The sequence below is a fragment of the Pseudorasbora parva genome, chromosome 8, assembly GCF_024679245.1.
Source record: "Pseudorasbora parva isolate DD20220531a chromosome 8, ASM2467924v1, whole genome shotgun sequence".
Taxonomy (NCBI): domain Eukaryota; kingdom Metazoa; phylum Chordata; class Actinopteri; order Cypriniformes; family Gobionidae; genus Pseudorasbora; species Pseudorasbora parva.
The window spans coordinates 30,407,267-30,508,319 of NC_090179.1; the positions used below are offsets into that span (position 1 = coordinate 30,407,267).

The 101,053-nt window shown below is 38.1% G+C and overlaps 6 protein-coding genes and 4 long non-coding RNA genes across 15 annotated transcripts; 7 read left to right on the plus strand and 3 right to left on the minus strand.

The window, feature by feature from the left end:
- Positions 1-1,418: 1,418 nt before the first annotated feature.
- spa17 (sperm autoantigenic protein 17) lies at positions 1,419-4,992 on the minus strand. Its single transcript, XM_067450804.1, has 6 exons — positions 4,965-4,992; positions 4,454-4,626; positions 4,175-4,245; positions 4,037-4,083; positions 2,142-3,618; positions 1,419-1,424 (listed from the first exon to the last, which is right to left on the minus strand). The coding sequence occupies exons 2-6, from the start codon at positions 4,605-4,607 to the stop codon at positions 1,419-1,421; spliced, it is 1,755 nt and encodes a 584-aa protein (XP_067306905.1). The 5' UTR covers positions 4,608-4,626; positions 4,965-4,992.
- Positions 4,993-7,689: 2,697 nt separating this feature from the next.
- LOC137085200 (uncharacterized) lies at positions 7,690-11,453 on the minus strand. Of its 2 annotated transcripts, XM_067451766.1 has the most exons (8): positions 11,348-11,453; positions 10,859-11,179; positions 10,730-10,771; positions 10,330-10,629; positions 10,113-10,245; positions 9,979-10,022; positions 8,015-8,127; positions 7,690-7,923 (listed from the first exon to the last, which is right to left on the minus strand). In XM_067451766.1, exons 1-8 carry the CDS (start codon positions 11,406-11,408, stop codon positions 7,783-7,785), a joined length of 1,155 nt encoding a protein of 384 aa, XP_067307867.1. In that variant the 5' UTR covers positions 11,409-11,453; the 3' UTR covers positions 7,690-7,782. The 2 variants fall into 2 exon arrangements, with proteins under 2 accessions (XP_067307867.1, XP_067307868.1); XM_067451767.1 differs by lacking the exon at positions 10,730-10,771 and having other exon boundaries at positions 10,330-10,554.
- Positions 11,454-14,235: 2,782 nt separating this feature from the next.
- Positions 14,236-14,921, plus strand: LOC137085201 (uncharacterized). The gene is made up of 3 exons (XR_010906926.1): positions 14,236-14,338; positions 14,503-14,745; positions 14,823-14,921. It is a non-coding gene; the product is annotated as an uncharacterized lncRNA (long non-coding RNA).
- Positions 14,922-15,574: 653 nt separating this feature from the next.
- Positions 15,575-17,039, plus strand: LOC137085376 (uncharacterized). Its single transcript, XR_010906972.1, has 3 exons — positions 15,575-15,690; positions 16,721-16,831; positions 16,924-17,039. It is a non-coding gene; the product is annotated as an uncharacterized lncRNA (long non-coding RNA).
- A 2,238-nt stretch (positions 17,040-19,277) lies between these two features.
- Positions 19,278-29,247, plus strand: LOC137084529 (multiple epidermal growth factor-like domains protein 11). Its single transcript, XM_067450805.1, has 23 exons — positions 19,278-19,317; positions 20,041-20,182; positions 20,251-20,374; positions 20,490-20,681; positions 20,798-20,935; positions 22,207-22,389; positions 22,656-22,850; positions 22,938-23,086; positions 23,213-23,381; positions 23,455-23,589; positions 24,031-24,183; positions 24,267-24,468; positions 24,564-24,689; positions 26,471-26,656; positions 26,750-26,821; positions 26,935-27,061; positions 27,148-27,281; positions 27,378-27,581; positions 28,102-28,251; positions 28,340-28,519; positions 28,603-28,719; positions 28,842-28,991; positions 29,084-29,247. Exons 1-23 carry the CDS (start codon positions 19,278-19,280, stop codon positions 29,245-29,247), a joined length of 3,432 nt encoding a protein of 1,143 aa, XP_067306906.1.
- A 1,443-nt stretch (positions 29,248-30,690) lies between these two features.
- On the plus strand, positions 30,691-36,740 carry LOC137084530 (platelet endothelial aggregation receptor 1). Its single transcript, XM_067450806.1, has 14 exons — positions 30,691-30,700; positions 30,814-30,958; positions 31,039-31,250; positions 31,855-32,073; positions 32,609-32,715; positions 32,804-32,957; positions 33,050-33,149; positions 34,013-34,179; positions 34,358-34,591; positions 34,664-34,851; positions 35,849-35,957; positions 36,036-36,186; positions 36,293-36,432; positions 36,517-36,740. Exons 1-14 carry the CDS (start codon positions 30,691-30,693, stop codon positions 36,738-36,740), a joined length of 2,160 nt encoding a protein of 719 aa, XP_067306907.1.
- Positions 36,741-36,781: 41 nt separating this feature from the next.
- Positions 36,782-38,574, plus strand: LOC137084511 (uncharacterized). Its single transcript, XR_010906763.1, has 3 exons — positions 36,782-36,877; positions 38,070-38,225; positions 38,498-38,574. It is a non-coding gene; the product is annotated as an uncharacterized lncRNA (long non-coding RNA).
- An 849-nt stretch (positions 38,575-39,423) lies between these two features.
- Positions 39,424-65,941, plus strand: si:ch211-286b4.4 (zonadhesin). Its single transcript, XM_067450807.1, has 52 exons — positions 39,424-39,526; positions 39,609-39,827; positions 39,923-40,090; positions 40,157-40,291; positions 40,875-41,090; positions 41,579-41,757; positions 42,189-42,291; positions 42,375-42,533; positions 42,628-42,790; positions 42,900-43,003; positions 43,095-43,274; positions 43,447-43,653; positions 43,740-43,919; positions 45,939-46,130; positions 46,209-46,358; positions 46,627-46,730; positions 46,810-47,012; positions 47,441-47,661; positions 48,273-48,419; positions 48,493-48,657; positions 49,064-49,215; positions 49,297-49,465; positions 49,547-49,655; positions 50,766-50,905; positions 51,030-51,155; positions 51,321-51,500; positions 52,004-52,228; positions 52,310-52,436; positions 52,639-52,838; positions 52,931-53,143; positions 53,934-54,079; positions 54,159-54,286; positions 55,328-55,475; positions 55,578-55,710; positions 55,888-56,037; positions 57,738-57,864; positions 57,940-58,151; positions 58,241-58,403; positions 59,120-59,202; positions 59,300-59,460; positions 59,576-59,666; positions 59,752-59,906; positions 60,993-61,059; positions 61,142-61,279; positions 61,463-61,783; positions 62,507-62,610; positions 62,685-62,791; positions 63,494-63,573; positions 63,661-63,695; positions 63,784-63,915; positions 64,035-64,320; positions 65,317-65,941. Exons 1-51 carry the CDS (start codon positions 39,424-39,426, stop codon positions 64,299-64,301), a joined length of 7,887 nt encoding a protein of 2,628 aa, XP_067306908.1. The 3' UTR covers positions 64,302-64,320; positions 65,317-65,941.
- Positions 65,942-69,193: 3,252 nt separating this feature from the next.
- On the plus strand, positions 69,194-86,783 carry scn3b (sodium channel, voltage-gated, type III, beta). Of its 4 annotated transcripts, XM_067450790.1 has the most exons (8): positions 74,668-74,947; positions 75,058-75,101; positions 75,331-75,429; positions 78,751-78,914; positions 79,000-79,234; positions 80,782-80,920; positions 82,656-82,736; positions 85,661-86,783. In XM_067450790.1, exons 3-7 carry the CDS (start codon positions 75,375-75,377, stop codon positions 82,717-82,719), a joined length of 657 nt encoding a protein of 218 aa, XP_067306891.1. In that variant the 5' UTR covers positions 74,668-74,947; positions 75,058-75,101; positions 75,331-75,374; the 3' UTR covers positions 82,720-82,736; positions 85,661-86,783. The 4 variants fall into 4 exon arrangements, with proteins under 4 accessions (XP_067306890.1, XP_067306893.1, XP_067306891.1 ...); XM_067450789.1 differs by lacking the exons at positions 74,668-74,947; positions 75,058-75,101 and adding an exon at positions 69,194-69,338; XM_067450788.1 differs by lacking the exon at positions 75,058-75,101 and having other exon boundaries at positions 74,670-74,947.
- LOC137084515 (uncharacterized) lies at positions 69,346-74,374 on the minus strand. Of its 2 annotated transcripts, XR_010906764.1 has the most exons (4): positions 73,696-74,311; positions 73,577-73,663; positions 73,391-73,457; positions 69,346-70,117 (listed from the first exon to the last, which is right to left on the minus strand). It is a non-coding gene; the product is annotated as an uncharacterized lncRNA (long non-coding RNA). The 2 variants fall into 2 exon arrangements; XR_010906765.1 differs by having other exon boundaries at positions 73,629-74,374.
- Positions 86,784-101,053: the final 14,270 nt, after the last annotated feature.

Genomic DNA, 101,053 nt, shown 5'->3' on the forward strand with positions numbered 1-101,053 from the left:
GAATTCTGACTTGTGCGATTCTTTTTTGAATCTTTTTTGAATATCAGCTAAACACTTGGTTGTATTATGAGGATTCAGGAGTAGACTTTTACAACACCGCTTCAGGCAAAATGATCACATGTCCCAGATGGTCGCATGGATCTGACTATCTTACAAGAACTTACTAATATCTGTAGCACTAAGCGATTACCTGAGTTATGTGGTGCACACATTTTGCCACTGTGTGGTAGGCTTGGCTGTTCCTATGATCCACGCAAGATTTACCTTCCGTCCATGCGCCGGCAAATCGATGTTGCACGGTTTATGGAAGCAAGTAGGTTTCTGAGGTGAGAGACCCAGGCGCTCAGCGGTCATCAACCTCAGCGAGAGCAGCTTTAACTCGGCTCGTCCTTCTGACGACTGCCGCTGCCTGGCAGAAGCCCCTCCCGTGATGCAAATTTGCGTCTGTTGTGTAGTGAATGAAGTGAATGGAGTCAAAATGTTCACGCGTCCATGTTTACGCGAACAGCGCTATTTATTCTCGTCACTCGCATCTGGTGTGAACGCAGCATAACTGTAATGTGTGCTAAACCGGAACTGAGATACCGTCAACCGGAAGTATCGAGTCTCATGGCGACGCCCACTAAGACTCGCAGGAAAGTTGTGGATAGCATATCCAGTGTCTCTTATTCATTTAGCTAGTTGATCATTAATTTAGGGCTACTTGTTTTACTTTCAGACTTTATTTATTTACTTTTATTTAATATGAATTTATATTTAGCCTACTTAATCTTATTATGACGGGCAGTGGGAACCGTTGTTTATCATTTGACACAATGTCCTGTTGCCGTTTTTTTTTTTTAATTCATGAATGTCAGTGGATATCACGCAATGTGCAAACTTAAATGTGCAAATGCAGTATCAAACTGAGCATATGCAGTCTATGCACACTTTACTGTCCATGTCCAGAAAGGGAATAAAAACATCATCAAAGTAGTCCATATGTGACATCAGTTATTTAATTAGAATCTCTTGAAGCATCGCAAATACACTTTGGTCCAAAAATAACAAAAACTATGACTTTATTCAGCATTGTCTTCTCTTCCGTGTTCCTCAAATAAAGATTCAAATGGTCATAAATCAGTGAATCGATCAATGATTCGGGTCGCCAATGTCACGTGATTTCAGCAGTTTGGATCGCGTGTCAAACTGCCAAACTGCTGAAATCACGTGACACTGGCGATCCGAATTTTCGGACCAAAATGTATTTTCAATGCTTCAAGAGATTCTTATTAACCAACTGATGTCACATATAGACTACTTTGATGATGTTTTTATTCCCTTTCTGGACATGGACAGTAAAGTGTGCATAGACTGCATATACTCTGGGACTAAAATATAAAATATCTTAAACTGTGCTCCGAAGATGAACAGAGGTCTTACGGCTGTGGAACAACATTAGGGTCATTGACATAAATTTCATTTTTGGGTGAACTAACCCTTCAAAGCAGGGGCGAGCTGGGGGTTGCCATCTTGCGAACACATCATCGTGTGTCACTCCCGGATAACAGAAAATGGGCAAAAGGGCAGGATGTGGGCGGAGCTTAGATGACACAATGACTATAGACGGCGGATAAAAGGCTATCCACCTGTCACTAAAGTAACCATGCCCTTTATTATGCAGAACTTTAAGGCCCTATATAACGTAAACAAATGAGTTATAAAAAAATTCACCCCCTCACAGTTGTCATGAAGGTCAACATTAGCCATATAGGCCAAAACCACAATTTGTACCAGGCTGTAAACATGTTTTTTTCTGCTGTAAAGTTGGAAATTTTAACAAAGGGCTCAATGAGATTCTGCTCTCTTCTAGAGCCTGTCTCTAGTGGCCAGTTTAGGAATTGCAGTTTAAGTCACTTCTGTATTGGCTTTAAGAGAGATCGCAGGAGGTTGCCGCTTGGGCACAATACTTGTTGTATGGCAATGATATTTAATAATAGTTGGGAGCCAAAAACGTAATTCAAAATAAAATTGGATTAATCACCCAGCCTTAGAATGAGGCTTCTATCACAGTATGAAATATAAATTACGCAGCCTATATTTTTATATAAATACCATATTTTTTGATTATCAAATAGGAAGGGATTAAAAGAAACCCTTACCTTTTGTTCGTTGCCATCAGGATTCTCCTGGTTCTCACTGTCAAGTATCGATTCCTGGCTTTTATCTTCTTGCTCCTCCAAATACTCCTCCTGATCTGCATCATTCTCAGTGTTTTCAGTCTGTTCTTGTGACCCTGTAGGATGTTCTTTACCGATATCCTCCGTTTCTATCTCTAAAGGTATGGGATCAGCCTCTTCAGCTTCCTTTGGTTCAATATCACGGGTTTCATCATCCTCCTCATCCTCAATTTTTACCATGTTTTGCTGAGGCATGTTATAAACGTCTGGATCCATCTCTTCAGCATCGCAGCCATCACTGTCAAGATCACTTCCTTCATTTACATTCTCTGTGTTTAGATCATTCTCAAGAGCATCCATTACATCAGTATTTAAAATGTCATTGCTTATCATATTCTCTGTTATGTCAGTTTCACTGTTGTTTGGTTGGGAAACTGGCTTTGGGGTTTCTAAAAGGTCTTCCTCAATTGCATCAGTATATTTAGATGTACTCTTTTCATCAGTGCTGTTCTCAGCATCATGCTCACCTAAAGGAGTTGGACACTGATGGTCAACTTCATCTAGAACATCTATGATTTCACTTTTACTGTCATATGTTTCATCACCATAATCAATATATGCATCTTTCATTTCCATCAGTGATTTGCTAGTGATATCCGATGTGGAATCAGCTACATCTTCTACAAAGTCATTCATGCTGCTGTACTCATGATTGGTTTCTTCGTGATCACCATTGTCTGGTAAGTTATCCTTTTCTTCCATATGCTCCTCCGATTCATGCACTGCTTCAGCTGCACTTTCAATAACATCTTTTTCAATTGTACTTTTAGCTGAATCCTCTACATAAATCTGCCCAGTGCTCTTTTCCTCTGAGTCAGTGTCTTCATATATAGTGCCAACCATTTCTGAGGCTCCCTCTTCAGCATGGCCATCATCATCATCATCATCATCATCATCAGACATTTCATTTGGTGGTTTGCCTACAAATGCCTCAATATGTGAAGGGGTTTCAACAAAAGATTCATCTTGTGATTCTGGCTTTTCTCCATTCAGGGCCAACGGATTTGGGCTTCCCATATCTCTGTTGTCCTCAGTAGATTCAGAGGGGTGTCTCATCTCTTCAGCACATACATCCACATTTGCTAGACCACCAAAGGAAGGCAGAGGTGTAGGCTCTTCTTTTGAGACCTCTTCATTTTTCAGTACCTCTGATGTTTGTTCTGGAATCCCACTGGGGTCCTTCAGCTCTTGAGCACATATATCAACATCTGCTGTTCCCACATAGGGAATATCTTCAGCAGGTCTGCGTTCCCTCTCAATGGATTCCTCATCGAGCTTCTTTTCTAACTCATATTTGTGCTTTACTTCAGTGTTCTCTGATTTATTAGTGTTGAGGTAATTTAATGCAGAACGTTGGGTTTCATTGTTTCCAAAAGATTCAGAACGGCCAGCGTTGTTTCTGAAAATTGACACGTAAGAAGGCAAGGATAACTGTATATGCACCAGTGATTAATAATACAAATAAATAAAAGCCCAAACAAGTACAACAGGAGTAATAAATGAATCCCAATGTACAACCCAGATGCATATCTGTGCTCTGACACTACAATCAATCGTCCGAAAGCCGCCCTCAGCTTGATCAAATGATCGAAGCCCTGCCTCAGAGACAGAGCAACCTGCCGAGCTTAATCCTGTAATAATGTTTTAAACCTGCTGCACTGCAAGAATGTACAACCAATAAAGGAATTTAAACCAAAGCTACAAGTTTTATTGTCTATATTTTCATTTAAATGCTCACTGTGTCTTCACGTCACTTAAATTCTTCTCTCATCTGGAATATTGTTAGGAGTGAAAATCAAATGTTCTCATCCACACACCTTGTATTGATTTTAGGTGAAATAGAGGTTCCTTGTATTGCTGTGCCCTGTTTTAAAAAACAACAACAACATGCATGTTAGAAGAAATAACTAGTATAATCTAAAGGTTCTGAGAGTTTTGTCTTATTTTTAAGATACCTTAAACGAGTGATCATTGTAGAACCTATCTTCCAACTTTGCACCCCACTCTGCTGGGTCTAGGCCACTTTCTAGAACAAAATATTATATTCAATGTATTGATTATAGTAGATTTAATAATAGTAGTCATTGCAAACAAAATTATTTCTATCTTGGACAAAAGAATAATACACTGTGTCCAGTAATGACTAACTCATACTGTATAATATATGATTAATTCAAATGTCATCAAAAACTAGTAACGTTAAACACCAGTATCAAAGGAAACATCTCAGTCACCTTCTCTGGCTTTAAGAAGCTCTGTGAAGTAAAGAGCCGCAAAAGTAGGGATGTCCTCAGGCTGGTCTCTCAACACTTCTCTGGCAAGACCCTCCAATAAATTCCCAAAGCCTTTAGGAATCCGCAGGTTTGTGTTGGAGAAGGGAACAGACATCTTATACAGCACCTTAAATCTGAGGAATAAGAAGAAAAACAGGGAGAGGACACATTCATTAAAAATTAATGGCGTTGACTGGTTAGTTTACATCAAATTTTCCACATAATTCCAAAAATTATTTAATAAAATGATTTAGTTTCCTCTCATCAAGACTCTACAATAACTCTACACATATTCATTTTGACATATGTCGTGCTAAACGTCATCTAGAAACTGGTGCTATTTTATCAGTGAAATGGCCAACATATCTTAACACTTGTTTCTGTCAAACCCACATTTTCTTGTTTGGTTAAATTGGAAATCACAACATATATTCAATAAGTTTGCATGGTGGACTGGCGTGATGTTCCTTACCGTTTTAAAACGAGCTGAATGTTGTCAACCGTTGCTATGCAACCAGCACGTGGTTCTAACTACAGAAAGCAGAGAGGGTCACATGCCAACGGCTCTGGTCACATCGATTCAGGATTCAAGCTTTATTGCATTATGTTATAATCTTAAAATGTTAAATACTAATATAGAACAATAAATACGCAATATAACATTTTAGAAATAAAAAACAACAACACAACAATAATACAAAACAAAGGAAACTGTTATTTATTTATAAATAATAATTATTTACATTAAACAAAACATTAAAAAGCGTTCAGTAGCATTTTAGAAGCGAATTGCTTCAATTCCTTAATGACGATATAGCGATAACTTTACGAAACATATGGTCAATGTCACTTTGGATAAATCCTTGACGATGAAGACCTGAGAAAAATTTCCCCCTCAGAATATTTCAGCAATCGTGTCTGTCTGATGAAGTTCACAGACTTTAAACCCCTGCGTGCAACAACTGCAGGTAAGACATTTCCAACAGTATCAAAACAGTACAAATACAGTGAAACATGTTTTTGACCATATAAATAAATACCATAAAGTCGGGTGCACCGTGTAGGTATGGGTAGCAATATTAAATAATGCAATATGCAAAATGACTATGCAATATATAAACTGGCAATGCATTTCAGTATTTAAATTTAAATCTTTCATAACGTGCAACATTTGGAGCAAAATGATAATTCAAATTGAATAATATAACTTACATTTGCTATTTCATAAACTACTTTAACATATCATTTAAACATATTTTTTAAAGGGTTAGTTCACCCAAAAATGTTTTTAATTAATGACTCAACCTAATGACGTTCCACACCTGTTTGACCTCCGTTCATCTTCGGAACACAGTTTAAAGGGATATTCACCGCTTTTTCATATTAAATGTTATTCCCTTAGCTAAGACGAGTTGATATATACCTCTCTCGTCTCAGTGTCGATACTTCACCGCTTTTTCATATTAAACTATGTTATTCCCTTAACTAAAACAAGTTGATACATACCTCTCATCTCAGTGCATGTAGCCTACTTAATCTCTCTGACGCGCTGTGACGTTCTGATAGCATTTAGCTTTAGATTTAGCTTAGGGAGATGTGAGGGAGGATATTTCATTTTGACTTTTTACTGCCGAGTCGAAGTACTCTCAGAAGTGCTATTCCACCATACATTATAGTTCTCTTTTTTAATTTGCTTAGAAAAGCGCCACTTTTTATTTTATGTCACCATACTTGATCGTTCAACTATTTGTGTAACTGTATTTAAATAGGGAAAATGTGGAGGTGTTTGGTCGCTTCTAACTTGATCTCTGTTTGGTACCCTGAATGAACTGGGCTTATTGGGCTAAGCTAAATGCTATCAAAATGGTACCAATGGTCCATGTCCATGAAAAGGAATAAAAACATCTTCAACAAAGTAGTCCATATGTGACATTAGTTAGTTAATTGGGATCTCTTGAAGCATTGCAAATTTATTTTCGTCCAAAAATAACAAACCTCGACTTTTTTCAGCATTGTCTTCTCTTCCCTGTTTGTTTTCAATCCTCAAATAAAGATTCAAATGGTTATAATTCAGTGGATTGCGGGTCAAACTGCCAAAATGCTGAAATCATTTGACATTGGCGATCCGTATGTACGTTTATAAGTCGGGGTGAAGGGGATTATTTTCATTGCATGATTTATAAACACCCATCAGTTTGAAAACTTACACAAATTTAGAAACGGCCACTCTTGTTCCGCAGAGACCTCATACACACCATACTCGTGATATATCTTTTCTGATGACGTGTTTACTGGCGCAAGGGTGGGACACCTGTCACTCACATCGACAAACCACAACCATCCACTCAATTAAATTCAACAAAATCAAGTCCTGCCCTAAATATTTTTTTGTTCGATAAGCTATTTTACTGTGATGCTTTGGAATGGGGAAAAATAAGACTATATTGTAACTTCCAATTCATGCCGCTTTTAAAGGCACAAAATGTAAGATTTTTAGATTAAAATATCCTAAAACCCTTTGAACAATGTTATATATTTTGTTGACTTGTGTAATTACATTATCCCAAATGTTTCCAAGAATGTTTATTTTTTTTATTTTAAAAACGTACATACCCACGTTACCCTCGAGTTCCGATTTTGTAGAAACCATGGAAACACCAAAGACGCTTTAATAAATTATTTGTTTTATTAAACATCAGGTGAGCAACTGATTGGAGACATTCATCGACAGAAAACAAATCATTTTTATATAGCTCAACACAATTAGTCTTATTGTTTACCTCAAGTACTATGTTTTACCATGCCTAATATTGATCTAGTTCCCTGCATTGTGCAACGAGTGTCTCATAGTAGCTGGCGTGCAAAAGCACATAATTTTACATGAGCATTATAACATGACTTTCAATACACTCATATGTATCTAATATGATATGTGCTGTGTACACATGACTGGAAAAAGGGAAGTAGACTCGATAAAAAACTGATAAAGAAATCCAGCCATCTTCAAGCTACGCCTTTGTTTTAAATAAGCGACATCTAGTGGCGAAAAATCCTGGTCAAAAAAGGCAACGATGCCAACAAAGTAAAAAAAAATTTTTTATTTGATTTGCAAATAGTTTTTTTTTAAATGAATGCAGTGAATATTTCCTTTAAGAATATAAAAGCATGACACAAACATTTAAAGTTTAAAGGTTTTTAATTGCAGTTTACAAAAAGTGTGAAGACAACTGATCAAGATTTTCACATTTTGCCACATTTTTTAATTAGAGATGCAGTTTTTTTTGAAGTAACTAACTAAGTGCCTCACAGGAGTAGGTAATTACAGCATATTCAGACGTTGTGCTTAATTTTCTAGTGACCTCTTTAGAGTGGATGTGCAGTCTGTCAGCTGAAGCATGCAGTAGCCCTGCTCTGGCCTCATCCCTCCATCTCTGCAAAAACACATTCACACCGTCACTCATCAGGTCACATGCAATTAAACTACTTAAATAATTGTATTTATTTATAATATATTTTTGTCACCGGTCTTTGGTTTTTTGAAGTCTGGTTAAAGGTGTCGGATAGATCCGGATTGCTGGACCCCCTCACGGAGATCACAATGTCAGCATAAGGGACTTCGTGATCACTCTGGCTGTCTGGGATTACATAAAAAGAGTTTGCTCTTGAATCATGCTGCCAACCTTTTTCCAGAATGTAATTTTGGGGTTGGTAAGATTTTGTAATGTTTATAAAACTCGCAAAAAAGGTTGCTACTGTCTCTTCTTCTCACCAAGGCTGCATTTATTTGATCAAAAATAAAGTGAAAAAGTATTATTGTGAAATATCAGTACAATTTAAAACAATGTTTTCTATTTCATTATATTTAAATGTAATGTATTCCTGTGTTAGAAAGGCTACATTTTCAGCAACATTACTCCAGTATTTAGTGTCACATATCCTTCAGGGATCATTCTAAAATTCTGATTTCTCTGCTCAAGAAACATTTCCTGTTATTATTATGTTGAAAACAGTTGTGATACTTAAGATTTTGTGGAACCTGTGATACACATTTTTTCAGGATTCTATGATGAATAGAAAACCAGAAAAGCATTTATTTGAAAATGAATTTTAGTCTTTAACTGTCACTTTTGCTCATTGCAATGCATCCTTGCTGAATAAAAGTATTATAAAACTTATATAAAAGTTTTGAATGGTAGTGTTGTGAGTATGTGTGTGTATAGGCTTATATACACTGATATGGCATAACATAGTGACCTAATATTGTGTTGGTCCCCCTTTTGCAGCCAAAACAGCCCTGACTTGCCTTCTTCCCATATCTTCCCCTTAGGTGGTAGATAGTGGTCCAAATGGGCACCCTGAATGGTCTGCAGCTATGCAGCCCCATATACGCAACAAACTGTGATGCACTGTGTATTCTGACACCCTCACATGGCAATTTGAGCTGCAGTAGCTTGTCTGTTTGATCGGACCACACGGGCCAGCCTTCGCTCCCCACATCACGTGCATCAATGAGCCTTGGTCCCCATGACCCTATCGCCGGTTCACCACTGTTCCTTATTTGGACCACTTTTAAAATACTGCAGACCTGGAACACCCAACAAGAGCTGCAGTTTTGGAGATGCTAATATATCCCAAATATTATCAGTGTATATACACCAATCAGGGCACATTGCTGTGAAAGAGGCCAAAGCCACCAGGGAATACCGTTTCAATGAAGTGTGTACATGGTCGGCAACAATGCTTTGGCAAGTGGTCGTCAGAAGAACATTGCCCAAAGCATCACACTACCACCGCCGGCTTGCCGATGCCTTGGAGATGCTTTGACCCAGTCGTCATAATGCATCCTGGTGCCGTGTGTTACCCAGGTAAGCGTCACTCACACACCCGACCATCCATGTGATGTAAAAAAGAAAACGTGATTCATCAGACCAGGCCACCTTCTTCCATTACTCCATGGACTTCTTATGTTCATGTGCCCGCTGTTGGCAATTTTAGCAGGGGACAGGGGTCAGCATGGGCACCCTGACTGGTCTGTGGCTATGCAGCTCCATACGCAACAAACTGTGTTGCACTGTGTATTCTGACACCTTTCTATCAGAACCAGCATTAACTTTTTGAGCAATTTGAGCTACAGTAGCTCGTCTGTTTGATCAGACCACACGGGCCAGCCTTTGCTCCCCACGTGCATCAATGAGCCTTAGGCATGCATAACCCTGTTTACCACAGTTCCTTCCACCACTTCTAATAGATACTGACCAACTACAAGAGCTGCAGTTTTAGAGATGCTCTGACTGTCATCTAGCCATCACAATTGCTTCAAACTCATCAACTTTAAGGACTAAATGTTCACTTGCTGCCTAATATATCCCACCCACTAACAGGTGCCGTGATGAAGAGATAGTCATAATTTTATGCCTGATCGGTGTATATACTGTAAATAAGTTAATATTATATTTTTTTATAGTAATATAAAATTTGTGTGGGACCTTGAGCAATTGGCCTCATCACCACAGCATTTCTGGATGGAACCCTGCAAGAGACCAGATACTACTGATGAAAGAGATTTCATATGTTTTACTACTTCATAATGATTCATTTTACATATAAAATTGTGCATTACCTTTCATGGACTATGTTAGTGGAATCCATTATCTTACACCCTCTTCTGTAGCACAGATACACCAGATGGGCTGTAAGGACAACCACTGCAGACACCGCAAAAGCTGCGAAGACCTTGGCCCAGGTAAATCCATCTGTATGGCAAAATGCTGACTTGATGGACTGTTATGAGAATCTGAAAACGAGTTGATATATTTTTGGAAGTGTAAAATACTCACCTATTGTGTTAACCTCTATATCCACAGTGAAATCCTGGTGCATACAAGTCCCTTTGGTTTGGCACCTGTATCGTCCACTGTCCTCTGCTTTGATTTCACTCCACTGTACTACACTGTCATTTTGTTGGGTCAAAGGGAAGGTACTGTTTTCTCTGACCCACTGGACCTTGCAGTGTTTGATGTCAATGGCATCGCAGTGAAGTATGAGTGAGGTTCCTGCCATCACTACAATAGTGGAAAATGATGTAAGCTCCTCTGACTCCATCTGACCCCTATGCGACTTTACTCTTAAAGATGTACCTAGACCAGTAAGACAACATTCGAAAAATAACGGTAACCAATAATAGTCTTACTAATAGCACAGTAACTATCCTTACAGAATCACATCTTATAGACTCACCAGCTAGACCTTTAGGAGGTGTTACTTGTTCTTTGGATTCATCTATATGAAGTAATATTGCACATGCAGTGAGAAAAGGCCTGGGAAGAATTCATTTGTAGGTTAACAGTCAACTCAAACGCCTCTTACCGTGAACTTGCAGCCTTATAAGAAGCTCTGTTTTACGAGGAATGCCCGGCTTGTCACTCTCTTCAGAAAAGCAAGAATAGGTATAATTCGTTTGCTCCATAATTAGATAAGCTGTGTATATGCTCACAGTGCACATGTCTCCTAATTTTAATGTTTTCTGATCCCAGTGGCACTTGCTACATACTGGAGTTTCTTCCCATTTCCAGTTACCACGAGTGAATCCACTGGAACAGTTGTAGGTACAATTTAAAGTCAACGGCTCTTGGAGTCTTGCCTTCTTAATTTCATGCTGGAATTCAGAACCCATACTTCTTACAGCGTCTGTGAAGAGCCATCAAGTTAGCAGCAACTAGAAATTACAAATTATATTAGTATTTAAGTTAGTGAATATGTAAGACGTTACGGAAATATCTAATATAACACATTAGATATAGAAAATTTATTGATTATAAATAAAAAATGATAGAATAGCATCGCAAGTGACATTACCTTGGAATCCTAATTGTAAAAGCAGCATCACAGGAATCAGAAACATTTTTTTGGCATTCATTTAAGGTACTTGCTCATACATGTGCATGCATAAATGATAATCTGTATATAGTGAATGTGAAAAACAAAGGAAAGTTCCTCCCCTTTGGGTGGGCTTCATTTACAAATAGCACCTGCCTCCAGGAAATGTGGTTAACTGAGCTGTTGGTACATCAAGATGTGTGGCAAAAGTGTCGTCTGCAGCTTGATTTGCATGGCACTGTGGTTTTCTTTTTTTCATTTAGCTAAAAAATATGTACATTATCAATGTAATAGATATTATACATAAATGAGTATGGTAGGTCTTAAGGAAGTTACGATTAAATGTCAATCAAATGACGCGTTTCAGTGGTTTTGATTCATGATGAACTTATTCTAAGATGTTGTTTTTACCTAATTTACATTCACCATAGATCTAAACAATTTAAATGGAAATCACATGAGTGATATTTAAAGAAGTTCACAGCCCGACTCTTGATAACATCCATGTTAATGAATCAAAGTGACTTTCTCAGCAGTTTGATTAATTTATCACCCGATTGCTGCAGTAAACTGGATCACATTCATGCTTTGCAGTGGAAACTTGAGGTTAATACAGTTTGCACAGGTGCAGAGGTTTGAAGCTTCACTTGAACGTAAAGGAACACAGGAAATATCCTGCCTTCGCATTACCACAAAAACAATCTATTTTAACATTTACTGCGCTGGAGGCTATTTTACATGTATTGAATGCTTGTTTCGTTTTTAAATGTGCACACATTTCACATTTATGAAGAAACGTTTAGGGTAAATCCAAATGAAAAATTCAATTCAAATTACAAGAAGTAAGACATTTTATATATAATGTCATGCCCTATTTTTAGGACCATTTACTGTTTTTTTTTTATTGTTATATTTACTTTCAATTGTCAGTACCGTAGTGCAAAAGTGTTTTTTTATTTATGTATTTATATGGGGAGAATGTCAATTCAAATGTAGTGCATGTAGGCATAAAATATTTATTCTCATAACATTAAGAAATCGGAAGGTAAATAAGATCCTGTACAGTCCCTGGTTTAAAAAACAGACTGATATTCTAGACAGTGAAGTTCACAGTTCTGCCCAGTGAGTGCATCACTGGCTTCTGACTGGAATTGAGTTACATGGTTTGAATTTCACTTTCAATTATTGAGGTGTCCCTATTCACTGATAGACTTAAAGGGGCTATAGAGCGACTGAGGACAGAAGTCCGCTGCGATGTAACGGGGAGCTTGAAAATGATCGGCATGAACAGAAATTTAAATCTATTTTTCTTCTGTGTAATATGGAGCGGCTACAGACAGAGATGGAATGTCTTTGTATCAGGTAGGCATCATCAGCATGAGATAGAATTCTGAAATTGATGCAGTTAGTAATTCTTTTTTAATATCTTGATGATGCAGGAGCTGACATGAGGCCTGAGGGTTCAGATTGTTTGATCTGTAATCGGACACAAATATCATGCCCAGAGGGAACCTATTTTTCATTAGAGATATGCCTTGAGTGTCCCGCAGGGCAGTTGTAAGTGTGATTTTCGTTTTTATAAAACAATCAAAAGAAGGAAAAAAAAAAAAAAAATATATATATATATATATATATATATATATATATATATATATATATATAAGATGTTTCCCTTTTTCCTTCCATTTTAGCTGTCCTGGCAATGTGTCTGCACCCAGAAAATGTCCCACTGGCATGTTTAACCCTTATACTGGGAAAAGCAGTATCCAGGCTTGCCAGGTATCCTAACGTAATTTTTTTATGTACTATATGTGTGTATGTGTAATTTTTTTTTTTTATTGGTTTAACTTAAAAAAGTAAGTAACCTGGTTGCCTTAAAATTTTGAGTTTATTAAAATAAAAAAATTGTTGATACAATTTGATACAATGAAGGAAATCTGTTTAATAAATAGAATCTCTTATATTTTTGTATCTGAACCACATAAATTATTTGATAAATCATGAAAATAGCACAATTTGGCATGTCTCACTGCGTCATCAGAAATTAAACACACACAATTACCCAATATGCTTACAAAATCTTTTAATAATATTTTAATAAAGGTTGTCGAATCTCAATTTTTTTTTTACATTGCCTTAACTCAAAATTTTAATTTCAATGAACTCAACATTTTAAGGCAACCAGGTAACTTTTTTCTAAAGAATTTTTTACAGTATATATATATATATATATATATATATATATATATATATATATATATATATATATATATATATATATATATATATATATATATATATATATATAAATAGCACGCACTTTGTGTGTATCTATATTTATTTTATTATTTATTTAAACTATTTTATTGTTTGAATATTGCAATTTTTGTGGGTACATTTACCTGAAACACACATTTTTTTGTTTTTAAAAATCTAAAAATGCAGATATTTTTCTGTGATTCATGTTTAGGGGTAGAGGATAAGATATACAGTTTTGTACAGTAAAAAAATCCTTATGTCATATGGAATGTCCACATAAAATAATTTTTGGTGTCTTTTAAAGCCCTGTGTCCCTGGTTTGGTTAGCACGGAAGACCGTGTGGAATGCAAACTTTGTCCTGCTGGTTTCTCCTGTGACAGCGTGTCAGGCAACCTTACAGCATGCCTCTCAGGACAGTATTCTCCAGAGGGGCTCACCTACTGCCTGCCGTGTCCCTTTGGCTTTGTTTGCGTAGAGGGCTTTCAAATGAAGGTGAGTACAAACTGATGTGCTGCTTAAGAGAAAATTTTTCACCATATTGGTAATGTTACACTTTATCTTTTTAGCGTAAACTATTTTTATTTGCTTGCTTTACCATTTTAAGTGTGGCCCTGGAGAAGAACCAGACTTCAACCAGACGGAGTGCGTTGACTGTGCTGAAGGCTACTACTCCACTCTGTGCAGTGCTCAATGTCACCCGTGTCCCGCTGGTAAACATGGACTCCCATGTTTAATTCACATGCAATTGATGTCTTGCTTGCACCTGCTAAAGCCAAAATAAACACACACATCAAATGTCACAACAGGCACGCGCACTTACATGCACATAATTCCTTGTACAGCCCTATAAAGTATAATAAATTCTCTCTTTAAGGAAGCCACTGTCCCTATAAAAAGATGTCCGCACCTCTTCCTTGTCCCGTGGGCCATTATTCATACATGCCGGGCCAGACTGAGTGTAAAAAATGCAATGGTTCCTCAGCCTGCAGGAGTACACTGACTCCGGTCTGGTCAAGGGGACAGTCTCATCTTGGTCAGAGGTCAAGACAGCTTATCTCCTGTCCCCCTGGGACACACAGAGACGGAGAAAGATCAGACTGTGTTGTGTGTCCTGCAGGTGAGTCAGTATTTCAGGTTGGACTGCAGGCTTTTCACATTCAGTAATACAATTTGAGGGTTAATGTTTTTTTGCAGGACATTACTGTGTTGCAAATATTGCAATACAATGTCCAGAAGGAACTTATGGACCAAAGGAGGGGCTACAGAGAGAGAGGGACTGTGCAATCTGTCCTGCAGGTACTAATATTCATAATCAGTTTTCATTTTACCTGTGGGCCTAATTGCTAATGTCGCAAATAAGTAATATAGCATGGCATGACTGACTTTTACCATTCAACGACAAAAACCTTGCACTGTAAAAAAAAAAAAAAGTCTTCAATTTAACATTTTCTAGTGAGTGTTGGCCGATTTGAAATGAATTGATACATTCACAGAAATTCATTTCAGCCAACTAAAAAATTTAGATGTGATCAGTCACTGAAATATTTGATTTAGAGACCTGATTTTTTTTTTATACAGTGTGTGAGTAAAAAAGAATTGTTCCATTGCAACAGGTTTTTCACGCAAATTCGCTGCGTTGACCAACAGACTGTTGCTTAGTTTGAATGTGACTTATGTGTGAGCAATGCTTTGTTACATCACTACATGTTCAGACTGACATTCTGTCTGAAACACGCAAACGGACAAGTGACACAGAGAGACAAACGTCCCAGCCAATCAAATTCGAGGACTAGAACTAGATGTTGTATAGGCTATATAATGAATAATCTGAATGTGCATGATATAGCTGGAAAGATTTTGTACTTCCCAGGATTTTACTGTTTGGAAGGCAGCTCTCGGAGGCCGAGCTCTCAGTTTCTGTGCCCACAAGGGTATTACTGTGAGGAGGGCACGGGTGTGCCGCACGGGTCACCTTGTCCTGCTGGAACCGCTGGAGGACAACTGGGTCAGACAAGTAGAGCAGCTTGCAAGAGGTGTGCAGAGGGTCGCTACTGTCCTGCAGGTTAGGGCATGAACCACGTTTTTACACACACGCACGCACGCACGCACGCACGCACGCACACACACACACACGCACACACACACACACACACACACACACACACACACACACACACAAACACACACACACACACACACACACACACACACACACACACACACACACACACACACACACACACACACACACACACACACACACACACGAATGAATACTATACATTATCTTTTGTTTTTGGTTGTCATTAAATTATTTGTGATGAATTACTGGGTTTCCATAGAAATACTATTTTTGTAGAAACAGTCTAAATAGTGAAATGTTAAAAGAAAATGACAATACAATGTAACTTTTATTTCCTAAACCCCCATGAGCAAGTGCTGTTGAACCGTTTCCTGCCCTCAGCTGTTTCCTGACTGTAAAGCGCTGAGTGTGAGATGTGGGTCAGGAGTGCAGAGAAGATGGAAAAGTTGTTTGCATTGTTTTTCATCATACACTATAAAACAACACCATTTCTGTTTACATGAGTTATTATTGTACTACATTTAGATACAACTAAAAGGCAGTGAATTTAAGTGGTTTTTGCATCAGTACCTGATCTCTAGTCATAAAATTTGGTTACTTATTTAACCAATCGTGGCAATACACACATGTATTTAAACTGACTCATCAGGTTGAAAAGGTATCTATATTCCACCATGTAAATAGCGAATCCGCCATGGTGCAAACATTTTGAAACATTTGGCTTGTGAAGGGACTGGGAGATGAAACTGATTGGTTTATTGCAAGTTACAACAAAAACACACCGATTACTCATTAAGAGACTATGTAGGGACAACCATTTTACACCATGCTCCAGACATGCTGATCATTTCTCCCGTCGTTAAACTAGCAAAAGTGGATTTGTACATGCCCTGAGTGCACTTGTGCTGTGAGCTTTAGACCATGTGCATAGATTGTCAATGTCAACTTTTAAAAATATGCTATCCAAAAGCTAATAGACATTAACTAAAGCCACAACACTTGATTTTAGGCTCTGCGGGTCCTGGTTTGCTTTGTGCCCGTGGGAGGTACTGCCCAGCAGGGACGCTCAGTGAGATCTTATGCCCACAAGGGACCTTCACCCCACATCAGGGGGCGCTGAGTAAGATTTCTTTCTTAAAATCTTCAATCTCATTAAAGCAGATACATATAAATCTGCTGTTGGTTTTATATTTGTCTCTATTTTCATCATAGGTGTTAAGGACTGTTTAAAGTGTCCACCGGGCTTCTATTGTCCAGAAGGAACAAGTGACCCTATGCCTTGTCAGCCAGGCACCTTTAACCCTCTGGAAGGACAGGATGCTCTGGCAGACTGCAGGCCTTGCTACCCAGGCAAAGCATGCACACAAGTTGCACTGAAGTTTCCTGATGTGGATTGTATGCCAGGGTTAGTGTCACTTTTATTTGTTGTCAAACGTAAAATAGGCCAAGTCTGGTAAGTTTGGTAAGTCTAGGCCAGTCTGGTATGTTGGTTTTAGATGTTTTGGGCAGGTACTTGATTTAAAGGTCTGGTCAGTCTGGGAGATTAGGCTAATAAAAACTGGTTGAAAGCTGTTACTCAGGATTTGAATTTCAGCCATTTTTATATCTGCTTTCTGGCTAAAATATGTGTGTGTGTGTGTGCTTTTTTTTCAGGTTTGTGTGTCCACCAGGTTCTGCCCGACCAAATGACCCATCCAACGCTTGCCCTCCCGGGACCATTAGTAACCGCATAGACCTCACTGACCTCTCACAGTGCCAACAGTGTCCTGCACGTTATGCCTGTCTTAGAGGTGCCAGGCTAACTTCAGAGCTGAATGTCATGTACTTTATACATGTATAGGTTTTATTTACCTTTACCTTTAAACAATTGAACTATTTCCGCCTTTACAGGCACGGGTGGTGTCCAGAGGCCTCCACTTTTTTGCTTTCCTGGGCATTACTGTCCTGCAGGCAGCATGTTTCCCACTCAGCACAAGTGTCCCGCTGGTACCTGGAATGATCAAAGTGGACTGGAATCGGAGCACGAGTGCCGGCCATGCCCAAGAGGCTGGTACTGTTTAGCAGGAGTGGGCTCTCCCTCTGGAAGATGCAACTCTGGACACTACTGCCCTGAAGGTATAAAAAGTTTTGTAAAATATCTAAATGTCCCTCCACTCTGAAGAAAAACGTAAAATTAATTTTAAGTTTGGCCCGCAGTAACATCTGAATAGTGCCATATAAATGACAAAAACGTGTGTAATCAACAAAACAACTTGAATAATTCCAACTCCCACCATTTCTAGATTTAAAATCAATCGTGCACGAGGACCCTAGGTCACATGAGGGATACATTTCTGTCATTAATCACTTACCCTCATATTGTTCCAAACCCAACCTTCGTTCGTGATCTTCAGAACACAAATTAAGAAATTTGTGAGCTCACTGACCCCTCCATAGACCGATATTTAACTACCATTGTTCAAGGCCCAGCAAGGTAGTAAAGGCATTGTTAAAAAAGTTCATGTGACTGCAATCTTAATTTTATGAAGTGATGAGAATACTTTTTGTAGCCTGGCCCCGCCCTCCTACGTACTTCCGCTCAATTTTCATTTTCCTTCAGTACTACGTCTGGGACTGCGGTGTATTCTTAGGTTTTCTCCGAACAAATTTTTACCGGTCCAATCAGCGAACAGAGGGAATGGCTGAGAACGATGACGTTGATGTTGAGCGCTAGCTTGAGTTGTAGTTCACTAATGGCGGCAAAGAAAGATGAGAACGAAACCATTCATTCCGTTGTGACAACGCTGCTGAATATCCAGACGTTAAAGCCGGAGCAATAACAATCTTTGTTGAGGTTTGTTGAGGCCCTCCTCCCCAACAGGGAGAATTCGGGAAAAGTTTTTCATGATTTTCCAGCTCGCTCCGTTAGTGATGATGGAGTTGGCTGAAGCCCTATTCGGATGGTAATTGTTTCTCGTGGGGTCGGAAGGTATTGCCATCATTTAAGTTAAAGGGGCCGGGCTAGTCAGTTATTTTATAGCCGTCCGTCTCCCACCCACATAAAAAATCTCCGGCTGAGTTACCAACTGCTTTTGACAAACGCAAGGTCGTCTGGTGTTGTAATAGCTGTTGTAATAGCTGTCCGAGGAGTTTTCAAGAATATATCACTTCAAAATTCACTGTTTATAATAATTTTTGACCACTGCAGAGCACCGTACGGTTGCACTTTGCTGTTATTTTTCGATGCATTTCTAGACTTATATTTCTTTAAAATGCTGGCAAGTATTTTCAAGAGCAAAATATATCATCACCGCTCAAACAAATTAAAAATAAAAGCACATAAACATTTGAATTGGTCTGTTATTTATAGCAGCATTTTTTTATCATACCAAGCATGTGACATTTTATTTACAGCATGCAATCATGTTACGGACCACGTGAGCGGCGCGTTCCCGATCACAAAACTCTCCCCTCCTCTGTGAATAAATCACAATCCGAATGAGTTTTAGGTTTCATCATTGAGGTGGCCTGCACATTTATTTTGACGGATTTCCATGTATGAAACGTCACAACCAAACGTTAGCGGAATGGCAGATCCAATAGTTTTAAAACTTCAACTTCCTGGAAGTAAACACTTGTCAATTGAGAGTGGCCAGACTCTATGTACAAATGAAATATACGAGAGTCAGGCTATACTTTTTGTGCTCAAAAAAAGTCTGGACCAGTCTCCAGCGCAGTTTACATTGGCCAGCTCTGCATACGTCGTAGTTCTCACGTGAACACCACCGGCTGCCGTAGAACCACCAGCTGCACTATTTACTTAACTTAAACTGTGAGGAGACTGACACAAGCTAGAACAAAATTGTTGAATAAAGTCGTTGGTTTTGTTTGTTTTTCAGCACAAAAAGTATTCTCGTCGCCTCATAACATTGAGGTTGAACCATAGTGAACTGTAGTCACATGGACTATTTTAACAATGTTTTTATTATTTTTCTGGGCCTCGAAAGTGTTAATTAAATAGCTGCCTATGGCGAGGTCTTGGATTTCATCAGAAATATCTTCATTTGTGTTCCGAAGTTGAACGAATGTCTTACAGGTTTAGAACGACATGAAGTTAAGTAATTAATGACAGAATTTTCATTTTTGGTTAAACTCACGCTTTAACAATTGAAATGACTTCCTTGAAGCTAATGGACTTTTGGAGGGCCCTTTGAAACGGGATCCAGTTGTTTCATGATGGGATTCAGTTTGGAACCCCCCTACAAATGGTGTCTCTTTCCTAATGTGGCCTTCAAGGGCACAAAAAATCTGTTTGTACTTCGCCCATACTGTATGTGTGTATCTCTACAGGTACATTATATGGCTCACAGCATCCATGCCCTCCAGGCACCTACAGCACAAAGATGGGTAATGTTGGAAAAGAGGACTGCCTGGTCTGTCCAGAAGGCTATTACTGTAAGGAGGGTACATCCAAACCCACTTCCTGTCCACCGTGAGTAACAGTCCCATTGGCTGAAATAAAGCTGGGTTGACATGATTTGACTTTTCCTGTGTGTCCAGGGCAACATTTCGTCTGATAAAAGGGGGTCGGAAAGCAGAAGATTGTTCTGTGTGTCCTGCCGGCTACTTCTGTCCTCATCCGGCCACAATCAGTCCAAAAGTTTGTGGAACAGGAAGTTATTCTGTAAGCTGGACAGCTCATTGTAATCTAATGCATGTTGTCTACTATAACAAATAAATACACCATTTCATTTATCCATCTCCTTCTTTTCCGGCCTTCTCTTGCTCTTTTTCCTCAGGACGAGGGATCAAAGGAGTGTCTGCCATGTTTGCCGGGTCACTACTGCAGCGATGAGACCACCAGTGAGGAGGCCATGCTCCGAGTAATGGTCTGCCCGCCAGGTTTCCTCTGCTCACAGGGCATGGATCGAGAACCCCAGCGCTCAGCGGTATTCTGCCCAATGGGCTTTTACTGTCCTGGTGGAAGTGTTGTAAGTATCATTTCAAGGGTCAGAAACATTAGAACCATCGTCGATCATCATGTCAGATGATAAATGGCACGAAACATAGCAATTATTTTCTGTTCTATTATTTACGCCCTAATCAGGATCCTAATCCTGTTCCGTGCCCCAAAGGGACCTACAGTCGTCAGCCAGGTCTACGTGACCCTTCAGACTGCACAAAGTGTCCAGAGGGAAAATACTGCTACACAGAGAATCCCCAGGAAGAGCCCATTATTGAACCAGTATGGTTTAAACCTGTTTGTTGATTGTTTAGTCAATTAAAGGGATAATTTAATTTGACTAAATCCAGAGGCAGACAGTAGTGGACTATTTTTACTCACGTACATTTTTAAGTATATACTTTATCAGTGTTTTTCTTTCGAAAACTATTACTTCACTGCATTCCAAAGCATAATTTATAAGGTCATACTTTTTACTGCATTACATTTTATAAATAAAAGTTGTTGTTTCCTTACATTTAATACCTAATTACACTAAAAATGTAGTACTTTCTTACTTTTCTAAAACTTTGAATACTTTTACTTGAGTAAAAGTATACAGTACTACATTTTAATGTAAGTAATTATTGAATGATATTTAATATAAACTGTATTGCTGTAAAAAAAAAGTACAATATTATGTTTTGGAATGTTGTGTATTAAAAGTTTTCCAAAGAAGAACACTGATAATGTACATATACTTGAAAAACAAAATTACTTGGAAAGTAAAAATACTTCAATACTGTCTGCCTAAATCTCACTTCCACAAAAACAGATTCAGTATTGATATATAAAACAATGAAATGCAAACTCACAATATTACTCAAACCTGTAATAATTAAATATGTTAAATAATGCAAATATACTTTGACCTGGATTTGTAGACCGGGCTTAGATTAAAAAAAAGTTGCATTCAAACATGCAAACTGCTCAAACATGCAGTTTAGTCTGGGACTATGCTTAAGCCTTGACTTGAAACGGGTGTTTTTGTATTTAATATCACTTTATTAACCAATGTTTTTGCCGCAGATGTTTGAAGATTCAATTCAGCCATACTAATTTCTAAGGCTTGAGGCTTGAGGCTTAATCATTTCTCAGTGAAAGGTTCTTTACATTTTCCAAAAATATTACTTTTTTGTTTTGTTATTATAAATTATGTGTCCAGCCCAGGTGAGAAAAAGTAACACAAAAGTAACGTAACACATTACATTCCATGAAAAGTAACTCTCTTTTTTTTAGTTACTTTTTAAGTTACTTTTTTTAGGGAGCATTGCAATATAGTAATGGATTACTTTTAAAAGTAACTTTCCCTAACACTTTTCCAAAACCATTGACTTTCTTTTTATGTGGAATACAAAACAATTTATCTAGAAGAATGTCGAAGCTGCTCTTTTTGCATACAAAGTAACTGAATGGTAACCATGGCTGTGTAACGTTCCCACCCTCTTTCATTGTATGGATAAGAGTAGGATTTGTGTAAACTATCCCTTTAATATGGATATTATTCTTATCAGACAGGAAACTGTCCTGATGGATACTTTTGTCCTCTTGGTACCGGACATCCAAACTCGTTTCCATGCGAGTCGGGCTTCTTCAGGAATGACTCGTATGGACATGGAGGAGAAGCTTGTGTGGAATGTCCTCCTGGTCACTACTGTCCTACTATGGCCACACACACTCCTAGAGTCTGTCCACGGGTAAATGTAACTAAGAATGTTGACATGCCATACAATTTTTACTTCACAATGTCTAATACACTACCGTTAAAGAGTTTGGATGAGTAAGAGTTGTTTCTTCTGAAATAAATTAATATTTTTATTCAGCAAGGATGCATTAAAGTGATCAAAAGTGACAGTAAATGCATTTGTCATTTACTAAAAATGTGTAAATGCCGTTCTTGAACGGCTGCTCTAAATTCAGCTTGTATGTATCTAAAGAGCATTTCCTATGCATTAATTGTCAGGGTTTCTACTGTACTGAAAGAAGCTCAGTCCCAGAGCCATGTGAAGAAGGCACGTATGGATCCCGGCCAGCCCTGAGTAAAGCTTCACAGTGCACCCCATGTAGTGGGGGGAAATACTGCACAGGACTGGGAAAATCTGAGCCCACTGGGGACTGTGAAGGAGGATTCTATTGTAGACAGGGATCTAGAAGTCCAGTAAGATTATTACAAAGCAAAAACATTCATATTTTAATTTGCTTTTGATTATTTTAATATTTAAACTTTATTTTCTTACCTTGACAGATTCCTCCTGATGGCCGTAAAGGGGGAGTGTGTCCTGCCGGAAGTTTCTGCCCACCAGGTTCAGTTCACCCACAGCCGTGCCCTTCTGGAACATACAGTGACAGCACAGGTCTCCAACATGCAGAGCAGTGTATACGCTGTCCTCCAGGGTATGAATGCTAAACTGTCCATGTTATAAATAAATATTTAATTCTCTTTCTTTAAGGGAGAGTTTACCCAAAAATGTTGACAGAATTTAAAATTTCTAACCTTCTTAAATTTTGTTGCTCTCTCAGTTATTTTTGTTTAGGAACAAACTCGACATCCCCTTCTGGTCCGTGCTCTGCCGGGTATTACTGCAGTGGAGGTTCAGCCACACCAGTCCAACATGAAGCTGAGGAGGGACACTACTCTTTGGAAGGGGCTGTGAGGGCTGAACCGTGCCCGCTGGGAACTTTCCAACCAGTAAGCCACGTCGTTGGAGAATTTACACTAAGTAATATTTTAATTTCATTGAGCTCTACTATTTTTCCATCAGGGAAGAGGCTACAGCTCCTGCATTGAGTGTCAATCAGGGAGACTTTGCAACAGGACAGGCCTATCCCAGCAGCCCCTGTGCCCACCTGGACACTTTTGCCCTGCTGGCTCATTAATTGCTCACAAGTGCCCCCCTGTGAGTATGAAGTATGAAGACTAATTTTCCACCTAATATACAATAATGTATATTAAAAGTTTGGGGTCTGTAAGATTTTATAATGCTTTTGAAAGTAATTTTTGCTCACCAAGGCTATTTGATTACAAATACAGTAAAATGTAATATTGTGAACTATTATTACAATTTTAAATAACTGTTTTCTATTTTAATATACTGTAAGAAAATAAAAAAAATGGTCTCCAATTGAAAAATTTCTAGTGACTGATCACATCAAAAAAAAAAAAAAAAAAAAAAATTGGCCTAATTGATTTTCTGTAAATTTCATTGCATCAATTCACAGAAATTCAATTTGGCCAAGTGAAAAATTAAGATGTGATAAGTCACTAGAACATTTTCAATTGGAGACATTTTTTTTACAGTGTACATTTTAATTGTAATTTTCCTTTTCATTATATGAAGGGTACATACACAGCAGGTACAGGAGCAGAGGATCTACAGCACTGCGGCCCATGCGATGCTGGTCAGTACTGTCACTCTCCTGGACTAACTGCTCCTCAGGGACCTTGTGAGCCGGGTTTTTACTGCACTAGTGGATCCCACGTTGCCACTCCGGTAACAACATTCTGTCTGTCTGTCACACGTTAATCAGAGGGATTCATTTCAAGCTCAATGATCCACTCTTTTCTTTTTTACAGATTAGCTCTCGCTATGGTGACATATGCCCCATGGGTTATTACTGTCCAGCAGGCACCAGACACCCTCATGAGTACCCCTGTCCTCCTGGAACCTGGAGTAATGCACTGGGGTCCCAAACTGTGTCGTCCTGTTGGCTCTGCCCTGCTGGATTCTTCTGCAACAGCTCTGGCCTCATTCAGCCCACTGGGATATGCGCTCCAGGTACAAATTCATAATCTCAAATAAATAAATGAGTATTGTTTATGAAACTGACTGGAGATTTCCACTGTTCTGTCATATAGGGTTTTACTGTGCAGGTGGTGCTAAAACGGCCATGCCTGATGATGGGGTAACAGGAAACAGGTGTCCGGCACGGTATTACTGTCCACAGGGTTGTACATCCCCTCTACAATGCCCAGATGGAACACATTCAAATACCACGGGTATATTGTACATTTACATTACATACAGTACTTTACAGGTATAATTTTATACATTTTCCTGGACCTGAATACCTAGAGTTTATAACTAGATATATGTTGCTTAAAACATCCAACATTCCTTTTAATGGTGGTTTTAATGTATTTTGCAAAAATTTAAACTCCAATTAGCATGTTATGCATTCTATATGTAGTATAACAGAAAATTGGGATTAATGTGTTTAAAAATTATAGAACATCAAAAGTAGCATGTCAAAAGAGCTGTGATTTTTGAGGTTTGCATCCATCCACCAAGAACCACCTGAGTTATGCAATTGGTTCATCTTGTCTCTGGTGGAGTATAATACATTTTATGAAATTATAGTTCATCCAAAATCATAAGCTGTGTCCCAATTCACTGACTTATACTATGCCCTAAAAGTATACCGTTTTTGTGAGGAAAATGTGTAGTTTAGTAGGCAAGCTTTGTGACCGCTGTGTCAGGTTACGTGCATCCTGTCACTGTTTAAAATGCCCTGTCAATCATCTTGTCACACTTAAAACCCTCCACATTCAATATCGTATCAGAGAGAAATGTTGTAGCATGTTGATCTGCCAGTCATAGGTCTTTCATGTGTTTGCATAATGATGCATTTTAAAGATAAAGACAAACACATATCTTTTATTAAAAGAGTTCACAGTGTTGTTGCAGATGAAATATAATAAAGATAACAATGAATAATTATCTTTAAGTCAGGTTAGATACTGATTATTAATCACCCAATCCTGTTTATCTAAACCTCTACTTGACCATTGGTCTAGCACATTTGCCGTTTTTGTAGTTTTTTAACAATGTGTTTGCGGTTCTAATTCAATCCTTGTCTAACGTGCAATGGGTTGTGGGCAATAATAGCCGTTCTGCATGGACCTGCCCTTTAGATTCTAACCGGAAAATGTAGACCTTCCGGGTATCTTTGGAATACTCATTTCAACATACTACGATCTGGATGCACTAATTCTATTTTCAAACAATATTTAGAATGGATAGTATGTAAATTTGGCCATATCTAGATTATGTAATTTACTAGTGCAGTACATACTTCTTCACAGTGTTATTTGTAAGATGCCGCACAGTAATCCTGATTTCGCATTATTGATACACCATCAGATTACAAATAACATTGACTCTGTGCCTCAAACCCTAGTACTTTAAGTATACATCCAAGCATGCTTTTTGGGTTAACACAACCCGTTGTATTATCCAAGGGGATTCATTTTGTGCTCTTAGAAACAATTTTATGATGTATCCAAAAAACTCTGAAGTATGTACTTTACCAATGGCTGCGCAGTACATACTTTTCATACTTACTATGCAAATTGTGATACGTCACAGTGTCATTTGTTCTCTGATTGTCTACAAGAATGCAAGATTAGGATAGTTTGTGTCAGACTAGTACATTAAAAACATGTTATTATTAACTAAAACTAAAACTAACCCACAATCCCATAATTTATAATAGAGGATTAGTTTATGATCTTCTTTTTTATGATTATGATGTTATAGTGTAACCAAAAAAGTTGTACTTTACCATCGCCAGTGCAATACATACTTTTCATACTTTCATACATACCAGGCAAATTGGGATTCATATTATTATTTATAATAAAATTTATCATAAACATCTCTTTGCATCTTGTCTGTTCTTAGCGTTCAGCTTATACACATGTCAACTCATTCACAATGTCAACTCAAAGCATAATAAAGTAAGTTGTGATCATTATATTGTTAATGTGTGTGAACGCAGGTGCTGCAGAATGCAGTGACTGTCCCACTGGATGGCTGTGTCTGGAGGGGGAGGAGCTCCAGTTGTGTCCAGAAGGACATTACTGTCTGGGGGGCACAGTGGAGGACATCCTCCCTTGCCCTCCAGGCACATACAGCCCTAAAGCAGGACAAAGCCAAGTAGAGCAGTGTTTACTGTGCTCAGCTGGTGAGAGCAGTGCCCCTGCTTTACTTACACCTTTGGCAGTTTTAATAGCATTGGTGTAGTATTATGTTCATCATACACACCTATCATTTTAAGGAATGTACTGTGAAGACTGGGGACTAGTTGAACCTACTGGTCCCTGTCAGGCTGGGTATTTTTGCCTTGCAGGTATGTCCAATTATATACATTTTGCTTTTTAATAATTAGTGTCCTCATTCTGTTGATTTGGATCATGACATCTAAGCAGTTGTGGTTTATGTGCTTTCTCTTGACTTTCGCAGGCATAAACTTCAAGAATCCTGATGCAAATATTAGCACAGGGGTGGGTGGGCCGTGTCCTGTGGGTCATTATTGTCCTGAGGGCACCAGCATTCCTTTACCCTGCCCGCTTGGCACCTTTTCAAACAGGTACCTAACCTTTTAGAGACAAATGGTCATACCATACCATTATGAGTTAATGAACAGATGAACAGATTGATTTTTTGCCTTTATAGTCTTTATATCACTAAGAAATCGAGGTGCATTGTGTGTCCTGCTGGGCAATTTTGCGGTTCGGTGGGCTTGAGTAGACCATCTGGACCCTGCCAGGAGGAATTTTACTGCCCTGCTGGGGCATCGTCATCCACTGGTGCGACCATGCAAGCATTTTTGTTCATTTGATGTCGTCATTAGCTTAATGTCTGATTGTATTCTTCTATTGACTGTGGTGTTACTGTTGGTACAGGTTCTGATTCTGAAGGTGGTCTCTGTCCTCAAGCGCACTTCTGTCCCACTGGCAGTGCCGTGCCTGTTCCCTGCCCTGCGGGCACTTACACAAACCTGACAGGACAGATTAAGTGCAGTCCCTGCCATGCTGGATACTACTGCCCAGAGAGTACCAGCAAATACACTCTGTACCCCTGCCCTCCTGGATTCTACTGCCCTGATGGTAAGAGACAGAATGAAATATAAACTATTGCTTTCAAAAATTATTCTAACGAGTATTAGTAAAATTTTATTAGCCGTTAAAACAAATTCATCAGATAAGGCCAATATTAAATATGGGTGCAACATTTATCGATACCATAAGACAATATATATTATTGTGTGTGTGTGTGTGTGTATGTGTAGTAATCCCTACATTATGGGGACAAAATGTCCCCACAAAGATGGCAATATCTGAAATCCTTGTCCATGTGGGGACATTTTTTGTCCCCATGAGGAAAACATATTAGAAATCATACAGAAGGGAGTTTTTTTGAGAAAGTAAAAAATGCAGAATGTTTCCTGTGATGGGTAGGTTTAAGGGTTTAAGATTGAATCTTGTGGAACTGGCAGATTTTTTCTTATGTTTAAAACAATTGACAAAAAGATTAATAAATAAAATCTGACTGCCTCACTAGACAAAATCCCCTTTTCATCAAAGAAACCACACTTCAATATTATGCAGTGCTGGTCTTTGTTTACAGGAACAAAGCATGCCACCCAGTTCCCCTGCCCACGAGGCTATTACAACCCCGAGCCGATGACCCACAGCCTGGACAGCTGCTTGCCTTGTCCTCCAGGCCACTACTGTGAGAAAGAGCGCCTGTCCGCTGTGTCTGGGAAATGTAAAGCTGGTTAGTACATCACCTGAATGAGACTGAATATTTGTTTCACTAAATATTGAACTCATTCGGAATTTTAACTAATGAATTCCTCACACAGGATGGTTCTGTGTATCTGCTGCTTGGAACGCTCAGCCCTTTGACCTGGACAACTACACTAACGCTAACTGCCTATGCCCTGCTTCCTCCACCGGGGGCCGATGCCAGGAGGGGTTTTACTGTCCATCAGGGACCTCTGAGCCTCTGTCTTGCCCTCCAGGAGCTTTCTGCAATGCAACCGGTGCGTAATCACCAGATACAAAGCAATGACTTTCCTGTGTGCTTTTGTAAAACTGTTTGTTTTTTCCTGACCTTCTGAAACAGGTCTAGCCCTGCCGAGTGGACCGTGCTCTCCGGGGTATTACTGCACGAGAGAAGCCACATCCTCCAGGCCTATAGATGGCTTTACAGGCAACATCTGTCCTCCAGGGACTTACTGTGGTAAGTATTGGGTTATTCAGATGTAGCTGATTTATGTCACTTAAACCAGCCTTAATTGAGATGTTCCAAAATATATTTTAGTAAAGAATATCGTAAGTAAGAGTCACGTATTTTTATCCTAGACGAGGGCTCCAGTGTACCACAGCCATGTCCAGCAGGGACTTTCTCCCCAGCAGCGGGCCTTGTGAGAAAGGACGAGTGTCATCCCTGTAGAGCGGGATACTACTGTGCTAGCATGGGCCTTCAGGCTCCTACTGCCCCCTGCAGGCAGGGTGAGAACAGAGACCGGCACTGCTCTAAACCCAGACTAGTAAGGTGCCGTTTAAACAATTTCTAAATCTTGTCCTTGTCCTTTTTTCGGTAGGCTACTGGTGCCCGCCTGGTCAGACAGATGACCTAGCTCTGCCGTGTCTGGTCGGTCATTACTGTCCCCTAGGAAGCCCTGTCCCAATTTTTTGTCCCACTGGGACATATCAGGACAAGCAGAAGCAGGCGAACTGTACAATCTGTAAATCAGGCAAGCTGTAGTTATCTAAAGCAAACTGACACACTCCCACATTTCTATTTCTGAAATTCATACTGAATCTTGGATCCTGTTTTTTTTCTTCTTCTCCTACACCAGGTTTTTATTGCGATGCAACATTTGGGACTGCAAATATGTCTGTTCTGCAGCCTTGTCCAAAGGGACATTACTGTCCTGAAGGAACTGGTATTGCCAAACAATTTCCATGCCCTGTCGGCACCTATAACCCCCGTGAGGTCATGAACAGTCAAAGTGACTGTTTGTTGTGTCCGTCAGGACATTACTGTCCAGATGTTGGACTTGAAGAACCTACAGGTGATTGATGACATTTCAGTAAAACATAGTATTATCACAATATATTGCCCCATATTTTCGCTTTATAAGCCATGTGTCCATTATAAATAATGCTTATTTGTAGGACTGTGTTTGGCTGGTTTCTGGTGCAGAGAGGGCTCCCATTCACCAAGTCCTGTGGATGGCTCAACGGGGGCCCCATGCCCAGCTGGTCACTACTGTCCTAAAGGTGTTTTAGATTTTTCAGCTACTAAAATTTGTCTTTATCTGTCTCAACGGGATAGTTCACCCAAAAATGAAAATTCTTTCATCATTTACTCACACTCATATTGTTCCAAACCTGTATGAGTTTCTTTCTTCGGCTGAACACAAAAGAATATATTTTGAAGATTGTTTGTAACAAAACAGATAGAACAACCATTCACTACCAAAGTTTTTTTTCTTCCTACTATGCTAGTGAATGGTTGCTCTATCTGCTTGGTTACAAAAATGTTGTGTTCAGCAGAAGAAAGAAACTCATACAGGTTTGGAACAACTTGAGGGTGATTAAATTATGACAGAATTTTCATTTTGGGGTGAACTAATATATATTTCTTAATTTGCTAAATTTATCACTAAATAACATATTTTGTCTACATAAATTTAAAAAAACCCACTTGAAACAAATTATTTAATAGTTGTAAATTCTACAAGTAAATTTAGATATCACAACATAATGTACAGTATTAAAAAATGGAAATTTATTTTGAGATAAAGACATTGTCTAATGAATGATACATACATGATATATTGTATTTGCTGTTTATCTAATTCTTTTTTAATTATTATCTTTATTAGATAGCTGTACTATATATTAGATACACTATAGCCATTTTTGAAAATGTGTTTTTTGTGTGTCTGATTATTGTCACAGGTACAATGTACCTTAAGTTATTTTACAGTGTCATTTATATTGTAGTCAATTTGCCGTAGACAAATGTATATTTTTGTTTGTATTTTAATGCTTTTTTTTACATCTTGGCCAGGGGACTACAGATGAAAAATAGCCTTTTGGCTAATTCTGGCTTTTTTAACCATGTTTGTCCATGTGTTTTATGAAATTGCACTGTCCCCTTTTACATAAACCATTAAATCAAAATCAAATCAAATCAGATATGACAGCATGTAAAGAACTATAAAACATGTTATACTGATATAACTGAACTTATGTTATATACTACTGACTTGAATTAATTCATACAATTGTTTGAAAGGTCTCCCTGTTTGTGTTACTATAGGCACTGGCAGTCCTATGCCCTGTCCAGTGGGAACATGGTCAAATAGTACAGGACTAAGGAGTGCTGAGGAGTGCCAATCATGTCCTGGAGGGTTTTACTGTGCCTCTTCTGGTCTAAATGAACCAAGTGGACTCTGTTCTGATGGGTATGCACCAAAAAATATTTAAATTACAAACGCAACACAGATGCCCAGTTTAACCTATGCCATCATGTCTCCCCCAAAAGGTTTTATTGTGATGAGAAAGCTGAGACTCCCACTCCCACTGATGGGGTCTCCGGCCACATCTGTCCAGAGGGACATTACTGTCCTCCAGGAACCACTCACCCTGTTCCTTGTGATCCTGGGACTTTTGTAACCGTCACTCAAGCCTCTCGGTGCTGGCCTTGCACAGCTGGCTGGTACTGTGTGGATGGAGCCCGGCTGCTGTGCCCAGCTGGTTGGTGCTTTGGTCTCTCGTTGGCTATGTTCGGAATGGAGTACTAGTTTACTGCTTACTCGATGCTGCACAGTATATACTGCCTACAGTTTTACAAAAGTACGTGCAACAGTATGCATTATGCAACTGTTCATGTTTAAAACAGTAGTGTGCTACATTGCTGTCCTCATCACATTGCTTATTTAGTTCTTTGCTAGGCATCCAGTTATCATTCTGTAAATAATAATTGTTATTGCGCATTAATTATGTTTTGTCTAAAAGTAACTTAAAATAAGTTATTATTTTTTAATAATACATTTCTCTTTCTTTCAACATAGCTTATATGACTTTCAGGTTCAGTTCTGTTTTATACATTAAAATATTTACTATACTATAATCTACACTATACTATAGTATGCTATTCCGAACATATCCATTATATGATACTGCTAGAATAGTTGTAAAAGTCGTGTCAATGGATTACTTCCTAAGTCTTAAGTCCAAGAAACTCAATTAAATTGCAAACAGCACCACACAGTGGAGAAAGACAATACACAAACATGCTGACTAATTTGACCCAAATCTAGCAATCATTTTTAAGCTGTTATCTGTTGTCTACCTATAGGTTTCTATTGTCCTGAAGGCACAGGGTATGGCTGGAGGCCTTGTCCAGCAGGGACATACAGTCCTGACTCTGGTTTGAGTGTCCTCTCCGAGTGCAGGGAATGTGATGGAGGACACTACTGCTCTCTTCAGAACTCCACCTCTGTCACGGGAGAATGCTCTGAGGGATATTACTGTGTGCATGGGAATATCTCACCTCAACCTCACAAACAGTCTGCAGGTAGCTGGGTTTACATCCACAGATTTTGAGAATTATTCCATAAACAGTTCTAAATAAAAGATGTGAATACAGTATTTAATTTTTTATAATTAAATATATAAAACTACATTTATATTTATTTTAAATAAATAAAAAATGTCTGGAAACACGTTTTAAGAAAGCAACATAAAAAATTGTTTGCTTAATATAAATATATTATAACATTATATATTGGATTAAATAATAGGCCTGTATTTATATCATTTAAAAAATATCATAATTTTTTTTACACAAACACATGTTTTTTTTGCATTTTTACATAATTTAATATGTTTATAAATCCATTTACATTGTGATGAGAGCTGACTGGTCCCCACAATGTAGGTGATCTCAGGTTTATATTACATTGTAGGGACATTTGTAATATAAACAATGTAATATAAAGTACACACACACACACACACACACACACACACACACATACAGATATATATATATATATATATATATATATATATATATATATATATATATATATATACTTTTGTCCCCCAAGGAGCTGGAGGACCTTGTCCTGCGGGTTACTTTTGCCCACAAGGCACCACTCAACCTCAGCCTTGTCCAGAAGGCACTTTCAATAATAAAACCAAACTGGTCAAAGTGGTAAGAAGAATTTTTTAATTGATATTAAAACTGCAACAGCATGAGACCACCAAGTCCTGTAAGGACCATGGATACCCTTCTCTTATAGGACGAGTGTTTGTCATGTTCTGCTGGTCATTATTGTGACATATCTGGGCTGACTTCACCCAGCGGAGAATGCTGGGAAGGTTTTTACTGCAAACAGGGAGCCGTACTCCCCAACAGCCCAATCAGTGATCACAGAGGAGGACCGTGTCCGACAGGTAAATGACAGATCCCCAATTCAGGGCAGATTAAAAACGCCCACCTTCCCCTGAAACCGGCCCACCTCATCCTGTTTTCTGCTCCCGCGCAGGTTATTTTTGCTCTAGAGGCTCCAGCGCTCCTCAAGCCTGTCCAGAAGGATCTATCAGCATTAGAGAGAGACAGGACAGCTGCAGCCTGTGTCCCCAGGGGTAGATACACTTATACATATACAAAAAATGTTTAACATTTAAAGGTGAAGTGTATCATATTTTTCATATAATTTTTTCAGTTTGAAATTAGTTTATACTATCTGCTGGAAGTATGACATTTGAAGATGAATTCTCCCGAAACTGGTATTTTCAAAACGTCACAAGCCTAACACAGTTACTTTGACGCAACTAATAGAATGCATCCGTCGGTTTTCAGAAGTAAAAATCCCATGAATGTTCTCAATAGGCGATAAGATTTTGAATGATAACTAGAAAGAATAGCTACAAGGTTATTAACAGAGGGTATATGTTCTATTTTTCAATCCATCATCCCACATGATTTAAATGTAAATAATTACGCTTCACTTCCTGGTAAAAACTACATTACCCATAATTCTGCAAATACAATTATAGTTTTATATTTCTAGATTTTGGTCAGCTGTGTTGTTTGCAATGCTTCATGGGATTGTAGTTCTTTTCCTCATTTAACCCATTAAGTGCACAGCCTTCTTTGTCTTTTTGTCTAGTCTTTAAATGCTTTTTTTTTTTGCTTCAAATCAAAGTTTGTAATGTTATGATTAACCTCGTAGCTGGTTGATCTAGTTCATGGCTTATAACTCTTTAATTAAGAAATTTTTAAAATCCCTATGGAAAAATTAATCAAGAACACTGGAAAAGCAAAGTTGCACTATTGTGAGTTTTGGGGAGGGGCTATTTATTTGATTGTCCAATAGCAGACAATGGAGTGTTCAGGAAGCCTGTCGTTTATTTTGCATTCTGTTTGGTGGAGCTAGTATTGCAAAAATGACATACTTTATCTTAAAGTCATTCATTGTAAAGTAAATATCTCTTTTAATTTACAGTTACTACTGTCCTGCTAATGGTTCCTCTTCTGAGGGAATTGAATGCCCTGTAGGCCATTATTGCCCTACAGGCACCCATCTACAAAATCAGCACCCCTGTCCTGCAGGGACTATTAATCCACATACAAGGATGACCAGCCTGGAAGACTGTTTACCCTGCCCTCCAGGTACCATTTCTACTATTGAGTCATTTCTCAGAGTTACGCATCTCTTATTCTCAGAGGGTCACGATGCCCTATTTCTTCTCAGCGTTTGAGTAATACCATTTTCAGTTGCAGCCCCTTGTGCTTTCAGCATCTGTCAAAACTCAGCTGTGAAATTGCATACAAACTTTTCACCCGGCAGGTTTCTTCTGCGAGTCTCCTGGACAGAGTGTTGTGTCTGGACCATGTGCAGCTGGACACTTTTGTCTTTTAGGAGCCACGTCCCCCACACCTGGGAATGGTGGGACAGGTGGTAAATGTCCTCAAGGACACTACTGTCCCGTAGGTTCCTCATCCCCTGAGCCTTGTCCACCAGGCCGCTATAGCAACAGCAGCCGGAACACTAAGCTGTCTGACTGTCTGCCCTGCCCTCCAGGTCAGTGCTCCTCTTTTGGAGACTTCAGATTTCCTTTTCGTTTCTACTGATTTATAAACATTTTCTTTGTAGGATCTGCTTGTTCCAGTAGGGGTCTCTCCTCCCCTTCTCATGTGTGCCAGATTGGCTACTACTGCCCACAGGGTCAAAATTCCAGTCAGCCTGCCAACTACATTTGCTCACCTGGACATATGTGTCCACCTGGCAGCCCTGCCAAGATCCCCTGCCCCCTTGGGACTTTCCAGAACCTCCATGGGCAGGTTAGTTCAGAGAGAGGCATGATTGTTTAATGCCCTATTAAAATTATGTAAAATAAAAAGGTGTTTCTTCAGCATTTCCACTAGTGTTGTTATTAAGTTAAACTGAAACCATTAAAAAAAATTAATTGGAATAGAGCTGAGATAAAATATAAATATTAGAAGAATCAAAATGAGAAGTGCTGCCTTGGCAACTAACTGAAATAAAGTTTAAGTTGAAAAAAAGTAAAATTACAATAACTACAAATAAAACTGAATTGAAAATTAATTAAAACTAAGCAGAAATTTCAAAAGCACATAACAAATTACTTATAATAATTACTTATACTTAAAAAATATAATTAAAATATTAATAAATACAATAATAGAATATACAAAAACAAAACTTTCAATGATAAATTGCGTTTAATTATGTTTCTGCAAAAATTAAAATGAACAATATTTAAATAAAAATTCCAGACATGGTATATTTCCATATGCACAGAATTATTATTTTTTGCCATAATTAAAAAAAATCAGCTTGATTTTTTTTTTTTGTTCACCATGTCCCATGTCTCATGTTTCTTGATTATAATTTTTTTGAGTTAAAAAAATAACTTAATAACTTTAAAAAAAAAAATCCAATGCTTTCATTATGTTTCAGTCATTTAAACATTTCAAACATTTTAAAATGGATAAATATTAAAATGATTTCACTTCATTTAACTTAATATAGTATTTCATATATAATGTATCATTTGTATTATGGGATTTCATATTTTAAGATTAAAAGCATAAGTTTGGAGCAAGTGAAACAATAAAATCTATATACTGTATAAAAATTTGTGATGAAGACATTGTAAAAATTTAGACCAAGACCTTTTTTAGTGTGATCTTCACATAACAAAAAGGGGGAAAAAACAACCCCTGGGAGTCTGGGACATAAATGATGATGAAGGAACACCCAAAAGCCTAAAATGAAAGCTTAAAGATAAATACTTTGTCTCCTTCACATCCATAGGAAGAATGTTCTCTGTGTCCAGCTGGGTATTTTTGTGCTGGTTCAGACACAGTAACAGAAGGAACCTCTATACCTGTGCCATGTCCTAGGGGATATTACTGTCCTCCAGGTACTGACAAAATTACTCTTGAGGACAAGATGATGACACTTGAACACTTTTTTACTCTATACTTTGTATTTTGAACAGGCTCAGAGTCCGGTGTGAGTTTCCCCTGCCCTGTGGGCACTTTCAATGGTCATTTAGGCCTGTACAGCAAGGATCAGTGTGTCCCCTGCTCCCCTGGTAAATACTGCAGCTCCTCTGGCCTAGAAACCCCTACGGGCAACTGTTCTCCTGGGTGAGTGAGTTTATTAGCCAGCTCAGCTCCCGAAATGTCCACTTTATTGAATGTCCTGTTCAATAATATAGGCCTGTTTTTTATGATAATATTTTGGATTTTGCAGTTATGTGTGTATCCAGGGTGCCTCGCTCCCGCAGCCAGTTGGAAATCCCACGGGAGGAAGGTGCACAGCTGGCTTCTTTTGCCCACCCGGTGCCAGCCATATGGAGCCCTGTCCTCTGGGCACATTTGGCTCATTAGAAGGTCTTATTCCAGCATATGTAGCATACTTACGTTGTTCAATATGGATAAGAATGAATGAAAATAACACTGTGGGTGTTTGAATAGGAGCTGCATCTGTAGAGATGTGTCATTCGTGCACACCAGGACAGTACTGTGCAGAAGCCGGGCTGAGTTCACCCTCTGGGCCCTGTAGTCCAGGATACTACTGTATTGAAGGATCACACACCCCTATGCCATCTCAGTACTACAACAACACAGGTCATTTTCTCCACTTACTGCAGTGTTTGATCACGGTAATGAGTCTAAGCATTGCAGTGGTAATTAGTTGAATTTGTTTCAGATGGTGAAATACTTGGGACTCGTACAGTGGAGAATGTCCATTCTCAGATTCAGTTCATTGGGGATATCTGTCCTGCAGGGCATTACTGCCCGATTGGCAGTGCACGACCAGAACCCTGCCCGCCAGGTAGAGTTTGAACTAAAAGTTCACCTAAAATGTTTAATTCTGTCACCATTAACTCACTCATGTCATTTCAAACCTATAAAAAATGTTTCCTTTGTTGGACAAAAAGGATTTAACATAATGTTGGCACTGCTCTTTTTCATACAATACTGGAAAAGCATAGAGTGACAAGGAGCTATCAAGCTCAAAATGGATGATTTTCAGGGAAAAACTTACCTTGATTTTGGTCTGTTCCTCACACAGTGCTATTGCATGGTATCAGAGGACTTAAAATATAACACACAAGTAGTATGCATGTAGTATGCATTCTGACTTATTTACGCTGTTGAAAAATTGGATTCTCATGCTAGACATGGCCAAAAAAAAAACAACAACAACAAAAAAACAGTTGACAGAGTATTATTATATCATTATAGGACGTATGACAGAGTATTATAGCAATTATTATATAATAGCAATCACAATAACTATACTCTGAATCTATCACTTAACCTAACCTTAACCCATAAAAACCATGTACTTTATTGGGTAAATATACTGTAAGTACACAAGAAGATTTATATCTGTGTTTCAAATAAATACTCTTCTTTGAGCTTTCTACTTCTGAAATCCTGGAAAAAGAAAAAAAAAGAAATTCCAAAAAAAAAAAAAAAAAAAAACTATAATAAGAAATATTTCTTAAGCCCAAATATGTATATTAAAAAAAATTCTGAAGGATCATGTGACACTAAAGAATAACAGAATGGCTGATGGAAATTCAGCAGTGATCTCACAGAAATAAATAGTATTTTAAAATATTTTACTGTAAATAGCAATTATTTCAAATTGTGATACTATTTTACTATATTACTGTTTTATTTGATTTTTTTGATCAAATAAATATAGCCTTGGTGAGCACAAGAGACTTCTTTTAAAATCATTAAAACTTTTCACATCTGTGTAGTGTAATTCAAAACATCTCCTTTTGTTTACACTGAAAATAGAGCAAGGCCATGTAAATAATGGCAATTTCCCTTTTTGGTTAAACTACTCCTTAGACTGTAGCAAATCTTGTAATGTTTTGAAAGACATTATTGTAACCTCCAGTGTAATTTACAAAAGTATAATTAACATTCAACTTCACCTGTAGAGATTAGCTTATGTCTCTTTCTAATTGCTGTTTAACCAAATGATCTCTGATTGTTTTATATTAAAGGTTCATTCCTTGGCCAGCGTGGTGGTGTGTCTGAAACAGAGTGTTATCCATGTACCCCTGGATTCTACTGTCCAGACTGGGGTCAGAGCTCTGCAGAGCTCCGCTGTCCTGAGGGCAGCTTCTGTCCTGCAGGTTCTGTAACAGGACATCAACCTGGTAGGATGCAATACTGACCAGGCAGAAATCCATATTGTCCTCTAGACATCAGTTAAACTGGGGTACTAGATGTACACAGTGCTGAGCAGATTTTATAAATAGAGAGAGACAGTTTCTGGTTCATCCTTCCATTTATCTTAGTGACTAGCCACAGCATCTCTACAGGGTTGCCCTAGTGCTGTCTGAATTATTTAGTATTGTTGCCATGAGATGTCTAGACATCGCCTATTTTTATACTGCCAGTCTCTTACCTTTATGATCTATCTGTTCAGACCGTCAGTGTCCGTCTGGTCACGCATGTCCGTATGGCAGCGTCAAGCCTGCCATCTGTTCGCCTGGTACTTATCAGCCTCTGCCATCCCAGCCTTCCTGTCAACCATGCCCACCAGGTAAATGGTATATGGGTTCTTTATATGATATATAGAGTCTTTCTAAGCCTGTTAAGGAAAAGCATGTGTCATAAATTTACCTCAATATCATAAAGAAAACTAATAAATAAATGTATTTTACTAAGAAAGAATTTAGCCTACATTTATATTTTGCATTGATTAATGTTTGTATTATTTTTAGGGCAATTACACATTTTACAATTCCACTTTAAATAATCTTGATATTTTACTTTTACTAGTCCCAATATTTTTCATAATGATTTACATTACTGCTGGTGAAACAATACTATTAGTATTAGTAAAATTAAAATATTTTATTGTTAAAAATACATTTTAAATCTTAATTGTCCTAAAAAAGGGCTTCAAGAAATGGAAGCACGTTTTACATTTACTATTCTAATTTTCAATTATGATTTTCATTACAATAATACAGCATTTTCTTCACATTACAGTGCAAGAATGCAAAATAAGCCTAATAATTTATTTTTAGGAGTGAAATATGACCTTGATTTTCAAATGGGTCATATTTCTCCCCAGATTCATAAGAAAAAAAACGTATTTCACAAAGAAAAAATAAGCATTGACATTATTTTCAGGACAATTTTACATCCCAGTTTTCTTACAGTGTTTTTCTTTACATTAAAATCAGCATATTTTTATTTTTAAAGAAACGTAATGGATTTTAATTATTCATCCAACCAAATTGTATTACTTATTTTTTAACATACTATATGCTTTTTCTTCTACAAGGTTTATACTGTTTGGAGGGCTGCACCACCCCACTTCCATGCCCTCCTGGCACTGCGAGTATGATTGAGGGGTTGCAATCTCAGCTGGATTGCTCTCCATGTCCTCCTGGATTCTACTGTAACACCAGCGCACTAATCAGCCCCTCCGGACCTTGCTCCGCAGGTAAGGGCCACAGAGATTGCCATTAGAGTCTGTTCTGGTGGTGTGTATCTTAATTTAACATCTGTTTCTCCCTCCATAAAAGGTCATTTCTGCTCATCAGGAGCCACAGAGCCTGCCCCAGTCTCTCAGATGTATGGAGATATGTGTCCGGCAGGATATTACTGCCCTGAGCAGAGCAGTGCTCCGTTACCCTGCCCTGTCGGTTTTATTCTCCAGGACAAAGGGGCCACCTCCTCCAATGACTGCTCCCCTTGCCCTCCGGGCAAATATTCCATTGCACCAGGCTCCTCACAGCCCTCAGGTTGACAATTAATAAATATTACACCGTAAACCACAAAATAATTTCACTGAATGATGACGAGAAGTGATGCATATGTTATTTTTGCCCTTCTGCAGGGTTTTGCGCTCCAGGTCACTATTGCATTGGAGGTGCAGATACTGCCACACCTCAAGCCACACTCTCTAAGCAGACTTGTTTTTGTGACCTCATATCTTCATCCCATCTCCAAAAGTATGATCTTTGCCTTCTGAAGCAGAACATAACCTGTTCAATTCACATTCCAGGTATGGTACTAAATCATTTATATAATAGCGGATGAGCCTGTTAAAACTGACTGACACTTTTTCAAGGAGATGGTGCCGGAGTCTGGACTGACCTGGATCCCAGACCTCTATTCAATTTATCCGAGACTGAGGGTTATCCAGAATCACATCTACAAATCACAGAATCATGTACTGGCTTCAAAGGGGACCAGTGTCCTACAGGTACACAATGCACACTGATATATTTGTTAATTTACATTGATTTAAAAGTGCAAAGGGATTGTTCACCCAAAAATGAAAAGTCATCTTTTACTGACTTTTTTTCTGTGGAACAAAAAAGGAAACATTTCAAAGAATTTGCTGGTCAATCATTTCTATGCAGTTACAATGAACTGGAACTGGAGCTGTCAAGCTGTACATAAATGTAGCATTAAAGTAGTTTAAATAACGTGGGATGTCGGAGGGAGCAACAGACCAAAAGGTATGCCATTATAAAAATAAAACACTTTCTGCTTGAAAGTTTATGAAAGAGTAATGTTGCCTGATTCATTAACAAATCATTTAGACCAGTTTTGGGACTGAAAGGTTATGACTCAAAAGCACAATATTTTCACAAATCAGTATATCAGAAGATATACTGATATAATATTCAGATATAATATTCACCTAATAAGAATATTAGAAACTAATAAAATGGTGATGGTTATGGTGAACTATCTCCTAATTGAAAATCGGCCCTCTATATCTGTATACTGTCATGATGATTATGTTCTAATGGCTAAAGCTCAATGAATCTTTTCTACAGGGTCTTATTGCCCAGTGGGTTCGTCTCTTCCCCAGCCCTGTGATTCAGGCTCTTATTGTAATCAGACCGGCCTGCACACTCCTGTAGGCCTCTGTTTTGCTGGATTCTTCTGTCCCACAGGCTCCTCAAGTCCTAGTGCTGTGCTTTGTCCTCCTGGAAACTACTGTCCCCAGGGCACACCACTACCCCTGCCCTGTCCACAAGGCACAATCAGCAGTAAGTGAACTTCTTAATACCTAGGACTGCAATGACAAATCAGTAATAATTGATAATTAAAATAATCAACAAGGAATTTTTGCAATTTTTTTGCACATTTTTGCACAGGGTTTGCACATTGTTATACTGTAACCCTTTTTAAATGTTGTTTTGGTATAGCCTTTAATTGCTTGACATGGGGCAGCATGTGAAATAAATGTATAGTAATTTGCCTACAGTATCTACCAACATTGCTTTATAGTTCGATTCAACAAGTATTTCTGTTTACCAATAATGCAGTTTATTAAAGAAGAATATATAGATGTTGTTTGACCTCTCATCTCTGTATTTATTGCCTATTAACATACATTACCTTCCATTAACAGATTAAAAAGCTTTTAAAGCGCTGCGGGTGGATTCTAATCAATCACTTTCTGATAAGACGAGTCCCTTTTCTGGTTTGAACTCTTCCCGGAAGCTTTATGGCTTCATTGTTTAATGCTCACCAGACTCTGCTGGAGCAGCCGATGCAGAAGATTGCCATGAATGTCCACCGGGATATTTCTGTGAGCGAAGAGGCCTATCTGAGCCCTCTGGTCTGTGCTCTGAAGGCTATTACTGCCCTGGAGGACAGAGCTCATCCAGACCACCAGAGTATGTGTGTGGCGCAGGACACTTCTGTGAAAGAGTAAGTGGAAAACTCACCATATGCACAATTTAATTGATTTATTTATTTGTTTATACAAAATACAGGAACAAGCTTTTTAATTTATATTATTAAAATATATTGTTTTGCTTTTTGTTCACTTCTTAGGTCTTGTTTAGCCTAAAAAATAAATAATAAAGAAAAGTATATACCTTTAAAAATCTAAGAATATATATACCAGATAATGTGGACAAATTGTTATTATTTTTATTTAATTAAATGTTTGGTGAGATAATTATGCCTTTTATATGGGGTTTCTGTAATATTGGAAGTCTTTTTCATGACTGAAGAGTAAAAAAAAAAAGTGCAAATTTTGTATTTTTAATGAATTAAAACTATTTAAAATGACAGTTAATATAAAAATTACAGTGTGACCTTTACAAAATATACTCATGTTATTCCCGCTCTAACAGGGCAGCATTATGGAGAGGCCATGTTTTCCAGGTAGCTTTCAGCCCAGTTTAGGCCAACGTAGATGTGAACTGTGCCCTGTCCGCTTTTTCTGTCCTGAGAACGGTACACATAAAATTGATGTAATTTATCAGATGTTAGATATCCTTTCTGTGTGCCTTTGCTTAATAATGTGTTTCTTGTACTAGGTATGACACACCCATTCCCATGTCAGCCTGGATTTTATTGTCCAATCGGGACATCCAGTCAACATCCATGTCCTCCAGGGCGTTATGGGAACCGGTCTGGATTGGCTGAGTCTTCTGAATGCTCTCAATGTGACCCTGGGACCTATTGTATAGGGTCAGGTATGACGCATGAACAATGATTATTTTATCCAGAGAGAACATGCTAATCCTGCTTGGTCTGATATGTGTAGCTGATATTTGTTTGTTTGTCCAGGAAATGTGTCACCAACTGGCCCTTGCAGTGCTGGATTCTTGTGTTTTGGAGGAGCCATTACTCCCTCCCCAAATGATAATGAAACTGGAATACCGTGTCCATCTGGATATTATTGTCCAGCTGGAAGTATTGCTGGAAAACCTTGTCCCAAGGGGACATTTAGGTACCAGTGTGACACAATATGATAGGTTTTTCTTTAAATAAAAAATGTATTTTATATTTTTATTGATTTATTTTATTTTATTTAATACAATAAATATATTGTTTTACAGCAATCTGCATCAGCTATCCAACATAAGTCAGTGCCAAAACTGTACACCAGGGTTTTATTGCTCAGAACCAAGCCTGACCGCAGTCAGTGGACCCTGTTTGTCAGGTGGATAACAAACATCTAGGGCAGAACTTTTTTAGACCTTCACAGGACTTCTTGAAGATTCTTATTAATATGATATATTGTATTCTCACAGGGTTTTATTGCAGTGAGGGATCTCCAACCGCAGCTCCTCTGTCAGCTGTTTATGGCGATATTTGTCCTCCAGGTCACTATTGTGAGATTGGTAGTGCTGTGCCAACTCCCTGTCCAGTAGGCAGCCAGCGGTCTGACAGAGGGGGAAAGGACACAGATGATTGCATGCCTTGCCCTGGAGGTACTGTAATACTCTATTTTGGAGATATACTGCCTACTCTGTGACCTCTAGGTAATGCTCCATTGACTTTGTAGGGCTCCATTTCAGTGTAGTTACTACCCTTTTTAGAAGAGGTCAAACACAAAAGTGATTGTTCTCATTGGTCTTTTTATATGATGTTGTTTGATTGCAGGTCAGTTTCAGGATCAGAGGGGGCAGAGCGAGTGTAAACCCTGTCCTCCTGGTTTCCACTGCATTAACCTCACAAGTGGCTCTACGGGGGTCAGCACTCCTTTGGTCTGTCCTGAAGGCTTTTATTGCCCAAATGAGACTCATCCTGGAAACCCAGTTCCATGTCCCAAAGGCACATATAGTGATTCTCTAGGCCTCATTTCAGCAGGTGATTTATTCTCTATTGTATTGCAATACGTGAAGAACATGTATTAAATAAATTTGATATTTGATATATATTTTTTATAATTGCAGAGCAGTGCCTGGTGTGCCCTATAGGCTATTTCTGCGGTTCAGATGGCCTCTCTGAGCCCTCGGGGCCCTGTGCCCCTGGATTCCTCTGTTTTGTGCAAGCAACAGTTCCCAACCCCACGGACAACAGCACTGGCACTATGTGTCCAGCTGGGGCATACTGCCTTCTTGGAATAAGAGCAGGTTTTTATTATTATTTAAAATGTTCTGTTTTCATTTTAGTTCATTTTTTTGTCATTTTGTTATGTGGTTTTGTCTTTTTTTTAAATTAGTTTTTGTTGTTTATAAATATCTCTGTTTAACTTTAATATATATTTATTTCCATTTTAGTAATTTTTATATATTTAAGTTTTTGATGTAATATATACACTCACCTAAAGGATTATTAGAAACACCATATTATTACTGTGTTTGACCCCCTTTCGCCTTCAGAACTGACTTAATTCTATGTGGTATTAATTTAACAAGGTGCTGAAAGCATTCTTTTGAAATGCTGGCCCATATTGATAGGATAGCATCTTGCAGTTGACGGAGATTTGTGGGATGCACATCCAGGGCACGAAGTTCCCGTTCCACCACATCCCAAAGATGCTCTATTGGGTTGAGATCTGGTGACTGTGGGGGACATTTTAGTACAGTGAACTCATTGTCATGGTCAAGAAACCAATTTAAAATTATTCAAGCTTTGTGACATGGTGTATTATCCTGCTGGAAGTAGCCATCAGAGGATGGGTACATGGTGGTCATAAAGGGATGGACATGGTCAGAAACAATGCTCAGGTAGATCGTGGCATTTAAACGATGCCCAATTGGCACTAAGGTGTGCCAAGAAACCATCCCTCACACCATTACACCACCACCAGCCTGCACAGTGGTAACAAGGCATGATGGATCCATGTTCTCATTCTGTTTACGACTGTTTACGACCAAATTCTGACTGTACCATCTAAATGTATCAACAGAAATCGAGACTCATCAGACCAGGCAACATTTTTCCAGCCTTCAACTGTCCAATTTTGGTGAGCTTGTGCAAATTGTAGCCTCTTTTTCCTATTTGTAGTGGAGATGAGTGGTACCCGGTGGGGTCATCTGCTATTGTAGCCCATCCGCCTCAAGGTTGTGCGTGTTTTGGCTTCACAAATGCTTTGCTGCATACCTCATCTGTAACGAGTGGTTATTTCAGTCAAAGTTCCTCTTCTATCAGCTTGAATCAGTCGGCCCATTCTCCTCTGACCTCTAGCATCAACAAGGCATTTTGGCCCACAGGACTGCTGCATACTGGATGTTTTTCCCTTTTCACACCATTCTGCGTAAACCCTAGAAATGGTTGTGTGTGAAAATCCTAGTAACTGAGCAGATTGTGAAATACTCAGACCGGCCCGTCTGGCACCAACAACCATGCTACGCTCAAAGTTCTTCCCATTCTGACATTCAGTTTGGAGTTCAGGAGATTGTCTTGACCAGGACCACACCCCTAAATGCATTGACGCAACTACCATGTGATTGGTTGATTAGATAATGGCATTAATGAGAAATTGAACAGGTGTTCCTAATAATCCTTTAGGTGAGTGTATATTTTATTTTAATATTTTGTATTATTTTGTATTATATACCTGTATTTAAATAAAATAAAAAACTAATGTTAACAGTTTCAGTTAACAATAACAGCACTGCTGTGGAGGAGCTGCTTAGCTCTTTTACTAAGGGTTTTTCAATCTTTACAGAAACAGAGTACCTCAAAAGACTGTAAGCCAACCCAATGAACCCTAAAAAGCTAGATTTCTTGCTAACACTTTATAATAACTTTCATTAAAAACATTATTACATTATAACATTATATAATCAGGCAATTGGTTCATTAAATTATCATGGAAATATAATTGGTCTCAAAGACAAAAATCAGCTACATGCCATTTTTCTATTTTTTTAATCATCATTGACATTTTCACACATAATAGGATGTGGATTTTTTTTCTTTATTTTTTTCTTTGCACCCTGATCTCGTCGAGCTCAGTGATTATATTATTTCTTTCAAACATTTTCCAATACAATTATTTGCTTTTATCCTTTGTGGAATAGGGTATTCTGATTGAAAACCATAACAATACTGTTAAAGCACTGATTTTATGGCAGACATTTGGAGTTGAATGATGCAATCATGAGTCATATGTTATTATTGTCTAAATCTATTGTACTGTGTAGGTGAATGTTCTGCAGGCTACTTCTGTGACTGGGGCTCCAGCAGTCCTGAGCAGAGTCTCTGTCCTGCTGGTTTCTATTGCCCCGCAGGCACACAAAAGCCCCTGGCCTGTACTGCAGGCACTTTCAGTTTTGTCATGGGCAACAGCCACAGAGAAAACTGCGAGCCATGTCCATTAGGCTACTACTGTCAGGGTGCGTTATTATTTCTATCTACAAAATAATTTGCTCTTATAAATCTATTACAATAGATCATATTTAATTACGATGCAGGTGAAGCAGTATCAGATCCTCTTCAATGTCCACCAGGACATTTCTGCCCCATGGGCACATCACAGGGAACTCAGTTCCCCTGCCCTCCAGGAACAGTGCAGCCACAGTCTGGGACAGCCAGTATGGAGGATTGTCTACCATGTCCTGCAGGTAGGGCTGGAAATTCATGAAAATAACAAGACTTATTATACAAATGCACTACTGTTCAAAGGTTTGGGGGAAATAAATTATACTTTTATTCAGCAAGGATACATTAAATTGATCAAAAGTGACAATAAAGACATTTTTAATGTAACAACATATTTTTGTAAAATTATGGTGAGCATAAGAGACTTTCAAAATTACTTTGTCAATCTTTTAAACGGTAATGTAGAATATGTTGGGAAAATGATCTAATCCATGTAATCTGTCTATCTAGGCATGTTTTGTGCTCGCCATGGTCTTTCTGAGCCTACAGGCCGCTGCCAGGATGGATATCTCTGCCCTTCGGGTGCCACGAGTCCTAATGGCACTGGAAACTTGGTATATATAATTAGATCTCTTGATAGAGACACTATGTGTTCACAAAGGGTTAAACTAATTTAAAATGTGTGATTTGCAGATTGAATCTACAAGCAACAACATGTGCCCGCCTGGCCATTATTGCCCAACTGGTATCAGCTTTCCTCTCCCCTGCCCTGCTGGAACATTCTCCAGCTCCCCAGGGTTGAGTGAGGCAGAGCAGTGCCAGTCGTGTCCTCCTGGGTACTTCTGTGAGCAGACTGCTATGATCCATCCATCAGAGGCAACTCTCTGTGATGCTGGGTAATTATATCTATGCGTTTCAGGAGCTACACACAGTCATCTGACAACTGTACACCCACACCCACTTGAGCTGATCCAGCTCATGCATTGCTAATGGATCTTAATGGCATGATTTTTAGATGTTAAAGATTTTGTCCATTACTGAGATTCACTGTAACTATTATTGGTATTTTCTGTTACTGAAATGTTACATAAAGTGCAAATGAGACAGAAAATGGCTTTGAAAAGATAACTTATTAAAACGACTATGTGGATCCAGTTTCTATCCAGTTGTGGTCGGGAATGAAAACAGATACAGTGAAGTGCTTTTGCAATTGCCTCGATGGAGGATGATTATACATTAGGCATCTAAAACCTGGCATATGGTTATGTAATAATGATTTTCTTTTGGAATGTAATTTGTAACAGCATTATTTGTCCCCTCACAGATATGTGTGTATGAACGGCAGTCGTAGTGCTCGACCAGTAGATGGACTACAGGGTTATATTTGTCCGAGCGGACATAGTTGCCCTATTGGAACTCCAATCGAAATGCCATGTGAGCCTGGCACATACAGCAGTGCTCCTGGAGCCACCCACTGTCTTTCATGCCCAGCTGGCACTATGTGTCCTTCCCCTGGCACACAGGAACCTTCTGCATGTCCCATTGGTGAGTTCAGCCCACTGCTGAAATTATTATGATGGATAATGCAAAAATAATTGTGTTTTTCCATTCTGATACAAATCAAAATCAGACACTGCTTTTGAAAAGTTTGTGGTCGGTAAGTTTTTTTTTTTTTTTTGGGGGGGGGGGGGGGGGGGGGGAGTATTTTATGTACACCATGGCTCCATTTATTTAATCAAAACTAAAATAAAAACTGTAATATTGTGAGAGATTCTTACATATTATAAATCATATTTTATTATATTTTAAAATGTAATGTATTCCTGTGATGGCAAAGCTGAATTTTCAACATCATTACTCCGGTCTTCAGTGTCACAAGATCCTTCAGAAATCATTCTAATATGTTGATGTGGTATATTTTTGTGGAAACTGTATTACATTTTTTTTCTCCAAAAATCTTTATTTAATAAAAATTTCAAAAGAACAGCATTTACTTGAAATATAAATCTTTTGTAACATTATTTATGTTATTTTCAGTCAATTTAATACATCCTTACTAAATAAAAGTATTAATTTATTTTAAAAAGAAACTTTTGAATGGCAGTATATGCTATTGTGTTTGCTCACAATCTGCTGTCTTTTCTGTGTTGCATAAGGTCACTTTTGCCCTGTTGGCACTGCTGCAGCTTTACCCTGCCCTGTGGGCACACTGGGACAGGTTACAAGGGCTCAGTCAGAGGCTGCTTGTGTGCCCTGCCCTACTGGCCTCTACTGCAGTTCACCTGGAACATCACATCCACAGGGTCTGAAATCATCCCACACTTTAGTTTTGGTCAGTGACTGTATCATATGTACTGATTTTAGTTTTGTTTGTAGGCCAGTGCCAGCAGGGTTATTTCTGTCAAGGAGGGTCTCCAAATCCTGCACCTCTGAATATGAGTGGCTACCTCCGGAATGGGCCATGCCCACAGGGTCACTTTTGCCCTTCTGGAACCCTAATGCCTCTGCCCTGCCCAGCAGGCAGCATTCGTAATCTCACCGGTGTGTACAGACTGACACATTTATTTTACTATAATCTATAAAACATTTAGAGCCTCTGAGGAAACATGTTAAAGCAGTTCAAAGGACAGTTATTATACACATTAAAAAACCACCACCATTTAGATGCATATGAATAATTTAACAGGGTGAGTGCAATAGAGCATCAAAATAAATGAGCTATCAAAAACAATAGGCTGTGTAGCTTAAAGCAATGGTGCACAAATAATATTGCACAGATTCAACTTTTGTTGTTCTTATAAATGCACTCTAGCAATATACTTTTTCAAATTATTCACATTCATCTAAATGTTGCCCTTCCCATATTCTCTGGAACCTTTTGCACATTAATATTTTATTTTATAATATACAGTGTTTATAATATAACCATTTATTGACCTGCTCACAGGGGGTTACTCCATAGAAAGCTGTCTTCCTTGCCCAGCAGGGCATTATTGTGCTAGCGATGGTCTGAATGCTCCAACTGGGCCCTGTGCTGCTGGCTTTTACTGCCCCGTAGACTTCTCCTCTACCACCCCACACGCCTTCCTCTGTCCCAAGGTTAGTTTATCTTCCTTCTCACTCTGCTATCTCTTATTAATTTGAGCCTGGCAGCCTGACTGACAGGTTTTGCACTATCAGGGTCATTATTGTCCCTTGGGTTCACCCCTGGCCTTACCCTGCCCCACGGGACAGTACCAACCGAATCCGGGCTCGGATAACTGCATCCCCTGCCGTCCAGGCTATTACTGCGAGGAAGCAATTATTGGAGACCCCCGGCCTTGCCCTCCACATTCCTACTGCCCTGCTGGTAACCCATAACCTATGCTTCTGTAACTCTCTGTGGTGTCATTAGTACATGTACTTTATCCAATTCTTCTTTTAATTGTAGCCACAATGGTTCCTCAGCCCTGTCCCAATGGCACATACACCCCACCTGAGGTCGGGGGTCTACAGGAGGAGAGAGAGTGTTTGCCGTGTCCACCAGGAAAGTTCTGCAAGTACGTCTACAGATCATATAAGGGCGTTTCTATTCGAAAATAAACTTAAAGCACACTTTACACTTTCTCACTAGTATGAGCACATAAGTATTTTATGCTCATCAAGACTGTATTAATTCATTTTAAAAACACCATTGTAAAACCAGTAATATTGTAAAATATTGTTACAATTAAAGATAACATCTATTTTAATATTGTGGCAAGCAGGACAGGTCTTAGCATTGTTAGAATGAGTGTTAATGAGCTTCACCTGGATGACACACCTGTCTCAAGTCCCTCGGAAGAGCTCTGGAAGTGAAAACAGTGGGAGATGAGAGAAGACCAGGCCTGGACTTGCTGGAATGTTGCTGTTTGGTTCCTACACAGTTTGGAAAAGTATGGAATTTGATTTGAGTAATTTCCAGGTGTGGAATCTTTGTGTTTTCAGACTATTGCCCCTATTTGGTTTTCTAAAATATAAAATTAGAGGCAGAGTGATTCGAACACGAATGAATGAATTCAGGGTGCACATTTTAATTATGCAAAACTGTTTGTCTTTACAGTAAGCGAGTCTCTTTTGAACTTCACTAAACGAATGTGTGTGACACGCAACCCAGCAACAGATACAGGAGCAAACAATCATTTAATTCAGAATGTTCTTTGCGGTTTGGTGATTTTGCAACATCAGAACATCAGCTTAAACCCGGGAGGAAGGAGGAACATGCTATCAAAGAGCCCTCGACGCTGTGAGAAATACGCAATGTCATAGAGCATGTGCTGAGCAGAGTCTGCCGCCATGTAGGCACATTAGCACTCACGCCACCGGCCTTGGTCCATTCCCATGGCTCTTGTAAAATATTGTAAAATGTATTTTAATTGATGGCAAAGATGAATTTTCAGCAACCATTACATTACAGTCTTCGATGTCACATGATCTTTCAGAAATCATTCTAATATGCTGATTTATAGCTCAAGAAATATGTTTTATTATCAATGTTGAAAACAGTCTTGCTGCTTAATATCATACTGACCCCAAACCTTTGAGCAATTGTGTAATTTGTGTACATACACCCAATTTTTTCTGAATGTAATGAAAATTTGATGAGTTTTCGTGTTTTGATTATTCCTCAGGGCTGGACAGGTCAAAGGTCTATGTGCTGCTGGTTTTCTGTGCATCTCTGGCAGTTCAGAGTTCACCCCTCAGGCAGCTTTCCTTCTCAGCAGAGACCAGTGTGAGTGGGGAGCGCAGTGTGCTGGACCATGTCCTGCTGGTACGTTATTCAGCTTCCTCTAAACCCTTCCATGAATCCAGTAAATAGTCTTGATACGATAAGTAATCAATAATAAATCGGAAATATATTTAATGTTTACCATTGGTGCTGTTTATTTGGACAGGCTTTTATTGCCCTGAAGGCACTGAGGAACCTTTATCTTGTCCTGCCAACACTATAAGAGAAACCCCTGGAGCAAGTGCTATACGTGACTGTCTGATTTGTCCTCCAAGACATTGGTGCCAAGAGGGTACGTCAGTTACTAAATACTATGTATAAATATGTCCGATTACCTGACAGATGTCCATATAGTAGTTTAAACTTAATATATACTTATATACAGTAGTTTTACAAGTCTTGCTACATCCATTGGAATGAAAAAATAAGTATCCTTTTACTTTCTGCCCTCTTATAGGTGATCCCATCCCATACTTGTGTCCACCAGGCTATTACTGTGATGGCATAGTTGATTATGAGTCTGAGGGGCGGCCTGGGCCCAGAAAATGTCCCCTGTTCACATACAGACCCACATCTGGTGCAGGGAGCAAGGGAGACTGTCTCACCTGTCCACATGGAACGTTTTGTAACTCCACAGGTCCGGCATACCATATGTAACATAATATATATAATCATATATTTAGGTACACTACCTTTCAAAAATGTGGGTTCTGTAAGTTTAAAAAAAGGAGAAATTAATACTTTTATTCAGCGAGAACACATTAAAATGATAAAGTGAAAGACATTAATTTACATTATAGATTACATTATAGATTTCAATTACAAATAAATGCTAAAAATGTAGCTTTGCCGTCACAGCAAGAAATCTATTTTAAAGTCTATTAAAATAGAAAACAGTTACCTTTAAATTTGTAATACTATGTCACAATATTCCTATTTTGCTGTCACAGTGAGCTGATCCTAAACTATATATATATATATATATATATATATATATATATATATATATATATATATATATATATATATATATATATAGTTTATATATAACATATTTAGTTATATATCTTTGTATAACCACTTAATTTAATGTTTAAAATGATTGTCTAGATTATTGTTTTGTTCCTTACATCTCTACAGGGCTGACTGATTTCTCAAGCTTCCTTTGCCCACCGGGTCATTGGTGCAGTGGGACAGGATTCCCAGTGTCTTGCCCCGCAGGCACCATGAGGGCACAGGCCGGGGCAGCCGCTGTCAGCCAGTGTGAGCTTTGCCTTCCTGGAACCTACTGCCCAGACCCTCGCACCACAGGCCAGCCTAATACAGCAGGCATCCCATGCCGAGCTTCTTATGAATGTCCTGCAGGTAGGTGCAATTTCGGCATCATTCATATTTGCAAATGCACTAAAAAGGCATATTATAACTGTAAAGTTATCCATCATACAGGCTCAGTGACAGAGATCCCTTGCAGAGCTGGTTCATACTGTAGACCCCAGACAGGAGAGCCCACACCATGTCCTGCAGGATACTACTGTCCTGAAGGATCTCACACCTACAGCTCACCGCAGCAAGTGTAAGCATTATCCAACTAGGGATGTACAATATATCGGTACAATATCGGTTATCAGTGATATTAGACATTTTGGATATTTAATTGTGATGCTTTTTTCTTTATTTTTAAATTTAAATGATGTTTGCGGTCATGGAATGCTCATCTTTAATTCAATAAGACTGTTAAATATAAACGATTAAAACAAAATCATCTCTTTTTGCAGATGTACTTTTCCACATTACTGCCCAGCCAACAGTTCTGTCATGCTGTCCTGTCCGGATGGCTGGATGCCGCTGAACACCAGTGGACTGAGGAAGTCTCAGGAGAGCAGCTGCGTTATGTGTGGGGCCGGCACCTATCGGCCTAGTTGGTCCCCACACCTCCAGTGCCTCCTCTGCCCTCCAGGACATCACTGCCCTCCGGGTCAGCACTGAAGAGCTCCCATATTAATCGAATAGGCTAACAATAACAGCACTGATTGATTATGTTAACTAATTTAATGATCTGTTTACTAGGCTCACACTATTATAGTGATCGATCCTGTCCAGTAGGGTACGTTTGTCCACAAGGCAGCTCTGAGCCTGTTCCCTGCCCGCCTGGATCATATGGAAACCGCACTAGTGCAGAATCACTTGAGGAATGCCACAAATGCCCACCAGGCACCTTCAACCATCTGCATGCCCAGAGAGCCTGTTTCCCCTGTGGGAGTTCATCCACCTCAGATGCAGGTCAGATGGCATTGTAGGAGACTAAAGGAGATTTTCTCAAGCCTCGGGACATTCACTCTGTGAATGTGTTTTTGCCTTTAAAAAAAAACAAGATGCAGGATAGTGGTAAAAAAAATACTGATGCAATACTAAAAAATTGATTAAGTTTTAATCTAGCTGAAAACCAAAAAGGAAAATAAAGTTTATTTATAAAGTTGCAGATAAGGCAACTTTATAATGATATAATTATGTTTTTTTGACCCTAGTTCATTGTTGAAATATAAACATTTAAATGGTGTTTGTTATTCAAAAATACATTAAATAATGAAGTCAACAGTTTAGGTAAAATATAATACAGTGCATCTATCTAGCAAAATGCTTCTCTAGAGTTCTAGCTGACTAAGAATTTACTCTATTGGCAGTGAATAGCTTTTTCTGAGGTAAATGTAACATTACGTGACATGACATTTACAAGCTGTTTTACTGAAGTCGTGGTTGAATCGCTAATTGAGTGATTATATGAGGCATGATACATTTCAATAAATACATTTCATTAAAAAGATCTTTGTGCATCAAAATGAAAATCGATTAAGAACGAGAAATTAGTATTGTCCAAACATTTTTACCTGCTGTAATTAAAAAAAAAAATTATCTAGAGACAAGTATATCTAGCGCATGTTTACATAGAAAAACAATGGAAAAAGTTGCACAGTGGAAAGCAAAAACATTTTACAAGAGACATTTTGTCCCTTTATACTCATAATAAAACAACTGAGACCTTGTAATATATTTATTTTGATTTGTTTTATAGGGGCGTCCTCTTGTACCTGCATAGGCAAAAACCGTGCATTTCAGCACTCGGATGGGTCATGCTTGTGTAAGACCGGTTTTGTCTTTTACAATCAATTGGACATAAAAAGCTCCACTGCAGACAGTGAACTGGACTGCCAGCCTGAGGTGAGATGTGTACTTTAACTCTATGTCTCTTTGATATAACTGTGTGATAAGACAGTAAGGAGCGCTTCATTCTGTGAAGGTGAAGAAGCGCTGTTGGGCAGGTCAAGTGAGGCTGGCCTCTACGCTGGAATGTGTCATCCCATCCACCTACTCCTGTAATGTTACATGTGGACCTCAGGGAGGGACTTTGGATGTAGGGATGGGCATGTAAGTATACATAATACACTGTTCCAATGAGGTCTTCAGTGCATTATTATGTTAACAAATTTACTTTATGATATTTTTTATGTTTATGCTAAATACTACATACACTACCATTCAAAAGTTTGAGGTCAACTTTTTTTTGGATAAAAGTAATATGGACGCATTAAATTAATCAGAATTAAATGGTTACAAAATCATTCTATTTTTAAAAATAAAAGCTGTTCTTTTGAACTTTTTATTTATCAAAGAATCCTAAAAAATGTATCACAGTATCCCTAAAAATATTAAGCAGCACAACCGTTTTTAAGATTGATAATAATCTTTTTTTTAATTATTATTATTGAGCAGCAAATCAGCATATTAGAATGATTTCTGAAGGATCGTGTGACACTGAAGACTGGAGTAAGGATGTTAAAGACTTAGCTTTGTCATCACAAGAATACATTTTACATACATTTTAAAAAGAAAATAGGTGTTTTATTTTTAATAATATTACGTTTTTACAGTATTTCTGATCAAATAAATGCTGACTGGCTGACTTAATTACCAACCCCAAACTTTTGAATGGTAGTGTACATTCATATTTTTTAACAATTGTGTAAATTAATAATGTATTATGATCAAAAATAAATTAGCAATGGCCAACAGAATTTGCAAAATTATTTTGCATACATTTTAAATGCTGTAAAAAGTTAATGCATCAACTAATGTGTATTGTAAGTGCATAATTTATAGGTTATTCTCTGTAATACTTGATTCTGATTGGTACATGCATATTTGATGATTGTCAATGATAACCAATATTATATGCATGTGCTAGTTCCATGCCTCCTCCTCCTTAAATAATCCAATCATTTTTAGATCAATATTTCATGTTTATTTATTCAGTTATTTAGTAGCCTTCAAATAAGCAGAATCATTTATAGTCAGCTGGTCATTAATGCAAAATAAAGCCCTTCGGGACAATACAAGACATTATATCTTACCTAATGTGCTGCTCTTCATTAACTTTAGCATGAAAGTTTGTGTGATGTTTTCCTGCAGTTGTCACTGTGAGAGGTACGTGTCAGCGGAGGAAGTGTGTAACTCTTCATGCGTGTCCACACTGCCGGTGCTCTCTGCCATGCTGGATACAGAAGGACAGCTGCTGTTGAGAATCAAAACCACAGATGAAAGCAAAACATGGAGCAGGGTGAGTTCTGGGCCTAATCAGATATTTGCTTTAGAAAGAGAATTCATTATTATGCATCAGTTGTTGTGAATAGTCTGCTTATAACTTTTATTCCTCACTCAGAATATGATAAATGTACTAGGACCTGATGTTCATGTCAAGAACATTGGAAGGATCCACTTTGTCCAGTTTGCTCCCGAGGGAGTGTTTGGTTGGATTTTAAAAGACTCTGGGCTCATTAACTCTTTAATGTCAGGTAAGCTGACTGCTTTTGCTCACCACAGTGAACACAAATGTTCGAGTCTGACTTACAGATTCGAACATTTTGCCCAATCATCTTTAAATACAGGTCCAACCCACGCTTAATGATAATCTTGTTTGTCTTTCAAGGTCCAGAACATAAAGCTTTAATGGTTGTGGTGTTTCCTTTTAGAACCAGTTGAAATTCTGGAGAGAGATTACAGGAGGAAAAGACATGCTGATCAAAATGTGGTTTCAGCGCCTCTTCCACAGATTCCAAATCCCATAGCATGTCTGTCACCAAACGACATGCTAATCTTTCAGCTCACAATCAACCATACCGGTATGGCTTTGGTGAAAAGTGGCAACCTGTAATTTTTACCTTAAAGGGATAGTTTAGCCCAAAAATATCCTGGCTCTTCCAAGCTTTATAATGGTGATTGGGGGTCGAGATTTTGAAGCCCAAAAAAATGCAACTATCCATCATTAAAGTAATCCATTTGGGTTTTAATTACAAAATATATATTACAAACTTTATTATCTAAAATAACTGGCTTCTGAAATATGGCCTACGCAAGTTGACTTGCAACAAAAGACTAACCCTGTGACGTAGTATGTAGGAGTAGCGCAAGCTTTGATGCTTCTCACTGTTCAAACAAATAGGGCTGGGCAACAAACTAAAGCTCCTCTTCACTTATATCTTATGATCCTCCAATATTTCTCTTAAAAAATGTGCATTTTAAACTTCATGACCAGTGGGGTTTTTTGGAACGCTTCCTTACTAGTTAATGCGTCAGGTCAGGAGTTACTCTTTCACCGTAAATCGATGCATATTGCCATCTGTTGGAAGCTACACTGTAAAAAAAAATTGTTGGTTTTTGTTGGTTTAACTTAAAAAAGTAAGTAATGTTTTGAGTTTATTGAAATTAAAAATTTGAGTTGATACAATGAAGGAAATTAGCACTATTTGGCATGTGTCACTGCGTCATCAGAAATAAAACACACACAATTGTATTAACTCAAAATTTTAATTTCAATGAACTCAAAATTTTAAGGCTTTTTTTCTAAATATTTTTTTTACAGTGTAGCTATTTTAGTTTATAAAGTTTTAAATATAGATTTGGAGTATGGATTACTTCAATGATGGATGGATGCACTTTTTTGGACTTCAAAATCTCGTCCTCCATTCACTGCCATTATAAAGATCGGAAGAGCCAGGACATTTTTAATATAACTCTAGTTTTACTTGCTGGAACCTGTATGTAACCTGTATTTTACCTGTATCCGTCTGAAAGAAGAATGTCATATACACCTAGGATGGCTTGAGGGCGAGTAAATCATGGGGTAATTTTCATTTTTGAAAATAAAAAACTTTATATTTAAGGAGTTATTTCTACCCAATTTAACCCATAAAACAAAACAAAAATTTGAATTTAAGTTGATTTATTAATATCAAATAATGTTTTGACTTCAATAAAACTTAATTTAATTAAAGTTAAATGAGCACTATATAATATTGACAGCTAGTGGTTGAACTGGGTAATGCAGTCCAAATTCAAAATATTGGAGAATTTTCCCCCCGAACCCCTTCTCCTCAAACTCGACACTCACATGGGTAGCTAGATTGAGGACACAAAATAAATAGCGAATTGACAATGGAAAGTGATGAGCCTTAGTTTACTATGTTCTTTTTTTTAGGTTGGGTAGACCCAGTTTCCATTGCAGTGTTTTACACCGATAGTGGTAACATGGGGAGTCAAAATACTATTGGGTAAATTGACAGAGGGCAGAATCACATGGACAAAAAAAGGATATTCCCGCACATAATGCACATTTCAAAATAGAATAACTGGCTGTAGCATTGTTTTTCAGGGAAACAAGTATTTAAACTTAGCACGTTTCCTAAATATTTTCAAGCATATTATGGTATCATGATTTAGTACAGTCAAAAAAAAACAGAGCATCTTTAATTTAGATGTTATCCTTTTAGATTAAAAAATGTTTTCGCTGTACATGTGTATGCATGTCATTCTGTCAATTTAGACCGCCACCACAGTCACTTCCCAGTGTACCAGAAGGACCACCTGTTCAGCAGTAACCCTGGCTGGGATTTTGGGCCCTTCAGACGTCTGCAGCATCTCGTCATACACACACAGCTAAATTCCAGCAGGTAAAACTAGATAGATATATCACATCTAGCTTTCAACAAAGATCTGCATTTGATCTTCCTGATTTGTCTTATTAGATTCGCGCATGTGTTCATTGAGCCGGGAAAGTATGTGTTCCTGGATAATGCAGTACCGGACTGGAGCCTTATAGTAGTCGTGAGTGAGCAGGGCTCTGAGTGCAACCCCACCACAGCCTCGTTCCAGCCCACGACCCCCGCACAGCTAGTGCGACATGGGATTGTCAAACAACACAGCTTAAACCTGCTTCCAGACTGGGGGCTTATCATAGGTGAAACAAGAGGAGCTTAGGGTGCATTTGAAATAGAAAGTTGCATTTTCAGGAATTCTTAACATACTGTGCTTGGTATTTCTCCATAGGGATCTTGTCTCTGCTGCTGTTGTTGATAATAGTGTTGACAGCCTCTGCTCTTGTCTTGAGGCCTAATCGGTCCAACCTTATCGCACAAGGGAGGCCAAAGCCCAAGTGGCGCAGCTTGGGTGAACCCACTGTTCCTATTGAATATGTTTATAATACAGACGGGTAAGTCAACTGCCTATTGCTCAGGTTTCTTGGTGTTTGTTACAAGCATGTTACGGTAACTAAAATGTGCAAGAATACTACGAATGCACCAGTATTTTAATTCTAATAACGCTAAAATCATTTGAAATGCTACAATTTCATTTATATTATAAAAATAGATTGCATTTAACATAAGATTAACATTTAAAGGGGCTATATCTACTATATGAAGTTTATATATGTGAACAGCTTAAAAAAATTCATAAAGACCTTCCCTGACTTCCTAGGTTGTCTATGAAAGCCTGTAAACTGATATTTATGTGAAGAACTCGAGACGTTTTTGCTGGGAAAATCAAAAGGATGTGACGTTTCACACATGGTCCCCAGAGCCTCTCTTCCGTTCTTTGCTTATACAATGTTCAGGATAATGCCAAATATACTTTTTAATAAAACTATCATAACATGGTAATTTGAATTCCGTCATCTGTCGACATGATGCTGGTGAATTGTAGAGCTGGTGCAGACCTATCCACAGTGAACAGATGCTTTCTTAACTGATACTTTCTCACCGCTGTTGTTTTTGTTGTTTGTTTTGCTATTGAGAGGAAAGAGTGCAACACCTATTTCAGGGCATTGAATTATATTGCGATGCCTAAATTCACTTGCAGCATTTAAAACTAACAATACCGTACTGAGCACATGGTGCAAATTTGAGTCTGCTTAATGTTGTGTTGTAGTTTGGACGGCTCTGAGCCTCTAGGTCTGAGAGGGGTGGGAGAGGGAGCAGAATCAGAGGAACTTGCTCTTTGCAAAGGAGTAGGTAAGACAATCTTATAAAATGTCTGGCTGCTGGCAAATATACAAAGACTCTTCTGGTGAATTCTGACAAATCACATATTTGAACCAAACATGTGAAGGTTTCAGAACAACACTAATGGACCTGGAGGAGTTCAATGTGAAAACACTGTATGACAAGTTAGAGGATCAGAATTTACATCTGGCATCCCAGCTGGCAAAGCATCGCAAAGACACACAGGAGTTTTACAGGAACATGTGCCAGCATATTGACGCTTTAAGGGTAAGACAGAAACAAAGTCGAATAATAATGTCAAAAATAATAATAATAATAATAAAAAATAATAGATAGCACAATCGGTCCCAATAACTAATCAGCTTTTGCATATTGTATTTAGGACACACTAGAAAATATGGAACCCTCAAAACTGAACCAGTTGAAAAAAATACTAGACAATGAAGCTTTGATAAAAAAAGAAACTTCTCATGGTGAGACAGCAGTTTGCTTTAACGTACATGTGTATCTGCATTCTTAATAGCCACAGGTCAGTGAAACCAGTATTTGTCTTTGCAGCAGAGCTGTGGATGGGGCCGATGGAGGCTGTGCTGAGATCGTTGGAGGGAGTGCTGTGCAGGATGAATGGAGAGGTCTGGCAGCAACAGGACAGCACAGCTATAAATAGCCACAGAGACACCAGAGAGAGTGAACTTCCCACCAGATACATTCAGGTTACTTATTTAAACTAATTAAAACAACATAGAGCCACTATATAAGCTTTGAATGTAAAAAATAATGATTTTTGTGATATTAAAGGGGTAGATGACCCAAAAAGGAAAATTCTGTCATTATTTACTCCCCCTTGTCAACATTCATGTTGTTCTTGCCCACAAATATTATTATATTATCATTTTACGATCAGATCATATTTATCATAAAAGTGGTCCATTTGGCACTATTTTTGATTTTCTACTTCAGTTTACATAGCCAGTTTAAACGATTCATTCACAAAATATACACTTAGACTTCTGGGAGCCTTAAGCAAAACTTTGTAAGGGGGCCTCTGTCAATGTGTTCATAAAACCCCAAAATGACCCCCAACCCAACGATCTGTTCTTTCAGAGCAGTTTCATTGTCAACAAACATCAGTGAGTTGAAACAGTCAGTAATAGCATAAAAAATACAATGAATAGCAAGAATACAATAGAAAAAAAAGAGCAATTAAATTGATAATTTAGCCTACTAATATTATTGCCTACAGAAATGTAATAAAGTAATCAAATGTAAAAATAAAACTCTGTATAGTCTTCACCATATAAATTAAATGTACATTGATTCTTTTTAAAACTATTAAAGTTATGCAGTGAAAAAAAGTGAATAATTCTCTAGTTTCCTTTTGTTGTTTGATTAAGATGAAATGACTTTTACAGCAGCAGGTTTAGGCTGCTGTCACTTTAAGAGCAGATGCTAATCTAATATACTGACAATAATTTGATTACTTTCCCAACTGTTTATGCTCACTTAACATAAAAATAACCTACTACTTTTAAGTGAAAACTTGCCAAGACAGGCATGTTGACATGTATTTGGCCATTTAAGTGTCCTACTCGTCTGGATTCTGCTCCGTCTCGGAGTGTGAGCATAGAAAGCTGCCTTGTGAACAGCATCTCTTCACCAGCTCATTGCACTTTAAACTATTTTTTTTAACATCGAGAAAAGTCATACAGGTTTGGAATAATACAATAATAAGTAAAAAGTGACAGAATATTAATTTCTGGGTGAACTATCCCAATAATTATTTCTTTATCATTTTACAGTTTTCCCCTGCAGACATGTCAGAGTTTAAAGTGGGTGCTGATGCAGAGGCAGCTTTCTCAGATCCAGGTTCGACCTTGTTAAAAGCCAGTTTGCAACCTTTCACACCAGTGCTGCTGCTGTGCTAAAAGTACATGCTCTCATCTGTCAGGTCAACAGCAGAGCACCATCCCCTGTGTGAGTGAAGAGGAACTGGCCAAGCTTCTGTCTCTGACTCCTCTCTCCAAAACACTGCAGGAGATAAAAGAATCTCTCCAGACTCTTGCCCAAACGCCCAGGACAGAGGACGGTCAGTACACAATATGTGCTTTTTGGATTCAGTATTTATATTGATATATAACAAAACAATAAAAAGTACAAATTGAAATATAAAATATGTTCTATATGTTTCTCCCACCAATGTCTGTAATGTAAGGTCTCCGGATCCTTTCAGAGTTCTTTAATGATCTACATCTGCTTTCTTCTCCTTCAGTAATTATCAGCCCAGCAGAGAGTGAACCGTCGCACCTGATCCCCGTTGCTCTTGACAACCTTTCCCCCCAGAATTTCGCAGTCTTCCTGTTTGGCTGCCATGTTGTGCGTTTGTTGAACAGAGCTTGTGACTTCCCCCCTGTCATGCTGCTGTGTGCCAGGACAGTGCCAGTCTCGCACTGTGATAACCTGCTGGCCTATTGCCATAAAGACTTCTATTATGACACAGCCAATCAAATTCTGTACATCCTAGAAAATAAGCTTCAAAATGCTGGCCAGTTCATCTCCATTCTCTTGCACTCTATGGCCTATATAACCTCAGGTAAGAGTAATTGCCCTATACTGCCACATAGAGTTATTTACTCTAATACTTTTGTCACCTCTATTTAACAATAGTCAGTCACTATTTAACACGACATATCATTGTAAAAAAAAATCTTGTTTACAAAGACAGTCTGATAGGAGGAAATCAAAAGCATACTGGACAAACACTACAGTTCAAATCTCACCAAGGCTTTTGATCAAAAATAAGAAAATACAGTGACATTGTGAGATATTTAAAGCTGCAGTCCATAAGTTTTGCCTCTGTAATGCCATCTCTGTGTGAAACCTGCAATTGCAGCTATTTGTGGAGTTATCATCTGTACGTGAGTTGAGTTGGCCCGGCTCATCAGCGTGGATGAATCTAATGTTTTGAGGAGTTTGTGCGGCTGTCAGTCACTGCACTAATGTGGATACTGTACTTCAGAATCACAGAATCTACATCTTAGAGTATAACCCAAATAAGAATTTTTAATGGAAAATGTTATCTGAGTAAATACGTAACATATTTAATTCACCAAAAAAGTTACTGACTGCAGCTATAATTAAATGCATCCTTGATGAATGAAAGTATTACAACAAAAAACAAGACAAATACAACTTTTTTTTTGTTAGATTTTTAATTATTTAGAATTATCACATTTTAGTAACCTCTGCAATGTTTCCAAACATATGGAGCGTCACAATTAAAAGTTAAAATCTTTTGTCATTTCATTCTTTACAGGTTTAAAATCTGTTGACTTCATAAAAGCCTTCCACTTGGCCATATCGGCATTAAGCATGCAGTTGTTTCATTACTCTTTCACTGAAGACCAGAGGAAAGGAAAGGTAAGGCACCTGTTTGAAATATAATATGAAATCTGGGAAGAGCTATTATAACAGTATGACTTTTTTCACATTAGATGGAGGAGGAAAACACACCAGAGGCTTTTGGAACATTAGTAGAGAACTTCTTCAGTGAAAAAATACCTATTGAAACCCATTTTGCACAGCACCTGCTGGCAGAGAGGTTTGTACCAAATCTAAGGTGTATTTGACTTTAAGAACATATTAAAGGCACAATATGTAAGATATTGTTATATTTAGATCAAAATATACAACTAGATCAATGTTATATATTTTGTTGACTTGTGTACTTGGAATGTATCTATTTCCAGAATGTTTAACTTCAGATAAATAACCAGGAGATAAACCGTGTCTGTGTGTCGCCTATCAGTGACTAAATTCCCGTGTTACCCTTAATTTTTAACTTTGTAGAAACCATGTAAACACCAAATATACTTTGTGTTTTATTAGACAGGTTAGCAACTGTTTAGATACATTCATCGACGGAAAATGTATCATTGTTATATAGCTCAACACAGTTAGTCTTTACTCTTATCTCCTTTTCTTGATTTACTGCGAGTAACATGTTTTACCATGCCTAATATCGATCTAACTCACTACAGTGTGCAACAAGAAGTATTATAACAATGTTCAACACACTCAAATCTAATATGATAAAACAGTGCTGTGTTACCCCACAAACGTATGAGCGGAAGAAGCGTTCGTCTGTGACATAATAAAATCTCTGCGAAATCAAGGTTTCATCAAGCTACGCCTTTGTTTTGAATAAGCAACCTCTAACGGCGAAAAATTACATATTGTGGCTTTAAAACATTAACATATTAACTCACAGAACATATGAACTCAGTTCCTCAATTGATTTTAGACTTCAAGTATATAAATACTTCAAGTTGGAACAGCTCCTCCAGGAACTAAAACCAACTCTGAAAGACGGACATGGAGATGGTGAGGGATTACTTGTTTTTTTTACACCCATAGCAAATAGCTGGGCAATGGGTACAATTTTGGGATATTTTGTGTTTATTGTTGCAGGACAAGGGCAAACTGGCGTAAAGACTCAAGTCCCAGTGAGTGAAGGCACTTTTACATCATATTTTTATTCTGAAGAGTGTACAGCTATGGAGATGTATTTTTTTCCTTCTACCTGTGCTTCAGGTGCTGTGTGTGGAGAGAGAAATAAACAGACTTAATGATGTTTACCAGCAGCTCTCCTCTGAACTCCACAGTGCAATGGACATACGTAGCCCACCGGAGAAGAAAGAGTCCAAGTATGACAAACCACTACAGGTATCAGTCAGTGGTGACCCCTACAACCCCCACAACGTAGGAGGGAGTGCTAAATGCATTTACATTGTAGAATGTATTTCTCTCTTTCTGTCTGGGTCTCACAATCCCCATGCTTGCAGGAGCAGCAGATAATGCTGGAGCTGGAGAAGTGTACGGTGGATCAGAGGCTGAAGGAGATGAGAGACAGACTTTCTAAACTGAGACCTAATGAAGACAGAGCAGCTCATAGCACAGTGCTCGCTCAGAAAGACAGCCAGACGCCCAGCAAACGCAAACCAGACAAAACCGGACCAGAGAAACAGACACCTGCCGCAGGGAAGTCCAGCAGCAAGAAAAAGCAGAGCAAGCATATGGACAAAGATGAGGAAAAGCGTGTGACTGCATGAGGAATAATGTTTGAAAAAGGTCATCATTATCATTTAAATTTGATAAAAAAAATCATCTATCCTTGCCATTACTAATTTAAGTTTCCTAATTTAATAAGTTACCATGGACAATCACTTTGTCTATCTGTTTGTGACAGTCAGTTTGAACATATTTCATGTTTAATGTACAGTTATGAGGAGCAGGGCAAGATAGCACAGAAACCAAAATGTCCTCTCACTTGTGACTTGTAGATATCATTGCTGTTTATGACAACAGCACACATGAAGGAGATATAGGGCTTGGAGGGTGAACGTGATTTTGCCAAGTAAGATGCGTTCCTGGATCAACATCCTTTGTTGATCCTGGATCAACATTTAATTAACCAATCACAAGCCTCTGATGTCATCAGTGTGTGCCGACTAAATGCCATTACAACCTTTTGAATGTTCCCGCCTCACTTCCCTCGACTCACTGACCAAAGGTAAGTTATTTTTTCTGTACTCTTTCTTTGACCCTCTCTGCAGCTGAAACTATGGCAATGTAAATGTAATTTATGCAGAAAGGGTCAAAGAAAGAGTACAGAAAAAATAACTTACGTTTGGTCGGTGAGTCGAGGGAAGTGAGGCGGGAACGTTCAAAAGGTTATAATGGCATTTAGTCGGCACACACTGATGACATCAGAGGCTTGTGATTGGTTAATTGAATGTTGATCCAGGATCAACAAAGGATGTTGATCTTACTTGGCTGAGTTTTTGCTAAAAAGTTATATTTTGGTTTCATCTGACCATGTGACCTTCTCCCAATCATCTTACTTGGCTGAGTTTTTGCTAAAAAGTTATATTTTGGTTTCATCTGACCATGTGACCTTCTCCCAATCCTCTTCTGGATCATCCAAATCCTCTCTAGCAAACTTCAGACGGGCCTGGACATGTACTGGGTTAAGCAAGGGGGACACGTCTGGCACTGCAGGATTTGAGTCCCTGGCAGCGTAGTGTGTTACTGATGGTAGCCTGTTATTTTGGTCCCTTTCTGCAGGTCATTCACTAGGTCTTCACATGTGGTTCTGGGATTTTTGCTCACTGTTCATGTGATCATTTTGACTCAACACGAGGTGAGATCTTAGGTGGAGCCCTAGATCGAGGGAGATTATCAATGGTCTTGCATGTCTTAAATTTTCTAATGATTGCTCCCACAGTGGATTTTTTTCAACATCAAACGGCTTACATATTGCAGATTCAGTCTTCCCAGCCTGGTGCAGGTCTAAAATTTTGTTTCTGGTGTCATTTGACAGCTCTTTGGTCATAGTGGAGTTTGGAGCATTAATACAGGTAACGAGTGGAGGACAGATGAGCCTCTTAAAGAAGAAGTTACAGGTCTGTGAGAGCCAGAAATCTTCTTTTTGTAGGTGATCAAATACTTATTTTCCAACATAATGAGATTTTTTTTTCTCTTTCTGTCTCTCATAGTTGAAGTGTACCTATGATGAAAATGACAGGCCTCTCTCACCTTTTTAAGTGGGAGAACTTACTAACTAAAATATGACTAAATACTTTTTTTTGCCCCAATGTATTTTATAATGTAATGTATTGCTGTGATGCAGTCTTAAGTGTAACATGATCCTTCAGAAATCATTATAATATGCTGCTTTGCTGCTCAAGAAACATTTCTGTTCTCATTATTATTATAGTTGAAAACAGTTGTGCTGCTTCTTGATATTTTTTTGGATAATGTGATTTAAAAAACAATTCAAGATTATTACATACATTATTATTTTTTTACATGATTGTTAGCCCTAAATAAAATCTAAGTTTACATTGTTTCAGTATTCATGCTAAATGATTGAAAATATTACAAATTAAACATATCTTCTAAGCAGTAATATATGTGACATGCTTCATCTGTACTTTTCCAGTCAGTAATCTAACAGTTCATGCATGCTCATGCTCTGAGCCAGACTAAACTCTATTCCTCTGGGGGGAGCAGACGGAACAGATTAGGAAAGGGAGAGCAGTAGCTATCATCACCCAGTATCAGTGCTACAACTCTCCGTCCTTCAGCTGATACGCTCAAGAAACTTCCATTGGGTGTTTGCTTTCAGCCTTTATCACTTAGATTAAACTAACAGTGTATCCACGCGGCATGCCGGGCAGACTTTACACTTAACATACCTGTCAGCGTCAGTGTACTGCTACTGAAGTAGACACAGTGATTGCAAGGCCTTCATACATATCATTATTATTATTATATTGTGGATGTTTAAATGTATTCCTAGATGTGCCATACATTTTTTTGTGTTCAACTTTATACTTTTGAGAAACTTAGCATTTAAAGATTTAAAGAGGTGATGAATTGAGAAATCAACTTTCCCTTAAGCGATTGATATAAATGTCATGATAATATAAGAATATCCTGTAGGTTTCAGAGCTGAAAACTTCCTTGTTAGTCAAAGAAAAGCTATTATAGACACCAGGCCCAGCAAATGGTCCTGTGCTTCATACTTACGTCATTGCGCGACGAAACACACCTCTACAGAACGTGTAATTCAGTAGCCTTGTCCACCGACTCATGGAGGTGATCAGCTCGTGCAAGCTGGTCAACAACAATAAACATGCCGAAGAATATAGCAAGATATTGCTCTATTCCTGGTTATGGAAGAACAGTCGCTGCATAAGCTTTTGATCCTAATTTTAGGAATGAGTGGTTGAACTTTATTTTTAATGAAGTTCCAGCTCACATGGGGAAGACATGTTCACTTCAGTTCACTGCGGAATCGTTTGTAAACAAATCTCTGGTCTATGCTGGATTTGGATCCGACAGGAATGGTGCAACACACTTATGAGAGTAAAACGTCTTTTTATATCTAATAGTATTGCATTGTTATAGATTTTGCTTATGTGTACGTGTCTAATAGAGCATACCTTTAGCATGCTGGACTCAGACCTGTATGGGCCAGGGCTCGCAAAGCCTGGCAGGGTGATGAATCTAATAATATTCTGTTCTTGATCTGTGCTATTGTCTCTCGAGTCTTGACTTTTGAAAGGCGGCGCGCACGTGTTTGTGTGTGTGTGTGTATGTGTGTGCGTGCGTGCGGTTCGTTAGTCAGTCGTTATTTAGATTATTTTTTTGTGCACAAAAACTATTCTCGTCGCTTGGTAAAATTATTGTACAGCCTCTGTAGTGAGATGGACTTTGTAACAAAGTCTTTAGTGCCTTTTATTGGTCTTGTGAGTGGGTCAGTGGAAATGTACTGAATGCCAATGGAGGCCTTTCTGAAGCCTTTCTCAGCCATCAGCTTTCAACAAAAATATCTTCATTTGTGTTCCGAAGATGAACGAAGGTGTTACGGGTGTCCAACGACATGAGGGTGAGTAATTAATGAAATAATTTTCATTTTTGGGTGAACTAACCCTTTAACTGACAGCGGAGTTGAAGCTCATTAAATATGCAAATCTTATCCAATCCTAACCATGGGTGTTTACTTCCAAGTCTCCAGTGCTGCATGCACATCAGAACCCAGCGTTTTGGAGAGAGCCTCAAAACCAGTGTAGAAAATAGCCTATTACTTATTAGTTATGATGTTTTTGAATGTAAAAACCACACGAACATCATTAGTTGACCTCAAACAACAGTATAATTTTTTTTTAAAAAGCCAGTTCATGACACCATAAATATCCTTTAATGACACTGAAACATTTTTATATTGGTAAATATAAAATCAATATATATAATTTTTGCAGAATAATAGTAATATTAATTGTTGTTTTCTATATTAATATTAGTTATAATAGTAGAAACAACAATGCTGCACTGGAGACTTGGAAGTAAACACCCATGGCTAGGATTGGATAAGATTTGCATATTTAATGAGCTTCATTGCCCCTGTCAGTTCAGTTCACATGAGGGAGGGGTTATTTTAAAAGCGGCAGTCGGAAAGATTTAATTACGTCTTTATCAACCCGCTATTGATTGGACTACTATTTTTGTATCACATAGCCCGCACGATCGTTTGATATAAGCTCGAACTGCGCGCACACACATACACATTCGTGCGCGCCCTTTAAATGTCAAGACCAGAGAGAGTGAACAACAGAAGGGAATATAATGAGATTCATCGGCCTGCCCGGGACGTTGTGCTTTGCAAACCTGAGTCCAGTGTGTTTGAGTACATTGCTGACTCCAGGGTGCTAAAGATATGCTCTGTTAGACACATACACATAAGCAAAACGATCTATAACAATACAATGCTATTACATATAAAAACATGTTTTACTCACATAAGTGTGTTGCACCATTCCTGTTGGATCCAATATAGAAGAAATAGCATTGTGAGATTTATTTACAAATGATCCCGCAGTGATATGAAGTGAACACCATTTCTCCCTCAAGTGAACTGGAACTTCATTAAAAATAAAGTTCAACCACACATTCCTAATATTAATAGTGCAATATCTTGCTGCTGGCTATGATCCGATGGGTCGGTGGGTGGGGCTACTGAATTAGACATGCTTATTATTCTGTTGAGGCAGTGTTTCGTCAGTCGATGATGTCAAGATGCGAACACAATCGTTTCTGGGCCTGGTGTCTATAAAAGCTTTTCTTTGACTAACAAGGATGTTTACAGCTCTGAAACTTACAGGATATTCTTAAATTACCATGACCTTTATATATCAAAAGCTCAAAGGAAAGTTGATTTCTCAATTCATCACCCCTTTAACACTATGATTTTGCTGCTTGGCAAGTAGCCTACTGTAGGTTTTTCATGAAATGCAAATGTAGTTGCTTTCACACTTGTTCTGAGTGGTTAATATACATTTATTAATGAACAGGTTGTCACTCTGTATTTCTGGAGGAGGTAGCTGTGATCATGCCTATTTCTGTCCTGGCTCTCTTCATTACAAACGGACAGCTGCAATACCTGAGAGGACTCCACTTGAGTAATGAACTCATAGTCAGTTCTCGAAGCTTATTATGGGAACCACTGTTTTATTTGCAGAAATACTGTCCTCTGTTATGGGGCTGAAGATCCATTGATATGTCCATTAAGTAACCACCCGGCCGTAAGTGTTGTCATTTATTATTCATATTTTGGCATATACATTTTTTAAAAGTACATTGTGTCCACTTGTAGATCGTTTTCTAGAAAGATCTGTTGGTAATGCCTGTAAATGGCATGTATGACATTTGTCAAGTCACCTTTATTTATATAGCACTTTATACAATACAGATTGTTTCAAAGCAGCTTTGCAGTGATAACAGAAAAATAATGCATTTTGTGTGTTCAGCTGAAGTCAGTTCAGTGTTTATTTAGTTCTGTTGTAAAGGTCATCAATTATTAAATGAGTTAGTTTCATCTAAAGCAGTTCTGCAGAAACCAGTGATGTCGTCGCCCAGCTCAGTTCAGTTTTCATACAACAGCGTCATTACACTCAGATCAATAATATTGTTGAATATCAAATGTCTCCAACTAAGCAAGCCAGAGACAACAGCAGCAAGGAACCCAAACTTCATCAGGTGACAGAATGGAGGGGAAAAAACTTGGAAGAAATCAAGTTCAGTCGGGGGGCAAGATCTCCACTGGCTAAAAAATGAAAACAGTGTGATCATGATTCAGGCAGCATCACAAATCAGAGTTCAGATCAGGATCAGTAGCATTCAAATATATATACAGTTCCTTTTGCTTGAAGATCGATTTATCACGCCGGTATGGAGCCAACGCTGGCCAAAGGGTCTGTGCTGGAGGACCTTCACAGGCAATTTTCTTAGTAGACACAGTCTCTGCTAACATTCAATGCTTCATTGTGGTTGTGTATAGGATAGGTGCGGGTCCACAACTGATCTGGATATGATAAGAAAGACTTAAATTAGCATAGATGTCAATCTTCTTCTGACGTAACAAAACAATTACATCGGGTGTTTAAAGGAAATGTTCACGGTTCTGGTTGACCTCATTTATGCAGCCTAAATATGATTTAACTGATTTGAATAATGTGTCTTGTGTATGCCAGGTTAAAGAGATGTGTTTTTAGTATTGATTTAAACTGTCAGAGTTTTTTTCACACTAGCAGAATATGTGGCAGAGAGTTGCTATAGTTTGAGTAGCTCATTCTGAGGGCCATTTTGAGCCCCTTTAGAATTTGCTGCCTTTCCAATGGACCGTTTTATCAAGCCACAACACATCTGTTCTACTGTAGAGTCCCAGGCCCAAAGCCTGATTTCCCAATGAAACTAAGCGGGTTCTAGACCAGTTGCAACATGAAATGGATATTGCTTTTTGAAACACTTGATTGTCATTAGAGGATGCTTTAGGTAGGCCAGATTAGTTGTTAACTCACAGGCCTGCATTGCATTTACATGAAAGTTAGACGTTGTTGAAAAAACTTGATTGTTATTGGAAGATTATTTAGTGAGGCCAGTAGGGTGTTTTCACACTAGCAGAATATGTGGGAGAGAGTTGCTATAGCTTGAGTACACTGTAATGCAATACAGGTGGTAGCTCATTCTGAGGGGCATTTTGAGCCCCTCAGAATTTGCTGCCTTGCCATATGGACCATTTTATCAATCCAAAACACATCTGTCCTACTGTAGAGTACCAGGCCCAGAGCCTGGCTTCCCACTGAAATTAAGCGGGTTCTAACCCGGATGTAACATGAATTGGATATTGCTTTTTGAAACACTTGATTGTCATTAGAGGATGCTTTAGGAAGGCCAGACTTAGTTGTTTACTCAAAGGCCTATTTTGCAGTAAATGAAAGTGAGACATTTTTGGAAAAACAACTTGATTGTTAATGGAAGATTATTTAGTGAGGCCAGTAGGGTGTTTTCACACTAGCAGAATATGTGGGAGAGAGTTGCTATAGTTTGAGTACACTGTAATGCAATACAGGTGGTAGCTCATTCTGAGGGGCATTTTGAGCCCCTCAGAATTTGCTGCCTTTCCATATGGACCGTTTTATCAAGACAGAGCCCATCTGTCCTACTGTAGAGTACCAGACCCAAAGCCTGGCTTCCCACTGAAACTAAGCGGGTTCTAGCCTGGATGTAACATGAATTTGATAATGCTTTTTGAAACACTTGATTGTCATTAGAGGATGCTTTTGGTAGGCCAGTCTTAGTTGTGTATATATATATATATATATATATATATATATATATATATATATATATATATATATATATATATATATATATATATATATATATATATATATATATATATATATATATATATATATATTTATACACAACTACAAATGGTTAATAAAATTGTATTGTATACACAACTACAAAATGGTTAATAAAATTGTATTGTATACACAACTACAAAATGGTTAATAAAATGGTTAATTATAGACGTACTGAAGCTGATAAAAATTATGATTTACAAATATTTATTCTTATTATATTTTTTTCTGACATACTAGTTCTTGTTTTATGTTCTTAGAATCCTAGATCTGTTTTTACATTGTTTAATTATCTTATTTGATTAGTGACTTAGAATTTGTTTTTATTATATTTTATTACATATTTTATATTTTTTTAAATCCTAAAAAAAATATTTCCAGGTTTACATCTCTAATATCCCAAATAAATAGACTGTTTTATGGTTTAGACATATTTATTCTTATTTTTTCTGACATTATAGTTCTTTTATCATAGTTTTTAGTTTTACATTCTTAAAATACTAGAACGTTTTTTTGTTTTTTTTGTTTTTTTTGTTTTGTAAGTTTAAAATCTTTTTAAATAGCAGATTTTAAATGTGGTCTCAAACTTTTGAGTTTAAAAAAAGAGGTGTTATTTTATTGTATACTTTATGTTTACTGTTTTATGTTTAGACATATTCTTAATTTAGTCTCAAATGTTTGGACTTTTGAGTTAAAACACTTTCAAATATAAATATCAAATATTTAATATATTAATTATATTATTTATTCATACAGTGTAAACTATTAATGTACTGAAGCTAAAAAACAGACACACAGGGTTGAAATGAAAGCATTACTCTGGCCTGCTCTCTCCACGCTGTCATTTTGCGTTGCTGTTGCCATGGTTTCCCTGTATCGTGGGTATAGCAACCACCAGGCCTGCCATTTTTAGTCTGTGCTGAGACCAAGCGTGCTGGAAACAGTGCAATCCATCTATTGTATTAGAGCTCCGTACAGACGCACCACACTGAGAGAGATCAGTTTCAATCCCTTCCACAATTCGATTCCTGTTTGTTGAAATAGATTGGAAAGCATCTGGCACGACTGGTGGAAAAACACAAGCAGATCGTTTGTAGTGTAGTTTTAGGACTGTGAATCATGTGCTCTTTGTCTTCCTCTGAGGTCAAAATAATAAAGCAGCCATAATCCCAATGATGAAATCTGTAATCCTTAACTCTGATCTTTGCACTATAAGCTTTTCTGGGTTGCCATACATTATTACTTTGGCAAGATTAAATCGTCGACATTACAATTGTAAGATTAGACACAAATCTTATGTTTGTGTTAATATTCAAACAGGGATCTAATCCCAGGAATCCTCTTGTTTCTTTTTTAGCATAAAGAAAAGGAAGATGGGCAAAAATGTTCACTGTTGCATGTGGCTTAAGCCAACGTGAGCATAAACCTATAGCATTTGCATATGCATTTCAGACGGTTTGGATTACTGGAGTGTAAAGTTTATCCTAATTCTTAGATGTTTTCCATTAAGTGTTTGTCCTTATGTGTACTATCTCATGTAACTGAAAGTGTTGTAGCTTAATAGCCATGCAGTCTTTAAGTGTTTTCATTTAATGGGCCTATTTCAACATATGGTACATTTCAGCTCAGAATGCGATTTCTTCAGCAGTCGTCATCCATGTGGTGACTGAAAGCTCGAAAGGTTAGATTCGGTATGACTATAATAATTGCAGTAATTGCAATGAAGCAGCTTCCCCGACCACGCGTAGGTTAAGTAGGACCAGTGTGTGGGATTGAATGATGAAACGCTGTACTCGAGCGGATACAATAGAAGCCTGCAGATGCACACAGCTCATGATGTGCTGTTCTCACTGGGACTGATGGATGTTTATGAGGAGAGAGAAGACAGGAGCTGATGACTGAACAACGGATGCTGGTGTACAACTCACTGATCTGTGTTAAAGCTTCGGCTTCAAATCTGTCACTTTCTGTTGTGCATGAGGACTCCGGTGTCACCTATGAACAAATCACACATTAGGCATCGGGCCTTGAATAGAATAATCCAATTGTAATAGATTTCCACCATGCAGTTTAAGAACAAATGCACAAGGACTAAATGACTAAACAATACACACCTGTGAACAATCAAGACAATTAACCAATGACAGAACTGAACTAAGAACCCACATGGCCTCTGGTCACGGGCTGGAGCCCTCGCTGGACTCTGGTCACGCGGGCTGAAGCCCTCGTTGGCCTCTGGTCATGCGGGCTGAAGCCCTCGTTGGCCTCTGGTCACGGGCTGGAGCCCTCGCTGGACTCTGGTCACGCGGGCTGAAGCCCTCGTTGGCCTCTGGTCACGGGCTGAAGCCCTCGCTGGCCCAATGAGGGCACAATGGACCACATGACAAACCAGGAAACATGACATTAAACATAAAATAAGAACAACAAAACCAAAACACTAGACGTTTCATTTTTGGGATCATTCTTGAAAGTTCAGCAGCAACTGAACATTTCCACAGATTTTTCGAAGTCCCTAAAGCACCTTTGCAAAAATAAAAAATAAATATACAGACTATTGCATGCGCACAAGAAACTATTCCAAAACTATATTGTCTAGAACATTTATACAGTTCACTGAACACAATAAATTACAAAATATAAAAGGGCATGTTGTCACACTGCATCGGGTAACTTGTTATTAAACACCGAAAACAATTTGGTGCAGAAACAATTTTTACTCAGAAACTGCTTTTAAATTTTACAATTACAAGTAACACATAATCATGAACTATTGAAGTATAAAGACTAAAATAGTATACATTTTTTTGTAAATCGTACTCTATTAAAATATACAGTGCATAGGCTTTATAGTTAAATTAAACCATTAAACAATTAGTCAATAAATAACATTAATTTACACAAGAGCTTACATGCAAAAATATTAAACCATTGTTGCGCCAGCAAATACTGTCAATAAATAGTATATGATAAAATTATTATATAATTTTAAATGCGTGACAATTTCAACCTAACATTTATGATATTGTAATATTTTTCCGCTTTTTATCAGCGAAATAAGTTTTAATTTACAACTATTTTTGATGTTGTTAAGACTGTTGCAGTTCACTTCTAAGCAACGTTTCTAGAAGCCAGTTTGAAAGTGGACGGCGCATGCGCATTGAGCATGTCTGTCATGAGTAAGTGGCTACTTAGCGAGAAAACAAAGACAGTAGGCGTCTCTCGTTCTAAAGCTGAGGAGGTTTGACGATGGAACATGTGTACTGCTCATGTGGATGCAAAAGGATACGCAAAGAAACAGTTATCCTTCTCCGTGACCTCTTCTAAAGCAGCTCGTTTGGGAGGCGCTGGATTTCTTTAACGTTACTTCGCGCGTATTTTCCACAGGAATCATTAAGATCCACAGGTCTTTCACAGATTCTCGAGCATCGCCATGGAAATGCAACGTCCACTTCTAGTTTAAGACGTCTACGGATGTTTGTATCTCGGTAAGAAACCTCAAACTTTTTTTTGAGAGACGTTCCGTCCCGTAAACCTCAGCTCCGAGTTGTTTCGTTCGCGTCTGTTATTAAAGTGATAGTGTGTGTCATCTTTACAGTCCTCTCTGTGTCAGCGATGTAAACGTCTGCTGTAAATAGTAACGTAAGTAATTGACATTTGGGGCGCTGTCCGTGGTGCTGAACCCATATTTTATCAGTCATATAGATCAGTGTAATATATATATATATATATATATATATATATATATATATATATATATATATATATATATATATATATATATATATATAGCTTTTAGCCTCTTCAAAAGCTTTTAACCTCTTCAAAATTAAGTTTCAGTGTTGGATTTTCTTTTGTCTATGTGTAACAGGAAGACTCAATCTGAGACGCCGCCCTGTTATTAGAACTCCCAGCATGGCAAATCACATGAGGCTTGTGTTGCATTTGCTATTGCTGTTTCTATTTGCTGGTAAGTGTTTTTTTTATCTATATATATTCAATTCGAATTATAAATTATAAGTATTTTTGTAACAGACAACTTTTTGTCATTTAAAAAGTAAAAAGAAAAAAATACCAGTGAGATAATAGTAACATTTTTATTACAGTGTTATATGTTTATAGAAACTGAGTGCGTTAAACTGATCATTAAAAGTAATCATACTAGGTGTTATCCTGTAAGGTATTTCCAACATGTGTGGTTGTCATATCTGCAATACACAAACATAAAAATGCCTCTAAAGATTATTTTATTCCTATATCCTATTATATCTATTATTTATATTATTTTATTTATTCCAATAATATTATTCCTATCAGAACTCAGAACTTTTTTCTTTGTCTTTTTTAATTTTTTGCATTTGTTTTTGATTTTACAGTTTGTATCTCCCATGCACATGTAATAGACATCAAGTTTGTGGTATTTTTTACAGCATGCTGTTAAACTGCTTTTAGATACATGTTTTTATATCAATCCACTTGAGTATTTGCAGGGACTCTGTTTATATTTTCATTAAACTTTTTTTTTTTAATCAGAAATTATTTGGGGTGTAACGATACCCTCATATCATGATTCAATAGACATCACACTATGATATTATCGTGGTAGTCTAAGACATATGCTAAAAGGTTAACAAAAAATGTTCTGTTGATTTAAAATGCTAAATTTGCCATTACATTGGGGGTGGAAATGAATAGACTTGGACTTGATGTTGGTAACCCAATGCACTGGACAATGGTGATATCAGAATAAATACATCCATAATTCTGAAGCTGAAAATACAGAATTATGTTAGATAAATATACTTAGACTAACTTTATTTAAAATAATTTAGGCCACTTTTTATTGGTAACATAAGACATTTGACATTATCAGGACCTACAAATATTCCCCCATTGCATTATTATACATTATTCAACATTATATATAGTAGTTTAATGTAGTACTGACACTAAAACTCTATAAACTTGAATTTTTTTCTCAAACAGTAATTTTCATTTTGGGTGAAATATACACACTATATATTGTCACTATCCACGATACATATTGTTAAATTTTTGTATTATGACCCCTATAAATGATTCTCACTAACTCGCTTCCCCCAGCCTCTTAAATGTCTGTATCTCTTAGGATATAGAAAACATTTAAACCAGTTAATTATACAACAGAGCGTTAATACAGACCGTGTTTGAGAGAAACTTCTTGAACATTATCAGCTGCAAGTTTACATATCTCCGAAAAATACAATCCCTACATAAAGAGATTGCATTGATTCAGCTGTCAACAGTAACATAAGCGTCAATGAATCACACTGCCTCTCTTCACAGACTGTGGCAGTCTGTTGTCAGAATATTGAGTTTTGAAATAGATTTAGAATTATATTTCATCTTCCAACAAGTTTGCATTCTTTGACTAGTGTTGAAATATGTCACAACTAGTCATTATTGTACGTCATCAACAGTATGCTCGTGGGCTGGACAACTAAATTTGGTGTTTGCATTAGCCCATATGACCCTTTAAACAGAAAATGCACGATCAGTGTTGACAGCTTGGGCTTGAGGCTGTGAGTTATATAAGATGGCCTCCATTTCAACAATGGCAGAGAGTTTATGTTCACAGTTGAGTGAACACTCCAGAACAGTCTTCACATCATTGAAGCCTCGGCCCGGCCCATGCTCAATGGGATGTTCTTTGTCATCAATACTGAGCATGTGTCTGCAGTAATCGGTGCACATTAAAGTATACTTTTGTCTGACCGGGAGTAGGGTGTGCTGTGAGCTCTTTCTGGAATTGGAGCTTGTAATGGATAATGATCTCTCTCCGTCTCTCTTTCTCATTCACTGGTGCTCCCTTGAGAAAACTGCCTCAGATTTAATTGACCTCCATAAAGTATATGCAGATTGAAGCTACATTTTTGGAAAGGTGTTAACTTTTTATTTCAAAGGCCAAACAAGGCATGATTGCATGTCCTACATGTGGCAAACAGACAGACAGATAGATAGATAGATAGATAGATAGATAGATAGATAGATAGATAGATAGATAGATAGATAGATAGATAGATAGATAGATAGATAGATAGACAGACAGACAGACAGACAGACAGACAGACAGACAGACAGACAGACAGACAGACAGACAATTGGATAGATAGATAGATAGATAGATAGACAGACAGACAGACAGACAGACAGACAGACAGACAGACAGACAAACAATTGGACTGATGGATAGATAGATAGATAGATAGATAGATAGATAGATAGATAGATAGATAGATAGATAGATAGATAGATAGATAGATAGATAGATAGATAGATAGATAGATAGATAGATAGATAGATAGATATAGACAGACGGACGGACGGACGGACAGACAGACAATTGGATAGATAGATAGATAGATAGATAGATAGATAGATAGATAGATAGATAGATAGATAGATAGATAGATAGATAGATAGATAGATAGATAGATAGGTAGGTAGGTAGGTAGGTAGGTAGGTAGGTAGGTAGGTAGGTAGGTAGATAGATAGATAGATAGATAGATAGATAGATAGATAGATAGATAGACAGACAGACAGACAGACAGACAGACAGACAGACAGACAGACAGACAGACAATTGGATAGATAGATAGATAGATAGATAGATAGATAGATAGATAGATAGATAGATAGATAGATAGATAGACAGACAGACAGACAGACAGACAGACAGACAGACAGACAGACAGACAAACAATTGGACTGATAGATAGATAGATAGATAGATAGATAGATAGATAGATAGATAGATAGATAGATAGATAGATAGATAGATAGATAGATAGATAGATAGATAGATAGATAGATAGATAGATAGATAGATAGATAGATATAGACAGACGGACGGACGGACGGACGGACGGACGGACGGACGGACGGACGGACAGACAGACAGACAATTGGATAGATAGATAGATAGATAGATAGATAGATAGATAGATAGATAGATAGATAGATAGATAGATAGATAGATAGATAGATAGGTAGGTAGGTAGGTAGGTAGGTAGGTAGGTAGGTAGGTAGGTAGGTAGGTAGGTAGGTAGGTAGGTAGGTAGGTAGGTAGGTAGATAGATAGATAGATAGATAGATAGATAGATAGATAGATAGATAGATAGATAGATAGATAGATAGATAGATAGATAGATAGATAGATAGATAGATAGATAGATAGATAGATAGATAGATAGATAGATAGAAAACAGAGTTTTCATGTGTGTATGTAGTAATACTCTCTGTGTTTCTGTAGTGCAGGAGGTCAGGCTGGTGTGTGTGGATGTGCCATCAGACACAGAGGCCATTGTTGGCCGTGCTAAGAAGTTAACCTGCATCTACTGCATGAAACGAGAGGAGATCTCTGCCGAGACTAAAGTGGAGTGGTCCTACATCAGTCCAGATCAAGAAAAAGTGCTTGTGAGTACACCTCTTTGCTCTTTTTGGTGCATTTTATATTTAATAGGCTGAATATATCGGACACATAATCATCTTTCCAATACAGATCTATCTGTATGACCGCAAGCCGCAGGAGCCAGAGGACGTAGATGAGCAATGGAAGGGCCGCCTGACGTGGAACGGCAGCAAGGACCTGCAGGACCTCTCCATTAGTATCCAAAACGTCACTTTAAATGACACTGGCACATACGAATGTAAGGTGTCCCGCTTCTTTGAGTTCGATTCATTCAAGCTTTCCGCCAGCAAGACAATCACAATAGATCTGGACGTGAAAAAGAAAGGTAACTGATTGTACACCGCTAGTCATTTCTCATTATCTTATCTTGTCATATTTGATCTGATTTCCTCAGCTCTGCAGTGTGATTTGGATTGTGCTCTAAGCCATTTTCAAACACGCTGTAACTCGAAAATCAGATACTACTGACCTCAGTACAGTGTCAATACGATGTTGTGACATGTTGTTTCTGTTGTTCTAGTAATGGTGTGCTCTGTTGTGTTTTTATTGTTTTTTAAGCTTACTTATTGGAAGGCAGGAAGTTGTTTTCAGGGCTTTATCTAAGCATCCACTTACATCTCTATCTGTTGTAAGGGGTAATGTAAAGATTCTGGTTTGTATGCTACCCTCTAGATGCCTGAGATTGCTGAATGCAGAGTACTTCCTCTCACTTCAATCGAATATACTTTATCTAATGTATATTTGTCTATATTTAATCATGCAACCACAATGCATCATCTCTATCTGTGGGTGTCTCGGTTCGCAGATAGAAATATACAATGTTGTATTTGAGTGATGGGTTTAGAGGATATTTTGAATTGCGACCAGCCTTCCAAAACCACAAACTTACAGTACAACGCTGCTTTTTCATTCCATGCCATTTTAGATCTATTCACTGCAGTGCATGAGACATACATAACATTTTTATAATTTGATCACATCCTTTTTGACAAGCGTCTTTTTGAATTATTTTGTAGAATAATGTTTTCTCTAAAATGTCACATGCACTGCTCTACCGTCTATACACAGTGGTTCTCACCTTTTAAAACCCAGTTTTTCAAATGCAAAACAGTCTGTTGGATGCATTATGAATATAATGAGATCAGCGTGGGTGGGCTTCTGCTCTGAAGGGTGAAGCTGAGAACCTCTGATCATGCAGTCACAACGTGTTGGTCTTTTTAAAGACCATTTACATGCCTTACAGTATGCAATATAACGCTGAGTCTCATTGTCCTCCAAGGGAAAGCTGACATGACGTTTCTGAGCATGTTTGTATTATTGCGTGGTTTTGTTTTTGCATGTAAATTGTTTACTGTTATGTGTCTTCTAAAGGACATCCAGAAATATTTATCCATCTATTTCTACCTAATGAAAACCTAACTGAATTATAAATTATCTCAAATGAATTCTTGCCAGCAGAGAATTAATTCTGATTACATATCTTCTATGCATGTTGTTGTAATCTTGTGCTTTTGTTCATATAACAAAAATAAAATGGAGGGGGAAAAAACTCCACATAAAGTGTTTTTTAAAATTGTTATATGAAACCACTTGCTAATCTCTGAGGTGACGTATAGTTGCACTTTGTTTTGACTGACTGTTACATCTGAAATAGCTTTGAAAACTCTCCTAGTGTATTATAGCAGTACAGCTATATTTTGACTTGCCCACTTATGCATTCTGCACTTTTGTCCTCATTCCCAGTGCACTTGAGTGTGAGACTGATTCCATCACAAACATCCTTATTGGCACAGTATCGGTCTGACAGGCCTCCTCTGATTGCTCAATTAATATTACAAAATTCCTTCTGATTACATATTTTCATTTTCTCAGCGAGTCAAGACATTGCGGCACTGTACTCCGAAATCATGATGTATGTGCTCCTGGTGTTCCTCACATTCTGGTTGCTGGTGGAGATGATCTACTGCTACAGGAAGATCTCCAAATCTGATGAACAGGCGCAGGACACTGCGTGAGTATTCCATTTTCATCAACTTAACACTATAACCTAAGACACGAGTTCACAATATATATATATATATATATATATATATATATATATATATATATATATATATATATATATATATATATATATATATATATATATATATATATATAAAAATCTTTTGAGAAAAGGGCCCATTTAAGTCCATAAAAATGTTTACTTCCAGTCTCTATAGTTTACTACATTATTCAATGCATTCCAGGCACAATGGAAACGTGGCCATATATATATATGGCCTGTCTGACAGGTGGATAAAACATGTTCTTACTCAGACATGACATTCCTCATTAGTCATGAATATAATGCTGTATTCTGGAGATTATGGCGTTGTTTAGATACTTGAGACTACCATAACACACAAACACAGGCATCCACAAACACACGTATGGGTAATGTGTGCATAAGTGCTTTAAAAGCGTGCATTAGTGTGACCTAATCCCATCAGTCATGTAGAGTAGATGGGAAATAAAGTGGTGCCACATCAAGCGAACCTGTTGTAATCAGATTCCAAACTTATACTCATTGACCTCTTGACTGTCATTTGACACAACATTGGGTCATTTTAACTCCCTCTTCTCTTCCTGCTATTTCTTTACCATAGTTTACTTTGTTGTCAGTCATTTCTTGTTGATTTGTTTGTCCGTCATACAAATATGTGATTTACATTGCTGTCCTGCTGTCCTCGCTCTGCCAGCAGAAGAAAGCACAGATATCCCCAAATGCAGAGTCATTCAGTATTTTAGGAATAGTTTAGCCAAAAAAATTATTGTTATTGTTTTCCCACCCTCATATCATTCCAGATCTGTATGGTGTTTCAGACATTTGTGATGAATCATAATGCAACTCTTGTCATACAACGACCGCATAGTGACTTTTAGTGAATAATGACTTCCATTTGGACTTAAAGTAGTTCAGTTTAAAATGAAAATGACCCCATGATTTTAATGATTTTTCTTCTTCTTTCTGATGAACACAGTCAGAGTTATATTAATGAATATCCTAATGCTTATGTACATTTATGATGAATGGATGTGCTTCTTCAAACTCAATGGACCCTGTCATTGCCGTTATAAAGTTTGGAAGCATCAGGATATTTATTAATATAACTCTGATTGTGTTCATCAGAAATAAGAAAGTCATATTCACCTAGGTTGGCTTGAGGGTAAATCATGGGCTAATTTTCATCTTAAGGTGAACTACTTCTTTAAATTATGACTTTTATCATATTTTAAGGATCTGTTTGTTCTTTTTGGAGCCACTGGTCGCTATGAGCTGTAGTTATATGGAAAAATGTTAACTTACAATGTGCTTAATTTGGTAGCATCTACAGTACTTTCAATTATTAATTAAGACAAAAATATTATATAAATTGTATCATATTTTTATTATTTAGCATCAATGAATCAACCTAGATATATTAATACTACAAATGTAAAGGTTAGATCAGGTAGAAATTGCTCCAAACAATTACATGTTAACAGTTTTTACTGTGCCAGGAGTGGATAATGATTCTTTAAAAAATGTCACCATACAGGCAAAATGATGATGAGTAAAAAAAACTATATTTTTGGGTGAACTATCCCTTTAATGTGGTGATGGTATAAGACTGCTGCTTTGCTGAAGGTACCTAAGATGGTGCAGAAGTGCACCCTCAACTCTTAGTTTTTGCCTTTTTTCTTTTGTACCCATGTGTCTACAGGACAGACTACTTAGCCATTCCCTCTGAAAATAAAGAAACCCCGGGCCCTGCTGTAACGGAATAAAAGTGTCACACATTACGGTATTTTTGAATTTACCTCTCAATTAGAAACATCTTCAATAATTCCCCACTCATTTCAAGTAGCTGACTAGAACCCTACCACCATCACGGTCTTTCTCTCTTGTCTTTTCCACGTCCTCTCTTAACATCACTGGATCTCCATTCCTATCCACTCAAGCTCATGCCACCCCTCTGTTTTCTTTGCCATATCTGTCCAGCATTATAACCTCAGCTGATCTCAACATAATTCAGTGAGAGTTAAAGTACAGCAGCGCTAATGCTGAGGTCAGGGTTTGTGTTCTGTGTAAACTCCTTGATCGATAATCATACATTGTTTTAAGTGTTTTGTAATATGAGAATACATTGATGGTTGTGAAATGGCATGGATCCATTTATTGTAATTTGCCGTGTCTTTTTTTCTTTTTTCTTTTTTTAAATTCTAATCAGCTTCCTGCATTGTCATCTAATATGTTTTACCAGAACTGGAGTGATTTGTAATTTGAGGACGACTTTTTGTTGTCGATGGGGGTTATGTAACATTCTATTCTGATGGACGACAGTATTATTCTAGAAATATGATTTGATTAGTATGGCATGAGGAACACTTCTGTTCATTATAAAAAATATTTTTACTATATATATATATATATATATATATATATATATATCCTCACAAGCACAGTCTTAAATTAGTTGAATGAAGTCTTAAACGAATGTAAAAAGATCCACGTCATGTGCATCAGGTCTTGAAGTGACAGCAGCCTTAAACAAAAGAAACAGAGAAAATCACTCACTGCTCTTGACTGAATAAGCTTTGTTGATTTAATAAGGATTCATCTTTTTAATTTGTAGTTTTTTAATTGAAGACTAAAGTGATTGATAACTTTATGATAATTTTTTGATAGCATTTTGGCATGGCAAAAAATCTGAGCCGTCTGACTGGGCCAATAGAAAAAAATTGAGCCCTGATGTATTAAAGAGCAGATAAATTACATGCATTATAATGGGTTTATGTGAAGAAAGTTGTAATATTTTTAAAGCCTAATAAGTGTTCAAATTGATAGCTTTAATTATACTGTAATGCTGACTGCCTATACCTAATGGCTAAAATTAAGAAGAAAAAAATGTCAGAGACATCAGTAGCAGTATTGGTATCAGTAAAGCCTTTTCATTAAAAAGATGTCATTAAACAAATGTTTAAAATATAGGCTATTGTCTTTATGTTGTTTCTATATTCATTTGGAGATTAAATGAGAACTTATTACATATAAAAATATATTAAAAACTTTAATGTTAGGTGCGATTCATTATAATTAATTACAGAAAAATGTGAGAAATGTTTTTATTTTTTTAAACAATTAACAGCACTATATATATATATATATATATATATATATATATATATATATATATATATATATATATATATATATATATATACACACACACACACACACACACACACACCACAATCAGGCATAACATTATGGCCACTGACAGGTGAAGTGAATAACACTGAATAACTCATCACCACAGCACCTGTTAGTGGGCGGGCTATATTAGGCAGCAAGTGAACCTTTTGTTCTCAAAGTTGATGTGTTAGAAGCAGAACAATGGGTTAGTGTAAGGATTTGAGTGAGTTTGACAAGGGCCAAATTGTGATGGCTAGACGGCTGGGTCAGAGCATCTCCAAACTGCAGCTCTTGTGGGGTGTTCCCGGTCTGCAGTTGTCAGTAGTATCTATAAAAAGTGGTTCAAGAACCACTTTTTATAGATACTGACCATGGGCAGCCAAGGCTTTTTGATGCATGTTGTGAGCAAAGGCTGGCTCATGTGGTCCGATCAAACAAAAGAGCTACTGTAGCTCAAATTGCTCAAGAAGTTAATGCTGGTTCTGATAGAAAGGTGTCAGAATACACAGTGCATCACAGTTGAGTATGGGGCTGCATAGCCACACAGCAGTGCCCATGCTGACCTCTATCCACTGCCAAAAGCGCCAACAGGGGGCTAGTGAGCATCAGAACTGGACCAGGGAGCAAGAAGGTGGCCTGATCTGATGAATCACATTTTCTTTTACATCACATGGATGGTCGGGTGTGTGTGTGTGTTGCTTACCTGGGGAACACATGGCACCAGGATGCACTATGGGAAGAATTCAAGCCAGCGGTGGTAGTATGATGCTTTGGGCAATGTTCTGCTGGAAAACCTTGAGTCCTGCCATTCATGTGGATGTTACTTTGACACATACCACCTACCTAAGTATTGTTGCAGACCATGTACACCCTTTCATGTAAGTGGTATATTTCCTGGTGGCTGTGGCCTCTTTCAGCAGGATAATGCGCCCTGAAACAAAGCACAAATGGCTCAGGAATGGTTTGTGGAGCACAAAAAAGAGCTTGAGGTTTTGGTTTGGCCTCCAAATTCCTCAGATCTCAATCCAGTCAAGCATCTGTGGGATTTGTTAACAAACAAGTCTGATCCATGGAGGCCCCACCTCGCAACTTACAGGACTTGAAATATCTGCTGCTAACATCTTGGTGCCAGATACCACAGCACACTTCAGGGGTCTAGTGCACTGCATGCTTTGATGGGTCAGGGCTGTTTTGGCAGCAAAAGAGTGACCAACACAATGTTAGGAAGGTGATCATAATGTTATGTCTGATCGGACACACACACACCCACACCCACACACACACACACACACACACACACACGCACACACATATATATATATATATATATATGAGCAGCCTTTTTGGGGGGAGGGGGTGTTGTGTTCTATGATGATATTAATTCTTTAATATATAAAAAAAGCAAACTATTCATAAAAAAAGATAATGCTGCTTTTTGGGGGATATCCAGCAATGATGGAACACAAATGCGATTCATATATAGGATTTGTGTTATCAATTATGCACTCTAACCGAATATGCTTTCTGTTTCAGGTACTGACCAGTCTTAATAGAAACCAGTTTAAAATGGAGAACAGGCACTGATATTGTTCTAACACTCTGAAAGCTGCTCTGAGAAACCAGGAGACCCGCCAAATCAAATCCCTCTCGTTTTGATAATGTGATGTGTGGAACAAACTCTCGACTTGTCCATTATCTCCCACCGTCTCAGTGGAAGTCAGCAGTAACACATCTAATCTCAGACTGATCTGTACGTGTCTGTCCTCAACTTTTGCCTTAGTAGACACAAATACAGCAGCACAGAGCTGAAGAGCTATCATACTGCCTATACATGCACTTTTCTTAACCAAATGTCAATCATTATCGTCAGAATGCCCATGTGAGCCTTTCCCTCTTTGGTATATGCTGTTCTTACTCTTTTGATATAGATGAAGAAGTCTGGATTCCAATTAGACTTGGTTTTTATTGTCGTGTTTTCTATACAAGGAATCTTACTATAGTATTTTGTTTTTTATTGTGTTTTATTTAAAAAAAAGATTTGCCACTTTGCAATCAATAATAAGTGAAACTGTGGCAAGTAAACAGCTGTAATGACATACTGTATACAGCAGTAATGATTTAATCCATGCTGTTATCTGCGTTTACATTAGTCATTGCAGACATTCTTGCAATATTAAAGCAAGTTTATGGGAATAAGATTCAACAATCACTGAATAGAACAACATCATTATTCCACTGTATGCTTTGTTAACAATGGCAGTTTGTACTGAAGCCACATCGCAACCTTTTGGTATTGTTCAGTGGTGTTCAGCAGCAGTGATGGGATCTATAGTATATACTTTAAACATTTGCTTTATAATTCTGCAGGCTCATTTCAGATTGACTGTGAATATTTGGCTGGACGTAGTAACAAAATCTATCTGGCTGTTAAGAACACACTTTACTATGTGTTTGTATTTCCTTTTTTCCCGTTGCTGTTATGATAGATTTGTATTTTTAGTTCCAGTGGTGCAGGCTTGTCTCACTGTCAACTCTGCCTTTTGCATTGTTTTATATAGGTCATTAGCACCACTACACGAACACTGCGCTTGCTCTGCCCTGTTATAATAGAGCTGCTCATCACTTGTCATGTATATTAAACCTGGCAATGCATTAAAAAAAAATGTCTGACTGCCTGTTATTTAGAGATATTTCTCCCCAGTCTCATCATGGCATATGGGTGCTTATATATATATATATTTCGTTTTTTTATTAAATCCATTTTAAAAAGCATGTCAGATTTTCAAACCCAATCACACTTTTTACAGACTGTGGCATTGGTGCACTTACAAATCTCATGTAGGCTATTGTGTTACTTGCAAAAATTGTGACTACTTGAAAATAATCTTTGAACTTTCTCTTATAACACTGGCCATGTTTAAAGTATGTGCATAGCCGGTCTGTATAATCACACATACACTGTGAACAAATATTGTACAATTACGTAATAGAATTTGTAATGACGTAATTGAAAGAACATTGTTGTATTATCAACAATTGGTATTTGTCTCCCTCTGTAGGTCATACAGTGCAACTGCAGTTGACTTAAGTGAACGTTTTTCACAGTTATTCAACTGATCATTAAAATGTAATACAGCAATGCGTAAAGTATACTTTGGTATAGGTGCAAGAGGTAGAATTTACGTTTTTTTTTTTTTTTTCGTTTTTTTTAGTTACATTTCGCCAAGGAACGTAGTAACAACATGCATCACTAGCAGTTCCATTCAAAAATACTTTCTTGTCTTTTAAACCAGTGGGCCTATAAAACTGCTTTGGAATGATGTTTGGTTTACAAATAAAAATGAATTGAATTTTTAAATAATTTTCAGTACACCACAGACAAATTAGTACACCAAATGCATTCAAAATTGGAGCTGCCATCACGAAAGTTTAAGATTGTGGAAAAATTGAAGCTGTCATGAACTGGATTTTTTAATTTTATTTATACTGTTGTCTGAGGTCAACTAATGATGTTCGTGTGTTTGTTACATTCAAAAACAACATAAGTAATAGGCTATTTTCTACACTGATTTTTAGGCTCTCTCCGAAACTCTGGGTTTTGATGGGCGTGATGCACTGGAGACTTGGAAGTAAACGCCCCCGACTACGATTGGATAACATTTGCATATTTAATGAGCTTAAGCTCCCCTGTCAGTTCAGTGACATGAGAGAAGAGAGAATGAGGGAGAAGCGGCAACCAGAATGATTACCTCGATCACAGGGCTCATAAACGTCTTTATCAAACAAACACAATATTTTATTTGTCATTGACCCGCGATTGATTGGACTATTATTTTTATATTACACATAGCCCTCACGATCGGACGATATAAGCGTGAACCGCGCGCACACACATACACGTTCGCCGCATGCGCCGCCCTTCAGATGTCAATTTGAGAGAGAGAATAGCAGAACAAGAACGAAATATAAGATTCATTGGCCTGCGGGGCTTTGCGATCCCTGGCTCATTCGTGGCTGAGTCCAGCGTGCTAAAGGTATACTCTGTTAGACACGTACACATAAGCAAAACAATCTATAACAATGCAATACTATTATATTTAAAAACACGTTTTACTCACATAAGTGTGTTGCACCATTCCTGTCGGATCCAAATCCAGCATAGACTGGAGATTTATTTACAAACCATTCCGCAGTGTGAGCTGGAACTTCATTAAAAATAAAGCTCAACCACTCATTTCTAATATTAGGATCAGAAGGAAGCTTATGCAGCGACTGTGTTCTTCCACAACCAGGAATAGCGCAATATCTTAATCTTCCTGTTGTTGACCAGCTAGCAGGAGCCCTCCATGAGTCGGTGGGTGGGGCTACTTTTTTCAGCTCTGAAACTTAGAGGATATTCTTATATTACCATGACCTTTTATATATCAAAAGCTCAAGGAAAAGTGTATTCCTCAATTCATCACCCCTTTAAATATCAAAATTAAGATAAAAAATAGGTACAATCTTGCCAGCGGAAAACCACAGGCACCACATGAAAAGTCATTTTTCTTAAAGGGACAGTTCAACCAAATATGAAAATGTAACACACAATTTATGCACCCTCAAGTTGTTTTCGAACCTTTATGAGTTTCTTCTGTTGAACAGTAGTACACAAAAGAAGACATTTTGAAGAATGTTGGTAACCAGACAGTTGATTCATCAATGGGTGCAGAAACAAGTGCCATCACTTGATTACCAATTTTTTATTTATTTAAATATCTTCTTTTGTGTTCAACAGAAGAAAGAAACTCATACAGGTTTGGAAGAAGAAAGAAAAAAGAAAGAAAGAAATTCATATACCCCTTTTCATTTTAAAATGTGCTGTAGCTCTTTTAAAAACAAAAATGTAACTTTAACAGTGCTCATATTTCTGCTATATGTTTTTTGACCACAAGAGCGCAGTGCTTTTGCTTTGATTACGACAAACAATACAAAACATATTGCTGGTAAGCGTCTTCTTTCACAGTGAATTTTAGTGTTAAACGACACATAGGCCTATGGATCAACAGATTTTCCTTTGAGATGTTGGTCCTGGAATATCACTCTCAAAGAAAAATTATTTCACACTACGCTGTTCTCGGCCTTGCACCTAAAACAAAGTGTAAAGTGGTCCTGGGAGACAACGTCTGAAAACAAATTCATTTAAGTTCATTTTCAGGTGCCGCAGGCGTAGTCTCTTACCTCAGCGTTGCACATTTTGATCCGTCTGCCTGTGTCAACATCCTTTGATGTGTCCTTCTGGGGCTTCCTATAACAGCGGGTGCAAGAGAGCTGTGCTTCTGAGTGTGTGCCTCTTAAATTAAAAATGATTCTTTGTTTTGTCTGGTAATTGCCTCTCAAAGTTCAGAGATTAGGGACAGAAGAAAGGCAAATAGAGGCCCGCTCATTAAAGTACTCAGAACATTCCTTACAAAGCGTAAATCCCCACTGAACTCATTTTAGTAGCATGCGCGGTGGAATGTATTTTCAACTCAGAGATCTGTAAGATTGAATAATGGTAGAGAATAAGAAAGAGGCAGAAATCCATTCTTTAAAAACTGAGAAGATCTATCATCACACAAAAACAGAGGGGCGTAGATGATCGGATGCACTGCAGGCCAGAGGAAAACAACAGTGAGTTCACTCTGATCTTATCCTCAATAACTTTTTGGACTGTTTGTGTTGCATTTAAGACTGTGATAGGATAAATTATGTACATTTTATTGACAGCGAGGTCAAGTATTTAGCACTTTTTACAATACAAATTGTTTCAAAGAAGCTAGTGATAACCCATAAAGCAACAAAGTTGCTGTACAGCAGCTCTAGAAGAAAATATTGTAATTTTTCCATCTTAAGTATGTCTAGTGTTGATTAATTTAGGTTGTAAACATCATTAGCTATTAATTTAGTTAATTTATCTATACAGGTGGGTATGAAATATGAAGGGGAAAAAAATCATATTTTTAAATGATCGCATTCAAAAATATTGAATCCAGTTCCACCTGGAGACGGTTTGTTGAGGATGTGTACCGCTGGTTGTCATGTCGATGAGGCCTTCACAGGGTCTGACACAATCACTGCTGACACTTCGAGGGCTGCATTGTGGTCATGTCTAGGTGCAGGTCCACATCTGATCTGGATACGGCCCGACTGACTACGGTAAACCTCAGGATAAACAGAGAGACTAATATTAGCGTAGATGCCATTCTTCTTACGATGTAACAAGTAGCTACATCAGGTGTTAGCAAGTGTTGCTGGTTCCAGCTGGCCTAATTTATGCAGCCTTACAATTATTTAACTGATCTGAATTATAGAAATTGATCATGTTATGTGTATGCCAGGTTAAAGAGATGTTAGGAAGACTATTCCAGAGTTTAGGTGCTAAATAGGAAAATGATCTATGGCCAGCAGTTGATTTTTATGTATGTGACCCTGGACCACAAAACCAGTCAAAAGTCTCAAGGGTATATATGTGGCAATTGCCAATACATTTTATGGGACAAAATCATAGTTTTTTTCTTTTATGTTGAAAATCATTAGCATATTAAAGGTCCCGTTCTTCGCGATTCCATCTTTCAAACTTTAGTTAGTGTGTAATGTTGCTGTTAGAGCATAAATAATACCTGTAAAATTATAAAGCTCAAAGTTCAATGCCCAGCGAGATATTTTATTTAACAGAAGTTCCCTTTCAAAGCCTACAGCGAACGACCAGTGTTGTGCCGAATTTTGACCCCCTGCCAAATTATTACCCCCCTCATTGAAGTCACTACCTGATTGCCTAATCCTAACCCCACCCCTAATCCTAACCCCTCCCCCACAACTAACCCTAAACCTACCAATAGTAAGGGGGTAATAATCTGGCAGGGTCAGAATTTGGCACTACACCGGTTTGGACTACAAACCTTCAGGAATGACGTCACTAGAACAGTTTGTTGACTAACCCATACCCTCCGCCCACAAGAACACGCAAAATAGGGGGCGCGGTCTTGTTGCTCTCTCACGTGGAGAAGAGCGCGCATTCAGCGCTTGCAAGAGGCGAGACCTTTCCGGGCACAGTGCGCTAAGCTGCTGTCCAATCTGGCCCAATCAGAACTCGTTACGTGTTTTTGAAGGAGGGACTTCATAGAACAAGGAAATCATCAGGCCGTTTTTAGGACAGAGGAAACAGTGGTGTACAGATAAGTCAATTCTGTTTTTTTACACGCGAAACAAACTCATGTTATATTGCACACTGTAAACATAATCAAAGCTTCGAAAACATGCGAAGAACGGGACCTTTAGGTAAAGATCCTATTTCATGAAGATATTTTGTAAATTTCTTACCAAAAATATATCATTAGTACAAGTAATATGCATTGCAAGGACTTCATTTGGACAACTTCAAAGGCGAATTTTCTCAATATTTCAGATTTCAAATAGTCGCATCTCGACCAAATATTGTAATATCCTAACAAACCTTAGCTTTTATAGCTTATTTATTCAGCTTTCAGATGATGACCCTTGTGGTCCAGGGTCACGTATTTTTAACTGATTTTTGAGTTCGACTTTAATGCATTAAGAGCTTGCTCAAGTACAGAGTAGCTAACAATGTATAATGTTTAAAAGGGACCCATTGCAGTCTTAATAGAACTGAACTAATACAGAATAACAATGAAAATGACTTTTGAGGCTTAGAAATATGATACTTATATAGGTACTTCAAAATCAAATTGAAAATTTTTAATTAATGAACAGCAAAAGGAACTTCACCCAAATATGAAACACTTTTCCCTGTCAATGTAAAGCTTGAATAAAAAGTGAATTACTTACTGCCTGTGGTCAATGTCAGGTTTTCCGCAGCAAGGCAATGGGCTTCTAGACTTCAGAGTAATTGGAGCTCAACGTCATGGTGACTGCCCTTGGGCCCCACTTTTACATAAACTTAAATTACAGTAATGCAGTCATGCACCATGTTGTCATCGCAAACCATAAAACGTAAGATAAGACATTCATCTAAAACACGTCTCTGCTTCTCACGCAAACAGACTCTTCTGAGAGAAATCTGAATTAAGTTTACAGCCTCAGTACTGAATTAATCCAATTTAAATCTACGCTAATGAGAATACTGCTGCGAGAGACGACAGAGATGTTGCTTTATATAATTAAGGACGAGTCCACAGGAGGACTTTTCCCGGTGCTCTGAGAAACGTTATCATTTTAAACCTCCTTCCACAGAATTGCATAGTTAATACGGTATCTGTCAGATCCTTTTAGAAATGCTTTTTACTCAGATGTTCCACTAGGATGTTCTGCTATTACTCTATTCCTCTGTTCCACACTCTATCAGTTTCACAGAAAGTTAGTAATGGTCTCTCATTCTGCTTGTGGACAAAGATTATTTTCAGGCTTTGTTGTGAAATTCTGTTTTTTGAAAATGAGAGGCATCATGAGCAGCTTGCTTAAGCTCGCCACAGTGGCAATTTTTTTCTATTTGTGGCACTTTCCCCTGCTTTCACCTCCTATATGGAGCACGTTCTGCATACTAACATCTCAGAGTGGGAAAACAACAATGTTCTGAGCAATCTGTTATGTTGCTCTGTTTTTGTGGACGCCTGAAGGAGTTTGTGACTCTGGAATACCTTCGGAATTGGTTGGTCTGCACAGTAATTGTGTATGTAAATGGTTTTGTCGCAAAGGTAGTGAAATCACTGGCTCAAAACGTCAGAAAGCGCGAATCAGCAGAAGTTAGAAAATGAGGTAAAAACCACAAACATGAACACACACACACTAATATCAACATGTCAGACTCTGCCTTCCTCTAATGAATTTCATCTGTATTTAAAATCCAGGCCAGCCAGTGCTGCCTTAAACAAAAAGAGCATTAACAACCAAAGCTGCATTGGTAATGAGTGTCACAGAATCAGTGCGGACTGCAGCACATGGTGACGTATGTGCTCTATTGTTAGTGTAATGAACACCTGGACATCAGTGTAGTGCTAAATCAGACACAAGGATGCAGCAGCCACTCTTCAGTTCTGTAGCAATGAAACGCAAGATGCTTCCCTTTTTTTGAATTAATTCTTTGTAGTTATGAAAGCTGTGAAACATAATCAGCAGCAATGACAATGTATTTATGCCAAGTTTTTAGCTCACAATTAAAGGGTTAGTTCACCCAAAAATCTACATTTTCCTCATCATTTACTCACCCTTATGCTATCCCTGATATATATGACTTTCATTCTTCAGATAAACATGAATGAAGATTTTTAAGAAAAAATCAATCTCTGTGAGTCCACATAATGCAAGTGAATGGATGGAAGTCACATTCATTAGAGAATCTTTAGGTGAAATATCTAAATATTTAGCACCATAGGACACAATAGGATGATTGAACCCCCAAAAAATATTCCAAAATGCACCCTTATTATGCCGCTATGCTATAAATAAGATGTAGGTTCCCATTTTTTGATGTTTCAAAATGACGGCGGAAAAGTACGAGTAGTTAGGAAACCTGTTTGAAAATAGTACAAACCGGCTTTGTGTGGCTATATGACAGATGATTTGGAAAAGAGTTGGACAAAAAAGACAATGTCTTTTTCATCATTAAAGCTACACTATATAACTTTTTTGTGCGCTAGAGAGCACCTATTTAAAACAAAGACATAGCTTGATGACGCCATGTTTGAGCGCAGAATCTGGACATGTGGTCTTCACAGCACAGCCGGTGGAAAAGAATCAGCATAGGACTCTCAGAAGTCATGAAAACAGAAATCATGTTGATGGATGCAGTTATTAACATTACTGTAGTGTGAAGCATAGCAGGACCGAATGTTGAGGAAGTTGAGCGAGGCCGGAAACCGAGGGTAACACAGATATGACGCAATTGACAGGCGACTCCCTCAGATGTTCCGGTTCCTTGGTTAAAATAGCAATTTTCTCACAATTTACAAATAGTTGGAAACATTTGGGATATTGTAAGAACTCAACTGAACAAAATATATAACACTGGCCTGGTGGTTTTTGGATATTTTACTGCAAAGATACTATGTAGTGCACCTTTAAAGACTTACACCAACACTTTTTTAGACACACAAATTGTTAGAAATTTCATCAGCCACATTCAGAATTATTAAAACACCCCTCTCCCACTAAACTACACATCAATGGAGAACGCAGGAGCATGTGCATAATTTATTATGCCAGAATTTCATTAAGTGTCATGATTAAAAATAACTAGCTCTCCTTGAGGGACACTGATATATCCCTTGATTACAAATTTCTATTAATTGTTGTTAAGGTACATTTCATTAAAAATCATTCAGTGGAGGAAGTGGTCAGTATGTGGTCCATTCCAGTGCCATGAAACAGGTTTTTATGATTCAAATGCAGCTGAGCGAACTCACCCAAACTGAAGGGACCAATTAAAATCCATAAAAGGTTATGAAACTTTCAGGCAGTTGCGCCTTCATTTTCACAGACAAGCAGCTGATTTCACAGCAGCAATGAAAGTTGGAAAGGTTCTTTCTTTGATGATTATTTTATTATACTTCATTATGTATAGAGCCAAGTAGCATTCCCTAATAATCAAAATCTACCAAATTTATTTAACTTTTATATGCAAAAATTGATTTGTAATGTGTGAATATGTATACAGTTGATGAAAAATACAGTAAAAACAGTAATACTGAGACATTTATTTTCCATTTGAATATACTTTAAAACTTATTTTATTCCTGTGAGGACAAAGCTGAATTCTCAGCATCATTCCTCCAATCTTCTAGCCTAGAAATCTAGATGCACCCTAGCGGCAGCAAATCTAATCTGCCCACGAGTCTAGCAACTCTCAATACCCTTCTGAGCTGTAATCGCCAAACTCTTGCCGGGCCAATCACATCGTGTATAGAGTCGGTGGGCGGGGCCATAATGATGATGGCCGAGTTGCGTTTGCGTGCTACTAGTAAACTCAAAAACTGGTGAACGGCGGTCTTTCGAATCAGCTTTGACCGCGACTCTCGAAGACTTGGAGTTAAGCTTTTCTCTTAGAAAAGAACAAAGAACGGCACTGAAGTCATTCTTAAAAAGGGAAGATGTGTTCAGAGTTTAGCCGACCGGATAAGGTGAATGTTTAATCTATCAAGGAGCTCTGTTTCACCTTCATTGCTCTGGTTGGTGTAGCGCTATCCTATCGCGTGCAGAGGGAGTTTGAAAGACAACCGTTTATCCCGCACCTCGGATTAGGGGGGCCAATGGTGAGTTTCCAGACCAAACATCTTGATGTGGGTCTGGCTTGTCAGGCTACCAATCTTCAGTGTCATGTGATCCTTCAGAAATCATACTAATATTCTGATTTGCTGATTTATTATAATCAATGTTGAATATTCTTTTTGTGGATTTTTTTTTTTGTGATGATGATGATGATGATGATGATGATGATGATGATGATGAATAGAAAGTTAAAAAGAACAGCATTTATTTGAAATATTGGTAACACTTTACAATTAGGTTTCATTATCATGACTAGTTAACTAACATGACATACATAAGTTAACATATACAATAATATTGAAATGCACTTCTACAGCATTTATTCATCTTTGTTAATGTTAATTTCAACTTTCTACATCAAAAGTTGTGTTTATATCTAGTTAATCTACTGTGAAGTAACATGAACAAACAAACGACTGTATTTTTATACAAAGATGAACAAATACAGTAACAATCGTATTGCTAATCTTTAGTTCACGTTAGTTAGTCAAATACAACCTTATTGTAAAGTGTTACCGAGATATTTAATATTTTAACTATAAATCTCTCTCTCTCTCTCTCTCTCTCTCTCTCTCTCTCTCTCTCTCTCTCTCTCTCTCTCTCTCTCTTTTATATATATATATATATATATATATATATATATATATATATATATATATACACACACGTGTGTGTTTATATAAATTCTAAATATCATATAGTGTATAACTGCTTAATAGCTTCGTGATAAACAGCAGCTTTTCAAAACTGCAGTGGGATTAAAGCAGTGGTTTACACATAATGCGCAAATGAAAACTAATTACAACTCAAATATATGAGCATGTCAGCTGTGAAGAGGAAGATATTAGTGATCTGTCAGACAACACTAGCTGGCTTTAGGGATGTCTTTGAAGTGCTGCTCTATGCAGTGCTCTCATTTATTGGGGTTGTCATCCAGCATGCAAAATTGTGAATAATGTGTTTTGAGAAGACAAGATGCCCAAACCACGAGCATATCACTTCTCAGCTTATCTTAAAGGTGTCATGAACTGCCTTTTGTGGTTTTTACATTAAAAAAACATCATAATGAATAAGTTATAGTTTATATTCTACACTGGTTTTGAGGCTCTGTCCAGAGCGCTGGGTTTTGATGGTCGTGCCGGGCTGAAGACTTGGAAGTAAACGCCCACGGCTAGGATTGGATAAGATGTGCATATTTAATGAGCTTCAGCTGTCCCTTAACAATTATTTAATTGATGTCAGTTCACGAGGGAGGGATTGTTTTGAAAACTGCAACCGGAATGATTCTCTCACAGGGATCGCAAAACGTCTTTATCAAAGAAACAGTGATTTATCTCTCATCCACCTGCGATTGATTGGAATATTATTAGATCAGACTCAGGCGGCCGTAAGCTTGCAGACAACCCTCACTGAGGGGAGCTCTTAAGCCTGCATTGTAGGTAAACCAAGCTGCAGGCTGGCAGGTCCCTGTCCTGAAGGATCCATGCTAGCTGCCCGAGTGCCGAGAAGAGGCCTGGTGAGGCCTACTGCCTGATAAAAGTCAAAGCCAGTTGTCGGGGTAGCTGGAACTACTGGAAGCCTACTAACTGGAAGCAGACCATGCTAGCTGCCCGAGCACCTCAACTCAGAGGCTCGACTACAGGAAGGCCTGGCAGGGCCTACTGCCTGATAGTAGGGCTAGTAGGGAGGCCAGGTGCGGCCTTCTACCTGCTAGCAATCCATGCCTACTGCCTCAGAGACTGGAACCGGGAACTAGCCCTCAGGGCGGCCTGTTGATGCCTACTACCTACTAGCAGCTTGTGCTAGTCGTCCAGTGACTGATGCCCAAGCACACCCCCTCGGGGGAGGCCAGAAGAGGCTTGCTCACCTCCGGCAGTCCCCCAGGGAGGCCCAGTAAGGCCATCCACCTGACCGCAGTTGACACAAACTATCAGGTAGCTGGAGACTGGGAACTCGTTCACCTAGCAAGACACGCTAGTTACCCGAGCACCCAAGAGCGGGGGATTCCCACAGGGAGGCCTGGTAAGGCCTGCCCAGTGACGCACATTCAGGCCTGGTGAGGCCTACTACCGGGACTGCAGTTGTGCCTGCTGCCGGAGCGTGCTGGTCCAGCTGCCCACCTCCAGGGAGGCCTGGTGAGGCCTACTACCCAGCAACAAAACTACAGGGAGGCCTGGAGGGGCCTACTACCTGCTAGCAGCCCACTTCTCTTTCTGGCTGGTTGGAAAAAACGGCCGCTGCGACCCCAGGCTGACTGTGGCTTGTCTGCTGGCTGACGAAGAACTGGACATCCAGTAACTACCTGGGGACTCATCCCCAGGGAGGCCATGAAGGGCCTGTTCGTTGACGAGGTTTCTGCTGCAGCCGTCATCGTTGGGGAGAACCCTCCCCGGCGCACATGGGCCACGATGTCAGGACTCTCTTGCAAGGAGGCCTGCTGAGGCGTACCACCTGTCCAGACTGCCCCCGCTGGCTTCTCACCGCCAGCCGGCCTTTACCTGAGGCCAGTCCATCCCAGAGGCCCGCAAGACACCACCGCCATCCCACCAACAGCCTAGGCCAATTTGTTGAAGCGCCCTCCTGAGGGTCAGCCAACATCAATCTGATAAATCCCAACAACTGAGGCCCTATAAGGGCTGGGACAGCTCTAACTGTAGTTAATGCGCCAGCCTGACCTCACATACCCATCTAGATATTTCACTAGCAGAGGTGCTACCGCTACCCAGAGGTGGTTATGGGCCTAACAGTTCGACTAGGAGAACACATAAGTCTGCACCGACGCTGCATGCCCGCGGGCATGAGCGGTGGCCTCGACTACTCATATTTCCATATCCAGAGGAGGATAAACTGCCCACAACAGACCATAGTGGCACCACTCCACTAGCGAAGCATGCAGCCTAACATAAACACACAGTGTTTATCACAAATATCGTTCTAGCCACCCCACCGGGGAACTATAGGCCCAATCTTCTTTGTAGAAACTTGTTTTACACATCCATCATCCCACAAAACCCCTCAGGGAAGCATAAAGTCTAAACATAAGGGAAAGAAAGAATGTTTGCCCTTTAAAAGGGACTCACCCGCTCTCCTCCGGTGCCTTATCACTTCCATGTACCATGCAGGCTTCGGCGTACCAAACCTGAAGGGGGCACTTCTCACATACCAGCCAGGCGGGACCTAGAGTATCATCGCTTCACGGCCCCACCACGGGCCGGATGTAAGAAGCGCCTGGGGAGATGATGAATAAGAGGAGTAAAAGTCAGTTGTAATTCTTAACTCACCTACCATGGGAAGTTACCTATAACTACATGAATCAAGAGGGGAACAAGAGCCACTTTAATTTACAGCTCGCACATTCATACTTACCCTGTAACTACACGGATAATTACCCCTTAATTAAAAAATACTTACAGTATAAATTTTCCTGATAGTTACCCCTTTATTCCCCCAATATTACATATTGTTTCCATATACTTACTTTATAGTTACACTATAATTACCGAAAGTTATGATGTTAATTCACTTTAATTATGCAGTACTTTCCAGGCCATAATGTAAAGCGTTACCATAATTCTGCAGTGAAATTAAGCAAACGTGAGCTTAAACTTAATTAAAAATAAAGTTCAACCACTTATTCCTAATATTAGAATCCGAAGGAAGCTTATGCAGCAACTGTGTTCTTCCAAAACTAGGCACAGCGCAATATCTTGCTATATTTGGCATGTTTATTGCTCGGTGCAATCGGTTTAGCTCCACGAGTTGGTGGGCGGGGCTTTGGACATATTTCTTTTGAGGTGCCGTTTCTGCATTTATGACGTCAATGGTCGACATATTCTGAGATCCCAATTGTTTGCTGGGCCTGGTGTCAATAAAAGCTTTTCTTTGACTAAGGAAGTTTTCAGCTCCGAAACTTACAGGATATTCTTATATCACAATGAACTTTTATATATAAAAGGCTCAAGGGAAAGCTGATTTCTCAATTCATCACCCCTTTAAGTATTTTACATCAGTTTGTGTATGGGCCACTAACTCTGAGGACAATGGCTCTTTTTGTAGGCTGTGAACACCCTGCTACAGAGTCTTATCCTCACAGCATAATCAATGACAGTGGAGAGCCTGGGACAAATTGTTCCTAAAACCTATCTGCTGATGACTGACGTTTTTATCTTTTGGATGATAGATATCAAATTGGCTTTTCATGGAACAAACTGAATCTGTTTACAGCACAGCAGATTTTGAACCTGGTTTAGCATAATAGATCAATTACAATCAACATTATCTGTACATTTCATTCATTTAATTGTGCATTTATTTGTGTGTAATCATGTTATACTGTTGTAGAAATAATACAATTAATTGCTCATTTCTGGCAGTAAATTGGGTGTCACATTTTCATGGATGGATTTCAGATCGTATTGCTTGAACCTCCTACAGTTATACTGCGTGAGGCAGATTTATTTTTCTAGTGTAAAAAGTAAATTTAACCCTATACTGTACAATCCTATACTTTTTGATTTGTGATTTATCTTCACCATTCACCAGACCCAGTCATGTAAGAAAGGACACAATACCATAGTAAGCCATCTTTCTTTTGTTTCTCATGGCCTGATGTTGCACTTTTTCGGATAGAATTGAAATAATGTTTGCTTTTGTAAATCACCTGTTGAGTGATTATTGCACTGATGACTCAGTAAACATCATTTGTCACAATAAAGTGTCTTGACAATTTAGATTTATCATTTTTATTCTCCTGGTTTTGCTCTCAGACAGTGTTTTTGTAGCATATGTCTCTAAAATCGCAATGCATAGCCATCAAAATGCCAAATAAATGACCAAAGGAGAAAATTATGTACATGAGTCTACTTTATTTGCATATCAATAAGAACATTCTCTCTTCTAGGACTTTTTACCAAATTCCTGCCACAAAAAAACAAATCCTCACAGAGACAGAAAAAATACAAAATATAGATTATAAGTGCATCTGAAACTCATTAAATATGTCAACCAAAATCGGTCAGTTTAAGAGAAACTCAATGTGACTTGTGAATGAGAAACCAGTTTTCTCCTTGAAAGGATCAGTGTTGAGAGATTAACTTTGACTAACATGAAAATGCTGGATTTCAATCCATTCAAAGGAGTACAAGCAATTTAAACACTTGGCAGGGATCCTATTGCTTTGCCTTAAATTCTCTTGTGGTGCAGAACGAAGTAGTTTTGGATATTGGCAGAGACGAAACTATTCTTAAGCTTCCCGAGCAATGGTCCAATGCTGGTGCTAACCTTTCCCTCCAAGCTTTTTTGAGAGTATTCACCCAGTAGCAGGTCTAGCAGAGCAGGTGATTTTCCCTGCTCAGTATGAACTCAATCATGTGCCTGAGCTTTATTTGTTGTACTGGAGCAGGACAGAAATCATTGTATAATAACCAAAAGTGGCAAACAATTGCCTTCTCTTGGAAAAATCTGACAATATACTATAGATCAATCTTGTCCCACATGCTGTGTATTGAATTTGCACTGGATTATTTTATATTTCAAAAAAGATCAAGCACTCTCTGAGGAAAGGTTATCCCTGATTCATATAGCTGAAGTCCTGTAATTGCTTTAGTAAGGTATTATGAGATAAGATTCCGTCTGAGGATGTGACCTTTGGCTCCATTAAACATT

Coding starts and splice junctions, on each gene's coding strand:
- spa17 (XM_067450804.1), bottom strand. CDS start 4,607: ATGTCTGTTCCCTTCTCCAACACAAACCTGCGGATTCCTAAAGGCTTT. Junction 4,246..4,453: donor GCTTCTTAAAGCCAGAGAAG/GTGACTGAGATG, acceptor ATTTTGTTCTAG/AAAGTGGCCTAGACCCAGCA. Junction 4,084..4,174: donor ACAATGATCACTCGTTTAAG/GTATCTTAAAAA, acceptor TTTTTAAAACAG/GGCACAGCAATACAAGGAAC.
- LOC137085200 (XM_067451766.1), bottom strand. CDS start 11,408: ATGAATGCCAAAAAAATGTTTCTGATTCCTGTGATGCTGCTTTTACAA. Junction 11,180..11,347: donor TTTACAATTAGGATTCCAAG/GTAATGTCACTT, acceptor GGCTCTTCACAG/ACGCTGTAAGAAGTATGGGT. Junction 10,772..10,858: donor TATAAGGCTGCAAGTTCACG/GTAAGAGGCGTT, acceptor TACTTCATATAG/ATGAATCCAAAGAACAAGTA.
- LOC137084529 (XM_067450805.1), top strand. CDS start 19,278: ATGGCAGATCCAATAGTTTTAAAACTTCAACTTCCTGGAA. Junction 20,682..20,797: donor ACTGTCCTGGTGGAAGTGTT/GTAAGTATCATT, acceptor CGCCCTAATCAG/GATCCTAATCCTGTTCCGTG. Junction 27,062..27,147: donor CTTGGCACCTTTTCAAACAG/GTACCTAACCTT, acceptor TTGCCTTTATAG/TCTTTATATCACTAAGAAAT.
- LOC137084530 (XM_067450806.1), top strand. Junction 32,716..32,803: donor AAACCAAACTGGTCAAAGTG/GTAAGAAGAATT, acceptor CTTCTCTTATAG/GACGAGTGTTTGTCATGTTC. Junction 34,592..34,663: donor CTGTCTGCCCTGCCCTCCAG/GTCAGTGCTCCT, acceptor TTTTCTTTGTAG/GATCTGCTTGTTCCAGTAGG.
- si:ch211-286b4.4 (XM_067450807.1), top strand. CDS start 39,424: ATGATTGAGGGGTTGCAATCTCAGCTGGATTGCTCTCCATGTCCTCCT. Junction 48,658..49,063: donor CAGCATTCGTAATCTCACCG/GTGTGTACAGAC, acceptor ACCTGCTCACAG/GGGGTTACTCCATAGAAAGC. Junction 50,906..51,029: donor TGCTGGACCATGTCCTGCTG/GTACGTTATTCA, acceptor TTATTTGGACAG/GCTTTTATTGCCCTGAAGGC.
- scn3b (XM_067450789.1), top strand. CDS start 75,375: ATGGCAAATCACATGAGGCTTGTGTTGCATTTGCTATTGCTGTTTCTA. Junction 78,915..78,999: donor CAGATCAAGAAAAAGTGCTT/GTGAGTACACCT, acceptor TTTCCAATACAG/ATCTATCTGTATGACCGCAA. Junction 79,235..80,781: donor TCTGGACGTGAAAAAGAAAG/GTAACTGATTGT, acceptor TCATTTTCTCAG/CGAGTCAAGACATTGCGGCA.